The sequence below is a fragment of the Homalodisca vitripennis genome, chromosome 8 (genome assembly GCF_021130785.1).
Source record: "Homalodisca vitripennis isolate AUS2020 chromosome 8, UT_GWSS_2.1, whole genome shotgun sequence".
Classification (NCBI taxonomy): Eukaryota; Metazoa; Arthropoda; class Insecta; order Hemiptera; family Cicadellidae; genus Homalodisca; species Homalodisca vitripennis.
The window spans coordinates 9,322,934-9,455,248 of NC_060214.1; the positions used below are offsets into that span (position 1 = coordinate 9,322,934).

Sequence of the window (132,315 nt, forward strand, 5' to 3'; positions counted from 1 at the left end):
ACAGACTTTTTGGAGGAATTCGTACTTGGTCAAAAATAAACTCTTATGATGCAAACAAATGTTAATTATTTCCTTATCATCTAATTCACTTCTTATTTTAATCAAGTTGAGATTTTCTTCAGACAAATCACTAACATTTTCTAGCCCTTTTTTTGTAACATAAGTTAATTTTGTGGCATTCTGTCAGTTTTTAATAGCCCCTATACTACACTTATTGTCCATTTCTAATTGATTTAAAAGCAGGTTAAATTTCTCTTCTTTACAAATGCATCATAAAACAACGAAAATTTCAAAAATTAAGTTCAAAAAAATTTGATCTATACAAGTATATGGAATATCATTAATCTTTGTATTAATATTAGGTTTTTTAAAGATTGGCACCTTAGTTAAAACTCAATTCAACACTCAGACACACACACTAACACAATATCATAAATCCAAAGAAAGGTAAACACCACTTTTATAACCACCACAGCTTATAACACTGTTACCTCTTGGGACACTAGTAACAGACTGGCTCATAACTGTCAGATACACTGCCTAGAAAAGCAGCCTGTCATGACATGAAAAACCTCGTGTTGCAACTTGCCCAGATTAGGAGGTAGAATATCTGCCTGTTTATTTTCTGTAGTCTTAATCTATTTAAACATGAATGTTGACATTGAACTTAGGTACAGTACTGTGTTAAACTAAGCTTCTATATAAATATTATAATAATTATAATGTTTATATAGAACATTATAATTATTAAAATGTTAAATTAAAATTATTAAAAATTTTATTTAATTTTCATTAACAATCTGTAAGCCATTGAGACTGGTACAACCTCGCTTTGATTGTAATTAATATATTGTAACTTGCAATGGCCTTAGTTAATAGAAGGAAGAAAATACACAAAACTTTTATTTTATTAAATTAAAGCCCACTTTATATATAGATAATTTAGGGTGGGAAAAAATTCTTGATTATCTCATTCCCTTTTTGAGATATTTAATTTTACGCTGAGCCATGTTCCCGTTTTTTTAAATTGTAAAAAGTTCAAAAAATATTTTTTTTTTAATATTTTTATGCTTAGCTTAGGGTTATGTATATATATTTTTTTAACTTCCCTTATACTTATATAAACCTACCTTGAAAATTTCACCAAGATTGGGTGCCAAATAAGTGAATGAGAATTTTTTTTTCTATCCTAATACACGTTTTACTGGGCACTATCCAACGCTCAGAAACTGAGAAAGAAACGACCAAACTTTAAAGTGCCATAACTAAAAAAGTATGTGAGATAAAAATTTAAAATTTGGTGGTGTTATTAATCTCTATATATAGAACAAATGTACCAAGTTTCATAAAAATCTGAGGTGTTTGGTGAAAAAATTATTATTTTTTTTCTGGTTGAATTGATGTGGAATGACCCTGGATATAAAAATATAAATAGTCCTAAATAACAATCATATGTTTTAACTTAAAATAAGAGTATATAGGAATATAGGAAAACTCATAAATAATTAAGAAATGGCATAAATAATAAACGAACCAGAACGAGATTGATCAAACAGGAAAACTCATAAATAATTACGAGCCACGGTTCATATGGTTTATGTTATAATTATTGAATTGTTTATAATTATACACACGTAATTATATGTATTGTGTGTATGTATAATAATAATTATTATTCTTAAATATACATGTAATCATATATAATAATACGACTACGTGTATTATTTGAAAGTGTTTACAGCTGTTGGTATAGATTGTGAATTGTTCAAAGTAATTAATCAGTATCGATTGATTATATCAATGGTTATGATTAAGTAATATCGCTTGCCAATTTCAATTTTAAAAAACCGGGTCCGCTTATCGTAACCTACCCAAGAACAGTGACGTACGTGTGTTATTTGTTTCACAAGCAGTTATGTTTATCCTTAAAAATAAGGTAAGTAAATGTTGTAGATTTTGTTGTAATTATATTAATAATGTATTATATTTTAAATTGTAAATTATATGAATATTTACACATTAATTTCTAAGATTGAAAACTAGCAAAACCATATTGTTCTTTGAAATATCTATTACATTATTTGGTCCGACATTTAACTTTTATTCCTTTGGATGGTGATGAATATCGATGATTCCATATCATTCGATTGTGTTGGTGGCTATTTATTATAACGCAGCCAATAGTAATTACAGTAGGTTTTTTAGTACATACTTTTCAAAAAAATACTAGAATAAAATAATAAATATATAGCCTAATTTATATAATTTGGCCAATATGAAATATAAATGAGCCACAAATGGGTGAAATAACAGCAACCAAAACAAACGTAAAAAATACTACTACTCTAATAGAAGTGTGTTTCATTGATGAACAATTAAGTTATGTGTAGTTTCAAATAAAAAAAACTTATAACAGTTCATGATTTTTGAAAAAAAAGTTAATGGTAGTCAATGTATCTTGATTATAATGTTACCATACCAAATAATGTTTTAATTTGGAAAAAATAATTACATTTTACTTTTTAATCTAATATTCATAATAGGCTAATGATTTATATAGTCAAAAGTGATAACTGTAGTTCAGATCATAGCCTGTCTTCAATTAGTATAAAGGCCTAATTGTATGTTGATTTTCAAAATGGAACATTATAAACTACTAAGTTGAACAAAGAACTGTTGGAAATAGCTGAAGTACTATGCCAAAATTACCAGGACATAAAATGTAAGTAAATTTGAATATACAATGCAATTGGTAATATAACTTATAGATTACTTGTTTTGAAATAAAGGAACTCAATGAAGTAAACTAGATAGTTGGTTTAAAACATGTAAGTTTAAACATTTTTAATCAAATTTTCTAGTCCTAGGCTAGAGAATTCCATATTCCTAGGAAGAGGTTATGTTTGGCAACAATATTTTTATTTTTATTCTTTTCATAACAAATCAAGAACCATCAATCCATTCCTCTTAGTGGGGCATTATTTTAATTATAATTATTTGACAAATGTGTAAATCTTTATCTAAGTAATGGTTTAAAATTATAGATTTATTACATAATTACCTCCTGTCAGGACGACTTTGTAGACCCTTCTTTCTTTATTCTCCATATTTCTTGATTCTATATATCACTTCCTATCAACATTTCTTAAAGGTCCATAACTGTTTGGATAGAGATTCACTACTAACCAAAGGACGACACTTTAGACACACCACAACCATGTTGAAGGAATAAACTGGGAAGCAGAAGGAAGAGCACTACTACTGCTTTGAAATTGCGCGAGCCGCTGTTTTCTTTCTGCGAAGCAACAGATGTTTGGATTGCATTTGGAAAATAGTTCAGCTACTCAAAAACAATAAATATTATACATGTAACTTTATTCGAAACAACCTATTCAAATAGAGAGTTTGAACGTACGAAATTTTGGACAATATAACGAGTTTCTTGGTCTGGTATTTTTAGTCAGGTTTATTTTTTTAGCTATAAATGTCTTTTTTGTTAGGTACTCCTGTAATAGCCAAATCAATTATGCTTTGAGCTAACATTTCTAGAACCAAACCTTGACCTATTGATACGAGAGATAGCCTTGTCTCTATACTGTGGGGTATTTAATCATATATGAATGTGATTTCAATTTTTAGAACTGAGTTTATAATCAAAGGTTCTGATGAAATATTTATCGATTGTAGAAATGTTTAAATAAGTTTTACTGCAATATTGCTTTATGCACTCATTTAATGCAACTAATAGTTCAGACTCCTAAAATCCTAAATTTGCTCTGCTCTGGAGTCGGATTTAGCAAATAATTTATTTGAAACCCCGAAGTACGACTAACAAACATGTTTTTTTACAGTTACGTCCAAGACGTTACTTTGATGATGAAAACCCAATAAAGAAGTATCGTCTGCAAATTTAGGAGTAATTACAAATGGCCTTGAATGAATGTCAGCTGCATTTAAAGAATATTAAGTAAGAACACTTTGGTACTGCATGTGAAAATATCTTTTAGAAGATAATTCAAGAATATAAATTTTTATTGTCAACGAACGACAGAGTTAACATTCTCCACCACAATAACATTCTCAAAGTAGTGGAAAATTCGTCAGGAAATATAAAGCACTTTAGAAAGCCTAATACCAACCATATTTTAGATGTGTTTGAAGGAGCAGTGTACGGTGGTTATGTACTCCACAGTTATGTTGCTAAATCCGACTCCAGAGCAGAGCAAATTTAGGATTTTAGGAGTCTGAACTATTAGTTGCATTAAATGAGTACATAACTGTGGAGTACATAAATGAGCAGATGTGTACGGTGGTCTACGTCGCACTTTCAATGTGTTAAAGAAAGCTGAGGTTCAAATCCTGTCTGTAATCGTTGCATTTATTACCAGTACTCTCGACGTTATACAGACTGAATCTTCTTATTCTGTTTGATGAGATCCTCTTACAGGCCAAAGGCCCATGATGAGGGACAGAATGAGGCTAAAAGGGGGTTGGTCTCCTTGTTTGCACTGAACCAACAGTTTTGTATGGACTGGGAGGGATGAAGGCGGCTTGTGATATGCCTTGGCCACGCTTCGGATATATATGGTTAAAAAAACTGCTTTGCACAGAACTATAGGGAGTGTAATTTTTTATAGAAGATTGAAACTCGGAGTACGAGTCACCCGAAGCAAAATCAATGAAATTCAGGGGTCTGGATCTTAAGTTAAGTTTATATTAATGCATGAAATCTTAAGAGGTAAAACTTATTTCAGTACAAAACCAGAAATATATTTTGTTAAAGCATTAGTTCAAAAATAAACATTTGAGAAATCTACAATTTAGTTGTTTAAATATTAAAATAAATTTGTTCATTTGAATTATTACAGATGGTTTTATTGATAAAATACCAGATTAAAAAAAGAATATTTAGAATTAATTTACTTAAGCCACTCAATATATAGTGAAATACATATTTTTGAAATGTGGCCATATCAATCCAGCTCTTCAGATGGCCTCAAGGTAGAGTCAGAAAGTCACTCCCTGCATGCAGAAGAGCCCTTTTCAGTTCCAAGTTGACTTCAACAATATGCACAAAAAGAAAGCATTTCTATGTAATATACCAAGCTGGTTTTGTTTAGAGATTGCTCTCAAGTGATGAGTTTCCACTGAATCCCCAATTAGTTTTATGTATCGTATTTATTTACTACACAAAATCAACTAATAAATTTACATACTTACACATAATTCTATGCACACTTCTTTGGAATCTTTATAAAGGAACAAAAGAAACTTAAAACTTACAGCCACAATTTCCTAAACTGGGGTTTTATATACTACTCCTTCGAATAATACCATTACGTCATTACCGAGTAGCTCCCGAGCATCCAATACACGCACAATATAGGTGTAAGTAAAACAATCTATTTGAATCCTATCCTCCCCCCTTCTAGTGATGGGGGAATCGAATAGTATTCTAATACAACCCGGGTATTCAAATACTAGAATACCTCAAAATGAATTAGTTTACTTTTGATATGAATACTATTTTTCTTCAAGAATTTAATTCGAACCTGCAGAATTTGTTCATTTGGACTAATAGCATTCAAATAAAATATTCAAGAGCTGTATTCGAGGTTTTTAAATGAAAATATATCTTGACTCTGAAAAGAATAATTAAGGGAAGATACATAATTTAGAAGAAATAATTACAAATTCTACCCTGGACAAAATATTTAATGGTACAACTACTCAATTAATGAATACATTTATTAACAATAAAGACAAAAATGAATATTTATTTCATGTTGAGTAAAAACTATATGTTTGAGGTTTTTGGCATCAATTTCTACGATCATCGGGGACAAGACCCTCAGTAGTAGTCTTTCAAACGGAACTGAAGTAGCATGTAAAGAAAGGTATTTTGTCTGAAGTTCATAAATCATGGGTATCATATGTTTGTAGGGGGCACAAACAGGTAAAGGGTTTTCCCACTTTCTTGACATTCGAAGTCCTAAATAACCAAGAAACAATTGCAGAAAGGATGAAAGACTTTTCTGTAGTCCAGACCAGGGGTGCCCATCCCCCCCAAAGGCTATGGCGCATTCCCCCCCAAAAAATTTACCATTCATGGGGGTGTATAAATTATACAGTATAATTATTGTCAAATTTTTTAAATAAAATGTATAAACAACACATATGCCATACAAAATAATAAATCAATGTACAGTATTATAATTAAAAGTTAAAATGGCTAGAGGTGTTTCAAAAAGGTAACTAACTTGATGAACTTAACCCTTGATTACCCTTGATGGCCTTTGTAAAGCAGCATTTTTTCCTGTTCTCACTTGAAATGCCAAATTTTTCTATGATCTCACTGTTGGAATTGATTGTAAAATATCCTTTTCGGATGCCAAAACCAACATATCAGACAACCAGGTATCACCCATACTGCTTCTCAATCTATTTTTAACGATTTTAAGTTTGCTCATTGCTCTTTCAGCTGAGCAACTTGTTGCTGGCAGGGCGAGAATTATCTGATACAATGATGTCATGGAAAACCCAGATATTTTCAATAAACAGCGATAGGATCTTATAAAGCCCTTCTTGATCCATTGATCAAGATATCGTTGCTTTGCAATTGTACTTGTACAATCCAATGCTTCATCAGAAGAATCTTGTGTTTCAACTTCAACTTCTTCATTGGTTAGTATTTACCATCTTTTTGAAGAAAGGACATCTGACAGGTCAATATTTTTGATAGCTGCCTTTGTATAACTGGCTGAAAACATCAAACTCCTCACAAAGTTTCTCGGTATCCAATCCATAGTAACCACACAGGTAAATGACAATGTCTGGGTTTAGGCTGTCATCCCCAGTGTTTAGCAGCTTTTCGTGAGAAAAAATGAGTCATTTGCCGCACAAAAATTAATGACCTTTCAGGAAAACGATCATGTAGTTGTGTGATCACGAAAATCAAGCACTTTAAAGAAGACTTCTGTCCTCAGTTTTGCCATAGGATCTAATATTATTTCATCAATGGCAAGTTCGTCCATGAATCTTTTTTCTCTTTCGGATTCGTTTGTTTGAAGTTTTCTGGAGATTGTGTTCTTGAGCAAAATGATTAATACTGCCCACCATCATTTTGTCCCCATCTCTCGTCGGTTCTTCATAGATTGGAGTTTAGAAATAGTTTTTCAGACAACCACTGTTGGAATCATTCCACAGTCAATAATTTTAGACTGTAAAAATAAACAGTCACTGGTGACAGAATTTTTAATACGAGTAGTTCGGCAGCAATGATCATAACTGCAGCAGATTCATAATCAAATAGTGCTTTCAGAAGTCCTTTTGCTGATGTTTCTTGAGTTCGTTTCAGATTGAGTGTTATCAGATATGTCTTCCAGGGTTTTTCTTAGGACATCATAGCAAGTTATAACGGTGTTTACGGCATCATTTTTGCTTGACCACCTTGTCGTATTGACTCTTTTCAAACTCTTTTTTCTAGCCTGACATGGACCTTTTTCTAAATTCTCTACGAAAATATGATGGTTTTTATGTCCAGACATGAAATTGTACAGTTCTTGCAGAGTTGAGAACATGTCCCTTATTTGTGGGCACAATTCCATTGATTTTTCGACAACTAAGGCAAATGCGAACAACACCAAATGTAGAATGCTTTAGGGCATTCCATGAGGACAATTGATTTGACCCCCCTAAATGGACCACGCATGTTTTCCCGCACCATCCATGCTCTGCCCAATCATACCAATCTTATCAAATCAAGTCATCTGTAGGATCGATTGTAGAGAATTGAAGTTCGGTCAAAGTAAATAGGTTCAGGTATCTTCTCTGTGGTCCTCTATATTTTCTAAAACTTCGTCTTCTTCTTCTGGTGTTGACCATTGGCAGGCTAATTTCCATGGAGGACGTTGGAAGTTCAATTTCTTTATCGTGAACAAGTATTAGAGGCGTACATTTAGATCCATCTCCTCTTTGGTGACACTGCAGCTCAACTTCTTCGTCGTTGCGGTCTTGGACAGCTGATGTTCCAGAATGTGGATTGTCTTCTAGCCCAGGCACCACCAATCTAAATATAGAGAAATGCCTTCACTGTAAACTTTTATATCAATAATCTGCTAGTCAAAATTTAGTAAAATCTATAAACCCCTTTTTTCAAGTACAGATTAATTAGAACTGTTTTTGAGTTTATTATTAATAATGCCACAATTCTGCTACACTGAACAGGAGATAAACGAACACACATAAAGCCATATATTTTTTAGAGAAACCTCTTTTGTCTCAGGGCACCTCAAAATGGTAATATCATACTAAAGTGGTAAAATATATTATGACAAAATGTTTTTTTTAAGATAGCAACTCCTTTCTACATACAAAGAGTGTTAATAGGGTTGAAGGGACAAAGCAAAAGCTGTAAGCTGTAACAATAACAAGTAAAAAACGATCTTGATATTTTAATTACAAAAACTCTATAGACCAATAGGCTTATACATTATTAAACTAAATTGTATTTGAATTTTTAATTTCATTAGATGCTTTTGTTTATAACGTATTGGACCAATACTACTTTAATATTTGGCTGATAGTATGTTTGTTAATGTAAAAGGCTAATATTTACATATATTTAGCTTGTCACCATATCAGGCAGGCCTCATCTCTCTTCAATACAGTATAATATTTACTTGCATTTGAAGTTTTTTATCATTTGTTAGTCTTCTTTTATAAGCTTTGTCCTTTTCTATGGTCTTTAATGCCTTAATTAATTGTTACTTAGAAAGGTTTTAATGTTTTGAAAGCTTTAGGAGTGAGTTATTAATAGAGAGCATAGCCTATGTTTACTCCCTGCTTATAAAATTGAACAAACTAAGATATGGACATTTTGTTACTGTAATATTGCGGTACCTTTTCAATAGCTCGGTGATTGCGCAGAAGTTGATGGTTGAAGTTCGTCGTCCATAGTTAAAGTAGAACGTTTCTCCACGTCCCATGTAGGGTATCCAAGGTCCATCACCTTCTTTCTCCTCTGTTATTTTATATCAATATTGTTTTTGAACTTATAGAGGTGTTTTTCATTTTACAGTGTTCTAGCCACTTGTCATGGCGGTGCACCGATTGCACATTAGTTCCAAACACTTATATTTAAATGCCTTTTTTAATTTACGAGGCATTATTTAATTCTATAAAACAAAAAGTTATGGTTAGCACAGAAATACAGTAGCTACTTTACTAAACTCGTATAACAAAACGAAACAGAAACGTACACACGACATTTAAGTGGTCACTACGTTCGTAAAAGACACTAATTATTGTGTTGTGTTGAGGTTATTGTTACACACTACACACTACATTTGAAGACAATGCGTGACTGACTGAGCACTGGGCGGCGCGGAAGGGATGAGGTGCGTGGACTTCCCCTTGACAACGACCTTGGCAAGGCGGGGGTGGGGGTCTGTTGGTCTAAAAATAGAACTACTGCATTCGCCTCGTTTGAATTGCAAAGTTTAATTTGCTTTTATTTATTTTTTTTTGCCTCTCACCGGCTTTTATTAGTTAAAAACTACTGCAAACTTGTACATTTTTTTAACTTTGTAAATAACGTATCCGAAACCCGCTTTTTAAAGTTCCCCCCCAAAATTTTCATTCCCCCCCAATATTTGTTTTCAATGGCGCAACTTGCGCCATTGCTCCCCCCCCGTGGGCGGCCCTGGTCCAGACTTTTCTGTTAGAAATACTAAGTGCAGAAAAAGAATTTGAATAGAAGGGTATTTTTCAATACCCTGTATTCGAATCTTTAAGTATTCAATTCTCCCATCACTACTCCTTACCCACAGGTTTACTGTCTACATGTTGACTGTTTCAAACCATACCTGATCTTGAGGAATTGCATGTGGTATTTTAAACCTATAAATAAAATAGTATTAACTATAGATGAACCGATTTGAAAGCGACCTGTTAAGTGAACAGTGCGGAGGGGGAGAAGTGAGGACTTCCCCCTCCACATTCCAACCACTCATGTCGCCACTTCACCACTCGTAGGATATGTGTTACATAACAGCTGTTTTGCAAACACAGTAATAATAACAGCTGTTAACAATGAACTTTCTATAATTCCATAACAAGAATAACAAAACATAGCGTGATGCTCCTAGACACCAACACAAGGAAGTAAAGCACACTTTTCCCATTTGTATCTTGTAAAGGAAATAGATCGAGCACTGAAAGATGGGTGGTGGTAGGCATGGTCGAACTCCTACTCCTCCCTCCCTCTGTGCACAAGAGGTCTTCGCGCAGGTCGCTGTCAAAGTGGCTTATCTATAGTTACAGTTTCACTCCCCAGTCTCGCATGACAATAAGATAACTTCTTCACATCCCCTCTTTGCTGCTACAACCACTACTACTATCTGAAGATATCCAATAGTATTATTGTCTTACTAGTGCCTTATTCAACCACCAGCTCTGAGGAATTGAGCCACTTCTCTATTCCTGTTCATTTCACAATGAAAATATTCAAGAAGAAATCATAAACAAGACATAACATCTTCCAGTTCAGGTTTATGAACCCATCACATTATTATGGACATATCATTACAGTTAAACAACCCTGCACTGATAACCATTTAATGCAACTAATTTTTCAAACTTCTAAAATTCTAAATTTGCACTGCTCTGTAGTCGGTTTTAGCAAATAATTTATTTGCAACCCCGAAGTACGACTAACAAACATGTTTTTTTTACTGTTTATTACGTCCAAGACGGTACTTTGATGATGAAAACCCAATAAAGAATTAATTATCGTCTGCAAATTTAGGAGTAATTACATGTCCTTAAATGAATGCCAGCTGCATTTAAAGAATATTAAGTAAGAACACTTTGGTAATACATGTGAAAATGTCTTTTAGAAGATAAATCAAAATATAGAATTTTTATTGTCAACGAACAATATGTATGTATAGACTTTGTCTATCACAAGTCGTTGGTTGACAGAATTGTGATAGACAAAGTCTAATACAAACCTAAATAAATTAAAATTACATTGAAAGAAAAGTTGTAAACTTTATTTACAATTAATTTTTACGTATCGAGTTTGTATTAAGATGGTTCATATTGCTCTGTACAAAAAAATCAAGATTAAAATGTGATTCCAAATATTCCTCAATTTCATAAAAAGCCTTATTGTCGACTTTTCAACTCTGTTTAAAAATCCCCCGCACTCTATGCGTTTCCGTGCTTACACAATATTTGGATGAGTCAGAGTGTGGTTCCCATAGAACGTAGCACCTTAGATGGAAGTACTACACAAAACCGCTAAGGCCTGTTTGAACACTTTTACAATTCTTTAAGTTTCACTCTGTACTGCCCTTGCATTGTATGTAAATTTAATTATATTTTTTTGTTTTGTAGCTTTCTAGATTGACTATCTACTAGCAGAAATAAAAAGAGCATTATGTACCTATATAAGGTTTTTGGTAATAAGGAAATAAAATAACTAAAAGCAGACAGCTGTGTCAAGGTGATTAGTGATACTAACTTTAAAATTGATAAAGGTAGTCCTTATCTACTTTAAAAGAAAACTAAACCAGGCGAATCAAACTTTAAAAGCTGGTAAATAAAGTTAAAAATGTTTAGCCGCAACCTTGGCAGTCAAATCATGTTAGTATCCATAGTGGTAAACTAATCTGCTTGCAATTGTTTTGCGTTCTTTTCAGTCTTACATAGGAACTGTCTATTTTATTACAGTTTGTTATGGTTACGGTTTATTCAGGTACTTCCTAAATGTTTAATTACTACAAGTAGTTTTTAAGTTGAAGTTAAAATCTAGTATTTTATAAACATTTGTTTGCATAATTCAATGTCAGATAGTACACTATACTGCCGTTTTAAAAATTAAAATTGGTTTACACCCAGAGGATATTCCCCAAAGCAACTTTCCATAGAAAGGCAGGTAAAATCATAGTACGCATTCATCAAGAGACTGCCTGGTACAATGTCTCAGTCTTCTGACCAATCTAACGTTTATACAATCATTCAATGTATGTATGTGTGCAAAGTACAACTGCCTTTCTACACCACCCCTAGCCCTGTACAATAACATTCTCAAAGTAGTGGTCGTCAGGAAATATAAAGCACTTTAGAAAGCCTAATACCAACCATATTTTTAGATGTGTTTGAAGGAGCAGGCGGTGGTATACCTCGCACTTTCAATGTGTTGGAGATAGCTGAGGTTCAAATCCTGTCTGTAATCGTTGCATTTATTACCAGTACTCTCGACGTTATACAGATTGACTCTTCTTATTCTGTTTGATGAGATCCTCTTACAGGCCAAAGGCCTATGAGGAGGGACAGAATGAGGCTAAAAGGGGGTTGGCCTCCTTGTTTGCACTGAACCAACGGTTTTGTATGGACTGGGAGAGATAAGGGTGGCTTGTGATATGCCTTGGCCATGATTCGGATATATATGGTTAAAAAAACTGCTTTGCACAGAACTATATGGAGTGTAACTTTTTATGGAAGATTGAAACCCCTTGGAGTGCGAGTCACCCGAAGCAAAAATGCTGAAATTCAGGGATCTGAACACTTGTCCACACGCTCAGTATCTCAAGTTAAGTTTATATTAATGCATGAAATCTTAAGAGGTAAAACTTATTTCAGTACAAAACCAGAAATATTTTTGTTAAAGCATTAATTAAAAAATGAACATTTAAGAAATCTAAAATTTAGTTATTTAAGTATTAAAATAAATTTGTTCATTTGAATTATTACAGATGGTTTTATTGATGAAATACCAGATTAAAAAAAGAATATTTAGAATTAATTTATTTAAGCCACTCAATATATAGTGAAATACATATTTTTGAAATGTGGTCATATCAATCCAGCTCTTTAGATGGCCTCAAGGTTAGAGTCAGAAAGTCACTCCCTGCATGCAGGAGAGCCCTTTTCAGTTCCAAGTTGACTCCAACAATATGCACAAAAAGAAAGCATTTCTATGTAAGATACCAAGCTGGTTGTGTTTAGAGATTGCTCTCAAGTGATGAGTTTCCACTGAATCCCCAATTAGTTTTATGTATCGTATTTATTTACTATACAAAATCAACTAATAAATTTACGTACTTACACATAATTCTATGCACACTTCTTTGGAATCTTTATAAAGGAACAAAAGAAACTTAAAACTTACAGCCACAATTTCCTAAACTGGGATTTTATATACTACTCCTTCGAATAATACCATTACGTCATTACCGAGTAGCTCCCAAGCATCCAATACACGCACAATATAGGTGTAAGTAAAACAATCTATTTGAATCCTATCCTCCCCCTTCTAGTGATGGGGGAATCGAATAGTATTCTAATACAACCCGGGTATTCAAATACTAGAATACCTCAAAATGAATTAGTTTTACTTTTGATGTGAATACTATTTTTCTTGAAGAATTTAATTCAACCTGCAGAATTTGTTCATTTGGACTAATAGCATTCAAATAAAATATTCAAGAGCTGTATTCATATTTATTCGAGGGTTTTAAATGAAAATATTTCTTGACTCTGAAAAGAATAATTAAGGGAAGATACATAATTTAGAAGAAATAATTACAAATTCTACCCTGGACAAAATATTTAATGGTACAACTACTCAATTAATGAATACATTTATTAACAATAAAGACAAAAATGAATGTTTATTTCATGTTGAGTAAAAACTATATGTTTGAGGTTTTAGGCATCAATCTAGTTCTACGATCATCGGGGACAAAACCCGCAGTAGAAGTCTTTCAAACGGAACTGAAGTAGCATGTAAAGAAAGATATTTTTCCTGAAGTTCATAAATCATGGGTATCATATGTTAGTAGGGGGCACAAACAGGTAAAGGGTTTTCCCACTTTCTTGACATTCGAAATCCTAAATAACCAAGAAACAATTGCAGAAAGGAAGAAAGACTTTTCTTTAGTCCAGACTTTTCTGTTAGAAATACTAAGTGCAGAAAAAGCATTTGAATAGAAGGGTATTTTTCAATACCCTTTATTCGAATCTTTAAGTATTCAATTCTCCCATCACTACTCCTTACCCACAGGTTTACTGTCTACATGTTAACTGTTTCAAATCATACCTGATCTTGAGGAATTGCATGTGGTATTTTAAACCTATAAATAAAATAGTATTAACTATAGATGAACCGATTTGAAAGCGACCTGTTAAGTGAACAGTGCAGAGGGGGAGAAGCGAGGACTTCCCCCTCCACATTCCAACCACTCATGTCGCCACTTCACCACTCGTAGGATATGTGTTACATAACAGCTGTTTTGCAAACCCAGTAATAATAACAGCTGTTAACAATGAACTTTCTATAATTCCATAACAAGAATAACAAAACATAGCGTGATGCTCCTAGACACCAACACAAGGAAGTAAAGCACACTTTTCCCATTTGTATCTTGTAAAGGAAATAGATCGAGCACTGAAAGATGGGGTGGTGGTAGGCATGGTCGAACTCCTACTCCTCCCTCCCTCTGTGCACAAGAGGTCTTCACGCAGGTCGCTGTCAAAGTGGCTCATCTATAGTTACAGTTTCACTCCCCAGTCTCGCATGACAATAAGATAACTTCTTCACATCCCCTCTTTGCTGCTACAACCACTACTACTATCTGAAGATATCCAATAGTATTATTGTCTTACTAGTGCCTTACTCAATCACCAGCTCTGAGGAACTGGGCCACTTCTCTATTCCTGTTCATTTCACAATGAAAATATTCAAGAAGAAATCATAAACAAGACATAACATCTTCCAGTTCAGGTTTATGAACCCATCACATTATTATGGACATATCATTACAGTTAAACAACCCTGCACTGATAACCATTTAATGCAACTAATTTTTCAAACTTCTAAAATTCTAAATTTGCACTGCTCTGGAGTCGGTTTTAGCAAATAATTTATTTGCAACCCCGAAGTACGACTAACAAACATGTTTTTTTACTGTTTATTACGTCCAAGACGGTACTTTGATGATGAAAACCCAATAAAGAATTAATTATCGTCTGCAAATTTAGGAGTAATTACATATGTCCTTAAATGAATGCCAGCTGCATTTAAAGAATATTAAGTAAGAACACTTTGGTAATACATGTGAAAATGTCTTTTAGAAGATAATTCAAAATATAAAATTTTTATTGTCAACGAACTACAGAATTGTGATAGACAAAGTCTATTACATACCTAAATAAATTAAAATTACATTGAAAGAAAAGTTGTAAACTTTATTTACAATTAATTTTTACGTATCGAGTTTGTATTAAGATGGTTCATATTGCTCTGTACAAAAAATCAAGATTAAAATCTGATTCCAAATATTCCTCGATTTCATAAAAAGCCTTATTGTCGACTTTTCAACTCTGTTTAAAAATCCCCCGTACTCTATGCGTTTCCGTGCTTACACAATATTTGGATGAGTCAGAGTGTGGTTCCCATAGAACGTAGCACCTTAGATGGAAGTACTACACAAAACCGCTAAGGCCTATTTGAACACTTTTACAATTCTTTAAGTTTCACTCTGTACTGACCTTGCATTTTATGTAAATTGAATATTTTTTTGGTTTTGTAGCTTTCTAGATTGGCTATCTACTAGCAGAAATAAAAAGAGCATTATGTACCTATATAAGGTTTTTGGTAATAACGAAATAAAATAACTAAAAGCAGTGTCAAGGTGATTAGTGATACAAACTTTAAAATTGATGAAGGTAATCCTTATCTACTTTAAAAGAAAACTAAACCAGGCGAATCAAACTTTAAAAGCTGGTAAATAAAGTTAAAAATGTTTAGCCGCAACCTTGGCAGTCAAATCATGTTAGTATCCATAATGGTAAACTAATCTGCTTGCAATTGTTTTGCGTTCTTTTCAGTCTTACATAGGAACTGTCTATTTTATTACAGTTTGTTATGGTTACGGTGTATTCGGGTACTTCCTAATGTTTAATTACTACAAGTAGTTTTTAAGTTGAAGTTAAAATCTAGTATTTTATAAACATTTGTTTGCATAATTCAATGTCAGATAGTACACTATACTGCCGTTTTAAAAATTAAAATTGGTTTACACCCAGAGGATATTCCCCAAAGCAACTTTCCATAGAAAGGCAGGTAAAATCATAGTACGCATTCATCAAGAGACTGCCTGGTACAATGTCTCAGTCTTCTGACCAATCTAACGTTTATACAATCATTCAATGTATGTGTGCAAAGTACAACTGCCTTTCTACACCACCCCTAGCCCTGTACAATAACATTCTCAAAGTAGTGGTCGTCAGGAAATATAAAGCACTTTAGAAAGCCTAATACCAACCATATTTTTAGATGTGTTTGAAGGAGCAGGCGGTGGTATACCTCGCACTTTCAATGTGTTGGAGATAGCTGAGGTTCAAATCCTGTCTGTAATCGTTGCATTTATTACCAGTACTCTCGACGTTATACAGATTGACTCTTCTTATTCTGTTTGATGAGATCCTCTTACAGGCCAAAGGCCCATGAGGACGGACAGAATGAGGCTAAAAGGGGGTTGGCCTCCTTGTTTGCACTGAACCAACAGTTTTGTATGGACTGGGAGAGATAAGGGTGGCTTGTGATATGCCTTGGCCACGCTTCGGATATATATATGGTTAAAAAAAACTGCTTTGCACAGAACTATATGGAGTGTAATTTTTTATGGAAGATTGAAACTCGGAGTACGAGTCACCCGAAGCAAAATCGCTGAAATTCAGGGGTCTGGATCTCAAGTTAAGTTTATATTAATGCATGAAATCTTAAGAGTTAAAACTTATCTCAGTACAAAACCAGAAATATATTTTGTTAAAGCATTAATTCAAAAATAAACATTTAAGAAATCTACAATTTAGTTGTTTAAATATTAAAATAAATTTGTTCATTTGAATTATTACAGATTGAATTATTGATGAAATACCAGAATTAAAAAAATAATATTTAGAATTAATTTACTTAAGCCACTCAATATATAGTGAAATACATATTTTTGAAATGTGGTCCATATCAATCCAGTTCGTCCAGATGGCCTCAAGGTTAGAGTCAGAATGTCACTCCCTGCATGCAGAAGAGCCCTTTTCAGTTCCAAGTTGACTCCAAACACTATGCACAAAAAGAAAGCATTTTTATGTATGATACCAAGCTGGTTATGTTTACAGATTGCTCTCAAGTGATGAGTTTCCACTGAATCCCCGATTAATTTTATGGATTCTATTTATTTACCATATAAAATCAACTACTAAATTTGTGAACTTATACAAATTCTAAGCAGACTTATTTGGAATCTTTATAAAAGAACACAAGAAACTCAAAACTTTCAGTCACAATTTCTTGAGCTGGGGTTTTAAATACTACTCCTAATAATACCGTTATGTCATTACCGAGTAGCTTCCAAACATACAACACACGCACAATATAGGTGCAATTAAAAAAAAAATCTACTTTGAAGCCTATCCCCCCCAAGCCTGAACTTTCTAGTGTTGGGAGAATTGAATAGTGTTCTAATACAACCCAGGTATTCACATACTCAAATTAATTTGTATACTTTAGAAATTAATACAATTACTCAATAAGAATTCAATTCAAACCTGCAGTACTTGCTCAGTCGGACTAATAGTATTCAAATACAATGTTCAAGAGCTGTATTCATATTCATTGGAGAGTTTTAAATGAAAATATATCTTGACTCTGAAAAGAATAATTAAGGGAAGATACATAATTTAGAAGAAATAATTACAAATTTTACCCTTGACAAAATATTTAATGGTACAACTACTCAATGAATACATTTATTAACAATAAAGACAAAAATGAATGTTTATTTCATGTTGTGTAAAAACTATATGTTTAAGGTTTTTGGCATCAATCTAGTTCTACGATCATCAGGGACAAGACCCGCAGTAGTCTTTCAAACGGAACTGAAGTAGCATGTAAAGAAAGATATGTTTTCTGAAGTTCATAAATCATGGGTATATGTTTGTAGGAGGCATAAAAAGGTAAAGGATTTTTCCACTTTCTTGACATTGGAAATCCTAAATAACCAATAAACAATAGATTGCGGAAAGAAAGTAAGACAAGTCTAGACTTTCCTGTTAGAAATGGTAAGTGCAGGAAAGCATTTGAATAGCAGGGTATTTTTCAATACACTGTATTCGAATCTTTTAAGTATTCGATTCTCCCATCACTACCCCTTACTAGTGATGGGAGAATCGAATAGTATTCAAATACAGCCAGAGTATTCACATATTCGAATACATCAAAATGAATTCGAATACTTTTGAAATGAATACAATTTCTATGGAAGAATTGAATTCAAACCTGGAGTATTCGTTTATTCTGACAAATAGTATTCAAATAAAATATCCAAGAGCTGTATTCGTTTTCATATGAGGTTTAAAATGAATACATATATGGAGACTTTGAAAAAAATAATTTAGGGGAGATTAATAATTTGAAAAAATAATTAAGTTACAAATTTTAATAATTGAAAAAATTTATAATTAATTGTATAGTTATTAAATTAAAAAATACACATTATTTAAGAGTTACAGTTCTAAGCAATAAAGACAAATATGAATATTTATTTCATATTGCTGTGTAAAAACAAAATATTATTGAGGTTTTCTGGCTTCAGTCTATTTCTACGGTAATTAGTGACAAGACCTGCTGTGGAAAATAGTCTTTCAGACGGAACTGAAGTAGCAGATAAACAAAGATATTTCTTCTGAAGTTCGTATATCATGGGTATGACTTGTTTATACGAGGCACCAAAAGCCAAAGTATTCGAATACAGTGGTGAATTCGTGACAAACAAGTGAAATAACCCAGGAACAATAGATTGCGGGAAAGAAGTAAGACAGGTCTAGACCTGTCTGTTAGAAACGCTCAGCTGAGCAAAAGTATTCGAATACAGGGATGAATTCGAATTCACTGTATTCGATACTACCCCTTACCCACAGGTTTACTGTTTACATGTTAACTGTTTCAAACCATACCTGATCTTGAGGAATTGCATATAGTATTTTAAACTTATCAATTAAAAATCCTATGAACTAATAGATGAGCCGCTTTGAAAGTGACCTGTTAAGTGAACAGTATAGAAGGGAGAGGTGGGAGGGAGGGAGAAGAAGCGAGGACTTCCCCATCCACATTCCTTACCAACCACTCCTCAGTCGCCACTTCACCACCCATAAGGTATGTGTTACATAACAGCTGTTTTGCAAACACAGTAATGATAACAGCTGTTAACTATAAACTTTCTATAATTCCATAACAAGAATAACAAAACATAGCGTGATGCTCCTAGACACCAACACAGGGAAGCAAAGCACACTTTTCCCATTTGTATCTTGTAAAGGAAATAGATTGAGCACTGAAAGATGGGGTGGAGGTAGGTGTGGTCGAGCTTCTACTCCTCCCTCCCCCTATACGCAAGAGGTCTTCGCGCAGGTCGCTTTCAAAGTGGCTCATCTATAGTTACAATTCTGCTCCCCAGTCTCGCATGACAATAAGATAACTTTTTCACATCCCGTCTTTGCTGCTACAACTACTATATGAAGATATCCAATGGAATTAATGTCTTACCAGTGCCTTACTCAACCACCCGCTCTGAGGAACTGAGCCACTTCTCTTTTCCTGTTCATTTCACAATGAAAATATTCAAGAAGAAACAATAAACAAGACATAATAACATCTTCCAGTTCAGGTTTATGACCCATCAAATTAGCTTCCCATTCTTTTGGACATATCATTACAGTTAAACAACCCAGCACTGATAACCCCATAGACATCTTTCTCTTTTAAAGTACAGGAAAGCAAAGATCACTCACAACAGTATTGAGAACAAATTGCCACTCCAGTAAATATAAAATGTTCAATTACGTATATTCATAGTTTTTTTTAATACCAATATCTACTCCAATTTTTTCTTCGTTTTCAAAGAAAAAGAATATATGTATTTATTATTGTAAAAAGAAATACGTTTAATATCTATAAATTATTTTAACTTGTTCATTATTACGGAATTAAAGTAGATATATTTATGTAAAACAATATGCATGTAAAGTATCTTTAATATAATTTAAAAAAAAAACATTTTTAAAATGTAACTTTCTCCCTCGATTAGCAATTAGAGGGTTAGATATAGTTATAATTATGTATATCGTGATATAATCAACGCTTTCCTGAAAATAAAACAAATTTTGAATTTGAATTACAAAGGACACAATGTTGAAAGTCATAAACATACGATTATGATTACATTAGATAATAAACTCTCTTATTTAGTAAACTAAATATCATACACTCCAGGGAGTATAAAAAACAACTAACTGTGTTATAAAACTTGTTTATTTAAAACATGACTTATAACATAAGGAGATGGAAATGGAGTTCTCCAGTGTTAAAAATTCCTGCAACAAACAAAAAATGTTTAAAATTAAAAAGTCTTGATATTTTATACGCCAAAACACTACAATATATAGACAACTTACTTGTGCATTGAGTTTATAATAAAATGCATTTGAAAAATGTGTATCACTATCAAAAACTGTACCTTGTTTGTATCTTTAGAAAATTATGAGACATTATTAAGAGAACAAATACTAACACGTGCAACGAGATATTTCACAAAGTACAATTTAAATACAACTAAAATTTTTGTAAACCATACAAATCTAATATCTTTTTTACACTTTGCACAACAACCTAGTATGGTTATTACTAAATATTAGAAGAAGAGATTTAAATGAATCAAATAAAATTTGCAAGAAACAGAGACTTCCTTACATGTATACCTTATCAACTAATAATGACAGATTTATCACTACATAATATTTTTAACAATTCCATGGATATTGTTGGAAGAAAAACTTACTTGGGTATGATTCCGTCGTTCTTTGTTAACCTATTCAGGCAGTCATCTGATTCACCCTATCAAAAAAACAAACAGAAATAATGTTAAAACAAATAAAACATATAATGTACACTTAATCATAACTATGAAGTAATCTCAGACAATTAAAAAAATTTCTTTTGTTGTCATTTAAAAAATAAACATATGAACAACATCAAAACCCACAATGTTTAAATCCAGCTAATTCGAGAAATTGTGAAGCAACATTATTTGGATTTTTGAAATTTAACCTATTATTTATGTTAGTTTAGTGTTGATGAATTAAAGTAAACAAACCATTTTGTAAGTTAAAACAACAAAAATTACTTACTAATTTAAATATAATATCTGTTCTAGATAAAATTGCTAAATAAAATAGATGATAAAAAAGAATTAATATTTCAATAAATAATAATGAATATCCACAACTTTTTAACAGCTAACAAATTTCTCTGAAAATCAAGATCATGCAGAAAAAGAAAGTTGAAGGATTCTTCTTGTATAAGCATTTATACAGTTACTGAAAATCAAGATGTCCAAATATTGATCAAACATCTACAGTTGAATAAAATAAACTGTTATCTACAAATATAATCAAATTAATTAAAATGGTAGTATTAAACTATTATGCGAGTTCTTCCTGACGGGGGAAAAATATACTGTATAATTAAAAATAAATATTTATCACTGTTTAGTTCGATAGGTTTGTATAACGTCCTACAGGGTTGCTACAGGAGTCCAATAATGAAATTCCCTGACTTTTCCCAGATTGTCAGACCAAATTTTTTCATTTTTTCCCTGACTTTTTTCGACGCAATCCCCAGGGTTTTTGGCAATTAATGGGTGGAAAAAAGCGGTGTTGAGGCTAACAGGGTGGCAAATATAAAAAAGCAAAAAATAAAGTGAACCCAGTTTAATACGTACAAAAAGATTGACTTAAATGATCTTTTACAAGTCGCTGGTAGGCGAGTCTGTCGCACCGGCCGGGCCAGCCGAGCCGCCTCGGCTGCCTGCTTCATGCGCTGCGTCGTCTGCAGGCTTGGACTCGGCGCGGCGGCAGTAAGTTTATTTGTGTACAGGGATTTTATATTTTTCCCTGACCAACGTCGAAATTCCCTGACTTTTCCCTGACTTAAGACCGGATTCCCTGACTTTTCCCTGATTTCCAGTCCTGTTTTTTTTCCCCTGACCTGTAGCATCCCTGTCCTAGGTCAACGCTAGTGTAAGCATGTATGCCACCAAGCATATAAGGCTTTGTTTTTAATATGAGGATAGCTAAAATATAACGAGGATCTCAAGCTATGACGGTCAGAAACATTGGCAGGTCTGCTGTGTGCATATTAGTCGATTGGCGTAATGTAACCAATACACATAACACACGATATAAGTAAAATTTCTTGTGAATGAAAAGCCTAAAATAATTTTACAGCTATTCTTTCAACCCTGATTTTGTTTTAATTTCCCCAATGGAATTAATTAAAAATTTGATACAACAAAAAAAAACCTTTAACATAGCTTTGGTAGGAAGGGTTGATTCAATGTGAATGTTGAGTTTTAAACCCCAGTTCACATTCCATTAAGTGCAGCATTTGAAATTTAATGCTGTTAGTCTTGACTCAAGAGTCATATTCGTCAGAAGAAAAGATAAAAAAGTCAGCGATGAAGAAGCTCAAAATGAACTCTTTACATAGTTTTGACATTAGAAACACCTAGACTAAGAGATATAGTGTAATCTACGGGAAAAGGTATTCTTATGTCTCATCAGATGCACAATTGAGTGCACTACAATGTTTTAGACACAACATATAAGCATCGTGGAACAACCAACGATTTTGTACAATATTTTGAGCAGAAGTCTAAGTCTTTTGAGGCTCCCACACACTTGCCTTTTGTAGTACACAGCAAAGGCATGTACCTCATTATTTGTTACTTAGGATTCTTTAGGACGATCAGTTATGGGCTCAGCAATATTAAAATGAGTGTCACTTTGTTTGGAATTTGAGTTATGAACACTGTGCTCACATGGGCAGTCTGAACCAGTTTAACATCAAAGTAGACCGTCCCATAGAAGAAGACATCAAACTCACTTTCCGCTTCTAAAACCGTTACCAATAACCAACCAGTTTAATAGTTACATTCATTTAACCTATGTTACAAGTAAAGATTTAAAATCCAGCCTATACTACAGTAAAAGTGAGTTTAGTGGTGAAGGCCTACCATGCGTCGGATGGGACCGCAGATGGCGTACATCTTGGATGTTTCCAGAGCCTGCCCTGTCGTCGGGTCGACGTCGGCGATCACCAACTGAATGGAGGCATGATCCTTGGCATGGATGATCCTGTTGCTGGCCGAGCTGTAAAACATTATAGTATCTTGTGTAAATTAGGCCATCATTAATAAATAAATAAGGCACTCTTTGTTTGAAGTTGTTTTTGAAAATGGAAGGATTGTGAGGAAAAGAGAATTTTTTTCAAGCAGTCCGCCTGCCTGCCCATTATTGGTCACCTTTTTAGAAGTCACCTTTAAGCCGTTGGTCCCCAAGTGAAGTGGGCTTCTTAGCCCTAACTTCGCTTGGTAAAATAAGCCATCTTTACTTTTTAAACTACAGATGACTAGGTACGCATATCAACATCAGCTGGAATCATCGTTGCTTACGGGACACACTCTTTACATGAGTTATTTTGTTGTTGATAACTGAAGTAGTTATTTCTTTAGTGATTTTTCAGATTTGCAGTTTTTAAAAATTATAATATCTAGGTCAAAAATTTGTAAATTACCCACAAGGCCTCTTTTTACATGCTATAAAACTCGACTGTTGAAGTAAAGCAAATGAGTACCAAACAATATATTTTTTGTTTAATAAAGTTTTTCTGTGGTGAAAAACGTTTAATAAAGGTTTTTGTTTAATAAAGTTTTAACGTGAAAAACGACAATAAAAGATTTGTTTCTCTAAAAAACTGTTAATCCTATGGAAGCCAACAAGCAATTGATCAGGTGTATAGTACAAAATCATTTTCAACTTTCATTACAAGCTTTGGAAGTTTTTTTTGGACAGGTTAGGCTTTGTTTTGAAGTAGGCCTAATTAAGGACTACCTTTAGCAATTTTAAAGTTGATATTTCCAAACTATATAACATTGCAAAGTAAAGATTTTTTTGGTCTAATTTCTAGCGCTTAAAAGAATTACTTGACAATTTAATTTTTTTTACGTTCTGTAATTTTAAAAGTATAATTAAATTTTAATAAAACTGATTCAAGGTTATGTCAATAACTTTTTTGAAGTACTTACGAAATATGTTATGTAAGTATCTAGCTATCTAAGTAAATAAATTAATAAACACCTACATACTTATTATAAATAGAAATAGTTTAAAGTTAACATTTACAAGTGCTCACATAATAAATGAACATGAATTTAGGTACCGTATTAAGGTAATTCTTTATACGGCAGAAGTGCAAGGTGGCACCCATTGAAGCCTTAGTGATGGTCAGGCATTCTGATTCGTACTTTCCCGATCTCAGATCATATTCCAGATCGTCCAACTTTTCTGATATCAGGTCACGTTTAACGATCTGGTAAGTGATTTGAGGTTGAGATCAGAAGTACCAATCAGAAGTGCCCCTGGACATCAGTGGTGCATTCGGCACCAAATCATACTTCTAGTGAAAAAAAATAAAAGTTTACCTGCCACAAGTATAACGGCGATCTACATGTGTTATTTGTGTCACAAGCTGTTGAGACACATTTATCTTTCAAAATAAAAATTAACAACATGTTACTCTTTTGTTTGTTCATTTTATAAAAACATGTAGCCTATTACTTTTTAAATCAATAAAAAAAACTACACTGTAATTGGAAATATCTATAATGTACTTCTTTTCGACATTCTGGTTTCAGTAATTTAGTTCATTTTGAATATCAATGATTCAATTGTGGAGGTGGCTACATATTATACTGCACTCATCATGAATATCGATGATTCAATTGTGTGCTGGTCGCTTATTAGACTGAAGCCAAGGTACTTTGGGTTTATACCGACCACACCAGTATGAAGAACACAAAAATATAAATTTATAGAAACAAACATGATAGAACGAAAAAAACAACCCTTTAATTACAAAATTACAAGCATTTCCAGGTATTGTTGTCGCTGTTATCTTATCTTTCTCAAGAATCCCGATTACGGCAGGCCGCGTGGCATCACATGATTTGCACGGTACATAATTGCCTTTCCATTACAATTATTCAATTTCTGATCAGCCCCCCCTAGAATTTGATATTTTACTGATAGGTACTATCTCGAGGGATGTTTTTCTTTCGTTGACATCAGCGCGAGCTTCAGCTGAAGTCCACGCTGATGGCCGGAGGCACTCGCATTTTGGGTGGCGGAATGTGATCAAGAATAAAAACAAGTTTTGAGTGTTTTTTCAATAAAGAGTTTAGTTTTAGTTTGGTAATGTTTGTTTTTGTTGAATTTTTGTGTTTGGAGAAATGTAGAGGTAAAACACGGAAGTACAACAAAGCGACGCACCAGCTGAACGGGCGGCGAGACTCTGCAATCTCGTTATCTACTAGACCGCTCGACTTTGACCTCTGTCTGAGGATGGGGAGGGGTTTGCGATAAGACAATTCCTGTTTTATATTGACGAAATATTGATCTACGCTAATCTAGTAATCAGTAGAAGCAAAATGTCAAATAACGATTCATGTCTGGGTGTGGTCGGTATAATCCCAAAGTACCGAAGCCAATTTGGTTCCAACACATGCACACACAAGCATCAACATGCAAGGGTAGTTAATTGTTATGAAAGGGTAGGGTACGATAAGCGGACTCGGTTTTTTATATCGAAGAATGTAATCATTGATACCTAATATTCGCATCTCAAATCCTAGATTATAAATCGATATGAAAGTATATATAGTCCTCAATAACAATCATGTTTAAATTAAAATATCAATTTAATATTTACAGTGATCAAACAAAATTATTATAACCAAAATTAGGAAAACTGAAGACGACCATATTTGCTCCTCTCACAGTTTCAGTTTTTTCCCCACAAATTTCATATAATGGGTTTTTCAGGACGAGTCCAACATGTTGTATTCCTCAGCAGTTTATGATTTAATAAGTCATGAAAAACATGTCTTATCATCTTTCAAGGCAATGTCGTGTAGTTTTCTAAAATTGACGACCATTTTTAACAATCAAATGTTACTTGTATAAAAGTGAAAAATTACATTACGAGTATTATTTGAAAGTGTTTACAACTTAATATAGATTATTTAAGTTAATTGTTCAAAATAATTAATCTATCGATGGTTATGATTAAATAATGTCCTTTGCCAATTTCGATATAAAATACCGGGTTCGCTTATCGTACCCTAGCCTATTGGTCTGTAGCTATTGCTGAAAAATAAACATAATTACATAAAAAACATAAACATAATAAACACATTTTTAGTTGTTACATACTGATTAATTATTTTCAACATGATCAAAACTCCTAAAACCATGTGACAGGTGAATATAGTCAGACCATCATTGTGATAGGTAAATATGTTAGGTTAGAAACTAAGCATTGCAGTACTGTTCCACACAAAAACTAAAGTTCATTAGTTCTAAAAAGCCTTTCAAAATTGCTGAAAATATGTATATATTTCAAAACAGAATAATAGCCTACAACATACCATTTCCTCGGGATGTAAAGATCAACACAATCTCCGGCATCATTCTCCATTTCTCTGTAAAAAATAAATAGAACTTATATAGAAAAATGTGATTATAAGATAATGCTTATAGAAATACTGAAATAGTTATGAAGAAATACTTACAAGCTTTATAAATTTCCTTACACACGTGGTTCACAAACAAATATCACGACGGACCACAATTTTGGAAAAGGAAAGGAACAGACAAGCAAGCAACAGACATAGCAAAGCAAAACAGTTATTGCAAAATACATAGAGGAAACAATTAATTGAAGCAAATGGAATATATATATATATATATATATATATTTGTTGTAGTTGTTTCTTTAAGCAGTAGTAATCTTTTATTGTATTAATAACAATAACGACAACAATAAGTTATAACACATCAAATTACATCTATAAAACACTGAGCGTCAATCATTAGTCATTATCCGATTATGTGTATATATATATATATATATATATAGTTGTGATAAAAGAAGCATATGGCAAAACATTCGAATTCCAAATAACAAGGAAAAATTAACAACAGGGCAGGTCAACATCTGAAAAGATTATTCTTTAATTAAAAAAATACCAGTGGTTTGAAGAGTGTTCCCAGTCTCTGTTACCACCCGAAGCTACAGAATATTCGTAATATCTATGGCTTTATTACCGGAAAAATTCTGAAAGAACTTCCAAGAAAAGCGATTATACTCTTAACATTCTTATTTAACGCTATATACTGTCCTGTTCATTTTAAAAGAGTCCAGCTTATTGTCATCCCAAAACTAGGGAAGCTTCTCACCCACCTGACATACAGGCCAATAAGCTTCTTACCTATTATTTAAAAAACCATTTGGAAAGCTTCTTCTGAGAAGACTAAGATCTTTAACACATTCACTGCTAAGCATTTGAGTATTAGCGAAACCCCAATGCTAATTTTTTAAATTTGTTTAATTAGAAGATATAACTTGCAGAAGTGACATAAAAGCATAAAAGATTATGTTTGACCTATATTTACATTTTTTTTACATCATTATACTGCGGGACCGATGGGTCCCGTCAGCATGGACCAATGCCCATTGAACCTGAAAATGACATTTATTACAACAACTATTGTATTATTTAGGGGTGTACACGTAACCTTATGACTGTTGATGGTAGTACAGACAAGAAATTAGGCATTATGTTTCCAAGACTCCTAAAATTATGTAATATATTGCGGGACCGATGGGTCCAGTTGTCCTGGCTGCAGGTCTTCATTGATTTATATATGAGTTCACACTCAAAAACAAGATAATTTTCACTGAAAGCCACTAATAGTATATCATTTTATTATTTACAACCATCCCCTCCCTTCTTTGTAGTTTTTAACACATCTTACTTACAATATGTACATCATACCAAACACGTTTTGTTATTGTGCATTTTATTGTCATGACACTTGTTATATCATCACGAATCATTGGTAATGTATTACAAACTACCTCGGGGTCTCTAGATGTCCCAGCCATTGTTGACGTGACAACGTCTTAAATTAGGTTGCGGCTCGGAGTCACTCATGAAAAAGTGTAACGCCCGGTAACGTTACGATGCCCGTCCAGTGGGTCCGCCGCACGGGATCCGCACGGGATAAAGCAGATAACTGTGGGTCCGCCGCACGGGATAAAGCAGATAACTATGTTTATTCGTGAAAATGTGGAGTGGTTAGATTCGTCATTTACAACAACTACAACAATAAAGGTAAATAATTGTACACTGATATTTCATTATCGTAAACTATGATTGATTGATTAATTGTTAGATTGACACAAAAGTTGAGAAACTGAGTTTATAGGTTATGTCATACTATTGACAAATGTTGATAGTGTTAAGTAAATTATTAGTTTAAATCACTCTGCAATCAATCGTAATTCAGTCGATTGAGAAGAAACAGCGCGTATTGCTAGTCAAACATTTAAAATAACAAATTATAACCTCTAACCTGTCATAACAGTGCGACCAAACAAACGAACTAAACCGACCAATCACCACGCGCGGAGTTAGAATTTAACTGTGTTTAGCAAGAATTTCAAATTCCAATTTTAGTAAATGTTTTATTCAACTTTACCATTTACAATAACAAATTTTAATTAATTTCAAATTATGTACAATGTTTTAGTAAACAAAATATATTTCTATAGTTAAAATTTGTGCAATTCTTATTTTCATTCAATTCCTTGTTCCTATTGTGCAATTTAATAATATTCATATCAATAAATATTCTACCGAGAAAAAGACGTTGTCACGTAAAATCTTCGCCCGTAAAACCGACTTTACAGGCAACCATAATTTTTTTATTTTACTAACAACAATCACGAAATAATAGCAAACACAGCACTAGATGAAAACAACTATAGTTAGTTAAACCGAGAAACTATGCACACTAGAACAAAGAACGAAACCGGCCCAACACGCTCACGCTATCAGAAAGGGCTTCTTTGCAGTGCTGCCTAAACAGTGCCAAGAGCAAAACAACAATGCCCAGCGGGACCGATAGGTCCCGCGCGCACCCGTGAATGGTGCCGAGACGCTCGGGCGGGATGATTAGCACTGAATGTGTTAATCAATGAATATTCTGTAGTACCTGGTCATCCGTTTGGTTTTAGGCGGAAACATAGCACAATAGAACAAGTTCAAAATGATATGGGAGTGCTTAGAAAATAAAGTTTTTGTTCGCCTACCTTTTTATATGTCAGTGAAGCGTTTGATAAGGTGTGACATACTGGTCTATTATACAAAATTAAAAAGTGTTTGCGACATTATATTTTTCCAATACTAAAATCATATCTTTTAAACATTTTCGTGAAATAAAATATCAGGATGTTCTTACTCAGCTATATTCAATAGAATACAGAGTTTCTTAAGGAAGTTTACTTAGTTAATTTGTATACTTACTATATACCGCTGACTTTCCAGAAAATGAACATACTTAAATAGCAACTTTTGCGGATGATACTGCAGTTTTGTCAGTCCATAAAGATTGTGTTCGGCTTACAACAGAGCTTAGATGCAATTACTGATTGGTTTGAGACATGGTTTCGGAATAAAAATTAACGAAAATAAATCAGTTCACATAACTTTTACATTAAATCAAAATTGTTGTCTTCTAGTTGCATTGAATGACGTTAATTTACCTCAAGAAACTGAAGTAACTTATCTATGCATGCGTTTAGACAGAAGGCTTACATGGAAATACCACATTTGGACGAAGAGAAAGCAGCTAAATTAAAAAAAACTAATAAAAGGAATTGGCTACTGTGATTTAAATAAAAACTCAGTTTGAAGAACAAAATACTATTATATACAAATATCATAAAACCTGTATGGACATATGGTGTACAGTTAGGGGGCACACCGAGCAATTCAAATCTAGAGATACTTTAACGATATCAAACAAAATTGTTAAGACAAAACGCCTTGGATATGTATATAATAAAACGTTACATCAATATTTGAACACCCTAACAGTCAGAGAACAAATTTTCAAATTCAGTCACAATCGTCTTTCAAGATTATAAAATTACCCAAACCACCTTGTGATAAATCTACTTCATAACTTCAAAGATGTGTAGAGACCCTACCGATCTGCTATCCAAGTACTATCTATAAGGTTCTTGAATTATATACGTTAGTGTTAACATCTAACTCAATTTTAATTGTTAATGTTATTTCTGAATATAATATTTACTTATTGTCCTTCAAATTGAACAGATTCTAAATAATAATATGATATATAATAATAATAATATGGTTTTGAAAAGATCTTTAATATTATATATATATATATGTGTGTGTGTGTGTGTGTGTGTGTGTGTGTGTGTGTGTGTGTGTGTGTGTGTGTGTGTGTGTGATTTTAAATGTATTATTAAATTGACGCCAAAGATAGTCAATTTACACACTTTTAGGCAGAGAGAAATATTGTTATACATGAATAAGTTAAAGATTTCTCTCTGCCTTCAAGTGTGTAAATTGACTATCTTTGGCGAAATTTATCGGAGACAACGGAAACGGAACTACAAACTCTACAGTAAGTTTGAATTGATTCTGTTATGTTTTGAATTTATCAGTTCGTAAATAACATTATCTTTCACAATTTTGACATTCGCACAATATGTCATACTCAAGCAATTTCAGAAATGTTTTGGGAAGAAATGTATCATCTTCAACAGGTTAGTATATTTAGAATTGTAGTCACTGTGTTCTGTGGAAGAAAATATACAACTTATTAAAAAAATAACATAGCCTAAACGAAGTTTTTGTTAGTTTCTTAGTCATTTAATTCAGGTATGTCGATTTAAAGCTGTTTGTTAAAAACTGATTTAGGTTTTACTATATTCAATATCAAAATAATGATACTGTTATCATAATATTTTTTATAATGAAAAACAGTGCCCCAATAGTTTAACCTAGCCACTATGTGTTAATCTTACATGCTATAGGCCTTACTCGTTTGTAAGATATCAAGATATCAAGTAACAAATAAAGGGGTAGATCATGATAAGTAGACACAGTTATTTTTATTGATATTGACAAACGATACTGATTTTTAACAATAACTTGATTCAACTATAAACACTTTTTCATATAATAAACATAATTTCTTTCATAGATAGTAAACAGTGATTTGAAAGCTCATGGAGGACCGTGGAACAAAGTTTAAAAAGTGGCTTGTCAGTTGATCTGTTTTCAGATCATCTCTGTGAGTATTTGTACAGAAGAGAAGTACGGTTTGTTGTATAAATATTTTTTTATATTGTTATCATTTTATTATTATTTATGAGTGGATTTTAATTCAAGTTCTAATAGTTTGCTTGATCATTAGAGCTCATTTATTATTTATAAGATTATCACTTTGTGCATTATATTAATTATTTTAATTAAAAATATGATTGTTATTATGACTATAGATATGTTAATATGATTTATAAACATATATTCTATAAATGTATATTAAGTATCAATGATTGTACTAATTGATATAAAAACCGGGTCCGCTTATCGTACTCTACCCCAAATTAGGTTATAGGAAACTACTTATAAAGCAAATTTTTATTTTCAGATGAGGAATAAATTTTTTGTTTTTAATTCTTGATTCAATCCCAGCAATGTTTGTAAATAAATAATTTTCAATTAGGTCTAGTTTTCAACCAATTTTCATTATTTTTGTCCAGTATCAGATATACTGAATTATACAATAATAACCGCGAGTAATATTTAATCTTTCAAAATATTATGGTAAAATAACTGGAGTAAAATAATTTTTAAACAATATATACAATAGGAAGTACTTACATAACCATATGTATAGTTAAAATATGGGGTAAAGTACAATAAGTGGAAGTGGTTTTAGTGTAATCATCAATACTTAATATTCATATATTGAACACGAGTCTATCAATCATATTAGCATATCTATAGTCATAATAACAATCACATTTGAAATTAAAATAGTCAATACCTCACACATACCTCATGATTGTATGTAGTGACAATCTCATAATTATAAATAAAGAAGCTATAACGGTTGGTTATATAAATAGTTATAATGAAGTATATCATTTGTCAATATCAATATAAAAAACCGGGTCCGCTTATCGTACTCTACCCAAAATGAGCAATTACATATCAAATTTTTATTAGCTCAGTAGATAAATAAGCTAAAATATAAGATATGTTGCAAATTTATATGTTCTTCAAGAATTGAAAGTTTTTAAGGATTACACGCAACAGTCAAACTACAGTAAAAGTGCTAACATAAAATAGAAAAACATTGATATGTAATTAAAATAAACATTTAAAAAATAATACTAAAAATAACTAGCTAGAATGCCAACAATATATTCTGTATCATTTGTAAAATACTGGACATAAAGTGCTGCAGTTCTAGTGAACTAAAAAAAATCAATCTTATTTAGATGTAATAATATTGATTTTTCGTGATCATTTTAGTTTAAGTTAAAACCTTCTTATATTTTAAAACAATTACTTTGTGAATATCTGTATATGGATTTTGTGATTTTATACAGATATAGAACACGTCTGTATATATGGATGTTGGGATTCTATACAGATATAGGATATGTTTGTATATATGAGTGTTTTATCATAAAATAAACAATTTATTTAGCCCTAGCCAATATTACAGCTATTGATTAATAATCACTAATCTGAAGTTCGAACTTTTGTCCCAAATACAATTATTTAAAAGGTAAACAGATGGCAAAATTATGTTAAAAAAAATATATATATATATATATAAATGATAAGGGAAAAAAATATTTTCTAAACTATTCAAAGTTGTGCTGTCCTTGGCGTTATCCTACCAAATTCTTTGATACATTTTGTTGCCATTTGTTGAGATACTGCGTTTTTTGAGGAGACTACTGTGCTCGTGTTTGGTTTTTGATGGTGCCATACCCATAAGTGCCTTATTGCCTGGGTTTAGTTTTGTGTTAGTCATTGTTGCTAACCTATTACTATAATTATAAATTATTATGCTCGCTTTTGTAATGGTTGATCCGTTGGAAATAAAATAAAATAAAAATAAAATAAAATCTTGTGTTGAATGCGGTAGACGCCTTATGGCACAGAATCAATTTGGAGTACTCCAGATCACTAAGTATAGAACCCCAATGAAGGCTTTAACTATATATATATATTATAGCTAAACATTTATTGTATAGTATTTTAATACATTGGCTGAGGCAAACGCATTCTATGTAGAACATTCTAGATCACTAAGTATAGAACCCCAATGAAGGTGTTAACTATTTGTATTATAGCTAGACATTTATTGTATAGCAGTATAGCACATTGGCTGAGGCAAACGCCTTTTGGCGCAGAAGGTAAGTGAGAGCACTCCAGATCACTCAGTATAGAACCCCAGTGAAGATGTGTAGCTATATGTTGTTATTACAAATATACACAATAAATGAACAAACTTCATTGGAATAAATCTAGTCCTAGTATCAGATATATACACAAAACACACCGAATCGTCTTGTGCAGCACTCTATAACTTTGTATTAGATAGTTCTAGTTACGCTTCAAGAAGAAGCTCTTTGTGTATACTGTTGTTGAGTCTTATACCTAATCAGTGCTTGATTTGAGGCGGAATGAACTGGATCGTTGTTCCAGTACCTCTACCTGAATAATTGAGCACTTTTGGTTTTAACAGACAACTTTCCCCTGCACCTAAAAATGCGTAATAACACAGTTTAGAGACCTAAAATTTTCCAGAGGCCCAGCCAGAACCCTCTCCAGACCCAACTTCTCTTTTATCTTGGAAGTGTTTAAGCTCTCTGGACTCTTCTAGAGATCCAGCAATGAACCTAATAACTTACTCAATAGACAATAGGGTGATGTTAGCTACAATGCACAGCATCTTCTCGTTGAGTTTCTCAATTAGTCAGTTCGATCTGTTTTTCATGAATTTTTTTTAGAAATTTTTTATTTTATGATTCCATCTTGGCCACTCATAAGGAACTAGAATTTGTTAGCCTACATACTAGACTGCATAAATATATGTGTTAAGATTGTTTTAACAGAACTTAATTTAAATTTGTTTCTAATTTGGGATAGATCACAAAATTCTCATTTTTCACATTAGGGACAACTCTACAAAATCAAGTGTAATCTAGATTAAAAGGTGTTCTCATTGTCTCATCAGATGCACTACGATGCTTTAGACACAATCCCAAAGCACGGCGGAGCAACCGAGTTTACTACACAACGTTGGTATGATGGGAAGGATTAATTGAATGTGAATGTTTAGTTCAGCTCCTTTTCACCTTCTGCTTAGTGCAGCATCTTTAATCTGACGCTATCACAAATTTTTTCGTCTAAGTGTGTATAATGTTGAAATGATGCAATAGTTTGTTTTGAGCTTCTACGTTGTCGACTTGTTTTGGATATCTTCTGACAGATGTTTCCTCCATATTCCAGGAGTCAAGCCTGTAATGGCATTAGATCTTAGACGTTGACATTAAGCGTAAGGTGAAAAGGAGCTGAACTCAACATTCACATTGAATCAACCATACCAATGTTATATGAAGAGAGTTGCTGTTATAAACAGTTATAGTGGACAGTGCCAATAAATATTTTTCATGGCAATAACATGATTTTCCTTTGATTATCTCTAGTTGATCTAAAGCCCTGGTATTTCTGTTAGCTGCCATAAGCTTATATTGGCTATTTGATGCCCCAAAATAATTTACTAAGAATAAATTAAGAATGCTTCTTTAATAATGTAACATAAATTGTGTGTAACATAAGTATCTAAGTAGTAAATAATTGGTAGACAATAAGTAAGAGTTTTGTAGTGTTGTCCATTTTTGACATTTTCTTGTATCGTATAATTAATAGGTGTATAGTCATAGTTCAATAAATCCACTTCTGTAATAACTTAAGGGAAATACTCTATAGAACAGTATGTTACTATAAAACATTGTGTCGTTGTTTGAAATCCAAAGAAGAATGTTTAATGTTTAGGAGGCAATCAGAGGTTCCAGTCTAACTTTGTTGGAAATCCACACTTTCAATCAAATTCCTCAACAATGGGCTCCTCTGCACAGTCAAGAACTCCAATGATCTACCCCCAACAATTCATGACAAGGTAGGTTGGAGTAAGAACATACTAGCTTTTTATTTGTAAGAATATTTCATTAGTCGTGGGTCACTATCAAATTCAATATTTTTTATACTGAACTTGCTTATTGTAACAATTTAGCTTTTGCTAGTGGGATAGGGGCGGATAATAATTAGGTATTGGATTATGTTAAAATATAAGAAAAGGACTTTGTTTTGAGGCAGTTCTGTTGTTACGTACAATGTCAAGTCTATGTGGCAGCTGACCAATTAAATATCCTGAAGTGCTTATTTTGAACCTATTCGCTATGGTTTCATAGTTTATTACAAATCTTTAAAACAATTTTGTAACCATGTTTTTTTTCACTTAGGACAAGAAGGTAAGAAAACTCTTCATTACAAATAGTCTTATCCTTTCGCACGCCTCTAATAATTCCATTAACTTTCCTATAACGCCAAGACAAGTAAACAAATTTGGTTTCTATAAGTTCAAAGCTAATTTTTATCATAACAAAATTATAAAATGTAAAAGCAGAAAAAGTATAAAACAGGGTATTTTACTTAAAATTAACATACTTATTGGTAAAAATTAAAAAAATTAACTATTTTAAAAACTGTATACCTTAAATAAATTTTAGTGTAAAAAAGATAAATATTTCAAACTAATCACGACACTACCACATGATGAAGAACAATAACGAGATATGTAAAAGACATGCACACTCGTGACAACCGAGAAAGCAGGAATACAACCCCGCAGATATCATTTACCGCCACTGGAGGCTCACATCGCTGCCAGACCTGCCAACACTGAACTTGTTCTTGTCACCTTACCGCTTCGACATGACTTGGAACCAGATCACCCCATCCATGATGAGACCGTGCTCGTGAATGCTTACATTGAGGAGTTGGCTGTCCGGCACAACATCAGCGTGGTAAACTTCAATAACATCGGCCGGAGGCATTTCACGAGGCACGGTCAGCATCTCTCAATGCGGGGTAAGCGGCTACTGGCGGGGATGGTAGTGAAGACCCTTGCACTGCTGAGACCCAGGGTGTCTGCGCCGCCGCTGCAAATCGTCGCTGCTGCGCCGGCCCCCACCGTCCCGGCTCCTGCTGCTGCCAGCGGGGAGTCAGCTGACACCCTCCATCAGTCTCCAAGACTTCAGCACGCCACCTACGCGGAGGCACTCAGGGGGTCACCAACGCCAGGCAGTGTTGACGAGAGTGGACGCTCTCCTGAACAAAAAAACTTGGAGAACATTGTCAGAGTGAAACCGGTATAGGATGATGATTTCGGATCCAGCCGTAAAACAAAACCAAACACGGAAAAAAATCTTCAAAAATCTCAAAAATTCCAAATTCACAACCGAAAATTTGAAATTTGTTCATCAGAATGCCCAAATTGCAACCAACAAAATTGATGAATTGGCAGTCATGTGCGAAGAATTAAATCCCGATGTGTTTATAGTATCTGAGCACGGTTTCATAGATGACAACATCCATCTTTTCAAAATTCCAAAATTTTGAATTGGCAAAACATTTCTGTCGAAATCGTTTCAAAGGGGGCGGTGTGTGGCAATTTTTGTGAAAGCATTTTCAAAATTTGAACCTTTCAAAATTAACAACATGATTGAAATGAATTTTGAAGCCGAAGGCATAAAAATCACGTCAAACTGTTTGGGAAAAATAGCAGTCATCGGGTTATACAGATCACCCAATGGCTGTAGCAAACTCCTTTTTTGAAAATTTTGAGCGACTTCTTAATGACCTGTTTTTAAAATTCTGTGAAGTTCCTAATAATGGGAGACTTTAACATTAATGTAATGAATCCACCGACCCCCTAACCCAGCGGCTTCGCGATGTTTTAAATTCTTTCAATCTAATTTGGTCCGTGAAATTCACCGACACGAGTGACCGCTACGACGAGTACTGCCATCGACAATGTTGTCACAAACATTCCTGACATCACAGTCTCTGTTTTGAACTCTGCAATCTTCTGACCACTTTGCGCAGGGGGGCCGTGATCCGTGGGGTGCAAACTTGAAAGTCAAAATTCAAAATTTAAAATTGCAAGAGTGATTCGGCTCCAGAACATTCGCCACTTAAACGATGTTTTGGAAGCTGAGCCCTGGCAATTTTTGGATAACTCTGGAAGTGTCGATGACATGTATGCGGCATTCAGTGATAGTTTCAACTATTATCTGGATGTTGCTTGTCCGTTCAGAAGGACCAAAGTCAATCACGCACCTAAAAAAGGCACGTGGTTGACAAAGGGGAATTCTTGTATCTCGAGAAAAGCTTAAATTCTTTCACAAAATTTTCATTGGAACCCAAAACGAACATTTCAAATTTTTTTTCAGAAATTACCGAAGGATTTATAAAAAAGTCATACGAGCTGCTAAAGCCTATGATGTTAATAAGGCCTTGGGTAACTGCGAAAACTTCTCGAAAAACAGCTTGGAAAATCATAAACGACTTTTCTCGTGATTACACACCAGATAAAAAACACAAAAGAAATCGCAATTAAAATTGAAGACAAAATTGTTGAAAACCGAGCTCAAGTGGCAGACGAATTTAATAAATACTTCTCTTCCGTGGCTACAGTGGGTTTCGGCATTAACTGAACCTCGGTTTCACGGAGGAGATGCTGTTGTATCGGTTTGCATCCATGGCCATGGCTCCTGTGTGTGAGGGGGAGGTTGCACGAGTCATACAGGGACTCAACTCAAAAAAAATCTTGTGACGCAAACGGGATGTCAGTGTGGCTACTCAAACACTGCTTCAGGCATATATTGAGACCACTCACAAAAATTGATCAACTTTTCTTTTGAAAAAAGGAACCTTCCCATCACTTTTGAAGACATCCAAAGTCATTCCGATCTTCAAACAGGACGATCCTTGCCTTGCAAGCAAACTATCGTCCAATCTCAATTCTTCCAGTCTTCAGCAAAATTTTTGAAAAAATTTTCTATGAAAAGCTTGCAAGCTTTCTAGAAAATAACAATATCCTAAATCCGGAACAATTTGGATTTAGGAAAAACAGATCCACAATAGACGCGCGTGAACAATCTTTTGGACAAATGTTGTCGATGGATTGGAAGGACGAGAACATGTGCTCAGTATATTCCTCGACCTATCCAAAGCGTTTGACTGTGTGCATCATGAAACACTTTTGCTCCAGTTGGATAAATGCGGCGTTCGGGGTCTCTCGCACTTATGGCTCACTTCTTACCTCAAGGATCGAGACCAGTGCGTTGAGGTATCGAACGTCGTCTCAAACAAAATTAAAATGACCCATGGTGTCCCTCAGGGCTCCATCCTTGGGCCTCTTTTGTTCCTAGTTTACGTCTGCAGACTGAATTCAGTGATCCAGCATGGAAAACTGGTTCAGTATGCTGACGACACAACTCTCTGTATCAAAAAACAAATCAAACTCAAGACCTGGAAATCACATCCTTCATGGAAACTGAATGCATGCATTCAGTATTTTGCTGAATTGAACCTGAAAACAAATAATTCAAAAACAAATGTCATGTGTTTTAGCCTCCGACAAAATGATCACGAAGTTCAGCCTGCCGTGTTTGTGGATGATGTGCTTTTAGAGGAAAACTAACTCCACAAAGTTTCTGGGAATGTTCCTAGACAGAGGACTGACCTGGGCTGATCATGTTGACCAATGTATGTGCTAGAGTGGCCTCAGGCATATATGCCTTGCGGCACCTGGCAAAGTTCTGTTCCCCCAGAGTTCTGAAAATGGCATATTTCGGCCTGATTCATCCACACTTTGCGTATGGAGTGAGACTCTGGGGAGGTTGTGCCAAAAACAAAATGGAAAGAGTTTTCAAGCTCCAAAAAAAGGCAATCAGAATCATTGCAAATTTAAATTACAGAGAGTCGTGTAGGGAATCTTTCGGGGAGTTAGAATTGCTGACTTTGCCCTGCCTTTATGTTCTGGAGGTGATCATGTACTGCAAATCAAAGTGTGATTTGGTTCGTGGCGGTAGCGTTCACCACTATGAGACGAGAGGCAGGGACAACTTCCGAAACTCGGCAATACAGACTGACATTATCACAAACAATCTCCCTCAACAAGGTTGGTGTCAGACTAATAAACAAGCTCCCTGAAAGTGTCAAACTTTCCGCTAATCAACATCAATTCAAAACTCGTCTTAAAACGCCTTTTGGTGTCCAAAGCGTTTTATTCTGTCGATGAATTCATGGTCAGCCGCTGGGATGTCTAAATCTAAATTTAACTTGGATCTGAAGTCAGTTTGAATGTGTTTGAGTGAATGCATGAATTGTAAGTATGAATGTGTTTTGAACGTCTAAGCCTGTGGTTTATCTTACTTACTTCTGACTTTTGCAATACAATGTCCATTGTCAAAATGCAATAAAGAGATTGATTTGATTTGATTGAGATATGTTTGATTATGGCTCTATAGGAGATGCAGAAGAACTGATGAGCAGGTGGTCGGAGTTAGACAAAGGGAGCTTGCCTCTTCCTGCTGCAGAGTGAAGGTTGTTTATAAATACTTTCTTGGCAACCACAATAGGCACGGAACGTGCACAGGGCTTTTCGAAGGCCTTTTGTGAACTAAAAACCCTCCAAGAGACATAATCTATAATATTGTATATAACTCTATTTTGCGTTTTGGTCAAAGTCTACCATTCTAATATATCCATCTACGGCGTGGGAAGGGTTAAACGGACCTTTGGGCTTGCTTCAGAAATGACAGAATATTCAAGATAGGTAAGGTTGGTGGTAGATGCTACCTCCTGGTGAGATCCCATGAGGAGTAGAGGGTTCTACATCTCCAATAATCTCCACCCATTCCAATAGTTACCTTCTGCAGTAGAGTAGATTTACAGATCAATCTTCTAATTCCAATCTCAATTGCCGCTCCTGGACATCTATGGGATTTCCCAGATATGTGAGGCACCACATGGGTTTTCACTGTACCCAGTGATGCATTAAATTTGCATCAAGTTTTATTTTTGAAAATGCACATTAAGTCTTTTAGCACTGCAATTAGTTCCTGCCAATGATAGATGTAACTTATTAGTGTTTTAAGTTGGAACAGGATTTTTTTTTTAAAGGAGAGGCCGATCCCCTTTTAACCCTTATTCTGTCCGTCCTCATGGGGCCACTGGCCTGTGTGAGGATCTTATCAAACAGAATAAAGGAGAGAGTCGATACAGTACGAGGTTGATTGTACTGATAAAAAGTACAACGGTCACAGACAGGATTTGAACCTGTGCTATCCCTAACTCAGACTCAAAGTCCAACGACTTAGACCACTCGGCCATCGGCACTCCCTTGGTCATTTTCCTGATCAAATTTACGTAATTTATGTATTGTTTGTAAAGTATATTGTTAATAGTGGGTACTATATTAAATTTCATCAATGATATTTCGCTGCTTTAAATGCTAAAAGATTTTTACAGCTAGTTTTAATATTGAAGGATCAACTAACTGAAATATTGTAGTCTTCTATTATGAATTGCAGATGCCATCAATAATAATGTTCTATTCATTTTAAATTGTTGTATGTTGAAGGAACCAGCTTCCTGAATCTGAACCCATGTCAGAATGTTCTGAGTTGGCCATGGCGGGAATGACAAGATTCCCATCAACTCCACTCCACCGAACGATGCCTCAAGCAGGACTTCCTCCCCCTCAGCAGCAAAGAGCCAATCAGATGAGGGAGCGGGATGCCCCGTACAAACGACCAGTCTCCGCATATTCACTGCCACCTCTATCCCCCCGCTCTCTGCCACCACCATCCCCCCGCTCTCTGCCACCTTTCACCCCCCATTATCTGTACCCCCCACCCCCACATAAGTTCCTCCCCAACTACAATCCTGACCAGTCCTTCGCAATGCAGACTGTGGCTTCTACCTCGACATGTGTGGTACCAGTGCAAAATTCCACGGCCGGGAAATCCAGCAGCGGTTCCAAGAAAACCCCTTCTAAACCTAAAGTAAGCTGATATTGTAAACACTCTTACCCCTTTAACATATGCATTTTTATCAAGATTGGAGGAGAATCCTAAAAAATCAGTTATTTAAAAAGTTAGATTAAAGTAATTCATCAATACTCTACTGGCAAAAATGTTTTAAACATTATGTTTGAGATGGTTTTATGAATAGGAGTAACATTTTATTTGTAATCATAATAGGATTTCAGATATTTGCCATCATTATATAAGTTTAAAAAAATAGAAACGCATGTTTCAAGGACTGAAATTTATCCTTTTGCTTAGGTGTAAGAAAAAAATGCACAAGTTACTTAAAATTAAAACGCTTGGAATGAACTTTAGTTGAGACCTAAGGAAGCGAGAAGATTTAAATCAAAGTATATTTCTATGGTTTTACCAAAGTCCAGGAGTGACATAGTAATTTTTAAATGCAACCTTATACACTAACATAGAATAAATAATGATAGCCTTATTTTTGTAAGACCAGTAAAACTCTTCATTAGAGAAACTTGCCACAGTCGTTGGAACAAAATTTTAAACGAATATGAAGCTATAAGTCAAGGTGTATGTCACTTTAAAGGCATCCTGGATATTAAAACAGCATGAATAAAAGATTTTAATAACCCTGGTAATATCAGTTATTTTAAATGAATATTAAAATTAAAGAAAAACAATTATTATATAAATGAGGTTTTCAAAAATTGGGAAATAATAAAAAATCATTACACCTTAGTTCTGAGATTAAAACAACATTTTTTTAAGCAAAACCTTATTAGTTAAATGTAAATTTTAGCTACCTTCATCCCACGTCCATTTTTAAGCAATTAAAAAAAACCAATTTTATTTAGTATACAATTAAAATAATCACTACTTTCAGGATATAATATAATATTTTTTACATATTATTGATTTTGTCTATCAAGATCTGTAAAACTCGATTTAAGGTTCATTAAATAGTTTCCAATGACTCTTCATCAAATATCTCTTTTAAGAGGTAAAGGGTTGCCATCCTTGGCACCGGAAAGGTTTTGTCTCATGTTAAAATGCAAAATGTTTTTCATATAATTTATAAAATTTTCCAACACTTCAAAAGCACGTGAAATATAACTATATAATTAGTGATTAGTCAAAAAATGATCAAGTATAAGTGCATAACTTACAACCATTTATAAATAAGAGTAAATATTGACACAGTTATACAGTTTACTGTATGCTGTATTGAATTTAAAAATGTTGCTAACTTAATGATTGCAATTCTTCATTCTTGAAATGCTTTTAACAAGAGGCAGTTTAGCAGTTTATATTTACTTAACTTATTTGATGGTGTTATATTGAATATTTGAGACCCCAGACTTCATAACACGTTGTCACATGTCCAATTGTCAATGTTTATCTATAGCATGGATGAAGTTTCACTAATCATGTAGTCATATGTACAAATAGAAATGGAAAATAATTGACACATAATTTGATTTACAGATAAGTTCAGTGAGCCGCAAGAGATTCTTCATCGGCTCCATCGATCAGGTGGTTCGCTGGCACAAGATGGCCAAGGAGGCACAATTGTATACCATTTATGAAATAACAGGTGAGTTGCATTAGCTTTACTGGGGGCTTTTGAATTGGCAATTTTTATTATGGAATTATAAAAATCTGCTTTATCCCACTGTCCATCAATTATTGCAAAGTTAATTAAAGTCGTTTGTTGTTTGTCAATTTACCATGAGAATAAAAAGCTATCTATTCTATATTATTTTAAAAAAACGTTCCTAATTTTTGTACAGTGATTTTAGGTGTCTACAAATATTATATTATATACATATTTGGTATCAGTTGAGAGTTCTTCCACTTTAGGATGTGACTTTCATGGGTTTGAAATACATACAACTATAGGGCCCTGCCCTATGGGTTTCCATAATTCAATTAATTATGAGAACATTTTTGTTTAGTTTAAACAGGTGGATTACTAAAACTTGTTGTTTAGGCATTTATTCCCAATCCACTACTCAAATTAATGTCAGCTTAATTACTATAAAAATTAATTGCCACATGAAAATGATATGTGAGTATTAGATACACTGTATAGACTAATATATACGGTGCATTAGAAAGTCATGCACATCTTCTAAGACAAATAGATTTATTCATCTGATTGTTACAAATGGTTAATATTCTTCAAAATAGTGTCCTCCTACATAATTACACCTGTGGAGATGATTCTGCCATGCCTGAAAGCACACTGGAACTCCTCGACTGGAATGCCTCTCAGGAGCCTTGTAACATGAGCTTGGATTTTCTCACCGACTCCCAGTGCTTTCCCTTCGGCTCTCTTTTCAGGGGAACAAAAATATTCATACGGACCCAAGTCAGGACTGTTACGAAGCTGAGGCACCACATGGGTCTTGTTCTGGTTCAGCTAGTGGGTACCGATGAAGGGTGTTCAAGCCTGACGTGCGCGACCCCGCGTTTTAGTCTCTTGAGCACCTCCAGGTAAAGGCTAAATTGACAGTTTGTCCTTGAGGTACAAACTCAAAAATTGATGATTCTTTGGATGTGAAAAAAGAAAATCAGTATTGTTTTCATGCGATATTTGCTCATGCGCACCTTTTTTGGGCGTGGGGAGAAGATTTTATGTGCGCCTACTGCATTGAGATCTCAAAATGCATTCCTCCTCAAAGGCCTCTGTAAGCATTTGATAAGTTTCCGTTCCATCCTTCCCAAACAACACATAAAACTAAATTATGTATCGCAGCTTCAACAGGCGCTTTATCGCACCGTGACACAATAAAAAAACAAACTTCATTCAAAAACACATCTTATCAATCACTCAGTGCTTGGAGCGAACTAAAACTGGGTGCATTTGGAGGTGCAGAACCCCAACTACATTATCCAACCAATCCAAGCACGCGGTGATAAATAGTTGTGTTACAATAAAATCATGTGCATTACTTTCATAATGCCCCTGTAAAAACTGTGGTTAAGTTAAATGGTGAGAATTTTTTGTGATCGTTTATTATGTCAAAGATGTTTTTCTGCTTATTTAATCAAACATTATTATAAAATTCAGGTTACTGACAAAATTGTGAATATGTGCATGTTTAGTACTCGATATCATCTTCCTTTGATAATGTGGGAGAGATTTCCTTTGATATATACAACTGCTACAGGAATGAAAATGGAGGGACTAGATGCTAACAAATAAGTCAATAAACCATTCGCTCCATGGCTAACATTTTAGGAAAGAAGCGAAAGCAGTTAGCCTGTGATAGTTGCAAATAGAATCACAAAGCATTGCTCTAGACACTGAGCACAACATTTTTCAATGCAGAAAAAACAACAATATAGCAGATTTGTTTTGCACTGAGGGATACGTTACTGATTATGCATATAAAAATTTATATAAATCCTAGACCGAACTAAGGGAATAGGATGATATAGCAAACAGATATTTATACTTTCAAAGACCGAAGGTACAAAGACAGTGAGTCTTAAGGCCTGCGAGCCTTTTAGGATAACGCAAAAGCTACTTATTATGACGGTTGTGTTGAAAATCTGAACACTGAAATATGTACCTTATATCAAATAGGCTTATTTCTGTTTCTAAACTATCACATGGCTGCATCATATTACATCGTAAGTCCTTTCACTAAAAAAACTGAGGATACTGACATGGTTAGGTCCTCCAAAGTTGCTTGAAATAGTTACTGAAATTGTTGCAACTTCCAATATTACGACATGAAGTACAGAAATTCGAGTGTTTTACTGTTACTTACATAAACTACTTCACTTTCCAACTGCAGGGCTCTGAAACACTGTTCTTTAATTTAAAATATTCTAAAATTGATCAGGAGATTGATTGAAACGATTCATCTTCTATGTGACGTCAGAAGGATATGCATACCTATGATGTCCCTGTTTTTCACCAGAAAATTGCGTGCTAAGCCAAGGGTAAATGCTAATCAATTTTAGTAGTTGGAGGTATATAATTGTGTTCTTACTTTATATTTCGTTGAAACCCAATACAAACAACTGAATTTATTGTTTTCACACAATAGAATAAACAATTTGTACCAAAGGGAGTATCACACTTGTCTGACAAATACAGAAATGTTCTTTGTACACTAAAAGGAAAAATTATGGTTTTGTAAAATTACAGATTACAAAGGAACAGTAATCTGTAATTGCAAGGAACTCGACAGCACTAGTTGTGTCATGATGGAACACGTCTAGGATTATCTAGGAAAGTCTGTGACTAACAGTGTCATATCGTTAGGCTCTTGGCGTTGCCCCAACCATGTGTGGGTTTACTCTTATCTTGTTATCTCTACCTAAAGACAACACACTACATCATTGACATCTCTATTGTGATACCATTAATTCTCTTCTGTCTCTGTCACAGCTGTGTTGGACAGTGTATCTCTCAGTCCCACTGGGCTATACAGGATGATTCTGCGCAGTGAACAAAGAAACGGGACGTTGCCTTTACAAGCTATATTCTACCCGATTGACCGAGAACTTCCCAAAATAAATGTTGGAGAATTGATCACGTAAGTTTTGGGACATTCAATTTTAGTATTTACATTTTTAGTATTACCACGTGACTTAATTCATGGGAATAGCTTTGATTTTTTAAAACAATAATAGTTTAGGAGCTGAGAGCCAATAAGCATTTTGTTTTCAAACAAAAGGTTTGATTGAAGACTAAGAAACTAAAATAATTTGTATCTGCTCGGACGCACATGCTCAAACAACTCTTAACTGCAGTGCATTCAACCTGATAAATACTAAATAGCATTGACAACATGTAGTGAACATTGACACTTAAAGAATCCATTACTACAAACTTCGATCTACAGGGTGTCAATTAAGTCTGGAACATCTTTTTTAATTTTTAAACCACAATATAAAAAAATACCAAAGTTCACACGTGCTTACTGGTGATAGTAACGCATACATCTGCCCAATTACCGACCGGATAATCCCTTTGGGGGACGGTCCACAAGGAGTCAGACAAAATTCTTAAATAGCAGCATAGGTCAAGTTTGGTATCAAATTAAAGGTCTCACTTAGCAGAGTACAACGCTGCAAACCGGACTTCAAAAGGTGGATTCATTAAGTAGGTATAGTTATTTGAATTTTAAAACAATTGAACAATGTAAAATATTAAGTATTACAAGTAAACACCAATTTTTAAGTACCTGTGATCGAAGTAAGTGTTCAAAATGTTCCCCTACCATCGTCTGGGCAATGACCTAGGCGGTTGTAAAAGCCATCCACTGCATTTTGAAGGTAGTCACGAGGAATATCTTGAGCTTCTTGGACTTGGGAACATTTTGAAAACTTACTTTGATCACAGGTACTTAAAAATTGGTGTTTACTTGTAATACTTAATAACTATACCTACTGAATGGATCCACCTTTTGAAGTCTGGTTTGCAGCGTTGTACTCTGCTAAGTGAGACCTTTAATTTGATACCAAACTTGACCTATGCTGCTATTTAAGAATTTTGTCTGACTCCTTGTGGACCGTCCCCCAAAGGGATTATCCGGTCGGTAATTGGGCAGATGTATGCGTTACTATCACCAGTAAGCACGTGTGAACTTTGGTATTTTTTTTATATTGTGGTTTAAAAAATTAAAAAAGAGGTTCCAGACTTAATTGACACCCTGTACTTCAACATCATTGTTCAGTTGTCCTGTAGTGATTTTTTCAAAGGTTCTTAAATACTAGATTGAGCAACATTGTTACACCATATTTTAATTAATTCATTGTTTTTGCATGGCGATGTTAATATTTATTTCACACAAAATACATTGTGCTTTAAAAAAATTTGAATTTTAGATAGCACAGTTAGTTTAGTAAGAGTTCTATTAAATTTGGTACAGTCCTTTGTGGAAAGATGATAACTCGTTTACGCACACACCAGTTTAAGCTCTGCTATAATCATTCTTCAAAGGCAGAACCCACCACCACTCCTCGATATTTTCTACATCATTCACAAACTCACCATTGAACAAAGACTGTCTAAAAAGTAACAGATATTTTGATATAAAACGTTAACAAAGTGAAAATAACAATTTTTACTATTTGCATTTTGAAGGTAAAATCTTAGGCTATTTTTATACATAATTGCCATTTAAATTGAGACATTTATCATGATGTGGTAGAAGCTTTTCAATACCCTCTCTGTAGAAATCTGCCGCCCGCGAGTTCAAACACTCACATCAGGATACATTTCAGTGTCAGTCTTAAATTATTGCATAGCGAGCCACATCTTCATTGGTGGGAACAAGTGGTAGTTGCTCAAGGCCAAATCCAGGCTGTACGGCGGTAGATTGAAAACTTCCTATCCAAGAGTTCTTGGGCATGTACAAGCATTGTGGTAGAAATAAAACTTTCTTGCTTAGCTTTCCCTGACGCTTGATTTGTGTCGCACGTCTTTAGTTTCTGAGTGTTTGGCAATATCTCTTAGAGTTGACAATTTGGACACATTCAAGGAAATCAAGAATCACTTCCTGACCATCCCTAAACACAGTAGTTATGATTTTTTTTTTTTTTTTCCTTCCTGAGGGAAGAGGACAGTTTGTCCCCGCACTTAGTCCTAAAAGGACCTTTGCGCCTCCCTTACTTTATGATTTTTCTTGCTGAAAGCATTTGCAACAATTCCTCGGTTTCTATGCGTGTGTCCCCATTCCATCGACCACTGTTTTGTTTTATAGTTGACGTGCTTTACTCAAGTCTCATTGCCCGTTACAATACGATAAATGACTTGGTTTCCACTTTTATCGTTGTCTTCCGAAAATGTCAGTGTGACAGGAAGTCTCTGTTTTTGTGGTATTACGTTAGGATTTCAGATCCACCTGGCACAAAATGTGTGGTAACCAAGTTTACCAACCACAATTTCATGAACCAAACTCCGTGAAATTTGGGGGAAATGTTTTGGGAGTTCCGTAACCATGAAATGACGATTTTCCTGATTCCTCCATGTTCCTGATTTGCAGCGACATCCAAGTGCAGGGGTTAGTTACATAATAAACCCCCAGTGCAGAGTATTTTTCCCATTTTTAGGAGTTTTTGATATAACACGTTATTTAAAGTTTGATAAATCAAATAAATATTGGACAATGTTTACAAAGATCTCAAATAATGTCAACTGAGTGTTGGTAAGGATATAAACCAGTTACATGAATTCTTAGCTCAGTTATCATATCTCTTTCCACCCGGTTTTCTATTGAGGCCTCACTGGTCCGTCCGTTGTCACCTGAGAATCTTCATTCATAGGTCCCAATCACAATTCACAAACTGGGAAGTTCTAGTGATTGTAATAGACCCTCTTCATCCATTGGTGTGTACCTGCGTTTACAACATCAAAACAACTACAAATAAACGTTGGAAAACACCTCGTAAAATATGAACGCAATCATTCCCAAACTCGTATTCGATACAAAGCACATGGTGTCCAAGTAATACCCACAAGATTGTACAACTGGACAGTTATCTTCTAGACACTTCTCACATAATAGAACACCAAGTAACACAATATAACAGGTAATACAACAAAAACAAAACAGCTGTTAGTATGAAAATGAGTATACTCGGGCATGGTGTTCACTAAGCCACAGTTGCACGATATATCTCAGGTGTGGCGGTTAAAATCAATGCATTTCTGCCTCACTCATTATTTCTTGTCCGTAGACATAAAAAAATCAGGTGACAAATTTTAAATGGTTTGTGATTTTTCACCAGTGAAAAACTGGTGGGATTTTCAATTGCAGCGCTGGTTTCAACACTCCACTGCATACAGAGTATTATAGGCATGAAGCACAATCTACCACGGCTGGTTGCGTACTGAGTGTAGTAACACTCTGACACCAAGATGGCGGCACTATCATTGTCTGTTGCTTTTTGAACAGCTCTCGTACAAAGAAGTTTCTTGTTCATAATAAAATCTGTCCTTCCTGCTTAGTCGGAAGAAGGTACATTTTGTGTCAACTGAAATATTATTAATTTATTCCCACGTAATCTCCAAGTACTAACATCTCAAAAACTGTACGAGATACAAAAAGTTTAGCAAATCTTATAAGCATTCCAGACAATTTTTTTGCTTTTTCGGTACGTTCATAATTAATCTACAGTTGTGAATTTTTTTAAAGTGCCGAGATATTTATAAGATCAACTTTAGTATCAAGTTCCAACATCATTCGACTTTTTTTAAAGATTGTTATCGTTTCCACAAGCCACGTTATATAGTATGTATGTGTATATAGTAGTATATATATAAAACATTTTGAACGTGGTTTGGTTTAGGGTTCTGGGAGTAATGTTTAGTGAAGTTATTCAGACATTTTTCTTAAGTGCTACCATGACGGCATTGCATTAGACTGTTTTTGTACAGAAAATCTACCCAACACCTTATATCGCCTATACTTCTTAACCCTTCCCGGGTCAATGACGGTTATATACGCCTAACTTAACATTTCCCGGGGGTCATATGCGTATATTTACGCATACACTTATTTTGCCAAGCGTCAAATGCGTCTATATACGCATAATCATGTTTATTAATATCCTTATTGTTTGCAATTGTCAGTTATTCCAGCTAATCGGGAACATAATATAAGTAGTTTGGCGGCAGTATGGTTGGGGGGGGGGGGGTGCCGGAGTGGCTTGAGCTGTTTGGGGGGGGGGGGGGGGCTTTAGCGGTAACTGAATGAAGGTAATTTTCGGTTGCCTCTTTGTTTATTGAGTCGCTCTCCACTCGGTGTACTGAACTGAAGTTGTTAGGTTGTTTCATACTCGATCATACCTATTGAATTGATGAAGATGAAATTTATAATGTACGCTGCCTTAGAATAAGTCATGAATATTTTATTCCTACATCCCACCCAGTTGTACTCTAAAAAGTAAATTTGCAATCAGTTGTGTAGTTATTGAGTGAAGTAGTTTGGTGGCAGTAAGGTGGGGGAAGGGTGTGTGCCGGAATGGCTCGGGCTGCTTGGTGGGGGGAAGGGTTTTTGCGGCAAGTCAAGGTCATTGTCGGCTGCCTGCCTCTTTCTTTCTCAGTCGCTCTGCACCCCGCGTACCACGGGCTAGACGGAAAACTTCTCATGGGAAGAGACGCAAAGGGTCATCGATGCCATGTCTGCTACAAAAAAGTATCTGCGAAAAGAAACAATCTATTTTTGTAAAACGTGTGTGAACAAACCGTTCCTTCACCCAGATAGCTGTTTCGAAGCTTATCATAACATGGAGGACTATGTGAATGGACAGTGATTAATCTCCTTTGTTATATGATTAGTGTTTACTTTATTTGTTTTGTATGTTAACCCTAATCATGTAATACATACTTATTTTTATCATAAAATGTTTTTATTACGCTAAACCTAAACATCAATTATATTTATATATGCATGTCAATTCGTGGAAGGGTCAGTGATGCTTATATACGCAAATTATTTATGGATAGATTTCCATTTTTCCATGACAGGTAAGCAATTTAAAATCAAATTGAGCAGTTTTGGTCAAAAAAAAAAGTTTTTTACCCCAACACATGAATAATAGGCAATCTAAGGCTATAGTAAGTTGACCCTGGAAGAGTTAATAATGTTAATATATATCAATTTTTAATCTGGTACTGTTACAGCTGCGTAGGTCAGATGGTGGGCTCCAACAAACTGCAGGTGTACAACATGTGGCAGGTCACCGAGAGTCTGGCAGGGATCAAGAGAATCTCCTTCATCTGCCAGCGGACACTACACGAGACTCACGACACAGTCACAAAGTCTTAGATACTAGTCAACACGAGTAGTAGTAGGTTTACACAGGTAGTTCTATAGCAGTAAGTCATACTCGTTCTGATGGAACCACGTGAAGAGGGGCACCGTGAACTTTGTTCTTTACTCTTCGCTTTAGTGTAAATGTACTGGGATTTTTAATTTTCCTCTCCCCACAAAATTGTTTGTAGGAAAGATTAAGTTTATAGTAAGTCTTAAGTTTGCTTTCATTAGCTGGTACTATTTTTATTACTTGGACTCTCTTTTGAATTTTCAATAATACACAGTAATTTGTATATAAAATACAGTATTTAGCTGCATCATTACCGATTATTAAATTAGTCAATACTGAAAATGAAACTAGCAGTAATAAGTGTAACACAAAATCTGTCACAAGATAGATTATTTAAATGCCATTTGAATAATATTTATGAATATAACTTTCAGTGAGCTCAATAAATAATACTAGCAATAATACCTTCTGTAGTTTGTCAGATAATGGATTGAGAAAAATGTACTTAATTTATTTAAATGATGCCTCAACTTTTGTTTTATGTTTAGTATGTTGTACTTGTGTCACTGATGATTAAATTAATTAATCTATTGTGAACAATGTTTGTGCATTTAAACAAATGATTAAATTTAATTATTACTCTTGTAAATGTAAGGAATTGTGCTTGTCATTAGTATTAAGACGACTGAAGAATGTAATAATATTGCTTACAATTTAATATGTTAAGTTTGTTAAATACAAAAAAATTATTTTAGATTATTAATATAGATTAACTATATTCTGTTATTTTGTAAGAAATAATAGTCAATTGTCACCATTAAAACATTTATTAAGAGATACACTAAGTAAAAAATATGTACATTTCATTGGAATTATGAAAAAATGAATTTATGAATATGAATGCAATGTATGTATTGGTTTATCTCTTTTTAAATCCATATTTTTTCCTCTCGTAGAAGAGATCTGTCTTGGAACTGCCGAGATTCACAATTTTAGGGCAGCCGTCTCTCTGAAAGAATAAACAACGAGATTATTTACTACACTTACAAAGAGTAATCAGTCAAATATCTTAGGTGTCAGAATGGGTCAAATTGTTTATCATTTTAAAATTCTCAATAAAATAAGAACACTGTTGTTACAAAAAACAAATTTGGTTTATCTTAACAAAATAGTTGCTATTTAACAATTTTGAGGGTTCAATTTTAAATAACTATGCTACATTACTTAGTATACGTGATAAAAAAAATAGTGGATTTAGGGTATAAAAGTGATGTTTAAAACACGATTATGAAACACTTTTTTCTTCAGACTTGGTGAATGCCAACCTCTCTGGTCCCTGGATTAAACATATAAAAGAAAATATTCAAAAATATATCCAAAATTATTGTTTGAACTGCTTCATTTCAAGTGTGAAATAAATATTATCACAGTCCATCAACTAATAATATAAGAGAAGAGATCCAGGAAACCCTCTGAATCTTGGATGAGAATTGAAATGAGACATTAAGTCTGAATTGGCAATGAAGATAAATTTATAATTAATGTACAAATACAAAGTGTATACCAACGAAGAAGTCTTGAACTGTCCTGTGGACAGATAGACGATCGTACAGATGACACATTCAAATTTTTGTTCATTAAATTAGATTTCATAGCAGAGTTTAAATAAAAAATCTACATACACATCATAAAAAGATGATGTTGTATTGTATGTGTTGGGGAAGTCGGGGTGCATGTGTTAATATGTCAAATGATAAAATCTCAAATAGTTGGACTTAGTTTGTTCAAAAATTTGTTTTTCCGCTATTTTATTGCTGTCATAATGATTACCCTTAAGAACAACATAAAAACATCCACTAACTCTTGCCAATGGCGTAGTGTATCGAGTACAACGGTTATTGCAAGATAACCGGATCAAGCAACGTCGAGCGTGGCTGCTGCTTGGATGGGTGACCGCTAAACGATTCACCTTTAAGCCGTTGATCCCCAAGTTAAGTGTTAAAAGAGAGGGCTTCTTAGCCCTAACTTCACCTGGTAAAATAAGACATCTTTACTTTACTTTAACTCTCAGTCAACTCCGATGAAGTGACATGCTCAATCATCGAACTCGGTGTTGCCTATGTAGAAATGAAGCTTCAAACAAAATTTCAAGTCTACAGCTCAGTTTGTTTCAAAATATAGAGCGAACAGACAAACAGACGGAAATTTGTCCAGCCACTCGGGTGGTAGGCTTCACTAATGCTCAGCCAATAAGTGACTCCAACAGAGGATACTAATATTGGCCTCTTGTTTAATACTCACATCCTTCTCCTGTATGGTGCACTCCTTGCAGTAGTAAGCGTCGGAGACGCCGGGACCTCCGCAGATGACACAACGGCCCTGGTAGGAACCATAGTTGCACTCATCACAAATACGGACCAGCGTGCACGGCCTCACATACGAGTCGCAGATGACACACTTGCCGTCGCACTTCTCACACAGTCGACCGATGGCTGGAACAGACCCCACAGTAAGAGCATAACAATGAATTACATACACAAACGACAGCCATCACAGAGCTGTTATCACTAATCTCCTAATGGCCTCACGATGTGATCATTAGCGCCTTCCATGGGAAAACCCCTCACACCACCAATACACAAGGAATTTGGAAATGTCTACTGTTTAGAATATTGTTTTTACACATTTGTATTGCAATTCCAAATTTATAATAAGCGTTCATACCACCTGTGCTGTATTATCCTGCTTTCTGCTTCAGCCTACAACCACAACATGTGCCAAGGAACCCCCTTCAAAAGCGACTATTTTGCATAAGAGGACTATTTTGACTAAGATTATTTGTTAAATCCTGTTGATAGAAAAAAAATATTTTTCCAGATTAAGGTCAGATACTTTTTGAATACGCCACATATGTATGTAACTGATAGTTGTGGAAAGATTACTCTTAGATCAAAAAGTTTAGATATCCGAGTTTGAGAGTTAACCACAAACTAACAAGTAGAGCGACAATAGCAACTGGAATTAAAATTTAGCTTATTTATTTCTGCATTTAGACATAAACATGAAATTATTTACAAATAATAACTTTAATTTTGTATTCCGGTTACAACAAAACTACAGATTTTTGGCGCCAAAGTGCAACTTTGAAAATGTATAAATCAGGAACTTGTTATCTGATTAAGTTAAATTTTTAATTCAAGATTCTGATGCAAGTGCACTGTTTTTGAGTATGAAATTTTAGAATTACATGGAAGAAAGTTGTTATTAAATTACTATTTTAACGTCCATTTAAGTTTCAAATTGACGACTGTCATGCATTTTGTAGAATGTCAACGACAATAAAGATTTCTGAAAAAGTTTGGCATTGGTCTCATTACGTAGCTCATTGATCTTGGGTGTAGGTTTTCTTTAATTTACCACAGCCAGTGTCTACTCATTTGAATGTGCAAACCACTAGACTGCCCATAGACAGTGTTATTGGCGGTTACGAACCACTGCATGTACAATGTTCGAAGAGCCTGGACAGAATGTTTTATGAATAAACTTGACAAAGAAGAATTAGTTCATTAGTTCTGCTGAAGAAGGATAATGTGGCTCTCCAAGCTGAGGTTGAAAAATGTAACTTATAGTGTACACTAGGTAGATTTGAAGATTTTCTACATATTTAATAATAGCCTACTGTAACTGCCTAAAACCAGCAAGCCCAGTAGAAAAAAAAACAGTAGCAGTCGTGGGACTGCCGATAGAAGTGAAAACTATTAAGTTGAGAGTAATTAACAATACGTTATAGTAGCAGTACATCTGTAATTGTAAATATGACGCGTTTTTAATTTTCCAATTTTAAAATCCACGAAAAAATATTATCAAATAACTAGAAATCTATTTTACCACGCTAGTAAGATAAATCTTATACCGTAATAATACTCATTTCATGATGAAGAGGTTAAATATTAAAAACGTAATTAAAATGAATAATGCTAAATTTTAAATACAAATATTCGTACAAATATTAAAAATGTTTAAAAATATATTCGTTGTTTTCATTATTCATTTATAAGTGAGTAAATACCGAGTGAACAACAGTGAGTTGAACACCGTTGTAAATAATACAGTTATTGCTACGGATAAAGTAAAGTATATAATTGCAATAACAATTAAACCCACAATATTTTTAAAACTAATAAATTAGTTAAATTAACTTGGTTCTTTCGTAAAGGTATTTTTATTGCACAATAAACTAATTTATTGAGTTAATACGGTATCAGTGAGCCAATGCGCCAACTACAGTTCCGGCAGAAACGTTCACTCATCACTTCATACGCTACTACAGGCTAAACTAAACTTCCAATAAAAAAATGATAAACTACAAAAAAAATATTCATCTATTTTCACACAACTTTCTCGCTGACAAATTTTGTCTGACCAAAAAATAAAAAAAATCCTCGCTTACTACTTTTTTCTTGTCATTGTAAACGCTATGTAAAATGTAAACAATAATCAAAATTATTTCGAAATTTTTTTAATATTTAAAAATGTAACCAATAGATTGCCAATATTAAGAGCTTTAATTTGACGCATCTTACAGAATTGTACGACATTGGCTTCACTTTTAAATCGCGAGAGGAAGCCGTAAAGGTCACTGATTTTCGCAGTCTGTTTTCATACTCCGCCGGGACAGTTTTTAACACAGCGAGACTGACTTTTTCATGCAGGGTAGTAGTCCGCGGCCAAGTCTACGGTTAAAAAACACAGCGAGACTGACTTTTTCATGCAGGTTAGTATCATTAGCATGTCGGTGACGCGAACCGAGGATTTTACCCTCTACCAAAACGCTCAACGCGCCTAAAGAAGTTTTCACTTCAAAAATCAATTGGTATTTGGAGTTTTAAGAGTATAAGTAAAATATTGAACCTTTAGAATTATAAATAAGACCGGTATGTAATACAGTAACACTAACCTACAACACTTTGTTGTTGATTAGTTGAAATAATGTACTTACCCACTCCTGGTTGTTTTCGGCAGAATATAAGATCAGGATGATGCTTTGCCATTGGCAAAAAATATTTCTGATTAGTATTTTTTAATAATAATTATAAAATTAATTTATGTCTTGCTTATAACATCAAACAAATCACTAACACAGTACAACTATAAGATCAACAACCAACGAAGAACGAACGAAACAACGGGAAAGCTAAAAAAAGTCTTCATGTCAAAGACAACAAACGAACAATTTCATTGAATTCAGTAGTTGAGAGGACAAAATTAATATGATGAAGACAACGAAAGCGAAAGTGGGCAATGGGTGTTCTATTGGCTTCTATCTGTCACCATCAGAATCAGAAGATCTTTATTTGAGTAGCATAATTGCGCCACAACTGTATTCGTGACATGACATACACTATGAGATAATATGACTAAAACTGCATTACTGATAAGTGCTAAGTTATGAATTATACAAACAAAAATAAGCTTATAACAAAAAAATTAAAAATATCGTTTGGTCGATCATCTATGACCACTTTTACTCTATAGTCAATGACTTACCAGTTAGAAAAGTAACTGAAGCCCACCATACACTATCCGATTTGATTAGTTTCATTCAGCTTAGTTGGATGGACAATAGACAATAGACAATAGACAATAGACAACTTTATTAACCGTTTAACAAGTAGCATACATGTAATAGGTTTAGTCAGTAGAGGCTAAAAGAACAATCATGGCTAAAACTAAAAACCAAAGGCTATGTTACAAACCATGCAGGATTAATAAATACTAAAAGTGAGCACTCCATGCATTAGAAGTAATGGTTAAAAGTCACTCTGAGATAAGGCAAGAAACTCACTTTGACTGTTAGAAAGGGTTTTGCCAAAAGGAAAGCAGTCAGTTTGTTTTTAAATTTGGTTGCCTTCAAGGTCCGAGCTGAGCCTGGAAGTTTATTAAAAAATACAATACCTTGGTAATGCAGATTAGATTTAGATTTAGTGAGCCTTTTGTATAGAATATCAATAAGACTTTTATTCCTAGTGTCATGCCTATGGACATCACTTCTTAATATTAAGCTCTCATAATTCTCTTTAATATTCATAATAACATTAAAAATATACAGATTAACCACAGTCATGATATTCTGGGTTTTTAAACAATGGTCTACAGCTAGCACATGAGTTTAACTTTGCATATTATTCTAAGAGCTTTCTTTTGCAGTATTAAAACATTATTTACACCAGAACTGCCTCCCCATAGACTGAGCCCATACTGGATTAAGCTTTGAAAAAAAAGCAAAATATGCTGTCTTAACATATTCAATGGGGACGCAGTCCCTTAGTTTTCTTAAGAGATATATTACTCTAGATAGCTTACTACTTAAAATATGTACATGATCATGCCAAACTAACTTACTATCTAAGGTTATGCCTAGTAGGGTTAACACTATCTCTAAAAATATCTACACCACTCAAGCTAAATATAATTTGTTGTGTTTTATTCATGTTAAGCATAAAAAGGTTGGCTCGGAAACCAACTAGAAACTGAGTCAAGTGAGTCCTGCATCGATACGACTAAGTCTATGTATATCAGCATTAACATCAAATCAGACTGGTGTCATCAGCGTAACAAATTACATCAGAGTTGATGTTACAAGATAAGTTGTTTACCATTACAAGAAAGAGTAATGGCCCAAGAACGGATCCCTGTGGTACTACTCCGTGCACAACAGCGCCCACCCGAGATCTATGACCATTTACTGTGACAATCTGCTCTCGTCCTCCCAAATAAGACCTGAACAGTTCCAAATTATTGTGATTTATACCGTAGTGCCTTAATCTTTCAAGCAATATAATATGTGATACACAGTCAAAGGCCTTACTGAGGTCACAGAGTGTTACCCCCCGTATTTAACCTATGCTCAAAGCCATCCAGTACGCCACTAACCAAGTGAGAGACTGCACTCACCGTGGAAAAGGCCCTTCCTAAAGCCATACTGGGCATCCGAGATCAAATCCACCCTCCTCGAGAAACCTTTGAAGTTGACACTTAATAAGAGATTCAAAAAACCTTCCCAAAAATGGGAACATTAGAAACAGGCCTGTAGCTCTCCGGCAGTGACCTATCTCCCTTCTTAAAAATTGGGGTGACCCGAGCAACCTTTAACTTTCCGGGAAAGACACCTTCATTTAAACATGCATTGAAGGCAGGCCATCAAAGGCAGCAAGATATACCCAACCACTGATTTTATAAGGCTGTTTGATAACGAATAAATGTCCTTGCTTTTACTGTCCTTCATCCGCCCAACCGTGTGCAGAATCTGGTCCACCGTTATAGGTGTCCACCTCATGTCTTCCACTGGAGCATTAGCTCTTCTGGCCATGTCTATCGGATTGAAGGGAGCAGCCTGAACATTCTTGAGAGCCTCTTCCGCAACACTAAGGAAATAATCATTAAATTTTATCCGGTGTAACCGAAACCTTCGTTATATTTGTACCCCCAACTTTTCCTGCCTAATTACCTTCCAGGCAGCAGAGCACTTGTTCGCAGCACCCTCAATATAAGCAGCATTTGTCTTCAGTTTAGCTTGTCTTATTTCATACTGATACGTTTTTCTAGCAGCGCTATAGACTTTCTTAGCATCCAAGCTTCCTGTTGACTTAGCAAAGTCCCGGTAAGACATTAGTCTCTCCCCGCATCACTTTGAGTTCAGGGGTGAACCATTTAGGTCTAGTAGGCCTATTTTTCCGAGTCCTAAGAGTCACTTCCGGAAAACAAAATTGAAAAACCATTCATAAAAAACCTGAAAGAAGTCATTAAACCTTGTTTCAGCGTCCTTGACAGAGTCTACCACAAACTCCCAGTTAATCGTTTGGAGATGGTTAATAAAATTACATAATTTATCAGGTGTGATGGGTCTAATAGTACTAACAGTTTGATTATTTTTGTTGCAAGGTATGTTAGGATCTGTTGTCCAAACATTGGTACAAACTGAACCGACATGGTCACTCAAACCGTAGTCAATTACTTTCGAGTCAATCAAATTCAGTCGCGAGGTCGGTTATTATACTATCCAAAACACGAGAGTCCTCTTGTAGGATTGTAGTTCAATAAAATACATATTTAATGATTTTAAAATGATTTTTCCAGCTGAGTGTATTTATATCACGCTTGGCGATATTTACATTAAAGTCTCCACCTATAAGAAAGTTGCATTTATGGTTTTTCCAGTGACAGGATCATTCTTTCGATGTTCGACATAAACAGATCCAGGTTACCACTAGGTGATCGGTAGATAACTATCACAATGATCTGAAATGTACAGAGTTTTACAGCTGCAAATTCATTATGCAATTCTGTACAGTAATAGGAAACATCAATAGCTCATAAACACACTGGAATCTGTCCGACAAGAAAAGAGCCAACCCCACCATGTTGTAAAGTACTGCGAGCAAAAGCGCTTATAAGTTTTATAGCCACTAATGTTAATTAGGTTAACTTCTGTTGTTCCCAGCCAGTGCTCCGAGAGAGCCAATATATTCAAAGGTACCCTCACTTGCTACAATCTCTAACTCCTGGACTTTGTTATTCAAACATTGTATATTACAAAAAAAAGCATCCTGACTAAGTGTTTATTATTGCTAAGACCAGGTTGTGAGATATCCATTTTACCTAAGCTTAAGTACTCACCACTTACTTGTGTCATTCTTTGAACTTCTTGCCTACAGCTTTGGAGTTTAAAATTATGCCTAAAATAGTCAACAAACGCTCCTCTAGGCCAGAAGTCTGGCTGAAAGGCCTTGTCACAGTCTGATTCTGATATACCGACCTTAAAAGAAGAATATTCTGATGGATATTTAGATTCAAGTTTCTTTACTACTACATTATCGCATTTGCGGGTGTCATTTAAAAACAACTTAAAGTCATTTTCAGATGTTTCAGGACTCACTCTAGACACAAACATAAACACTTTCCTGTCCACAAACTTTAGGTTGGTTATGGCAGTCGTCAGAATTGCCAACAAAAAATGTTTTTACTCTGGCGTGACACCACTGCCCTTACGTACTTCTTGATAAGTATTGTTTTCAGATTTGTTCAATGCCCTACGCCCATTAACAGCAGACATTCCCTGTTTGATAGCTTCCACCTGACATTGTCCTCCTCTTTCTCAATGACACCTGATGCCATTTACTCTGTCATCTGTTTCATTATTTTTCCTTCGCTGTCCAAGGATGTCATTACTTGAAGTAGTGTCTAGTAATTCTTTCCCCACCAAAACAGTGGAGTCGTCAATACGGCTGTCACCACTTAGGTTGTTGTCTCTCTTTCGTATCCCCTTCATTTTGTTTTTTTGTTTACATCCGAGTCATCAGTTATGTTCGACTGAGTCGATACTCGCGCCCATTTCGATATTTCTGACAGTCGATCATAACAATCGGATGAGTCATTCGTATTCGTAACAATCTCGCCAGTCTCTGATGTCTTGTTTACCTGACATATAACCTCAATGGTAATCCTCAATATTGCTAAGTCTGTTGTCTAATTTTTTATGTTTTTCACTAGCCATTTCTTTAACCATTTTAACCACATTTCCAACTAGGTTATGAAGGTCAGTGTACTCCTTCTGCACCAATTCTTCCGTGTTCTCATTGCATCCAATTTGGCCAGAGCATACCCCACAGAACCACTTGGCTATGTCCCCTAGGTCTTTAAGTTTTTTTATACTCTCTTGTGTCCACATTTACACAGTTAATATGATGCCATATGTCACAAAATCCATCACATTGTAGTCCTTTATCACTATCTTTCACTAATTTATTACACTTAGGACAAGTACTAACGTCTTCTTCTGCCGCCATTTTTTTTGAACAACTGTATGGTCGAGGTGATGACAAGTATGGTCGAGGTGGGCTGGGACTAGGTAAACATTTAAATGTAGGGTTTTTATACAGACTTGTGACGGGGAAATCAGGCCGCACCGAGTTGGCCAAACCGCTGGTTTACCACCAGGGCCACAAACACGTATGCCGCATACGTATCATGTTAGGGTTTAGTGCGGCCAAGCATCTTCAAGCAACCTTGTACGGTTTGGTACGTAAGCGGGGCTTAAAGTGAGGGTTGCGAACAACTCGACCTCAATTAGCATAACAACGCTTCAAGACTGAAATAATAGTATTACTCTTATAAAAAAACAACGATGCTTGACAGTGCCTAATCATTATGTGGTCGAGGCCATATAATTGGCCTTAATAGAATTCATGGTAAAATGAAACGGAGATAATAATAGAATTTAACAGTATTGAAAAAGTAACAATTTAAAGTAAAATATAAATATAAGATGAACTTAATAGTAATAACTATGATAAATAACAATAAAGTTATAAAAGTTTCCCTTCAAGATGGCAGCTTGTTTGCATCAACTATTTAACCATCCTTGAACTTGTGTTTTTATTTTGAGTCGTTTCGCTTTTTGAACCTACGTGCTTGCTGGGTCTCTTCAATTGAGAGTTGTGAGTGTTTTCTCCACTCTGTGTTTTCCATTTTTACCCTTGAAATACTCAGTCTTCCCAAATAATCAGTAGACTAATCCATCGTGACGTCACTAACTCAATGTTAGGTTGACTTGTCATCTCTGTAAGCCTCTCCACGTCAATTTTTTTTCTATCCACAGCCTTCTAAATCAGCTTGCATAGGGGTTTCTCATTCATTACCTCCGCAGTGATACTGTATGGGCTGCGCACTTCCAGTGGTGGATCGGGTAGCTACTGTCTTGAGCGTGGTTTCATCCGGTAGTCAACTCCTAGTTTTGTTTTATTTTTCTATCAAAATTATCTTGATTGAATCATGTCACTCGCCTGCGCTATCTGTGTAAAAATTGTCCTGGACTGTGAGGAGGGAATCCGATGTGATGCATTGTGTTCACGCTGGTTCCATAGGTCCTGTGTGGGTATGTCTAAAGCTGATTATAAGAAATATGCTGATGATTCCAATCTTAAGTGGACCTGTTGTAGAGTGGATTGCCTTGATTCTAACAACCAGCCTCAAAATCTACTATTGAGTCAACTAACTTTACTCACTGATAAAATATCCGAACTTGCTGTCAAAGTAGACTCACTCACTTCCCTTCCAGCCAAAGTGGACAACTTGATTACAGAGGTTGACAACTTAAATAAAGATCTGCTAGTATTGGAAAAACGCACGAGCAGCAATGAGTCCAAGATTATTGCTCTCGAGGAAAAGTACGATACTTTGTGTGCCTCAGGTCCTACCTGTGGCCCGGAGGAGATTATGGCAGAAATACATGATCGCGTCCGTCGTTCAAGAAACGTAATGCTCCTCAACCTAACTGAATCTCATGATAGGAACGTTGAAACCCGCAAACTGCACGATCGCTCTCTCGTCAATAAATTGCTAAATTCTACTCTTCCGGATATTGACTCAACTGTTGTTAAGATCTTGAGAGTGGGCAAGACTAAGCCTGACAAGAATCGGCCTGTCAAACTGATCTTTGCATGTGATTCTGATGCAAGAGCTTTTCTTGCAGGCTTCTCTTCTGCTGCAGCGACCCAAGTCGATCAGAACTTTTTAACTATTAAGGTTTCTAGAGACAGGACTCCTCGAGAAATAGAACACCTAACCTGGCTGAGATCCGAGCTGAGCAGGAGGATATCGGGTGGCGAGAAGGACCTGACTATAAAATTGATCAATAACGTCCCAAAAATTGTATCAAACCAAAAAAACGTACAACTTCCAACGGTACAAAGAGCATGAATTTTGGATTGTTACTTCCAAAATGTCAATGGCATGAGAATGAAACTGGTTGAGTTGACAAAGGCACTGGCTACTGCTGCCTATCATATTATTGCTTTGGTTGAGACCAATTTAAGCCCTGAGATTAGTGATTCCGAGCTGGGATTTGTAAACCATAATATATTTAGATGTGACCGATCCCCTCTGACTAGTGGTAAGTGCAGTGGAGGGGGAGCGCTTATTGCGGTTCACAACTCTTTGCAATGCCACATGATTTCATCTGGCAATCACATTACTGAAAGTGTATTTGTAAGGTGTACTTCCACGATGCCTCATACAACAATTGGCTGTGCCTATATTCCACCAAATCATGAGGCTTCTACGTACTTGAATTTCTGCAAGTCTGTTGATGAGGCTGTTGGCTGTGGCCGGGGGTCTGATAGTTTGCTCATTGTTGGCGACTTCAATTTACCTCACACTGATTGGCTCGACGATTCCAGTTACTTTGACATTTCTTCTCGTCACATAATGAATATGGCTGCTTTCCATGACCTTAAACAATGCAATGGCATAGCAAATCAACGTGGAGTCACTTTGGATCTGGTATTCTCGTCAGTTGCTGCCACGGAGGTCACGCATGCTGTGGACGTTCTTCTTACAGAAGACAGACATCACCCTGCTCTGGATATTGCGCTCTCCCTGGACTTGCGTACGACACGTCCGTGCACTAGGTACATACCTGATTTTAGGAAGTGTGATTTCAACATGGTCTTCAGTGGGTTACAGACTCTTAGTCTCCCCTATATTGACAACTCGGATGAAGTGGAACCTAAATTTTCGTTGTTTTGTCAATATCTCTCGTCCATCATTGAACGGAGTACTCCCTTGAAGAGGATTGCAGAGACTCATTTTCCTAAATGGTTCTCAAGAAGATTTATATACCTGATAATCGAGAAGAAGGCTGCACACAAGAGATTTAAAACTTCTGGAAACTTTTTGAATCGTGAAATATTTTTAAGGCTTTGCTGGAGATGCAAGTACTTGGCCTCAGACTGCCACAGGAACTACATTTCAAAGATTGAGGAAAGCATTCCACACAACATTAAATCATTTTGGGCGCATGTAAACAACTTGAAATGTAACTCCTCTATGCCACTTGAAATGGGGTTGAATGGTTCTGTGGCTGGTGACTCCTCAAGTATATGTAACCTTTTTGCTCAGCACTTCTCTTCAGTTTTCTCGAACCCAGCAATTGATATCCCTTCCTTTGACTTTGGATGGAACAGTACCCTCTCTCGGATCACTTTATCTGCCACTGATGTCCAGAGGGCGCTTGAAGATCTTGATCACAGCAAGGGTACAGGCCCAGACGAAATCCCTCCTGCGATATTGAAGTACTGCGCGCCTGTACTTGCATTACATTTGTCCTTGCTGTTCAACTCACTTCTAGGTGCTGGGATCTTCCCATCGTGCTTGAAGACTGGATTTGTCGTTCTAATTTTTAAGAAGGGCGACAGAACAGAAATAAGTAACTATAGACCTATAGTGATTCAATCATCCTTAGCTAAGGTGTTTGAGGCCCCCGTTCTTGAAAAACTCCAATTCTATTTAAACCCCTTTATACACGAGAGTCAACATGGATTTCTTCCTGGTCGCTCCGCGATATCGAATCTCCTGCTGTTCCAGGAATTTGTGATGTCCTCCTTCGTCAGTGCATATCAAGTTGACTGCATATACCTGGATTACTCTAAGGCGTTCGATAGGGTTCATCACGACCTACTTATTGCAAAACTTGAGGGTTATGGCGTTGGTGGTAAACTTCTGGATTGGCTTCGGAGCTACCTTAAGGACCGTTCTCTAGTTGTGAAGTGCAGTTGATCCATCTCGGCACCCTTCCCGGTATTATCTGGGGTCCCTCAGGGATCTCACCTTGGACCCTTGTTGTTCATCTTGTTTATCAACGACATCTTCAGAGTGGTCTCAGCCTCCTTTCTCTTGTTCGCGGATGACATGAAGATTTATGCTAGAATCCTCTCTTCAGATGACCAGGAGAATCTACAGAAATCCCTTTCCAGCATTGTTGAGTGGTGTGTGTCAAATTCTATCTATCGGACCTAAATATCTCCAAATCCCAAGTTATCTCGTTCACTCGCGCTAAGTTAACTTTCAACTTTAACTACCATATAGGTGGTGTGCCCCTTAACAGAGTTGATCGTCTGAGGGACCTTGGTGTTATTTTGACCAGTTCACTAAGTCCTTCTGATCATATTGCGTCCATAACTTCTAAGGCATATGCTCTCCTTGGCTTTATTGGAAGATCGACAAGGGGCTTCAGGTCACTCGATTCAATGCTGGTTTTGTATAAATACATAGTGCGACCAGTGCTTGAATATGGAACTGTGATCTGGTCCCCTTACCAACTGGGCCACGTAGAAGACTTGAAGAGGGTGCAGACACGTTTTTTGTGGATGCTGGGAGCTCGTCTGGGCTACGCTTATATGGAAACGCCTGTTCTCCAACTGGAACAGCGTTTTAATCTGCAGTCACTGTACCATCGGCGCATCATCTTCGATCTTCTCTTCCTGTTCAAGCTGATCAACGGACTGGTGGACTACCCTGCTCTCCTGGAAATGGTTGATTTGAGCGTCCCTAGGGGAACGAGATCACGGACTGTCTTCTGCCGCAAATTCCTGCCCACGAACTACGCATGCAACAGTGGGGTTGCAAGAATTCTGAGGCATGGTGTTGTGTGGTCCAGGCAGGTGGATTTCTTCCTGGGGTCTCTTTCGCCTTTCAAAGAAAAAATAAAGCAAATTGTTAACTAATTATAGGTCCTAATACTCAGTGACTTTGTTGTGATGTAACTTGTTATTGTTATTCTCTTGTCTTGTTAAAATTATTTATTTTGTTACTAGTCTTTGTTATGTTTGTTACTGTATTGTTATCTTATTGTTTTGTTGATATTATGCATGTTGATATTCGATTGTTCTGTTAATACCATTTTCATTGTTACAATTTATTACAATGTAGTCTTGTTAAGATTGTCTTGGTGAACTGGAAGTTCTGATTGCATGTTGTATGTAAACATAGTTTTAAGTTGTTCTTATACCTAGATAAATAAGTTTTATTTTAGTCATAGGCTAAATGGTTATGTACCGTTGGAAGAAATAAAAAAAAAGAAAAAAAAGTAGGTTAACAAAATATATAACCATGTAATTCTTTGCAAAAATGAAAACCAGAGGTAATAGAATACGTATTAATAATATAAATTTACATAGCAAGGTTCAGTAGACTACGTAGTTGATGTTAATGAATGTAAGGTAACAAGGTATGTACCCGAAGTGTGGACAACAGGGTCCTTGCTGTGATTATGTACGGCATTTTTAAAAGACGAATTACTACTTTCAAAGAAGTCCAAATCATAATGCGAGGCTGTTTTCAAGATGTTGCACACGAGATATCGTGCTGTACAGAGCACGATTTGGGAACATTTCTTTTGAAGATGTTTTTAGATATAATTACTAATGGATTGTGGAAGTTAATCAGTCTTAAAAGTTTATTAAAATCGATATGTCCGTTGACCAATTTGAACACGAACGTTAAGTTTTGCAGATTGTGTCTGTGGTTCAGTTGCTTACTGCTTGCGACCCAGCTGGAGTATATATATACTCCAGACTCAAGATCGGCATAATTAGTCAGAGACCAACATAGCAGTCAAATCTGGACTAAATAGAATCGTGCTATTGGTTGAAAGTTAATTTATGGGTACCAACCTTCTGAGTTGAAGGATATCCGAACCAAAGGAGCACTCGCAAGTAACTACATTTTACTGGAGTAATAAAACTGTTTATTTATTACTCTATAAACGGTATATTATAATTAGACAACTTTGTTTTTAATATTTTGGTTATGGTATATCCCCCAAGGGGTTGTAGTCTTGGGGGGAGGGTAAAATGTATGTCGTATATGTTATTAAGGAGCATAGAAAATACTTTCAAAATAAAAAGCAAAGAACTGAGGTGAAATATAACATGAATAGTAAATATAGCAGTAGAAATAGTATTTTACTGTTTGGAGCCATTTTTAGCGAAGAGATTAAGATAGAAGAAGAAGAAGAAGAAAGCTGAGGCGGGAAACTTAGTTCTGGTAAAAATAATCAACACTGCTGCCAAGTGCTAATCACTCACTATTTATTTACAGTTTTAGGTTATAATTTTGAGTTTTAAAAACGTAGTAACGTCAGTATTTGTACTAAATTTGCCATCAAACTTCCAATCAATTTAATCTTAGTCAAAATAAATCAGCATTGACAAATTTTACAAATCATTAGTAGTTTTACACATTTTTGTAAAATTATTATGGCAGACACTGAACCAATGGAAGGTGTTGAAGTTACAGAACCTACGTCTACAAAACAGCATCAGCCTAGCACTAGCACTTCAACAACAAAATCTTCAGATAAAAGTCAAAACCTTCCCTGGTAAGTATGAAATGCACAATTTTACTTGATAAATTTAGATATCCGTGAAAATAGCCTAGTCATCAAGAGTCACAACCTATTAATTTAAAATTAAAGTTTTTAGTGTATTCTACTCCTGAGCTAAACTATTAATTGTTTTAGATAGTGAAAATCACAAATAGTCTAACTAAGCCATAACTTGCAGTGTATTATATTATCTGTGATTGATAGCTTGTATGAGAATTCCATAGTTAGTGGCGTAGCAACTAGCCTCTATACAAGAGTGCACTGAAGATGATCTTTGATATGTGGCTCCTAATGCCTGCCACTTAGCCTGAGCCAACCATGTTATGCTACGTTGCCAAACTGTCCTGGCCGACTGACAGTCATCGATCTTGACTCAGAGACATTCTCAATCTTTAACCTTAGTACTCTGAAGAATATTAGAGCTGATCGTAATCAAATGCTGTATAATAGCAAACCTGAAAAGGCCTACATTTTGGTAAAGAAATCATTTCTCTAAGCCAAACGTTAGTTTAATTACTTAATTGTTTTGAATTAACTATGTTGCCTTTTTACATTTTTATGTAAAACACCTACCTTCTTGTAATATTTTTCATCTTGTATTGCCAACTAGAGTTGTATACAGTATTTTAATAAAATGTCCATGTATATTATATACATGACGCTGCAGTACACTAATGATGTCTTAAAGGCTTTAAATATTATTATATTGTCTGTTTTAATAGATAGTATAATGATTATTCATACATTCTATTATTTATTATTATTCCTTACTTTTTTAATAAATAAGATCAAAAGAAGAAATTTTACATAGCAGACATTCCGTAGAATTTATCGTTTTTAGCTATAGGCTATCGTGAATCTATATTTTGTATTGGGTAATGTTAATGTGCTTGCAAAGTGCAAAATATGTGGACATATTTTGAGGGACATTTGTTATTAAGTATCAAACAAATTACGATTATCAGCATTTGTCATGTCGGGCCGAATGAAGGGCCGGAATGATTTCTTAAAGAAGCTAAGTGGGTTTTTCAATCCAAACTTATAAAGAATATTATGAGATGTTATATGAGAATATTATGTTTCACTCTTCTATATGTAATTTGGTTCTGCCGTTGTAAATAAATAGATGAAATGAAATGAATGTTTTTGGCAGGAGTAAGGCCATATGGAGTGACGATGCACTTTGCCACTATTGGCCTGATCTCAAGCGTCTTCTTTGCTGCTTCCAAATGCAGTTTAGTACTGTGCCTTGTAATTAACCATGAGTCAGGTATTCAACTAGTTCCGAGAGTTTCGAAAATTATGTATGTGTCTGAAAGTCTTTTAGGGTATTTATTTTAAACAGTTGTATCTTTAAGGGTAACTATTTGCATTTTGTTTTTAAATTATGACAATGATGTTTGTGTTTAACTGCGTTTTGCAAGTTGTTTCTGTTTGTAATTAGATTGTGTATACAAGATTTTCAAGTAGGAAGTTAAGCTGTTCGAGTTGGAAGTTGTCGTTAGGTTAGTTTTGATCATTTACAGGCAATTATTTACTTCACCCATTCACATTTAAGCCTATGTTGTTAGGTTTTAAAATGGAATTGCTTAGATAGTAAATAGAGAAGAAAGAGGAAACAAAGTGCGGTAAACCCTAAAAATAAAAAAGTTCTTGAAAAAGGAACTAACTTAGTAGTCGAACGAACTGGCACTAAAGCCTCCAGCGATCATTACGAGTTGGTGTCCACTCTGATTGTAGTAAATGAATAACATCACTTACGATAGTAGCCTACCTATCAGTAACAGAACGGAATTATAGAGAACCTTGTCACAAATGTGCGGGAGACTTAAAAGATTTGTACACTCATGTAACCATAGGTAAGGAATTAAGTTTCAAATATGTTATCAATTCTTCTGCAAAAATAATTTGCAGGCACCTCATTATTCGTTATAAAAATGACAGATTACTGTTATAGCCAATTTTAACAGTTGTCCTATATCATTTAAGATAACATGGGAAAGTAAATAACAACCTATTTATTAAATTATTACAGTTATTGTTTTTTTACAGTTTTCATTACTTATTGAGACTGTAGAAAGTTACAAAGTTTTGGTTGGCAGAAAACAAAAAACCGATCGTCGTAATGATATGTAATTTTCACTGATCAAAGTCAAATAAGTCTGATCTTTCTAATAATTTAGTTTTTGCAAGTCTTCAGTCAAAACATCATCTAAAAATAGTGGCCTCCGGATAGTACCGAAGTACTTTAATTGAATTGTCCTTGCACAAAATATTTTGATAGGTCTATATAATAATTTATATCTAATGATGTACTTTTTCCATACAATTTTTATAATCCATCCTTCTTTTAAAAGGTAATAATCTCATGATTGTATCGTAAACTAATAATGTTTTTCATCATTGTTTTTTTGTAATTAATTGTTTACCTGATTTTTTTAAGGATAGAGAAGTATCGGCCATTAACGTTTGATGATATTGTGGGAAATGAAGAAACCGTCGACAGATTGGCCAATATCTCCCGGAGTGGCAACACTCCACACATCATCATTGCAGTAAGCTTGTTTTTATTCCATTTTCTCTGCACTGGCATGTTTTAGCTATTTAAAGCTTTCTTTCATTTAAAAATCAAATAGTGTATAATTAAAGCATTATTATGGCTCATACTCACGCACGCGCACACAAACACACATACACACATATAAAACCTATATTTTTTTAAGTCTTCAGGAATAGTAATATAGACTATTAGCTTAATTCGTCAATTTTAAACATTCAATTCGTTTTCTTAACAATTTCCACTACAATGACTAACATAAATACAATGAAACTGGATAATCAATCATCATTTAAAAAGAAATTTATATCACACAGAAGTCATCAAGATTAGCATGGTACCTATACTGTCTGCAAAAATTAGACGTTCATATCAATAAACAGTTCTATCAATAGAAGTTTGTATTCATTTTTCAAGCAAAACAGCAAGAATGTTGCCAAAAACTTAACAAACCCAATAAGTACAAAGTAATAGTTTGGAATTAACTAAAATCCTAGATTATATCTTAGAATAAAACATTAAAAGATTTTTGTAGATAAACAGTTTTTTTTTCCTTAGTACACTGCTTGATTTATTAGTAAACAATTTGGTAAATAACCAATATTTTCAGTTTTCGACATAGGAAGCAATGTCAGCAGTTGTGTAGGTTTCTTTAGGCCTGAAGGGAATGTTATACTTAATCACTGTTATTTTCTAGGGACCACCCGGAGTGGGCAAGACCACCACAATTCTGTGCCTGGCGAGAGCGCTTCTGGGGCCCGCCATGAAGGAGGCGGTGCTGGAGCTCAATGCTTCCAACGACCGAGGGATCGACACAGTCCGTAACAAGATCAAGATGTTTGCCCAGCAAAAGGTCACATTGCCGCCAGGCAGACACAAGATCGTCATTCTAGATGAAGCCGACAGGTTCGGTTAAAATGATTTTCATATTCTACATTGGTATAAATTTGATACTAGATCACTCTTGATTTGTCATTTCTCAAATGTAATAAACAAATAGCCCTTTTAGGAATAGATAAACTCATTACTCAAGAAATAAAGGGTATTAGATGTAAAAAAAGAGGAATTGAGTACAATTGGAAAAATGACCAATTATGTGCAATTTTGTAATTATTTCAAAATACATGGTGGTTTTGTCACTACTTAATTTAAGAGACCCTTTACTGAAAACCAAAAATTTAGGTTATGTAAAAATGCTAATATCTGCATTTAAGACCTTCTGCATGATTACAGCTGAGCTATCATCAGCATACTGAATAATGTAGCAGTTGGTTTTTGTAGTGTGGGTAGAGAGATAAGCAACAAAAATTAAGAACAAAAAAGAACTTAAGTTCGAACCCTGTGGACAACCACTTTTACTTGATTTCCAATCTGAATTGTAATAAATCCACTTTTCTTCCAATTTTACCCTTTTACCCTATTTGAAACCTTTCAATAAAATTAGACTTGAAAAGGCTTTCCGCAGAAAAGGCTTTCCGCAGTGTCACGATTTCCATTAGAATAGATTCTATGTCACGTTAATTTTAGTAATAGGGCAACAATTTCACACTAGGTTTATTTTATATTTTTTTTCCCCCTGGGGCGGCCTACTGCCATGCACTTAAGCCTCAAGGGCTTTTTGCGCACCCCAGAAACACACCATGAGGCCCACCAGTCTACAACTTCAGCAGTTCAACATACCGCCGAAAACAACCTATCAAGTCCTCCTGGGAAAATTCACCACCCCTGTCCAACCAAAGATGGCATACCACTCTCTTGCTATTGCAGGGCAATCAAAGAGCAGGTGCTCAGCAGTCTTCTCCTGCTCATTACACCTTCCACTAGAGATCCACAGAGCGGATCCTCCTGAAGGATGCCGACTTTGTGAAGATGCTTCCTCAGGTGATCATGCCCCGTAATGAGACCTTAGAAGACATTGATCTGTTTAATGAGAGAAGGTCCGAAGCCACCCTGGAGGAAGGTGACTGTAATACCATTCTATTCACTCTCAAACCCAGATGCAACCTCCACCTTCTCTCATGCTCCGTGCGAATCCATTTCGAGACAACCCTTACTTTGGTCAGACTAATTTGATAATACAAAAATATCAAACTATTTTAAATAGGTTTGCCGGTTTTCAGGAAAATGGGCTCTATTGTAAGAATTAAGTCATATCCTCTATTTTTATTTTTATTTGTTGGATACCTATACACAACTACAAAAAGAAAAACTAAACGTAAAGCTGGAGTTATATAGGCAGCACAATCTGTAATGCACAAACATAGACATAACATACACACACTTCAAATTACATGTTATATAGCCTGAAAATCATGGTATCTTATTACTCTGGTTACCTGCACAGAAATTTTTCTGTGCATTTGATCAAAATATGTTAGGGAACAGATGTAAATAATTTATCAGATAACATGTGATAAATTGGAAGTTTGCGATAATTGCTATTTATGTAAATTTGTAGGTAGTCTGTTTTCAGAGGGTTTGAGTGTTGATAGCTTATTCAAAAACCATTATAGTCCAGTAAATGATGATAAAAAAGTGTAAACTGTGTATTTATCCCATACAGCACCGATTTTCATAAAAATTTGGATTTAGGTTTTACTTGTCGTCTATTTTATAGTTGACCCTATGCTGGAGGTTGCTTTTTCCCTGGGAATGAATGCCACCCCTTCTGGGGGGTGAAAAATTTTTTATTTAAAATAAGTTGGAAATCGATAAATTTAATTTTTTTCTGAAAGTCAATACTTTATTCGCAAGTGAAATTGTTAGTTTTCAGACAAAAAAAGGGATGGAGAAAAGGGAGAGATTTTCAATATTGTTTTCTAACGAAAAAATAGGAATCAACATTACTTTCTTCATAACTCGCTTAGTTTTGATGCTAGGAAATTTTATAAAAATAAAGGTTTTTTAATGGAAATTAAAAAAGGTACGTACCATGAATTTGTAATTTCCCTGACAAATTCATTGGTTTTTGGTTATTGTACATAGAAACTTTCCATTTTGGCGTTTGAAAATACCAATCAACTTTTAATAAGCTATAATTCCTTTTTTATTCAGTCTGCATATGATAAATAGACGATTTTTTTGTTTTTTTTATAAGTTATCATTTTGCTCTCTACAGAGTTTTCGATTAAATGCATATGTTTCCATTTATTCGTGAAAAACCATCTGAAAACGTGTTTTTTTTTTGGCCTGAAAAACCGACAATTTCACTCACGAATAAGTTGAAAAGTATTGACTTTCAGAAAAAAACTTCATAGAACAAAAGTTGCTTAGAATTAGTCAATTTATCAATGTCCGCACTTATTTTTAATGAAAAAGTGCTCACCCCCGAGAAGGGGTGGCATCCACCCCTAGAAAAAAGTAACCCCTGGCACAGGGTAGACTTTGAACTGAGGACAAGTAGAACTTAAATCCAAATTTTTATGAAAATCGGTGCTGTATGGGCAAAAATTGCTGGAATCATCTAAGTAAGTAAGTTTCATTTATAACTTGAGAAATTACAGAAAAGTGTATTTTTGTGTTTATTATAAAAAGTGTTATGGTGGCAGCATGACAGATGGAGCGCAGCAAGCTCTGAGGCGGACTATGGAGATTTACAGCGGCACCACACGGTTCGCTCTGGCCTGCAACAATAGTGAGAAAATCATAGAGCCGATACAGTCTCGTTGCTGCATCCTACGGTACAACAAGCTCACCGACGCCCAGCTGCTGGCTAAAGTCACAGAGATCTGCCAGAAAGAACAAGTCAGTAGTTAATTACTACTAAAAACTATTTTTCAAATATAAAGGTTTTTTGTAGGAGAGGCTAAACACTGTTAAGCCTCATTCTGCCCGTCTTCATGGGCCACTAGTCTGTGCAAGGAACTTATCAAACAGAATAAGGAAGAGAATCGATACAATACAAGGTCAATGGTACTAATATAAAGTGCTATGGTCCCAGACGAGATTTAAACGTACACTATCTCTAACTCAGATCTAATGTCTGATATCAGACCACTCGGGCATCGACTCTCACAACGTTTGTGTTTTAACCCTGAATAAATTTATATACTCTGTACTTTACTCTGTTTATGCCATAAATAAGTGTTAATTCAGAACCAGCTGACTAGAAACGGATAGACTATCAGGCTGACAGTCCACACTAGTTTCGGTAGAGTTTGAAATAGGATGGTATCAAAAAGGTTAAAAATATGAATAGTAATGTTTTTCTTAGATCATATTTCCTTAGCTTAACACATTTAAAACCATCTGACAGACATATAAATAAATGTTCAATGAGCGTCACCGTATACGGTTAATACAGAACCTCGAAGTGGTGACTTTCAAAGTCTTTATCTACGAGGTGTGATCGAAAAATACACTGAATGAATTCTTATAGCAGTAACTACTGACGCTACATCCATATAATGTAATATGCGAGTAGTGTGATATGTTGAGACAGGCAGTGACAAGTTTCAACACGCTGGAGCTTGTCAGTCGACTAATAGAGCCACTAGAGTGAGGTTGTGTTTATCATGTCTTGTCACGTGTTACGGATTTAGAACAACGCATTGAAATTAAGTTTTGTTTTATGTTGAAAAAGATTGCCAAAGAAGCTCATGAAATGTTAAAATCTGTGTATGGCAAAAATGTAGTAACTCTGAATACTGTATACAAGTAGCAAGACCGATTTAAAAACAGAAATAAGTCGGTTGAAGACAAGCAGCGTTCGGGACGTCCGTTAACCTCAAAAACAGTCCATGTGGAAAACGTAGTAGAAGTAATGGTTCGTTCAAGCAGGCGAATGACTATTCGAGAGCTATCGGAAGATATTAACATCTCATACGGTTCTGTTCAAAGAATTTTAACCGATAATGTGCAAATGAGACATGGAGTGCAAAATTTCTAGACCTTTGAGTGATGAACAGAAGGAAAATCGTGTGTCAATCTGTACAGAGTTGAGGGATCGTCTTCAAGCAGATCCGGATTTCATGGCCAAAATTGTAACTGGACATGAAAGTTGAGTCTTTGGATATGACACTGAGACCAAAATGCAGAGTTCACTATTGAAAACCGGTGCATTTCCTCACCCTAAAAGGCAAAATCGAACATCAAGGTCATGCTCATTGTTTTTTTTTTAAGGGCATAGTGCAATCAGAGTTTGTTCCAAGGGGAACAACTGTGAACTCTGAATTTTATAAGAATATACTGCGATGTTTGCAGAATCAGAATCAGTCTTTATTGTTACGTCAACGTTTATACATAGCATTGCTATAGAAACAGGTAACATTGTCATAAATTAATGTAATAATGATACATACACATATACATTCATACATATGCACATCACAATTCACATATACATATAAACTTAATAAACATACATATAAGAGGTCAAGACAGCATAACAAATTTAATGTAATCTATGTTAAAACACAATTTTAAAATTCAGGATCCATCAAATACTCATCAACACTATAATAGTTTTTTTCCAACAAAAAATCTGTTAGTTTGCTTTTAAATGTTTTTGAATTGATTAAATGTTTATATTTTTGAGGTAACTTATTGTATAGTTTTTTTGCCGTGTATATTGGAGTTTTTTCTACCAGACGCAGTCGATGTATGGGATATTGAAAATTAGCTTTAAATCTTGTATTGTAATTATGATCAAAGTTATCACTTGAAAAGCTTTCAAAATTTGATTGTACTGTTAGTAGGGTTTTCAGAATGTATAAATTTGGGAGTGATAAGATTTTTAATTCTTTAAACAGAGGTTTGCAAGAAGTTCTAAATGATGAAAAGGTCATTAATTTCATAATTTTTTTTGGATCTTAAAAACTTTATCAAAGTCAGAAGATGATCCCCAAAATTCAATACCATATTGAATTATTGAAAAAAAGAAAGAGTAGTAAATTATTATTCTAGTTTCCAAATTAATTGAATTTCGTAACACTAGCATTTGATAACATGCCGAGTTTAATCTTCTAATAATATTTTCAATACATTTTTTCCAAGAAAAGTTTATATCCAGATCTATACCTAAAAATTTTGCACTATCACATAATTTTATTTGTTGGCCGTGGAAAATCACATCCTTATTATAGCCCTCCTTTAATTGTGCTGTTCGAAAATTTAATAGTTGAGTTTTCTCTTGATTTAATTTCAATCCGTTAACCTTAAACCAGTATGCCAATTCATAAAAAGCTTGATTTAATTTATTTTCCAATTGAAAGTGAGAGTTTGCTTTAACAACTGCGGTTGTGTCATCTGCATATAATATAATTTTTGGTGAAACATTTTTAGGTAAATCATTAACGTACAGAAGAAAAAGTAGAGGTCCCAAAATAGACCCTTGAGGAACGCCAACTTTAATTTCCTCCCAACGAGATCTAGATTTTACACTATTTTTAAAAATTACAGTTCTTTGAAATCGATGAACTAAATAAGATTCAATCCACCGGATTGATCTATTTGAAAAACTGTACAGTTTAAGCTTTTTTAAAAGGATATTATGGTTCACACAATCAAAAGCCTTGGACAAATCACAAAACACACCCATGGTTCTCTGTGACCCATCCAAAGCCCAAGACACCTCATTTACAAGTTTATTAATGGCCCCTAATGTACTGTGACCCCTCCTAAATCCGAATACGTTGCAAAACAACATATGAAGAAAGAGACCAGAAAAATGGGTGAAAGGCTTTCTTCTTCATCACAACAATGCGCCATGTTACACCTCACTTCTAATTCCTGAGTTTTTGGCCGAAAAAAGTGTACCTGTCTGTCCACATCCACCATACTCACCCGATTTAGCACCAAACAACTTCTGAATCTTTGCAAAAATTACAACTTGCTTAAAGGAAAAAATTTTGGTACCATTCCTGACATTGAGAGGGTCACGACGACCGAGCAGCTAAAAACCCTTCAGAAAGAAACCTTCCAGAAAGTTTTCTGGTCATGGATTACACTTGGAATAAGTACATTGCCAGCTAAGAACAGTATGTTGAAGGAGATTAAATTGAATTCAATTTAAGTTTATTACTTTCTGAAATAAAAAAATTATTCACCATATTTTTTTACTACACCTCGTAGTTGTCTGATGGTGATAAAGTAAAATTTATGTGGCTGATGGTCTTTTTTAAGTTTATGGTGCTAAAAGAATAAAATCTATAAATAAAAAATTAATGTTTTGTATTCTTAACCCTTTTGAACTCTTCCATTTCAAACTCTGCCAAAACTAGACGATTGATTGATTTCTTTCTTAAGGGAAATTTCTCTATCATTTTCAAGAAAAATCTGGTTGCGTACGTAATCGGCTCCTGGGCTATAATTACACCACTGCTGGTACAATCTTATCCGCAGTCTATTGTCTCCCAAGTGTGGTAACCGGGAACATTATTCAATGAGAGTTCCAATCATCTTCGTTAACCACACTCGCCCTACAACTTAATCTGGTAATTCATTGATTAAAACGTTCATTCAATAAAAATAAAATACTGTATTGATCAAATTCCTGTGTTTAAAGAGACAATATTAAAAAAACACAATTTCATTGGAGTTGCTTCTTTTAAGATGTATCAAAGTGCAGTGAAAGTCAGTCATCATCTTCTATACTGACGAAGCAGCAGTACCTGAGCAGAATCTCTCCGATGGAGCGTCCTGTCAGCCATTGTTCCACCTGTTGTAGCCTGGAGTCGATGCTTTGCTGGTGGACAGGCCTCACCGTGACTCTTGTAGGATGGAAAAGTTGTGGCATTGTATCTAAGCAGAAATTATAATTGCAGGTGTATTCACTTCGAATAAATAAAGCACTGTAGGTGTGGGTTGAATCATTCAAAATAGTTGATTCATAATATTTTACTCTATTAATTTACAAGGTTATGTTTTGGGAAAGGGAACCAGATTGATTTGTAATTTACACAGGTGATTACACAGTAAGTAAAATAAAGCACTTTTATAGCTCAGCTGAAAGTTAAAAAGAAATAAATAAATAAAGAATAATTAATACTTAAAAAGAATATAACATGTTTGTCTCAGTTGTATTTGACTTTAATTGAATGTACTAGTCGATGATTTAAAAATTTTTTCTGATGACATTAAATTCTCATATTCTTTGTAAATTAATTTGTATTTTATTTTTTTGTATTTATTTAACAAATTCTTATTGACTATAGATTAATGGTTGGTGTTTGAATGTAATCCAGTTACAGCTTTTGGAAGTCGAAGATTTGGAAGATTTGATCTGACAAAGTTGATTACATAATTTTTAAAGTTGTATGTATGTCTGTGAGCCAATCTCGGTAATTATTGGTACTAGAGAAAGTGCGTTAGACTTCGACCAACTTGACAGCGAAGCATTGGCTTAGTCAATTAATTAATAATATCAAATGAATACTGTCATGGTTTAGAGTTACTTCAAACTGAAGTCCTCTTATTGTAGGTGGTTACAAGGGTGTTAATTTATGACTTACGGATCATTCAACCTTAACAGGACTACTCAGGGTAACCTCACTGATTTTACACAATTTACTTCACATTCATCATTGACTCATGACCAGTGTATTGAAATATTAAATACATGTTACAGAAGAAGAAATGTTTGTTAAAGTTGTGAAATGTCAATTGTACAAAGTAAGTAGGAAAAAATCAGGTTCAAAACCCTTAATTTAAATACTAAATATACAGTGATACTAAAATGACGAGTTTGAATTCATTATTTACTTGAATAGATTATTTTTTATTCTTATTCTTGAAAGCAAGTTTTATCCACTACCGGCTTGCTAGACCTGACGTAGTTTCAAGGGAAAGAATCAAAAGTATTGATGTATAAATCTTATTTCCAACCAATTTTATTATATGGAGCAGAGACGTGGACGTGGACTAAAAATGATTTAAGCAGATTGCAAGCTGCAGAGATGAGATTTTTAAGAGGGATAGAGAAGACTACAAGAAGAGATAGAATAAGGAACGAAATAACCAGAGAAAGATTGAAGGTAGTTTCACTGCAAGAGACAATGGAAAGAAGAAGAAGAATACAGTGGATGGGGCATGTGAAGAGGATGGGAGATAATAGAATGCCTAGAATAGCACTGGAGAAGGAGGAAAGAGGAAGAAGACCAAGAGGAATACCGAGAGGAAGATGGGAGGATCAAGTGTGGAAAGACATAGAGAGAAGGGGACTACAGAAAATGCAGGTGGAGGAAGAGGAGACCTGGAATGACAGACAAAAGTGGAGGAGGCTGTGTACGACGACCCGTGATAACGGAAACGTCAGATGATGATGATGATGATGAGATTATTTTTTAATCTCCACTAATGATTATGCTTAACTTAATTGATGGAAATTTGAAAGTATTGCGTTTTACTTACACTCATTTCCTCATCAGGTATCACACACCAACGATGGTCTGGAAGCCATTATATTCACGGCACAAGGAGATATGAGGCAAGCTCTCAACAATCTCCAGTCAACTTTCAATGGTAAGTTTGATATATTAAGTAATATTACAGTACTATAATATTAAGTATATAAGGATATTTTTTATTGCAGTCCCTTAAAATACCTTTTTAATGGCAAGAAAAATAGAAAGATGTAGATAAAAATTTCACGAGGAATTGTAATTATTTCGAATATTATTTAGGAATTTTCTATGAACAGGCCTGAAGAAAAACAGTTCAAGATAAAAATGTGAGTTTTTTTATTCAATGTGTGGGAAAAAACCGGAGAAAAGTTTTCTTATTGATAACAACTTTTCTTAAGCTATATTTAATTAAAAAAGGCATTCCTTTTCCTAAATGATTTATGAGATAAGTATTGACTTATCTACAAATTGAAAAAATTCACAGTTTTTTTTCAGCTGTTTTTATCTGGACCTGTTTAACAACTGCCCAAAGATTTTAATTTACATGCCTACATTTCGTTACAGAAATGCATTTTTCCAAAATTTATCTTACATACAAAAAGAACTAAACCTAAAACAGGTTGAATAGTTTTAAGGAAATGACTTTCATAGAAAATCCAACTACAAGTTAATTACAGTTGGAATTTTCATAAAACCTTTTATTTTAAATAAAATGTCTTATAAAATATCAAGTATTATCATATACACTAATTATATTACAAATAATTATGTTTATAAAAAATTAACCTTGTAATTATAATATTACACTGGGTGTTTATGAACTTTGCGAAAATATTTTGGGAATTTGATCTTTGGGTCTAGGCAAACATAAAAAGTAATAGAAATATGGTCTATAAATACTTAGTTTACAAGCTTTCTGTCTAAAATGTGTTTTTAAATTTTATTTACATTTTAGAAACCTGTAAAGATAAGGGATACAAAATTAGCGCAGTTATTGGTTTTGCAGTCTCAAATCAATATAAAAATTAATATTAGATTACAGTGGGGCACCCAGAAATCTTCTCTGGGGAGTGTCCAAAACGCTGTTTCTGTCGGGTTATGGAAAACTGAACAGAAGGGAGGGTCGGGGGTATTCGGACTCCTTTAGCATTAACAGTAGCTGGACCATTTACCTGTACCATTTTAGGAATACACTGTAACATATGATTCTAAATCAGTACAAGTACATTTTGTACTTGGTTACTAAAAAATGCTGTGTTCAAGTAGAAGCTACAAGAAATAGTAAGAACTGACCTCACTTTTGTAGTTGCTGCGTGATGGTGAAATTAAAATATTTATTATTTTGAACCACATTGAATTATATGTGCAGTGCAGTGTACAGTAGAGTCCCGGTAATCCGAGGTGAATGGGACCAGAATGTACCTCGAATTGTGAAGAACTCGAATTAATACGGAACACTTTGAGAAAAATTGGGTTATAATTAGAACTGAAGGCAAACAAAAGAAATATGCTTTTATTACAAATACCAGCATTAAGAAATTACTTACAGAGGTCCAAAGATGCAATATTTACTTAAAAAAACTGTCTAGAGTTTTTTGTTTCACCACACTGCAGCGTTTGCGGGCAGCCATGTCTCTGCAATTTTTCAGGAAATCTTTTATGGTTGCCTCTCCTTCAATTGTTTGAAACATTGATTGCAACAAACGGCATCTGTACTTTTTTTTCAAAGTTTCAAGTAGGCCTTGGTCCATAGGCTGAATGAGGCTGGTTACGTTCGGTCGCAAAAACATCGTGCGTATGCCATCGCATTGCAGTTCCCCTTCATCTGGGTGTGATCCTGCGTTATCAAGTGTTAAGATGGCTTTAGAGGGTAGGTTGCTTTTCTTCAAAAACTTTTTGGTTTCAGAAACAAATTCACTAAAAAACCAGTTTTAAAAATTTGTTTGTCCATCCATGCGTTTTTTTTTGGTTTGTATAAGTTGCTGGAAGCGTTGAAATAGACATGTTTTTAAACGCACGAGGCTTAGCAGACTTGCCAATGACAGTTAGTTTTAATTTATGGCTTCCCGACGCGTTTGAAGCGGCTAGCACAGTCAGTCTCTCTTTGCTTTTTTGTGACCTGGAGCAGCTTTTTCCTCCCGTGAAGCTAGAGTTTTTGATGGCAAAGTTTTAAAATTCAAACCAGTTTCATCACAGTTGTAAATCTGATCAGGTGTTAAATTTTCACTTTTAATAAGATTTTTTAACTTTTCACAGAACTGAACAACTGCTTCGGAATCCGCCGAAAGTTTCTCCCCACAAATTTCTAACTGCCTCACGCCATAACGTTTTACGCCATAATGTTTTTTCCAACGGTCAAGCCATCCTACACTTGCCGTAAAATCTTCCTCACCTTCATTGATTTCATTGCGAAAGTACAATGCCTTTTCCTGTAAAATAGGTCCGGAAATAGGACAACCTTTGTTTGACAAAACCATAAAAATAGGGCCTCGCTAGTTTTTTCATACTCTGCTTTCTTCATAGACTTCCGCTCATTAGTACACTTTTCTGTGCACTTTTCTGATGCAAACTTTTCAATTTTATCGCGATTCCTTCGCCAGTCACCAACTGTCACTTAACCAACTCCGTACTCGGCAGCTAATTTTTTTAACGTTTCACCTTTATCAAGTCTTTTAAGAGCTTCTAGTTTTGTTTTTATCGGTACAAACTTTCTTTTACTTTTTGAACTCATAGTTCACTGTATAATGAACACATAAACACTTCAGAAAATACTTTTTTACTAAAACTTAATATTTAGACAAGTACTGTACGTTGTAAATAACAGACGGGTAAGCGCACTGCGATCGTAATCTACAACAACCGTACCGCAGTCGAACGTGATGAGCAACGGACTGATTTATTTTTAGACAATACGGGGCGCGATGTTCCGTGGCCTTGACAATAGGATGGGGGTGGGGCGGTGCAAATGAAGTGGCACTGATGAGTCAGGCTGCCGGCTTCTCCAAGTAGCCTAGCACTCAGTTTACAGACATGCGCTCGAGTGTGTTGTACAAATATGTCAATATCACATTTTATTTTTTTACATGTGTTGGCTCGGATTTAACGGAACCTCGGACTATCGAGTCTCGAACTATCGGAACTCTACTGTATTTCATAAATTAAAATAGTTATAAGTTTGAATTTATATATTTGATTATGATGACTATTTGATTATGATTATGACTTTGCAAAGTTTACTTATGTGTTTATTGTGGCAAATAACTATAAAAGCACCGCTTCTAGATGTTAAAAATAAAATAATGTATTGCCACATTGCTGCCAAATACAGTGAAAATGAACTAAATGATTTCATGGGGGTGGGCCTAATGGTTCCAGTGTTCTATGGGAACTTTGCATACAAACTTAATAATTATTAAAACTTTAAAATTGATTTCTCTTCACGTTAATGTCAACTTACAATCGTGTGTGTCAGCATCTTGGCTCGACATTGCAGCTGTAGTCGGAAAAAGTGAAAATTAGTAGACTCGAATTCTAAAACATGAATGCTGGAAGCATTCGAAGTTGTACTCATAGTTAAAATCAAACTCACGAGATTCGAAGTTAAACTCGCCTAAAAAAAAAAATCACGACAGTATTAGCCATTTATCTTAAGATCCATGACAACGTGGTCTCGTCAGGAGGACATCACCACACTATTATCCATATTAATCTGCCAAATAAAACATCAACCAAGGTATAATATTATATTACATTCAAAATCAGATGTCTCGCATGATAGGGCTAATTTATAATACAAAAATTAAATTTTACGGAAAAGGCACACAAGGTGTTGCTCGGCAGCAGGATGGGCAGCTACAAAGTTCATGGGAGAAAAAATGTAGACGCATGCCAAGTAGGTTATTAATTTGTCAAGAATATAGTTCCAAGATCGGATGTAACTTATATTAACCTGTAATGAGTAACAGGGTTGCGAAAATATGTATTATATAAAATACAACTAAATAACGGTACAACTTATTAATGAATTTAGACCATAGTACTAATGCATTTAAATGCAAGCGATGAGTTTATTACATGCAGTTATTATTTGTTCAGGGTTTGGGCACGTCAGCAGTGAGAACGTGTTCAAGGTGTGTGACGAGCCCCACCCTCTCCTGGTCAAGGACATGTTGATGCACTGCGTGTCTGGGGATATAGCTAAGGCGTACAAGGCAAGTAACCTTTTGTTGTTGGTGTGATAATATTACGATTTTGGTTGGAGTAATGATATATGTCTGATCAATATGAGTGTTAATTCGATACACCAAGTGGAGCATTTTTTTAAAAAGGAGAGACCGATCCCCCTTTTAAGCCTTATTCTGTCCGTCCTCATGGGCCACTGGCCTGTGCGAGGATCTTATCAAACAGAATAAGGGGGAGAGTCGATACAGTACGAGGTAGATAGTACTGATAAAAAGTGCAACGGTCACAGACAGGATTTGAACCTTCGATATCTCTAACTTAGGCCCAAAGTCCAACGACTTAGACCGCTCGGCCATCGACACTCCCAACACAAGGACATTTCATGCCCTTTGGCTTACATGTAGCCTTTCATCCATTGATCCATCAGCTGTGAACCATTTTCATTGTATTTATTGTTTCTGGTCACGGAACTATGGACTCTGCATTACATGTTTGTAAAACTAATAAATTTGACAAAATTCTATATTTCTGTTAAACTTAAGAAATAAAGCTGTGCTCATTGTGCATTTGTGCACCTGATGAGACAAGGAGAACAAATTTTCATCTAGATTACATTGGATGACTGCTGGGTAAACCAGACAGAGACCTTTTGTGGTCTGGATGTCTCTGATGTTAAAATGATACATCAAGTTCATTTTGAACACCTTCGTCACCAAACATTTTTGATCTCTTCAGACGACCGTAGACTCCAAATTGCAAGAGTAAGATACTGTATGAAGCGGGAGGTGAACTGGAGGTAACCTCAACATTCACTCCTAAGATCTGATGTACTTTTTGCCTGTTTGAGTTTTATGTAAATTCTAAGTTACACCTTATGGTTTCTGAACAGTTAACCCCTTGACTGGCATGCATTGGGAACACTCATGGATGAATCCACATTTATATCAACACATTTCCAATAGCTGCCTGATAGCTGTAAACTGATAAACTAGAGAACCAATGGGAGTTTAGTTCAACTGAGAGAACTTTATAATTAGGTAATATTGTTGCAATACCTTGACCATTTTACTGGCCAGCGACTCATTTTGAGTCACTATGTCATCTCCATTTCTATTACTATTTAACCATCAAGGAAGGCTCTATCCCTGGCAAAAATAATAGCTGTGTTCCTAATGAACTAAACTATCCCAAACTCGGCCCTACATCAGCTCACAGACAGGGTGATTACTACCACTGTTATGGGAGGAAGCGTCAGTGCAAGGATTACGAGGGGCTGTCCCCAGGGCGGCGTCCTTTTTCCTCTTCTGTGGAACCTTGTGGGCAACCTGCTCGTGTCTTGGAACAGTAGTGGTGACCGCACAGGGGTATGCAGATAGCATCGTGAATCTTGTGAGTGTCAAGTTCAACACAACAGTCACGGAACTGACCAATATTGCTCTGAACATGGAGGGGAACTGGTGTGATGGGATGAGCCTTAGTGTCAACCCCACCAAGGCTGCCGTGGTTGCCTTTACCAGAATGTGTCAGTTGGAGGGTATTGGTCCATTCTTATTGAAAGGTTCTTTCGTCGAGTTAAAGTCTGAGGTCAAGTACCTGGGCGTTATCCTTGATAGGGTCCTGAACTGGGACCCCATTTGCAGAAATGGTCTTTAATGCAATGAGACGTGTGATAGTTGGGTCCTAGGGGCTTAAGCCGAGGCTTTTGTAATGGCTTTATGTCTCCGTGGTTAGACCTTATAACAACTTGGATTTTAGATATTACTATTCCAAAAAATTATGAATAAAATTATCAATCAGACATCCAAGACGATATAAAATATTTTTTGATTAGTAAGCTTCGAGTGAATATTCAGTAAATTTGTTACTAAATTTGTAACTATTAAATATTATCTGCTTTGTCTAAAATAAAATCACAGTTCAAAATAAAAATAACGGATATATTTAAAAAATGGCAAATTAAAAAGTTTAATGCTTTAGAATTTCATCACTCTCTATATTCACCAAAGAATTGACAAATAGTTTAATAATAGTAAAAAGGTCCTTTGGCAAAAAATATAAATTTCAGTCAAATGTATCAAACTAAGAATCAGAGCTCTCTCCTGAAATAAAATAAAGTTTTCAAATAAAATCAAATACCACTAAGAAATAACTAAAATAATAATGTTCACTTCTAAGTTCACTAAAAATTCAAAAATAAAAAATCAAACTTCTCTTTTCACTAGTTGCACCTTAACTTTCAAGTCTTTGCAATTCAGATACAACTCTCTCAAACAATTATTAGAATTCAATTAAAATCCAATAAAACAGTTCAAATTAAATATTAATAAATTACAAAATTTATTAAAATTCAATCAAAGTTAAATTTTAATTCACTTTTCTTGCAAGTTTGAACCAAATGTAACTTGTTTGATTCTATTGTGCTTTATTGTTCATCGAGAATCAATTATGCAGATTGCTTTGTAGTTTCTATAAATTAAATTTTTCCTGTAAAAAAAAGACAACAAAATTAATTTAATATCAGATTTGGAAGACTATTTCAATATAACGTACTATAAATTTGGTGCTTAGCTCAAAATCCTTCGCGTAAAAACATTTAGAAACGGCATGCACTGTCATCAACTAAATTCACGATAATTACCCAAAAAGAAGGCCGAAAATTATGTGCTGGCAGTTTTTATAGTTCCCTTTCCACCCCCCTCTAATGGAGATCCGCGGTGTTCTCTCATTGGCCCAGCCGTATCCAACTCGAGAAACAATAGCCCTCTCAGATCTGACGTAACTGCGGTACACAAAACAAGTTCTGATCAATTCAAGGCAGTGAACCGCCTTCCTAATAATTTAAAGTTACCAGCACTAACTTGCCAAAGGATTTCATATTCATTTTCATCCTAACTTCCCACAATCTAATTAAAATTAAATCCCATTACTTTGTTCCCAAAATGTTCATTCAATTTAAGTTTTAACTATTAAAACAATGTAGCTTTAAAAACGCTACAGACCTGCACTAATGTTCGGGGTTGTCGTCTGGTGGCCAAACATGGAGACCAGGATGGCAGTAGCTAGTCTGGCTAGCATCCAAAGGATGGCTTGCTGTGCTATCATAGAGGCTTTTCCAATTGCACCGGGCGCGGCTCTAGACTGTTGTCTTACCTTGCTCCTCTGGACATTGTCATTTGGGCTATGTTCAGGAGAAGTGCCTATAGTCTTCAGCATGTGGGTCTTTGGTCAGCCTTGGGCTGCAACAGGGGGCACTGCAGAATTAGCATCCTGATTCAGGAAAATGCTCTGCACATGGTGTCTGATCAGATGCTACAAAGATTTTCCTTCGACAAAACCTTCAGAATTGTTATACATTCAATTGAGGGAAGGAAATCTCTTCCATCAGCAGAGCTTAAATGGTTTACGGATGGTTCTAAAACTAAAAGTGGCACAGGTGCTGGAATTGGGGGAATAAGACCATGTAGATATCTAGTGTCCCCTATGGGTCCTTTCTACAGTCAAGTAGAAGTTACAGCAATAATGGAATTTGCTCTTAAGAATCTTCGTCTGCGGAATAGGAGTAAGACAATTAGCATTTTCACAGATAGCCAGGCAGCATTATTGAACTCTTATGTGTTCAACTGCAAACTTGTCTGGGATTGTTATAAAATCATTTCTCCCTTTAGTAAAATCTACAATGTGGTTGTTTGTTGGGTTCCTGGTCATGAGGGGATCTCTGGTAACGAAAGAGCTGATGCCAACTTCTCTTAGAGGCTGCATCTGGTTCTGAGAATGAGTAGAATGTTTCTACAGTCGCCTTCTCCCAGGGTGGCGTCTGACCTCTCCATAAGTAGATCGGTGTCTCGGGTTATGGGTCTGATTACGGGACATGGTCACCTGATGAAGCATTTTCAGAGGGTCGGCATTTTTCAGGAGGATCCAATCTGTAGAATGTGTAACGAGCACAAGGAAACTGCTGAACACCTGCTCTTTGACTGTCCTGCAAGGGAGCACTACACTATCTTTGGTAGTCTAGACAAGGTGGTGAATTTTCCCAGGAGACTGATTGGTTGTTTTCAGTGGTTTGTAAAACTGCTGAAACCATACTGCTTTTTTCTGGGGTGAGCAAAAGGCTTTTGAGGCTTAAGTACATGGCAATAGACAGCACCTTAGAAGAAGTAGAAATTATTCAAAAAGGTTTAGAAATTACCAATAAAAGTAATCACTTGACTTTTGGAATTTTAAAGTAGTTGCATAGTTAGCACCAGCCGCAAAGTTGTTAGAAGGGTAAAAAAAAACTACCTACGTTTTCAAGTGTCATACAGAATTTTTATTTTTTGTGTATGAAACTCACATCACTCAGCTCTTTCTAAACATGTGGATTTTTTGTTACAAGTGTATATGTTTTCTTTATACACATGACAATTCAGTTGCCTAGCAACTGCATGCGTATTTCTCTATAATGCGACTCAATTATAGTCGTTTTTGTTTTGATAAATAAAAACTGTATAGATATATTTTTAACACCTTCACGGTTTTTGACTTATTATTATGTTCAATGCGATTGGGTAAAAGTGTGCTACCGAAGTAATATCATACATCACTATATTGTTCCTGTTTTATTCTGTTATGCCTGGTGTATTATTTCGCAAGAACCATGTCTTTGACAACCTTGCATCGCGCAAGTAGTTCTGGCATTTTCTACTAGATGTCAGCACTTCCTTTGTTCTCTGTCATGTGTGTTTGACCTTGGTGAATTCACTTTAGTTGCACAGTGCAGACAGCCACGTGTTGGTGCATGCTATCCGTTCTGGACTATTTTATGGTTTTATTTCTAGTGTTTATTGGCTCCAGATGAAGTGTGTTGTTACTGTCATCATCAGCTGTTATTCGGGCTGAAAACTCTGATTGAAAAAATACACAAGTGTGTTGTACAAAGACTGTATTTGTGTAAACAGTGAAGATTGCTTGCTGATTTCTATTCTTTTCTTGCTCTTCATTTTGTATTGTTTGTTATAACTCTATTTATACTAAAATGTGGCAATTGTTATTAGAAAATCATGGTATTGTGTTGTATTATATATAAAGCAGTATTACATTGCATTATCCTTTTACTTCAGTATGAATACACATTTACAAAGTGTATTACATATCAATACAAAGCTTACATTCTACACTATTTGGGAAAAGGTATTGAATCCACAAAAAAAAACCATCATAAATACAATACACTATTACCAAACATTTATATTTTTTGAATTCAACATACCTGATAGAACATCTATTTGGGGTTACTATGATATAACATTTGGTAGGTTTATATGTAAAGAAATATTTTATATGGACTTATCAAAAACCATTTGATCAATTAGCAACTTTTTTGTATATTAGTAAAAGATTTATATGTCATATATTTATACACATAGTTTCATATTTCATTTTTGAATAATAAGTTCTGCATTTCGGAATGCAACGTTTTTGGTTTTACGCTAAAAATGCTCAGCAATCACTAGTTTTTTCAATTTAATTTTTTTTTTCCAGTTCAATATTAAAATTCAAAATACCTGGAAAAAAATAAGTGTACATTTACATAAAGCGTATGTACATTTTATAGCAGTTTAGAAAACCTCTTGCAAATAGGCCAAAATGGGCTTGCCTGTATAGAAGTTGCTATATGGTCTGTTGGAGGGCTAAAGTATGATTTGCAACAATCAACATTGTGCAATGCCCGCGTCGCAGTGTTTATCTTTCATATTTTTAGTGTTTCAGTTGGTATGAGAGAAACACAGTAAACACAAATAGAACTGGTAGGCCAAGGACAAGCTATGAAAGTAAACATATGTGTGATTGAACTGTTTCAAAGCATGACCTTTATCTGCCAGTCTATTTGAGGCCATTCTTGTAACAATGATGAAGACGTGTTATTTTTGAGATATACTAAGTTAGACATTAATGTGTGGAAAATTCCAGTTACGTATCACACTGTTACTAATATTAAATTCACAGATGTAGGCATGTGCGTTTCAGTTACATTTTATCCATCAATTGTGATAAATTTCAATTAAAAATATTAGTATTCTTGTATGATTGTAAAAATAAACCCAGCGAAGTGAAATAATTGTGGGACAGAAAATGTGGAATTAACCTCTTTTGAGACATGAACTATGTCAATACTCAAAAGCCTAAATATAAATAAATATGTGTAATTTCAATAAAGTTTGAATCACAAAAATTACTTGCTCTGCCGGGACTCGAACCCGGAATACTCACTAGCTGGACGAGTGTGCTACCGCTACATAATATTTATAGTTAAAATTATAAAAAGTCTTTGTGGCGAAATTCTTGAAAATTGAATCCAAACTGAACACATTAATGTAATAACTACTTTTATTGATTCTACAGAACGTTTCCATGATTCACAAAACCTTATGAGATAGTATAAAAGTGAAGATTTGTTCATTAGATGCAAGGCCATGAACAAAATGAAAAACAATTCTTATAAATTCATTCAAAAAGAAATTAAAAAATTCAAGCTGTTAACAACGTTTTTGCAAATATAATATAAATGATAGTAGATATGTTATTATTTTTGTTAATTACAGTTAATAGTTCAAAATTAGAACTGTATTACAGTATATATTTAGTGTTGAATTTGTCTTGCTCATTATTGGAAATAAAATTTATCCATGGATTTACAATTTTATATTGAATAATCTGAGTAGATTTGATTTACTATACAGATTAGACCATTCTGCAAATCAGTTTATATGCACTGTTCTAGTGAGAGTGAAGTAAGATTTTGGTATTTGTATCAATTCTATCTGTCAGGTGTTGTGAAAATGATCAAAGGTACTATTACTTTGTCACCTACATGTTGTTATGGAACTTTTGCAATGGTGTTGTAGATAATTGCTCATCTCTGGAAGCTGGGTTACGCTCCTGAGGACATGATTACGAACATATTCAAGGTCAGCAAGGGGCTGGATATTGCAGAGACTATAAAGCTTGAGTTTGTTCAGGTAATACTGTCTTGTCACCACTGAGGAAATACTGGCCACCATACTATCTGTTGTTAATCTATGCCGTGTCCTTAAGAATATTTTATATCCTAAGGGAGCCATATTACTATCAATTCTAATTCATCGATCAACAATTTTTAATAGGTTCTTTACTATTCAGGCTTGTCCCCTTTGGAACGCTCTCCCCGATGATATCAGATATTGAGGACCGTGCTCATTTCAGGGCAGAGGTTAGGGGGTTGCTGCTGGGGGGCCTGTGGGGGTGACGGGTGGTGCTGCTTGTTGCGGTCATGTTAGAGTGATAGAATGTTCCATTGCTTCTTGCTCTTCATTTTGAATTTTCTTGTATTTATCGTAAAATTTATAGTTTTTCTTTTGTATTTTAAGTATTTCATTAATTTAAATATATAGATTTTTACTTTAAGATCATTTACTTTTGTATAGGTTAAGCATTTTTGTTTTTCTATTTAAAGAATAAGTTAATAATTCACCACAATTGGATCAAACTATTGTAAATTTACTGTATACAATATGAGGTTGAGTGGTAGAGAGGTCTTGGTAGTTCTAACTCCGCATCTTTAATAAAGGCATTTTTAATTTATTCATTTAATTAATTCATTCATTATATGGAGAAGACATGCTATAGGATGAACTGTAACTCATTTATTGGTTCCTGAAGTGTGGGTTTGCTTTGGGCCAAATTTTGAAGTTTCGGCCAACCGGTAAGAGCTGTGAACTACTAACAGCTCACCAATAATTCTGATTTGATGTCATCAAAGTTCAGATGCAATTTTGTGTTACACCTGCTAACATTGCATACTTTTTCTGTATATAAAATGTATATTATCTGGGTAAAATACAATGTGAACATTTTATTTCTTGTAATGTAAAAAAGTCGTAATTTGATTCTCTTTTATTAATCGTCATCTAGAAACCAGACCATAGGCTGGATTCCAACATGATCAGGCTGTTATAATTCTTTAAAAGTGTCCCGCACACACATTTAGTTACTAATGTTGTGTGGTGTAGAAACAACATAGTTTTACTGTCTTATTTCTTAATTGTTTGGAGTCCCACCCAAACAGGGCTTCACAACAACTATGCATTTTCTTTTCGATGCCGTCCTGCGACAATGGACAAAAACAGTAAATATGTGAGCTAGATCGTCAACTGAATCGTGGGTCCTGATCATAAACTAATTATTTCACTGAATTTATTTTATGAATCTTATTTACCAACAGTCTGTACATCGTTAGAAAACATTATAACTTTCATTGTGCTCGGTTGCAGAATATGTCCAATCACACGAGCATTGCTAATTTTTCTTTGACTCAAGGAAATTTAAAAGAAAGAAATTTAGATGGTGCAAAATTATGACATGAAATACAAAAATTAGAATTTAAAATCATAAAAATACAAAGAAGACAAAATTATATGAAATATAATCTAGTGCTTTGTGCACCAAATAAAGAAAAACAGGTGACTTGTAGACGATGCATCTCGAGCATCTCAACCACTGTCTTCTACGTGCGCGAGTTTACTGTTAACCTGTGTTTTGCCGACCACTGTACACGAGACCACAGAACAATTTTCATTGGAACTGCGTTTTAATGTAAATTTCTTTACAATTAACAAGCTAAGTTACGCAAAAAAAAAATTTTTAATTAATTTTCTTCATATTTAGAATTCAAAGAAACTTTTTACTACATTTTGTAAAAACGGAATAATTTTGCTATGTTATACAGTATAGAATATGTTTATATCATCCTTAGATTTAAACGTAATGAATAGGTTTTCTTCTCTTTGGCGCATGCGTTTGATCTCTATGACTCTTTAGGCAGTGGATTTCTTGTGGAATATATTACAGGACCATGAGAACTTGTCTAGCTTCTGAACAATAGATACTGATAAGAATGGCACTAAAAATAAAACTAGGTAATAGGAGATGATGTGAAGGGAAATACTGTTTCACAATTCTGTTTCCTTTGTGTTCAAGTAAAAACATGGATATTTACTTAGATTCCTTTTATTTATAATATTACTTTTTTGTATCAAAAAGTGTTTTGGAATACATTTAAAATATGAAAAAATCTCCAAATAGTTAAAAAAAATTTTTTATAACTATCATGTTATAAAATGTTATTATTATTAATTAATAATAACAAATAGTAGTAAGAACTGTTCAAAGAGACATGAAGTGAACATTTGTGACAATAAGTGATAAAATTTATTAGGACATCTTTTGCTGGGATCTGATATAATTATTTTGTCAACAATTTTGGGTTTATCAATAACTTAAATTTCAAACAAGAATTCATTCTTTTTTGCTGATTTTTAGAAATAGCATGGGTTTTAATTTTATTAATATAATTCAGCTTCGCTGATAGTCTACAAAAAATAGAGATCGAAGGAAACAGGATTTTTCCAGACATTTGCCAACGTTCAGTGAAACAAGAAATCAGTAACACTACGTTTTGAGATCTGCAAACTGATCTCTGCTTCTATTATGTATTAGGTTAGTTCTTTACCTGAAGAAATCAGATAGCAGATCTCAAAACGTAGTGTTACTGATTTCTTGTTTCACTGAACAATGGCAAATGTCCGGAAAAATCCTGTTTCCTTCAAAATCCTTCCATCGCCTAAAATAACCTTCAAACAAAGAAATATCAAAGAAAATTGTTCCACTGTTCAGGTACATGTATAAGAATTGCTAGTAAAGTCCTCTGAGAGCAAAAGACAGTATGTTAATATTTCTAAAATGATATAGAACAATAATGATAAATTTGATTTATTTGACTTTAGTCCTTTGTCAAATATATTTTTTGTGTGTAAACATTCTTGTTATTTCAGGAGATCGGGTTGGTACACATGCGGATTGTGGAAGGCTGCAATTCACTATTGCAGTTGGCTGGACTGCTGGGCAAGTTGTGTCAGAAAGCCAATGCTCTCACTGCCCAGTAAGTTTTTCTACTAATAGATTTTTTTGTATATACATTTTCTTGAATTAAACATTTTTATTACATGCTATTATTATGTTAGTTCCCCCTACGGTACTCTCCAAGCTGTCATCCTCTTCCTTTTCCTCATTATTGCTATTTTAGCTGCTATTCAGTGTTGGAGATTAGATTTAGCAACTACATAATGTAGTCAAGAATTATAGTGTAAGCTATTGTTGTACGTTGAAATAGTGCACAGAACTCTTAAGGCTATAGTTAGTTATAGGAATAGATCCGAGTAAAAAACACGTAAAGTATGGAGTACCACAAGGATCAATACTTGGTCCCCTACTTTTTATCAGCTACTTAAGAGGTTTGAATAATGTATTAATCTTTAAGCCCTCGACAGGTTTATGTCTGTATACAGATGACTCAAGTCTAACAGTATCTGGTAAATCACAAGATCTTGAAGTTAAATCGAATGAATTAGCAAACATCCAACAATTCCTCATTGACCGAAGTTTGCATTTGAATCCTAAAAAAACTAAATGTATTCATTTTACAACCAAACAGAATAGAAACAGTTCTAGTCCATTTATAACAATAAATGAAGTAGAGATCGAAAAATAGATCAATTTGAGTTTCTTAGATTAATATTTGACAATTAATTAAGTTGGGACAGGCACGTAATTTCTGTTTTAAACAAAATAAGCTCTGGGTTATATGCACTAAATAAAATGTCAAAACTCTGTAGTATTCCTGTGTTAAAACAAATCTATTTCGCTCATATACACTCCCATATTGCATATGGTATATCAGTTTATGGAGCAATTAAAAAAGAAAACGGATAAGATTTTAAAAGCTCAGAAAAAAAACAATTTAGGTTTATTTTTAATCTGAAGCCTGATGATTTTACTATAAATTATTTTCAAAAATTAAGATTTTTGACAGTCAATGGGCAATATATCTATGATGCCATTTTACTTGTTAAACAGTTTTCATTGGCTGATATGAACTACACATCTTTAACACATAATTATAAGACTAGGGGAAACAAAAAACAATATTTTTCAACACAGATTAGAATTTTTGAGAAGAATTTTTATTATAATGGTCTTAAAATTTTGAAATGTATTCCCAATCATATTAAAAATTGTGCATGTCAGCGTAAATTTTCACAATTAATTATTAAAAGGTTTTTTTAATTAACCTGACAATATATGGAATTGATGAATTACTTATGCAAAATATTGGCAACATCTCTGTGTAACTCTGTAAATACTTTAGCTTTAGATTTACCTATCTAGTATTAGTAGTCACTGACCCTATTCAATGTACACCTGTGAAATAATGAATAAAGAGTTTTTTAATTGAATTGTGAAGTGGTATATTTTTTATTGTCATTAGGTTCATAATCTCTTAACACGTCGACTGCACCAGATGCCCTTGAGCACTCGATGTCTTATGTGAATAGTTATCATCACTCGGTATAGATCGGCATTGCAGGTGTTAACGAGTGAATAGAATAAAATTTTCAAAATAATCTGTATTTGAATAAATAATATGTTTAATATCTACTGCACAAGTGAACACATCAGTAAAAACAGAACATCAGGGTACGGAAAAATTGACTATAGCAGAAATCAGTTACAAAACCAAACATGCAAAAGAACTAGAAAAAAAACAAAAGTACTTTCAATATTCTTTCTTTGTGGCAAGAAATTTGTTGAACAACTGAAATATCATTAATTTGTTATAATGTGATGTACGTGTACACAATATCTTGATAACAGCCCAAGGTGAAAAAAATGTTTATTACAAAAAGTGTAGGAAAAGTAGTATAAACATTCCAGAACACTTTTTTCACAAGGTTTATAAATAATGGAGTTGTGAATTTAAAAAAAAATTGAATGGCTGCCATAATGGAATGATATGGCGTACCTAGCTGACCAATAAACTTGAACAATAAACTAGCTGAGATATTTACAAGATCAAGTTTTTTATGAAGGTTCAACTTAATAAGAGAAACATTAGAAATAAGCAAGAAAGAAAAGAACTTCAACAAATAAGTCATTATCAAATTATCAATAAGTTGGCAGCTTGTGAAGAATCCATCTTAATTGCTTTTTGGTCAAATAAGTCATTGATTGGTTTGTTTCAGCCTGTAAAGCTCCACACCCTTCAACTCATATAAGCAGATAATATTATTGGTAGTTTTATTTTAACATCATTTTATTGACTGATGACTCTCTCAACATGGCTGAAATATTTGAAGAATTCTGTTTAAAATGTTCTGACACTGTTTTTAGATGATAGTTTTTAAACAAGCTGTGTAAATTTGAGAGACAATATAACTTCAGACAATAAAAGTGGACAAGATGGGAATTTAAACTACACTGTGAATACTTAGATCAAAATATAAATTTGGAGATGGGGTGCACCATTTATTCTGAGGGAAGTAGGAAACCCATTACAATTGTAGATGGTGCAAACTCTCAACTCTCACAATCGTCTGCGTAAATGAAAACTGATTTGCTATGTCAAGCAATAAATTCTTATTTAACTGTTTGTACATTACCACAGAATAAAGTCTGAATGTTGGGTAGATTCAGTCTTAGGTAGAATTGTGTATTAGAACCATTTTAATGTCAGAATTTCCAGAAGTTGGTTGCTTTTACTTAACGGTCTTCATAATTCAAAACCACCACAATCCAAGAATTTTTATGTAACGATATATGTATGTACTCATGTAAAATTATGCAACATAACACAAACTTGTGACCCACACTAAATTTGGTACAGAGGCTGTATTTGCACAGCCTTGGATGTGTTTGTTAGCCAGGCTTAACCAATAAAACCTTTCAAGATGGTAGCCATTCAAAGTCTGGAGAACAAAAAATGTGTGTTAGAACTCAGGTAATTTACAAAAATATTTGTTCCTATGTGGATTTTGATAACTCGTAAGGTTTTCAGATAATGATTGTAACAAAATTTTAAGTGACGTACAGTTACAATGTGAAAGTAATGGTGAACACTAAAATTAATTGCTGCAATTTCTAGCTAAACTTGGTAGTAAGACAGTACTTATAAATTGCTTCAATAAGTTTGTTAGTCCGAAATGATAAAAGTTTTGAAGATTGCGGCCACTTACTTGCTTTTGTGGAAACATTATCTTGCCTTTGTGGAAACATCTTGCCTTTGTGGAAACATTATCTTGCCTTAGTGGAAACATTATCTTGCCTTTGTGGAAACATTTATCTTGCCTTTGTGGAAACATTATCTTGCCTTTGTGGAAACATTTATCTTTACCTTTGTGGAAATGTTGTCTTGCCTTTGTGGAAACATTGCCTTGCCTTTGTGGAAACAATATCGTCTATTTCACAAGTTTAAATGAAAATTTACAAGTTTTATGAAATTCCAAACTCATTTGACAAACAAGATTTCAATACAGTGGCCGTTGAAAAGTTTCAGGAGTATAAAATTGAATCTTATTAGTGAAAATGTTTACAAACATACTTTTTGCGTTGACTGTAACTAAATCTAGTCCATGTTTTCACCAACAAATGTATGCGCTTATACCGATATTTGTCTTGTAAGGTTTCCAGATGATGGAGTTTCGTAGTAGTTGAAAGTGTTACGAGTACATTAACATGCCAACCTTGAGAGTCACGGTCTCATCAGTGTTACGCAAATGAAACGTCTCAACTAATAATACATTCTTTGACGAGGAAGATTTGGGAGGATAATAGGATTTTGGAAATTTGCCGTCGTTTAACGTAACAAAATGTATAAGGACAACATTACGGGGATAAAAATTGTCTTTCTTTTTTAGTGGCAGTTCATTGCTGCACATTGTAACTTTTATGTACTAATTATCTTCTCACTAGAAGAGGATGGATTTCAATCCTCGAAACGTTCTGTTGTACATTTTGTATAACGATGGTAAATGCCTAAATTCCTAATAATGCATCTTCAGTTTAAAATTTTGAAATGCCAGAAAGGATATTTTTTCATTACAAAACTTAAGTTGATAGTTTTAGGAAGCATTGAATCATATGCACATATAAAATAATGCAAGGCTAGGTGTTTTGGGATGTACTTATCTTTAAATATTAAAATAAAAAAATTTTTTGTAGTCGTGATATGAGCCAAAAAATTAAGATGTCGTGCTCCCAAAATTGCTAAAAGGATCCACATCTTGAAAATTCCTCCCCCCAAAACAATTAACGATCCCCTCAAAACGTTTCCCTAGGTACGCCACTGGCAACAAACAATGACTGATACCCAGCCATCACAATCAGTCAACTGATAACCCAATGGCAGTTGAGTAAATGTTTGCTGCTTTAGCAGACTACACTGCAATGTTAAAATTAACAGCGTATTTCATTGAACACATTTCTCTGCACAATGTGTCACTATTGTGAACTAAGTAAGGTCATATACTCAAAATATATCAATATTTAACAGTATATATAACAAAATAATGTCTGACTGTAGCCTCAAGTATGACTTATGGTTGTGGAGAAATGACCTTGAGTTTTTTGTTAACTATGACCGTAAGAACAATGTTAAACTTCATACAAGTTTATACCCTTATTTTCTATATTAGCGCTACGGGAAGTGTCTCATTTTGAAATTGTATTTGATACGCATCTAAACGCACTTTAGTTTTTTTGTAAAGTGTTGACCTTTTGAATATTTTAACGATTAAATGGAAAAAGTGTGAATTTTTTCCTGAATAAGCTATAAAAAGTATGGGAAAAACTAAAAAGATTTGGAATGTGTGTATATGATGTCTTTAAGAGTAGAAATTTCCCTTAATCTTTCCATAACCTCATAATGAGGTTTGACATTGTTCTTATTGGACAAGATGGCCCCCAATACAGGTGGCCCTTCATGTTAATCAATGAACATCATGTTAATATTGAATTTTCCATATATTAGTGCTGTAATGTAAAAATTATTTTAATTAGGTATACAATTAGTTTATCATATTTCATAATGTAAATAGATAATTCATTTTTACTTAAAGTAAAACCTGTAAATAATTTATCAATAACAACACAAGTTTCGTCCTGTTAATGATGAAAGAAAAGTATTAATTTATTGTATTGAAAATGAAAAAGATTTAATCACAATAGGGGAATATGGAAAAGTGGGGTAAAATTTATTTGAAACAATAGTAAAATTTATGAAATTTAAGAAGACTGATACATTCTCGGGGCGGTTCGTGGAGCTGTTAAAAACAAAGAATGGGATGGGAGCTTTATCACAAGCACATACACGAAGCACAATGAAGTCCAAGTGTTTGAAATGCAATTTAAAAATTTCCTATTAAAATTATATGTTCTACATTTAAATAGTTTTAAAATGAAGAAAGTTCTTGTTAAAAAAGCAAGTTATAAATTTAAAAAAATTTCTTGTAGTATATAAAAGTTAATACAATTTTCAAATTCCTCTTTCTTCAACTCAAATTTTACAAGTGCAAAATGACAAAGTTTGACTGAGCAAAAGGCTTTCTCACCAGTCTTCTTTGCCGGAAGGAAGTCTTATTTTTAAAAGATGGTAAAATACACTTCTGTGGAAACTATAGTTTAGTTCAATTATGGTTCTAAGTTTAAGTTCTCTGTCCAAAAATACTGATATTAGAGAAGTTTGTTAGGATGGTACCCAGATAATAGGCTAACATAATATTCTTCTATTGCTCCTGGTGAAGGTGAAAGGAGAATTATGATCTTCAGGAATCAATTAATAATTTAAATGTTTCAACATTGTACAGGCAAGTTGGCACTGGCTAATCACATCACTCAAGGACGTATCAATCAAGGGGGTCCAAGGGATCCTGACCCCCTTCCAATTTTCAGTATTGTCAATTTGTCAATTACTTTTCTTAATAAATGGTTATTATTATTTAAATAATTCAGTATTACTGACATGTACTGCTGAAATATTGTTCTCAACAGAGAAAACTTGTCAAGAACATTTTAAGGAATAAAATGGGGCCTTACTCTCTGTCCACTACACAAAAATATCAGTTGTCTGGACCCCCCCCCCCCAAAATGTTTCCCCTGCTACATTCTTGACATTACTGTGTTTTCTTGGTCACTTCGTATCGTACTATATCTTGTGTCGGGAAAGGAAAATAATTTGGAATTTAGTAACATCAATTAAACCACAATTTAAATAACGCTATTGATGATGTATTAAAATACAAATTAGAATTTTCCGACTAGATTATTTAACTAAACTATTGATTAGGATAATTAATTGAGTGTAGCATACAGTATATAACAATATTTTTAATTTGGGAATAAAACATTTTTGAAATGGCAAGTAAGATAATTAAATCAAAATAGATTCATAATACTTTTTAGGATGAAAATTATTGTAGTAAATTTTGATGAGGTATTGATGAGACGTTGCAGGAGCTATGTCATTATTGAAACTGTCTATCAAAAACATCGGAGGTATTTTTTTCTCATTCAACGTTAATCAGACTAGCAACTAAATATTAAAAGACTTTCATTCCACACATTACCTACCTTTAGTTCTTCCAAGAATTTGTCGGAATGATCGCTCAGAATTTTGAGTTGAGTCTGTTCTACCAGAATAAACAGTGATGCCAAAGAAGGGGTTTCAGCAAATCCAACTTTTCATCTACTGGAAATGATAAGAAGAATTAATATTTTATTTCCTTAATTTTGTAGAGTCATTTGAAGATTTGTAAAAACTTAACCAATTTTTAAAGTAAAGATTTGTTTAAAAAATTTGGAACATTTAATTCACTTCATATTTTAATTTAATAGAGTGAGTTGCAAGAGTCAGTATGTCCATGATTTCATTCAACCCAACATAAATAACTATATAGATTTATATAGTATTAACATCATTGTCATCATTGATAGTGAGAAACTGGGATGTAATAAAAGTAAGTTTATATTTTAACGAAGTTTAATGTAAAAAACATGGTAACAAACGTTTTTAGGAATCCTGAAAAACTAAGTGAAGTTTCACATAAAATATAATGATGCAGATTTTTTATCCTTAAATTTATTTTAAGTATTATTTTGTATTCCTAGTCATTTAGAGTGTTTTTGTGCGGATACATCAAGCCACAACATGTATTACAAAATTGAGAATAAAATAATTATGGTTTGTTGTAATTTACATTTCAAATAAGATATGGGAAAAAACTCAAGGTCGTTTCAGTGGCTTCACAATAAAATCTTACTCAAACTTTAATGTAAAGTAAGGAGCAAAACAAACAGAGTCTTCGTCTAAAATTAACTTTGCGGAATTGAACTACTTAAGGGAACTGGCAATAGCAATCAAGGGACAATGGAACTACAAGTAGATCAAGTGCGCCGTGGTATGTGGTGAGGGGAGGGGAGATCTTGAAGGCAGCGCTCAGAGCAGGCATGAACAGCTGATCGCCTAGCAGTGAATTTGTGTTTCTCCCGCCAGACAGTGACCGTTCGTTAGTGCCACAGTGGAAGTGTAACTGGGCTGGTGAAAATGTGTGTGTCAGTGGTTCGGATCCTTGTGACAGTCACGGTGATCGCCTCCTGTGCTGTGATCGTGAGGTCGCAGAGAACCTGGATTTGGAACATGCCCGGACTACCCGTCAGTGAAGAATTTCGATATAAGAAAAGTGAGTGGTGCTGTTTTTAGGTTATGTTTTACATTTATGTCTTATTGCGGTACACGCTGTTTATGTTCCGCAGTGCACTCTGTGAATTTCAGATTTCGTTTCTATCAAACCAATATTGATCTAGCTAAGATTAATAAGGAAGTCCAATATTAATGTTAAAACGGTAAGATTAGAAGAGACAGAGGGGTTTCTCGGAACAGAAGGTGGGTTGTATTGAAACCCTACGTTATCTCCCGCCTTATCTTTTCCTGATCGATCATACAGCCAAACTCACCACTATATTGTTCATCTAAATCTGCTTTTAATCATCCTTTCTGGGACTTACAAACATTTAGAAATATTTTGTCTGAGTTGTTCTTAACTTTATATTGTGTTCTAGTCAAAGGTGCAAAACTTTCTCTGACTTTCCGGTTGTCATTTTCGTTCGAATGTTGATGTCTTATGGCGGTGTTTACCCGATTTACGGACTCATAAATTCAGTGTTGCCAGTTAGGAAACAAACTTAGAATTGAATCTTAATTTAGACTAATTTGTATACGATTATCGGTGACGATACTTTATCATGGCATCGACTTTACCTTTGGCCTCTTTTCCAGACATCGAATTTACCTTTGGCCTCTTTTTCCGGACATAGAATTTACCTTTGGCCTCTTTTCCAGACATCGAATTTACCTCTGGACTCTTTTCTAAACGAAAGTACGGAAGTTCGAAGTCTAGAAACACAGTTGCATTGAAACAGGAAGATGACGACGAGAACACACAGTTGTGCTTTAACGGAAAATCGACACGAGGGCACATAAGCTGCATCGAGACAGCTAGAAACCATTCTAGCTGCACGAACGGTTCTAGACCCGTGTAACGTGCCTTTGTATGGGACGCAATTTAGGGAAAGGCGCCAAATCAAAAGAAAAAATGGCTACCGTGACAGGCGAACCTGCTAAAATATCAATACTGAAATATTTACAGCGTGACGGAATCCTAGGAGGTCCACATTGGGGTCAAGTGATAGGACTCGATACCGTTCTAAATAGGAATGGAAGCGGAAATAGAAATTCCTACCTTCAAACCCTTACAGTTACGCGAAAGATCTCCATGAGTGACCTGGTTGTCTGCATCAGAAGACTTAATACCCCGAATCAATTGATTTGTGGATTCCACAAAAGTCGCAAGTAAGGCTTCCTGGCTTGTTGGAACATGTTCAGAGCGTAGTCATTGGGACAGTGATTGGTGCTGAAGGTGAACAAGTCGGGGACGCAGTCTAAACAGAAATGGAAGCGATCAAAATCCCCCCCCCCCCCCACCCCCCCCCCCCCCCACCCCCCCCCCCCCCCACCCCCCCCCCCCCCCACCCCCCCCCCCCCCCACCCCCCCCCCCCCCCACCCCATTTTTAAGAAAGTTCCTTCGGATACTGTATTTAACATCAAAACTACAGTTTATCATTACAGGTACTTAAAAAAAATGTTCTCGGTGAGCGATAATATTCTTTCACGTTTACCATGAACTAACTTTTGAAAGTTTGTTTTACTAGTAAAAATTTTCCTTTAATTACTTAAAAGACAAAAGGATCTTGATCAAATTATTAAATTATTGTCATTTGGTACAAACTAAATTGAAGGTTTTTCACCCTTTACTGAAATCCACTTTAATTACTTAAAAATTACGGTTCACGCCGTGAGTATAAAATAATAATTTTGGACAAACAAAACAAATATATATAAACCCATTTAATCACTACACACATAAAAATTATACACACTGAAACCAGGATATGACTTACGCTTATTTTTCTAGTCACCCAAACTGTCGACAACATACCACCTGTCTCCATGATTTTTCCGAAGAAAGAAAAATACGTCCATTTTTCAACAAATTAATGTATATTGTTTTCCCCGTTGGGCTATCTAGACTGCATACAACAGCTTGCGCTTATCTTGAGGTCTGACTTTCAATTTATGTGATCACAGGGTGAGGCTCAACTCCCCCCTCCCATTTGAAAACCCTCAAGGTTACTCACGAGTATTTACATTCCGTTTCTTCCTCGGCCGCATTTTTTTCAAATAATAAATACGTTACTCTTATCCGGTTTTCTTCAGGAATTTTACAGACAATAGATCTGGTTTTAGCGGGGGCACGTGCAGAAAAATTTGTTATTCTTAACAATTGTCATTTCATTTCAGACCCAAAATCGGAATATCCATATTTTACCTTTGAAACAAAATATTATATTTGCTTTCAATTGGGTTTATTTTGTCCTCGGTCTTTGTTGTTTACGGTTACACATCATATTTCCACAGTATTGTCCCTTAAATGGGACTGTTCCTACTCAACTACTTTTTTGTCAGCTGACTCATTGTTCTTTTTTAAGGGGGTACAGGATTTGTCCTGACGTATCTTTAATTTCAATTTACTTTGTTTAAAATGGTTTGCTTTAATTTCATGTCTATTGACTTAATTCTTTCTGAGTTTTCCTGCACCACACTCAGTGTAAATGTTTAAGTTGTCCCCAGTAAAATTTTTTTTTTATTTCTTTCAGCAAATTTTAAAAATCTGAACGCTTTCATTTATGTTAGGGGATTATTAGCAAAGGTTTACTCCTGCCTGTATCTGTTTGTGTTTGCGACATTTCTTTATCATGAATTTCCTGGTTTTTGTTTCACAGTTTTCACCACAACCTTGTTATTATGAAACTTGCCCATTTTGTTTTTATTTATTGAAACACTTTAAAAAATGATACGAAAAAGTTAACTTTTCTCACACCTCGCTATGGATTGAGTTATGTGAGAAAAAACCCTTTCTACATTTTACGGCAAATATTCTTTTTCGTTTCGTTCCACCTTCCGAATTTGTGGTTCCGAATCTGAATGACCAGTGGAATTAGATAGGTTTATTTTTTTTCCATTAATTGGAGGTTTTTATGGTGTTTCATCATTACGGAACAGATTTAGATTAAAAAATAACATTTAGAAACATTTTCCATAAATTTTTAGATGTTATTAATTAAAAACTTGTTGGTCCTTCATCAGTAACTTCATTTAAAACAAGAAACATTGGAAGACAGCTATACTCAAATTTGAAAAAACACAATTTAAGTATTTTTTCTCATCACCTATACCTTTTAAAAAAAATACTGTTTTCACTGAATGATGAATAAAAAATGTTCACTGCCACTAATTCTTTCATTTTCTCATTCCTGTAAACTTTGCCCAAAATAAGTTTTTATGGGTACCTCTGATACCCAAACAACCGGTATAGCGGGACATGCATAAAACCTCAAAATTCGGAGCGCGGGGCCCAACCCAACAGGATGGCGTTCCACGCTCGGCTGCCAAGCATACTGGGAGAGAGAGAAGTGAGAGAGAGAGAGAGTGATAAGAGAGAGAGAGAGAGAGAGGGGTGAGGAGAGAGGGAGAGAATCAAGAGAGTTGGAGAGTGAGGAGAGGAGAGAGAGAGCGGGAGAGAGTGGTGAGAGAGAGAGAGAGTGGGTGGACGGAGAGAGAGAGAGGAGAGGGAGGAGGGAGGAGAGAGAGAGAGAGAGGAGAGAGAGAGAAGAGAGAGAGAGAGAGGGCGAGAGGGGGAGGAGATGGAGAAGAGAGAGATGAGAGAGAGATGAGAGAGGAGAGAGAAGAAGAGACGAGAGAGAGAGAAGACGAGAGAGTTGGTGGGGAGGGAGAGAGGGAGAGAAGAGTGGAGAGGGAGAGAGACGAGAGATGGACAGGAGAGGAGAGAGAGGAGAGAGAGAGAGAGAGAGAGAGAGGGGGGAGGAGAGGCGGTGAGGGAGAGAGAGAGACATGAGAAGGAGAGACGATGAGAGGAGACAATGACCAATTCGTTTATAATTACCTGCCCTGGCTTAGACCTTAGGTCCACTCTGCCGCCAGGGACAGGCTCCAAAACTAATACATTACCAAAATAAAAACGAGTTGTGACGTATACATCATTTACCTATATATTTTAACTGTATTATAATTGGTTATACCATAATTTACATAATAAACAAATTTAATAGTTAAATAATAAATTCTGTTTCTGTACATGAAAAAAAGAAAAACAAAAAACAAAACCAAAATAAATAAATTTACCACAATTATCAAAGTATTGGGACATTACTATAAGTTGTATCAAGGAATCAACTAATAATAATATAAACAATAAATTTTACAAAAATTGAGGAAAAATAACATATTTTTTCTGCATAGATTAATGTAAATCTATTAAATCAAAAAAATTTATAATAAATATTAAAACTGTTTATCACAAAAAAAAAAAAACACCACTTTTTGTTCAAAATTAATTGAAAATTGTTTATAATAATTAGGTATATTCTCTGGTAAAAGGGATTCCTCTCAATTTTTTTTAAAACAATCTTTTAAACTTGTAGCTTTTTTACCCATCTTTCATCCTGTGTATTCACCGGTTTCTTTATAAGGGACTGAAACATGGAAAGAACTTGGAGTACGTAGTAGATCTATGAATTGGAAACTGTAAGTGCACATTTTTCCAAAATCTCGTTTTGCCTTGCATGTTAACTTGAAGTACAATTCTGGGTATAAGTTTCAAACAACAATAATAGGTTTTGGTTCCCTTAAAGATACTGTTCACATAATGTTAATAAAAAAAATTATTATTAATCCTTTTCTTTTATCTTTTAACCAACCCTAAATCTCTATATAAATGGTTGTGTGGGACGTGGATCATCTATATCTCAAACCATAAAATATACGTACGACCCACCATTTTGTTGCGCCTCTGTAACATTTGTAATTAAAACGTAGTTATTTACACTTCATAATAAGCGGCCCAAAGGAAATAATCAAAAACAGGAAAATTAAGGGGACATAACTAAAAACTTTTTTAAAATAATAAACTGGGTTGGGTTAAAGGCACAGTTCTTAAATTGGTACAAACTTACTGTAATACTCTTTTTATGGGGTATAAATTTACTTGATTCTGTCCTATGATAAGGAATTATTTATTCCTTTAATTCCTAAAAAATAAAATTACACGATTTCTGGTATTCCTGATCTTCTTCCTTCTTATTTTAATTCGTGTACTATATCTTTCTAAATTTAATTGTGACAACTAGTCTTGAGTACTCCAAAGATGATTGGCTTAAATTTTTGAAATCTTTCAGATTAAAAGACCATGATCACTGCACCATTTAAATAACACTTCCAGTTCAACATTCCATCATATTAACAGGCATCATCAATTTTATCAATGTCACAATTAATATACAACACCAAAAAAAAAAAAAAATCGCATATCATCTGCATAAAGCAACGATTTAACAAAAAACAATTGGTTCATTTTTCTGTTTTTATACAATGAGAACAATAGAGCAGACAAAGTGGAACCTTGGGGAGAGAGAGTGTGAGAGAGAGAGGAGACGGCAGAGTGAGAGAGAGAGAGAGAGAGAGAGAGGGGAGAGAGAGGGGGAGGAAAAGGAGAGAGAGTAGAAGAGGAGTATAGTGGAGAGAGAGAGGAGCTAGGAGAAGAGGCGAGAGAGGTGGAGAAGAGGACGAGAGAGGAAGGAGAGGAAGAGAGAGAAGACGGACGAGAGGAGAGAGAAGAGAGAGGAGAGAAAGAGAGGAGAGGAGAGGAGACGAGTGGAGAGAGAGAGGAGGAGAGAGTGAGAGAGAGACGAGAGACCGGAGAGTGGGAGAGAGGTGAGAGGAGGAGGAGAGAGAGAGGAGAGGAGTGAGAGAGTTGAAGGTGAGAGAGAGAGGAAGAGAGGAGAGGAGAGTGAGGAGACAATTTGGACAATTTCGTTTAATTTTACTGCCCCTGGCTTTAAGAACATAGGATCCCACTTCTTCCGCCAGGCCAGGGCTTCCAAAAATAATTTCTTTAACTAAATAAAACAGAGTTGTGCGAATACATTCATTTACATTAATATTTTAAAACTGTACTAAAAAATTTGAATACAAAAATTTTGTACATTAATAACAATTAATAGTATAAAAATCTGTTTTTCTGTTACATGGAAAAAAAAAAAAGAATCAAAACAAATCAAATAAATTAAATTACACTCACAATTAATCAAAGTAGTGACATTTATATAAGTTGTATCAAGTAATCAACCTTAATAATAATAACAATAAATATTTTACCAATCAAATGTAGAAATAAAAATTTTTTTCTGCATATGAAATAATGTTAAATTCTATTAAATTACAAAAAAATTATTTAATAATATTAAAAAAACAGTTATAATTCACAAAAAAAAAACTACACTTTTGTCTCAAATTAATTAAATTGTTTAAATATAATAGGTTATATCTCTGTAAAAGGATTCCTATAATTTTTCTTTAAAAACAATCTTTTACTTTGTAGCATTTTTTAACATCGTACATCAGGTGGATTCATGTTTTCTTATAGACTGAAACATGGAAAGAAATTTGGAGTACGCGTGTTAGTTATGAATTGGAAAAACTGTAAAACGTGGAACCAATTTACCAAATCTCGTTTGCTTGCCAATGTACTGATCCATATCCTTTTTGGTATAATTTTTCAAACAAAAATTAATAGGGTTTATGTTCCTTTAAAGAATTACTGTACATAATATTAAAAAACATTTATTATTCAATCTTTTCTTTTATTCTTTAACCACCTACAATCTCTAAAAATGGCTGTTGTGTGGACGTGTTATCCTATTTCTCTCAAAACCTTTAAATATTTAACCGTACGCACGCATTTTGTTGCTCTCTGTAACTTAGTTAATTAAAGTTATATTTACATCCCAATAAGCGGCCAAAGAATAATCAAAAAACAGGAAAAAAAATTTAAGGACATATACTAACATCTTTTTAACATAAAAACAGGTGTGGTTTAAGCACAATTTCTTAAATTGGTACAAACTACTGTAAACTCTTTTATGGGACATTAATTTACGTGATCTGTCCATGGATAATAGAATTATTTATCCTTATTTCCTTAAATTAATTAAGGATTTCTGGTATTCCAGATCTTCTCCATCTATTTTTAATCCTCGTGTAATATTTTCTAAATTTAAAATTGTGACAAAAGTCTTTGGGAGTACAAAGATGATTGGCTTACATTTTGAAATATTCAGATTAAGACTTGATCCCTTAGCAACATTTAATTACACTTCCAGATCACCATTCATTCATTTTATTAACGACATCATCAATTTTATTCAATGTCAACAATTAAATATACAATGCATTTCATCTGCATTAAAAAGCAAACGGATCTACAAAAAAATTAAACAATTGGTGTCCCATTTATTCTGTTTATATTTTACAATGAGAACAATAGAGCAGACAAAAAGTGGAACCTTTGGGGAGAGGAGGAGAGGAGAGAGAGAGTGAGAGGAAGCGAGAGGAGAGAGGACGAGAGGAGAAGAGAGAGAGAGAGAGGAGAGGAGAGGAGAGGAAAGAGAGAAAGGAGGAGGAGGAGAGAGAGAGAGGAGAGAGACGCGAAGAGGGAGAGAGAGGAGAGTTGTGAGGAGTGGGGGGAGGCAAGAAGAGAGGAGAGAGGAGAGTGAGAGAGAGGAGAGAGGAGAGAGAGAGGGGAGGAGAGGAGAGAGAGAGAGAGAAGAGAGAGAGGAGAGAGAGTGGGAGGAAGACGTAGTAGCAGAGGAGAGGAGGAGACGAGTGAGGAGAGGAGAGGAGGTAGTAGACGTGAGAGAGGAGAGAGAGACGAGGAGAGAAGGTGAGAGGAGAGAGGAGAGAGGAGAGAGAAGAGAGAGAGAGTTGAAAATATTAAATTTATAAAAATCATAAATATAAATTTGTTCAAAACATACTGATCGCTGGGGACGTATAAAATTATTTTGCTTAAAAGTACAACGCAGCACCAACTAACCTTACATTTTTTCGGCTGAAGGGGGTTCAACTTCAGTTTCTGGTATTGTAATTGTCTGGTGGTGAAAAACTTGGATTTTAAGGTTGTTGAAAAGCGAAAAAGTTTACATTTTTTTTAACCTCTTTTTTTTTTGATTACTACCAGGTGAGTTCCATTCATAAAAATAGTTGCAGGTGCCGACTTAAGATTGATTTCTTTACTTGGGTATAATTATAATCTATGGATTAAAAAGAGGATGTACGCTTTTCGAAATGCAAATTCGGTTATATGGAGGCGTTGAATCGTAATTTAAAGAGTGCATTCAATCTCTCACCCATATGTTCCTGTTTTACGAATAGCTTTTTGTGTTCATTTTTATCTTAAAATTTAAGCGTATAAATACACTTCGGTTTTCCCATAACCGGAAGGATTTACTCTAGGATCAAAAAGGGTTGGAATATCGTTAAAAACGTTTTCTCCCTGGGAAAAATTTCCGGGGGAGATATTTTTGACCGAAAAGCCTAAGTATTTCACAAGATTATTTTAAGACTTGTGAAGTCTAAGTCCTGAATATAAGTCTAAAGTAATATAAGTCTATGATTACATTGTATGTTCATTCGGCATATTCGTATTGACTGTGAATTTTATGGACATTACCAATGAGGTTTTAAGAAATGGTAATATTTGATGTAAAAAATCATTAAAAGAAGTGGGGGATATAATGTGCGGATAGAACATGAGACATTTGTATGCGGGGCAGAGTGGGCTTTAAATGTCTCTTAAAGAGGGAAATTAAACGTTACAATTTTCCTCCTTCTGTTGATTGTAATGGTTGTAACACTGAATTAGTTATATTCCTGGTGGTTTTCGGTCTCTTCTTCTCTCTCTCTCTCTTTCCTCTCTCCCCCCTATCCCCCTTCTTCTCAAGAAATAAGAACAAACAACAAAAAGAAAAAAATTATTTAATTGGTGGGTTCACTATTTTTGAAATGTATTACTACTAACTTATTATATAAACTAATCAAAATAATGGATAAAACAACCGTTATGTGCATAATTTATTTTATTAAATTTAAATTGTTTGAAATACCAAAATAGTAAAAACATCACTATCAGGTTTCTATTGGAGTTTCCAACATTCTTCCTCTTTCGATCTTAATTTAAAATATTAAACAATTCGAACATATCAAAGAGGGGAGGACGCAATACAATTTAGGAATTAGTGGATCTTTATCGGGACCATTAAACCCTGATTGGGCAAATTTCATCGATGAGAACAACCTTGTTATTACACTCTTAAGAATTTAATAGGTGTGGTTTTGTATGTTAACCATTGTTTTTTACTACATAGAATATTTGATTACACACAATTGGGCTTTTCCTTTTTTATATCGGGATTGTTAATGCACAAAGGGACCAAATATTATTTACATAAATTGCTATATTTATTAGCGTACTTTTCTCTTTAACTTATGTGAAAAAAGGTAATAGGGGCTGAAATGTTAAAAATGTTTCCAAATAATTTACAGTCCTTTTGTTGGCAGTTTGTTTATTTATCTATCCACCATTGCAATTGCGAGACAAAAAAGGCGCAGCAGAGGCAACTTCGCTAAAAGGGAAAAACTTTTCTGTTGTTAAATATCTCTGTAAGTGGCACGGGCAAAAAAACATTACGGTTTTTGGGTCTTTGTGCTCTTTTTTTGAATTAGTTTGACTGCAAAGTGTTTTTTTTCCAGTTGCATTGTTTGCTCCGCTAAGAACCCAAAAATAGTTATAAAATGATAAATATGTTGTATTGGGGCCAAAAAATAAAATATTGGAATAGTTTGTAGTATCTGGTCAGGTATAACTACTACGTTCCACAGAAGTCTTAATCAATATAAACAAAAACCCTAAAAATTACTTAAATAAAACGATCTTAAAATATGAAACAAAAATGCTTAAACTAAAATATTGGGCCAAATAAATTATATAAAAAAATTACAGGTTTTTACCCATTTACATTTTTGCCTGTTGGAAACCGTTGCTTCATTAGTTACCAACTTAATTTGCCAAATTATGTCAAAAAAAATAACTTTTGTTAACAATGTGAATGATAATTTGAAACTTCCAGTTTTAGATCTTCCCCTTTTAGTTGCAGCATCTGGAATAGTCTGGGACGCTTCACGTGCTTTGGACTTTCCTCGAATCTGGAAGTCATAGTTTGTCTGAATAGATCCCGAAACTTTCGCGATGATTATAAAGTTTTCAAAATTATGTTTTCGAAATCCGAAGACAATAGGACCTCAACATATTTTTTTAATTGCAGGTGAAAGAGGATATTGTCATTGTCTCTCCTCCAGGTATTCAACTGGAGTGCACCACGATGTTTTCGACACGATTCTCTATGTTTACGTTGGAGCACTCATAATGTATTAAAGGTGGGGGGAAGGGGTTTGTTCAAAAATGAGGTGGTGAACTAAAGAGAAGGTGAAACTCGGAGCTTAAAATCCGGACATTTTTACACATTGAATCAATCGTTCTCTCATAGCTACGTTATGTTTGTTACAAAACAGTTTGTAAGTTATGCATTTTTTAACCCAAAACGAAAAAACCAAAACCAGGGGGGACGTTACATTACTTGTAAAATAAATCCTCAGGGACCTCCTTCATGAAACCCTTTTTCTTGTACTTTTTTCACTATTTAAAGTTTAAATTTTAATATACAGTCAAATTAATAAAAACCTGGGGAATATACAAGGAATCTTTTTAATCAATCATTGGGATTTTAGAGTAAAATCAATCCCAGGATTAGAAAAAAAAAGGAAAATGTAAAATTAGAGATATATATAAAAAATAAAACAGGGTTGAATAATAATGCTTTCTTACTATTCGATAGGGCTTTTATGGTTGTGCCGATGGAATTGTTTGCAGGGGTCTTCACACACCACAGGAAAGAAAAAAAGCGCAGTTACCTGAGTGGATTGTTGTACGGAAGCATCAAACACAAATTTTAGTAGGGACATATACATGTACTTAAGCAAATGTTCGCAAGTCTAAAGTTTTACATGTTCATGTACTTAATTGTCTTATTCATCTTGATCGAAGAGGATAGATTTCAATCACTCGAAAAAAACGTCTTGTGGTTATACATTTTGTGTAAACATTTTTTATAGCGGTGGTAAATTGTCCAAAAAAGTTTGGACTTCGAGTTTGTATGTGTAAAACAAAAAAAAAGACGTCTAGATTGTTTTGTAAGAACTCTGCAAGTTTGCTAAATGCCTTTGTTTTTTTTCCAAAAATTCTCTGTAATGGTGGGTCTAGATAGTCTACCAGATGTGTTTCTCTGAAATGACTTTTGGGGCTTGTTTCTCTAAATATGGGGCCGGGAGCGGCATTTTATTACGCTTTAAAAAATTAATTATAAAATGAACATGAAAAGCTTCATATTACCACCAGTAAATTTCTAAAAAATCTGGGTGAGTAGTTGAATGTATGTTTCTTTTATATTCACGGCCTCCAATACAAACAATTTCAGTGTAAATAGGCAGGTTCCTAGAGCCGAGCACCGATATTGCATTGTGAATTTGTGGAAAAAACAAGAATTTCCTATTTGTATCTAAAAAAAAAAAACTTGAACATGCCATCATTACTTATGATGGATTGATGAACTGTAATGGTATCAAAGGGGGTTAAAAATATTAAAAACTTTTGCTTTTCCACTCTAAAAGCTAAAGTACTGCAAAACCATCCAGACGACTGGTTTAGAAGAACTTTAAAGTTGCCAACCTTCAAGGTCGATATTATAAGGTTACTACTGCGGTGCGCTGTTTAAAAAAAACAATATTTTATACGTTTACCTCCGATTCTGTTTTAAAGTAGGCTAAGCTAATTTATTTTTGAATATAACTACTTTAATACCCTCCCCTCCCAATTTTAAAACTGAAACCAAAAACTAGATGGGCTGACGGATCGTGTTCTTTCTAAGGAAAGAAATTCCTGTATCAATTTTTAGGAAAACCCCCCTGGTTTATTTAACTTTTACTATAAAATTGGTGCCTGTGATTCCAGATACCAATAATGGTCACTTTTATTTATTACGAAGGTATAATATTTATATATTTAAAATAAAACTGTACATGCCCCATCTTATTGTAAGAAAAAAAGCGTTTGTTGATTTTTGTTTGATAACGATGAGTTGTCCATATTAAACTCGCCAACAGTGAAAGGTTAGCAAGCAGATGTTTTCTGAGCTCTCAAAAGAAACAAAAAATATGCGTTATTGATTAAATAAGGTTTGTAGCACAGCAGCAGTACGTTCTTACTCTCTCAAACCCATTGTGTTCTTTCCAAAACAATTTGTATCTGGCACAGACGGACAATTAGATTTTTCTGGAATACTGGCTTAAAATTCGGCTTCCTTAACTACCTCTGATACAAACGATGTGTGCTTGCCAAAACTTTGAACACCAAAATAAACAAACGGTCAATTCTCTACGTGACAAAGTGTTGTCCTATCCTAAATATCGATAACTAAGTACAAATTCAAAGAATAAAGAATTGATAAACATATTTTTTATACTGATTTTTGTTTCTACGGAAAAAAGAGTGGATTTGCGAATGCGTCTACATTTCCAGGGATATGGACCTATTATATTTAAATACTCATAGATGGAACACATTAATAAACTGATTTAGGTGTATCCGGAAACTAAGTTGTGACCATTGAAACTTATTATTATACATTGCAATGTACCTTTGCATATTTAGATTTGAGTTGAGAGTAAAGGAATGGACAGTAGTTTCCTTACTCAGTTATTTAGTAATTAATAAGGGCAACACATTCAAAACCATTGTTTTCATTCAGAGAGGAAAAATGTTATTTTAAACTTGAAACCATCTAAAACTGGTTAAATTTTTCTAAATTTTCTACTTTTAAATTACCTGTCAAAAAAACTTTCATTGCTTTCGGCTTTTAGAGGTCAAACATATAAATATTTTATATTTCAAACCCAAGCATTGGATTGCACCCAACTTTAGCAAAATGGCTTAATACTGATTATTAAATTACGGATTTTAACTTACTATAATACCACATTATTACGCGGTTTGTTTTCGGTGTTGCCACTAGATTAGCGTATTACATTATTGATTCAAGTAGTATTCTTTTTTTTTTGTATTCTTGGGAAATCATTTTATAGATTACCTTGAATAACATTATATGTTTTTCTAAGGGAACTTATTTCAATAAACCTGAAGGTTTTTACTAAACGGAACGTTCCCACTTCTCAAAAGCAAGGATTTAAAGGAAGTTATTAATTGTATGTGCAGACAGAGAGGAGCTCCGCCTCGTCGTCAGGAGGAGTGTTGTGTAGAGGAAATCGTCTAACATTCAAGCTTCACGGACCGCTAGGCCCAAACCTTATTAAAAGTTTCACCAAGGCAGGGCCCGAGACAGAGGAAGTGTTTCACTGATTGGGGTCCAGGACCCAAACTAACATTTCGTTGTCATGTTAAAATTACTAACCTTACATGTGGATATTGTGACACGTTTGTTGAGACCACCCATCTACAATAAACTTGATTGAGAAATCAAGTCCCAACCAGGGCCAGGACATAGAAGTTGGTCACTGATTTGGGTCTTTCACAACCCAACTAAAATCGTTTTTGTCAGGTTAATACATTTACAATAACCTACATGTAGACTTATTGAGACAACCCATCTACCAACTAATGATTGAGATAAAGTTACCACCAACATGGGGGGACCGCACAGATGGAAAGTGGTTCACTGTATTGGAGTCAACACCCAAAAACTTAACATCGGTTGTTCATGTTACAATTTCCTTAAAACTTCACAAGTTTTAGAATATTGGAGGGGGCGACACCCATCTACAAAACTGATTGAGATCAAGTCAACCAAAGGCCGGACTTAGGAGTGTCAATGAATTGGTTGAGACCCAAACTATCACCGTTGTCATTGTTACTAATAATTGGATGAAAATTTTTTTTTAACCACAAAAATTCCACCCAGGATCTTTTTAAAAATTTAACAATATTCTTTTCGAGTAGTATACAGTTTATTGGAGAAAACTCTGCTTTAACTAACAACAAATTTTTTCATGTATCATTTAAAAAAAAAGATTTATATAAAAATCACCAGTTTTGAAATGATTATTTTGGTACACCTAACAAAAACCTACGCAAAAAAGGACCCAGAAAAAGAAAAAAATGACAGTTGAAAATTCAACATCTTTGCAATAAAAATAACCCAATTATGCTAATCAAGCTGATTCCTAACTTCAAAAAAAATTTAAAAGGGTCGTTATACAAAAAAAATCTGTACGATATGGACGGAACCAATTTGAGGTTGGTTGGAATTTTACTGCTGAGGTAGCGTATGTAATGAAATACTCGAATTTGCGTAAAGTGTTTAACTTATTATGTGGCAAAATAAACTATAAAAGAAAAACACTTCTAGATGGTTCTAAAGATGTTAAAAAATATAAAAATAAATTATTTTGCAGCAAGTTGGCTGCCAAATAGGAGTGATTTTGAATTTGAATACGGAACGTAATTAACTTATTTCTTAAAAACTTTAAAATTGGCTTTCTTTCACGTTTTGTATTTCGACTCACAAGCGCGAGGGTAGTCAGGCATTCCTATGGCTCGAAATTCTCAACTGTTAGTTGGAAAAAAAAAAAAAAAAAAAAAGTGAATGATTAGTAAACTAGAAGTCTAAAAAACATTGAATGCTGGAAAGCAGTCGAATGTCTAAATCTGGGGATTTCGAAGTTCCAAAATCCAGAGATTCAGGAGGTGAGTAATATCAGAGATGTTCCTTCGGCAGCAGGAAGGAACGGCTAGCTACCAAAGTTTCTAAAAAATCGAGAGAAAAAAATGTGAAAAAAAAGAAAAAAAAAAAAAATTTTGCGTGCAATTAGGTTATTTAATCCGCCCAAAGAATTTAATTTTTCCAGAATGAAACCATCTGGATTGTGACTTATATTAACCAGTGTAACGGAGTAACAGGGTTCCAAAAAAAAATATGTATTATTTTAAAAAATAACAAACTTAAATAAAACGGTACAAATCGTATAGTTATATTTGTAAGGGACCTTATCCATGGAGAATAAAAAATTTATTCGTTTATATCAAAATATCAGTGTATGTTATTGCCCTAAAGGGTTAGCAGAGCAATATAATTTCTCTTTTCCTAGAACCAAGGCGGACAGGGAATAAAGGTTATACATTTGAAATAAAATTTGAAAACAACTTATCAATGAAAAAAAAGGGTTTTTTTTTTTTTTTACAAAATTAAAAAAATTCGTGACGCATTCTTTTGTTCTTTTAATAGTTTTTCTTTCCAAGTAACTTTTTTAACTGTTTAATTTATTCATTTTGTAAATTTATTTTTTATTTAATTTTTTCTTGTCATCTAGAAACTTTTTAAAAAATTCTTATTGGCAAAATGTAACTTTCGGAATTTCTCCAGTTACTGCACATGGACTCTGCTTAAAACAACAATTTTTTCTATAGTTTTTCTAAAAATTTTCAACAAATTTTATATTTCTTTATTTTCTTATAAATCAATTAATTTTCTTATAGTCTTTTAAATGTTAAATCACCAACTTTCATTCCAACCTTTTTTGTAAGTCCCATTTAATACGAAAAAAAAATTTATATTGAAAAATTTTATATTATTTTTGTGTTGGCAATTACTCTATAAACATTTCTACTAAAAAAAATCCACAAAAAAATTGTATTAATTAATTAACTTAAAATCAATAAAAAAATCTTTGGCTTTACTGCAAAAATATTCTCTATAATTTAGAAAAAAAAATAAATACTCGTGATTACCAAATTGTTTTTTTCAAAATATTTCTTTCCGGACCACAATGAACTTTTATTTTAGGAAAAACGTTGGCAAAATTCTAGTATGTAAAAAGAGGCTTCTTGAGGAGGAGAGCTATTTGTCAAATTCAATTTGAAATCTATACAAATATTTTGATAAATCAATACTTCAGAAAACAAATCTATATTATTTTTTTCAAAATTTCTTAAACCTTAGGAATAAAAATCTCTATTGATTTTTTTTTAGGGAAAAAATCTGTTTTGGGGAATCATAAAAGTATTCTCCCCCCCCCAAATAATTCCACCAAATCTATTTTTAGAATCAAAAGTAGAATATTTCTTATACTCACTAGAGATTAAAAAATATTTTTATATTCAATGGATTAGAATAAGTCAAAAAAAAAAAATTTATTATTTATATAAAAAATAGAAAAATATTAAAATAATAAAATTTATTTGTTCAATAATTTTTCATAATTTTATATGAAACTATATTTTAAAGAGTTTTTCATCAAATTTTTCAAATAGGGGCCTTTGTACTTGTAGGGGGGACGCAAACAATAAAATCAATTAAAACAGCTTTATATACAAATTCCATTTAATTTACAATTTACGGAATAATTTATTGATTAAATAAAATTACAGAGATTCGGTTTATAGGGCCTTTAGAACACAGGTATTTTTTTACATTGGAACCTTTTCAGCCTGTCTCTTAAAAAAAAAAAAAAACAGTGGGGTTTTAATTTATTTTTTTATAAACGCTTTCTTTTTACCGCTTTAATAAACACGTGGGGGCACATTTAAAACATTATCTTCAGGGGGGGAACGTTTACATTCTTTAGAGTTGAGTTAGTAGTGGAATATTAACTGGGTTAGGGAAATTTCTAAAACTAACGTTAAAAATAATCTATAAATTTAACATAAAAATACAATTAACCTATCGAATTTACATTAACTTATAATTGTATTTCTGTGAATTGGTTTGAAAGGCTTTAGTGTGGAAGTTGGCCTGTATTACGAAATAAACGTCTTCAAACAAAAAAAAGTTTCTCTAGGTTAGATTTACCTGAAAAAGGTAATATTTTTATACGAAATTCGAAACTATTCTGTAAACTGACGTAAGTTAACGATTGACCAAAATTGTTGTTTTTCAACGGCCAGATAATGAATATTGCAATGAGTTGAATCGTGACAGAGACAGAAATCTGGTCGTTGAAGTAGCGTTAATCTAGCAAAAAAAAGAGAGTTGTTGTTTTCACCGTCAGTGTTTTGTGAATGTACAACAGAGACAGAATCTGTCGCGGAAAGTAGCGTTAATCTAGCAAAAAAGTGAGAAGTTATTGTTTTCACCGTCAGTGTTTTGTGAATGTAACAGAGACAGAAATCTTGTCGCTGAAAGTGCGTTAATCTAGCAAAAAAGTGAGAGTTATTGTTTTCACCGTCAGCGTCTTGTGAAATACAAGCAGAGACAGAATCTTGTCGCTGAAGTTAGCGTTAATCTAGCAAAAAAGTGAGAGTTATTGTTTTCAACCGTCAGTGTCTTGTGAATGTAGCAGAGACAGAATCTTGTCGTTGAAGTATGCGATTTATTCTAGCAAAAAAGTTGAGAGTTATTGTTTTCACTGTGTCAGCGTCTTGTGAATACAACAGTGAAGACAGAATCCTTGTCGTTGACAATAGCGTTAATCTAGCAAAAAAGTGAGAGTTATTGTGTTTCACCGCCAGTGTTTGTGTGAATGTAATTGCAGAGACAGGAATTTCTGTCGTTGAAGTAGCGTTAAATCTCTAGCAAAAAAGTGAGAGATATTGTTTTCACCGTCAGTGTCTTGTGAATACCAACTGAGACAGAAATCTGTCGCTGAAGTAGCGTTAAAATCTAGCAAAAAAGTGAGAGTTGTTGTTTTTTCACCGTCAGCGTCTTTGTGAAATACAAAACAGAGACAGTAATCTTGGTCGTTGAAGTAAGCGTTAATCTAGCAAAAAAGTGAGAGTTATTGTTTTCAAAAAAACCGTCAGTGTCTTGTGAATGTTTCAGAGGACAGAATCTTGTCGTTGAAAATAGCGATTATCTAGCTAAAAAAGTGAGAGTTTTTGTTTCACCGTAGTGTCATGTGAATGTAGCAGAGACAGTATATCTTGTCGTTGAAGTAGCGTTTTCTCGCAAAAAAGTGAGGGGAGTTATTGTTTTCACTGGGTCAGCGTCTTGTGATTCAACAGAGACAGAATCTTGTCGACTTGAATTAGCGTTAATCCTAGCAAAAAAGTGAGAGTTATTGTTTTTCAACCGCCAGTGTTTTGTGACTGTAATCAGAGACAGAATCTGTCGCTGAAGTAGCGTTCATCTAGCAAAAAAAGTGAGAGTTAGTGTTTTCACCGTCAGTGTTTTGTGAATATAACAGAGACAGAATCTTGTCGCTGAATTAGCGTTAATCTAGCAAAAAAGTGAGAGTTATTGTTTTCACCGTCAGTGTTTTGTGAATGTAGCAGAGACAGAATCTTGTCGTTGAAGTAGCGTTTTCTAGCAAAAAAAGTGAGAGTTATTGTTTTCACCGTCAGCGTCTTGTGAATAACAACAGAGACAGAATCTTGTCGTTGAAATAGCGTTTAATCTAGCAAAAAAGTGAGAGTTGTTGTTTTCACCGTCAGCGTCTTGTGAATACAACAGAGACAGAATCTTGTCGTTGAAATAGCGTTAATCTAGCAAAAAAGTGAGAGTTGTTGTTTTCACCGCCAGTGTTTTGTGAATGTAACAGAGACAGAATCTGTCGCTGAAGTAGCGTTAATCTAGCAAAAAAGTGAGAGTTATTGTTTTCACCGTCAGTGTTTTGTGAATGTAACAGAGACAGAATCTGTCGCTGAATTAGCGTTAATCTAGCAAAAAAGTGAGAGTTATTGTTTTCAACCCGTCAGCGTCTTGTGAATACAACAGAGACAGAATCTTGTCGTTGAAATAGCGTTAATCTAGCAAAAAAGTGAGAGTTGTTGTTTTCACTGTCAGTGTTTTGTGAATGTAAACAGAGACAGAATCTGTCGCTGAAGTAGCGTTAATCTAGCAAAAAAATGAGAGTTCTTGTTTTCACCGTCAGTGTTTTGTGAATATAACAGAGACAGAATCTGTCGCTGAATTAGCGTTAATCTAGCAAAAAAGTGAGAGTTATTGTTTTCACCGTCAGTGTCTTGTGAATGTAACAGAGACAGAATCTTGTCGTTGAAGTAGCGTTATTCTAGCAAAAAAGTGAGAGTTATTGTTTTCACCGTCAGTGTCTTGTGAATGTAGCAGAGACAGAATCTTGTCGTTAAAGTAGTGTCTTGTGAATGTAGCAGAGACAGAATCTTGTCGTTAAAGTAGTGTCTTGTGAATGTAACAGGGATAGAATCTTGTCGTTGAAGTAGCGTTAATCTACAAAAAAGTGAGAGTTAGTGTTTTCACCGCCAATGGCTTGTGAATGTAACAGAGACAGAATCTTGTCATTGAAATAGCGTTAATCTAGCAAAAATGTGAGAGTTATTGTTTTCACCGTCAGCGTCTTGTGAATGTGACAGTGACAGAATCTGTCGCTGAAGTAGCGTTAATCTAGCAAAAAAGTGAGAGCTGTTGTTGTCACCGACAGTTTCTTGAGAAGGGAGTATTTTACAGTGAATGTGGTAGAGACAGAATCTGGCACTGAAGTGGCGTTAATCCCGCCAAAAAGTGACAGCGTTTGGAGTTGATTTCTTGAAAGGAAATATTTCCCGGAAACGTTGTTAATGCTTCGCTGTTTCGAAAGAAGGAGTATATTTTAAATTGATATAAACTGTGTTTGACTCTTTATGAGTAGACATTTTCTTAATTTTGTTTTAAAGAATTTTATTGACCATTGTTAGTTTTTAGAATAAATTACTGGAAAGCCTCAGATATTGACGAGTAAAAGTTGTGACGGAAACTGGTGTTTCTTCCGGATGTTTTCTATCGTAAGTGACAAAAAATTAATAACACTACGTTTTAAGATCTTCAATCTGATCTCTTCCTGAGGTGGTAACTAACCTAACACGTAACTACAATTGGGGCGTAAATAAGCCAATCACACCAGCACGTGGCGACACAACTCAGAAAACGCTGTTAGAATATTTTTCTTTCTACCCACTCTTATTAATTTTCTCCGATAATACCGGCATAATTATTAAGGAATTGACATAATATAAAAATTTACCTCTATTCTGATTTACAAACTCAGGAACGAGTATTCTGTTCCATTTTCTCTTATTTATTACTGACTGAGGGTATTCATTCTGTCTAAAATTCGATTCAAATTTCCGAAATTCATCTTTTAATCTATCTTTATCTGAGTAAAAATTAATCTCACTTATTTATTACTGACTGACTGTCTATAAATACTCGATTCAAACTTCCGAAATTCATCTTTTGATCTATCTTTATCTGACTTCACATTTTGCGCGATACTTCATTTCTAAATAGACAAGTATTTGTTATATGAAGGTACACATCCAACGCACATACTATGGAAGCCATATGAGAGAAAAATAATCAACGCTGACTTACGAAATATCTAAGTTAACTAGAGACTCTAGGTAAAATATTTATCTTAAATTGTTCCCACCATCCATAAGTCCAAATAAAAAATCTTACACAGTTAATAGATAATGTTGTCTTAGAGAGCTGATTATTTATCACAAAAACAACACAATATAATAATGATTGCTACACAATAAACATTCTGAACGCTTCTAAAAAAAGAAATACTCAATGCCAGGTTTTCGCGTCACCAAAGTCAAATTTGTGATAATCAAGTCCCATCAGTTTCAAACTGAGTGACAGTGAATAATTTATCCACACACTTTGCACTAATATAGAGAATGTCAAAAGCAGTACTCTGCAGTGATTAGAGAAATTCTTTCTACAAAGCACATGATGTGAGATAGTAGTTAAAAGTTAACTAAAAAATACATAGTTTAGTTATTATATGAATATTTTAATGTGAAAAGTTAAGCAATGTGTTATTTACTACTGCCGTTCTTCCAAGAAATAAATCTTAAAATTTAAATAAACGTTTTACGTTGAAAGTATTTAAGAAAAGTGTTTAAATGCAAATTAGAATTGTTTATATTTTACTACATTGTGTTTGTTAGAAAACGATTTTATGTTTGGATAACTACTGAGAAAATTCATGTAGGAAGTAAGCATTGAGTACACCCAAGATCACTTCTGGCTGGTTTATACCTACCAGTTGGAACCTACCACTGGGCACAGCAAAAAACCGATGTGCCACTTCAATCTGGGCAACCTTATGGATGTCCATAAGCGGCACATCACTTGCCGCAAATGTTGAGATTCTGGGGTTCATGGGCAATTCGATAGGTCTAGTCTACTGTGGAAGATGACTGTTGGAGTCGGTGGGGGTTTGTTTCCTTACCTCAGAGGTTCTTGTTAACCTCAACAAGGGTGTGCCACTCCCTGCCTACTTTGACTGGAGAGGCTGGTTCAGAGCTGGCCTCCCCTTCTTCCGGGATGACTTTGAGATGTAGTGCCCTAATTCTTCCTCATGGATCTTGATAGGAGGCGGCCCCTACTCCCTAACCTTACCCATCCTGAATATCCTATCACTCCGGAAGGAGCGCAGAGGTTCTTACAGGACTAAGTGCAATTTGTAAAGCTTCTTGTCCTAAGAGAACAAAGAAAAACAAAAAAGCATTGAGTAGTGGCAATACGCATAAAGCGACATAAAAAAAGTTGAGAGCAACGTATTTCAGAGTAGTGAGGTGTTTCCCGCGGTGACACGACTATCCCGCGCCGGCAGATGAGGGTTTACTTCTGAATGGAATGATAAAACACACATCTCCATTGCTTATCTAACTTTCTTCCCGTAAGTACGCTTTGAAAATAAAACCTCTAATATGATATCCAGATACAAAAAAAACGGGATACCTCTAAGAACTTTACAAAATGTTTGTATCCAAATTCAATGGTGTGACATGCATCATAGAACTACCTGTTTCCTGTACAGTAAAGAAGCTTCATGCATAATTTCAAATCATACGTCACGAAATATCGTGTGGACAAAGAGATATATATACAGATAAACAGACAGAAACTAAAGTTTGCTAGCCCTAGGGTACGGCTTGGGGTATTGGCTAAGCCAACAACTTTCATGTTTAGCAGGTAAGGACAATATTGCCACGACAACGGTTTAATACCGTCTGCTTAGATACGATGTGGCCGGTAATTTTCTTTTGTATTTTGTCATTGGCCACCCTGAAGCCATTGGCGATATTTTAAGCGATAAGGGAGAGTTGTATGAAGAAGACAACTTTGGTGCCACATACAGTAGTAGGATAGGAAAGGTCATTGGTGGCGTTTTTCTAGCCGTGGTGTCGTACCGTAACAATGGTGGTAACCGAAATCAGTGAGATGGCTATGACCCTAATTCTGACCTTGATTTCTTTTCTCCTTAATTGGCGACCACTGAAAACCTTCTTGAGAGTGTCACAGACTCGTTGTTTGAAGTTTGGTTTTGACGATGGAAGGATTGTGAAGGAAACATAATTGTTTCCGGACAGTTGCTATCGTTCAGTGATAAAAAAATCAGTAACACCACGTTTCGAGATCTATAATCTGATCTCTTCTTCAGGTAAATAACTAACCTAACACATAAATTAACAGATAAAATTTAGTTTCGTGACAAAGACATCAAAATGTCTGTCAAGTTGGCCCACCCACTTAAAAATAGATGGATTCGTTAGTTTACGACTTTTTAGACACTTAATGTTTGTTTTTAAATCCATTTATTATTTTTTGACATTAAAATATGGGTGAGCCAACTTCACAGTAGCCCACCTACTATGTAATTTCAAGAACGGAGGACCAAACAAGTTAGACAGCCGGTCCCCAATCAAATAAGATCTCTCCATTTTCGTAGCATCCACATCGCCGGGGATAGCCACAGCCACAGGTGATGTTGTCGACCTCGTCCGCTGTATGGTGACTGCTGACACGACAGTGAAGGGTGTCTGCAGACCAGGGGCTGGGCTGCTGAGTGTCACTTCTGACAGTCCTCTTCCGCCAGGACAGCTGCTATGTGATTATTGCAGGCACCAACGATGTCGCATTCGGTCAGCGGCGCAACATCTACACACATCTGGAGCGCTGCATCACTTCCAAACTGAGGACAGCTAAGGTCAGAAGTCAGAAGTCAGAAATCCTTTATTCGGTAATGCACAATATAATTACATGCAAAGATAACCCAGACACCAGAAATGGCGTGTGTGGGCATTATAACTACTCAGTAATTAAACTAATTTTCATTCTATGTGCCTACTTACATATTAATATTCCAAATTGCATACCTAATACTATAACCAATATATACCTATTTATACATTCTCAGTACTCTATATTACATCTATCACTAAAATATATAGAGAAATAGTTTATAAATAAATACTTTATAAACAGCAATAACAATAAATAGAATATTATACCCAAATAACAATAAATAGAATCTTACATCTAAATAACAATAAAGAAAACAGAACAGTGACAATGCCTGATGAATTCATTATGCAAAAAGAATGTTATAATTAACAAATAAATATAAAACAAGAATATTACCACTAGAGCACACAACAGCTCTCATGCCTATCACACAGTCAAGACCATGTACCGATTTTCCCCCAGCGTTACTTTCTGTTTGGAAGCAGAAATACTTTCGGCTAAACTTTACTAAACTTAGAATTCCATAATTAATTAAGCAACAAATATACACAATAAATTATATATAACGACTATAAATAAACTATAAAACCGTAAAACAAATATAAACTCTGAATAACATAACAACAATATATAAACTCTGACAGAACATAACAACAATATAAACTCTGACAGAACATAACAACAATATAAACTCTGACAGAACATAACAACAATATAAACTCTGATAGAACATAACAACAATATAAACTCTGAAAGAACATAACAATATAAACTATGCCATTAATGAACAATAAAATGCAATAGCAACTCAATTCATTACTCTAATAAATATTTCAGCAATAAAAACAAATAGCACTATTTGGTTTTAACAAGATACTAGATTGTAATATTTACAAATAAATTACGTAGCAACAATAGTACACAATAAAGAATTATATTACATAAATAAATAAATAAATAGCACCAAAGATACATAAATAAAACCACAGAATGAAATGTTTGTTAACTTATTAAAAAAGCTATAATTTTCATTTTAAATTTAGGTTTCTTTTCATATACGATGCTATTACCAAAATTTCTAATTATTTCATTATAAAATTTTGGACCCAAATAACAGAGTTGCATTCTGCTGCGTTCCTTGTTCAAGTTTGGCAATTCAAGTGTAATATATTGTGCAAATCTCGTTACTCTATTAAACTGTCTCATTGGAAACTGCTCAATTCTTGCATGTACATACATCAGACAACATAACTTGTGTATTTGCTCAAAAGTAAGCAGCCCATTCTCCGAAAAAATGTAGGTTAGTCTGTCCCTCTTATTAACTCGAAAAATTATACGTAAAGCTTGCCTTTGACACATAATTACAAGCTTTTTTACCGCTGGATATGTACCCCCAAAATGTAATATCCCATACCTCAGCACGCTTTCAAACCACGATCTGTAAAGCTGTATCAAGTGTTGGCCCTTAAGAAAACTTCTCATGTGGTATAGACCATAGTTGATTCTTCTCAGCTTCTTTCCTAAATAATCAATATGATGGTCCCATTTAAGTTTGTGATCAATGAAAAGTCCCAAATATTTCACTTTTTCTACGACCTCTATGCTGGAGCATGTACATTGATATTTACAACTATGTCTGTGACAAACAATTCAAAATCATTTTGCAGCTGTTCCTAGGTTGGTTAGTGTCAAAAAATATTAAACATTTTGATTTTGTTGTATTTATTAACATTCTGTTTTCAATTAACCATGTCGAAATTTTACTCAAATCACTATCAATCTTTCTTTTTAGCGATTCCTTACTGTACGCTGAACATACAAGGGCAGTGTCATCGGCATATGCGAATATTCTTGTATTCAATTGAATACGTAACATGTCATTTATAAATATCAAGAACATAACTGGTCCTAGGACACCTCCCTGTGCTGTCCCGTATTTTAGTTCAACCATGTCACTAAACACTTCATTTATCTTTACAGTCTGTTTTCTATCCCTACAAAATAAGGTAGTGGTATCCACTCTGCCTCACCGACACGACTTACCCGCCCAACATCCGATCAACAGGGAGACATCCTTAATTAACGCCTACATAGAGGAGCTCTGCGTGAGACAGAGTGGAGTGGAGGTTGTGGATTTCAACCGTATCGGAAGGGGTGCATTCACGAACCATGGCATGGATCTAAAGCCTCAGTGTAAGCGCCTGCTGGCCGAGCTGCTGGTGGAGTGTATGGGAGGGTTCTGTCGTGCTGTTGCATCGCGTCCGCCTCCTCTCAGGTCCTGTAGACCGTCACTGCCCCGGACTGACCATCTGTCTAAGAAGTCAGTCGCCTGTAAAACATCGGCTGCAGTGGAGCCCCCGACGCTGACCTTTGAGACGTTTTGCGGACGTAGTGAAGCTTAACAACAACAAAAGTGGCTACAACCAAAAAAACTCTTTAATTCTAGTGACATCAAATGTGACTTAAAATCAAGGATATCAGCATCGGATGTACAAAAGAATAACCTAAATTCTAAACAAAAACAAAATAACAAAATTCCGTTTTTCTCAATCAAAATTTTCTGTTGTGCACCAAAACGCACAAACAGCTTCTAATAAAGTTGATGAGCTATCGCTCATGGCTGGGGAGCTCAATCCGGACGTTTTCATAGTCACTGAGCATAGCTTCTCACCTGAAGCGGATATTGTGTTTAAAATTGACAATTTTCAATTGGCAGCAATATTTCACCGAAAACATTGCAAAGAAGGAGGTGTGGCAATTTTCGTTAAGAAAAGACTGATATTCCAACCCTTCAAGGTTGATTACAGTTGTGATCTAGACTTTGAAGTGGGAGGTATAAAAGTCAATCTAAATTCCGTAGGAAAAATTACAATCATTGGCTTATACAGATCCCCAAATGGTTGCTAAATAAACTTTTTTGAAAAATTTGAATCCCTTCTAAATTTTATCTGTTCTAATTCGTTGAAGTTTATCATTTCAGGTGACTTTAACATCGATGTTTTGGACCACACCAACCCCCTGACCCAGCGGCTACGCGATATTCTCACCTCTTTCGGCTTAGTTTTGGTCCGTGAACACGCCAACACGAGTGAGTGCTACATCGAGTACGGCCATCGACAACGTCATTACAAACGTATTGGACGTTTCGGTTTCCGTTCTGGACGCGGCTATCTCCGACCACTTCGCGCAGGAGGCCGTGATCGGGAATCTCAGTCCGAAGATCGAACCTCTTTCGGTAAATATAAGAAGAGATCTTAAAATCCAAAATATCCAAATTCTTAACAGATTTCTCCAAGGAGAATCCTGGTTTTTTATTGATAGTTTTGATCATGCGGAGGAAGCGTTTTCTGCGTTTACAGACCGTTTTAACTTTTATTTGAACACCACTTGCCTTTATAAGTCATTCAAAGAGCGATCAGACAAAAAGCACAACACTTGGATTAATCAAGAAATTCTCAATTTAAGAAAAACATTAAAATTTTAATCATTCAATTTACATAGAATCGACAAATGAAGAATTCAAAAATTTCTTTCGAGCATACAAGCTAAATTACCGCAAAGAAGTAAAAGCCGCTAAGGCTCGGGATATCGAAAATAGACTAATTAATTCTGAAAATTTTTCAAAAAGTGCGTGGAATATAATTAAAAACACAACTCAAACACAAGTCCTAAAACATTTCAAACCTAACCTTAAAATACACGGTAAAATAACAAAAAATCCGCTTGAAGTGGCAAGTGAGTTTAATAACTTTTTCTCCACGGTTGCTGGGCCGGACCCATGTTTCAATGGGACAGCACCCGAGAGGATTCATTGATGGGACCGGTCTCGTCCATGGTCCTGTCTCCTGTGAGCGAGGCGGAGTTTGGTCCGTATAGTGCGGGAGCTGAAGCCGAAAAAGTCTGGTGACATCAACGGGATGTCTGTGTGGTTACTTAAGCGCTGCTTTAAAGCACATTTCAGTATCACTCACAAAATTGATTAACCTGTCGTTCGCCCAATGCGTCTTCCCGTCCACTTTGAAGACAGCAAAAGTCATTCCAATTTTTAAAAAGGACGATCCTTATGTCGCAAGTAACTATCGTCCAATTTCCATTCTTCCGGTCCTCAGCAAAATTTTCGAAAAAAGCCTTTCTTCGACGATTAGAAGATTTCTTCAATCGCTTTGAAGTTATTTGTCATGAACAATTTGGATTTAGAAAAACAAATCTACTATTGATGCTGTCACGAGTCTCATTGATTCTGTTGTCGATGATTTGGAGAGGCGGGAGGGAAGCATGTGCTTAGCATATTTCTCGACCTCTCAAAGGCCTTTGACTGTGTGCATCATGAAATATTGTTGCAACAGTTTATGGTCAAGCGGTGTTCGTGATTTGCCTCACAAATGGCTCTCGTCATACCTAAATGATAGAGAGCAGTGTGTGCAGATCGCGAATACCCTCTCAGGAAAAGTTAAAATGCCCTATGGAGTCCCACAGGGATCGATTCTAGGGCCTGTACTATTTCTCGTCTACGTCAACAGATTGAGTTCATCAATCCATAATGGAAAGATGATTCAGTATGCTGACGATACGACTCTCTGCATTAGATCAAAAACCAAACCAGATCTTGAAATCAAAGCCTTTGAAGAACTCAACTCATGCATTGATCATTTTTTCAATATCAATTTGAAAACAAATTGTTCAAAAACAAGCGTGATTAATTTCTGTTTTCGGCAACATGAAAAACGAAAATCCGACCAATTGTGATGGTGGATGAAACCATAATAGAAGAAGAAGAATCCACCAAGTTTCTTGGGGTGCACCTTGATCGAGGGCTGACATGGGACGATCACATTGAGAGTGTCTGTTCAAAGGTTGCTTCTGGCATTTATGTCTTACGCAATTTGGCAAAATTCTGTTCATTCGACATTCTGAAGACAGCTTACTTTGTCCTAATACACCCACATTTAGCTTATGGTCTAAGATTGTGGGGTGGCTGTTCTAGATACAAATTTAATAGAGTGTTTAGAATGCAAAAGAAAGCTGTCAGAATCATTTACAAATTAAATCAGAGAGAGTCGTGTAAATTAGCCTTCGGGGAGCTTGGATTACTGACTTTGCCTGGCCTCTACATTCTCGACGTCGTGCTATACTGCCGATTCAAGTTCGTCTCACTTCGGGGTAGCGACGTACACCAATACGGAACCAGAGGCCGGGACAACTTTCGTATGGCACAGCACAGAACTAATGTTTTTGAACGCTTGCCATCTCAGGTTGGTGTAAGGCTAATCAATAGGCTCCCTGAAGAGATCAAATGCGTCAATAATCACAAAAAATTTAAATCTCGATTAAAAAACTTCTTAGTGTCCAAAGCATTTTACTCAGTTGACGAGTTTGCGATGGGTCGCTGGGATAGTCTTCACTAACAAAAAAAATTCCAACTCCCCTTCTGATATCCAAGAAAATTAGGCCACTATCGAGGACACGGCGACAGGTGGCACGTACCCAAAAAGTAATTTATATTTTAAATTTACTTATCTATTATTTTTACTCAGAATTAAAATTAATTGTGTTAGTTATTAGAATAGGACTTTTATTTCTATATGACGCTTGCAATACAATTATTGTTAATTGTTTCTTGCAATAAAGAATATTATTATTATTATTATTATTATAAGACTAAATTTCAGCCAGTCGATTGGTTTTCGTTAGTTTTGCCATTCCCGACGTTTGCTTAGACTGATTTCTATTTTTTTTTTTAAAATTATTTAAATGTCCCGTTTTTGCAGGTGGTCCAACTCCACAAACATGACATAAAAAAGCCTTTGGTACTTTAGGACGCAGGCGAGAAAGTGCTAATTATACAGTCACCGAGGTTTACCGGTTTCACCTACATCCCACATTGGACGATAGTCTGCACTGGTCGTTAAATCCGAATACACGGTAGCATAAGGGAGTCTCTCTTCAAGAAGGATTAATAATGAACTCCAGAAAAATTTCTGGCAAGAAAAACGTTTTTTTTCTATTAGGACCCATATTGAATTCCAGTGGCAGACCACAAACTATTCGATTAAACTGAAAGGTATGGTTTGGAGTGTCGCATATCAGTTTATTTTATCAAGCAAAGTGTACACAAAGTGCTAGCATTCTGTACTATTACTTTAATTAATATGAATCAATAATCATCAATAGTTAACCAATACTTTCCAAAAATAGCGTTTTATTCACATCGTTATTAATTTTATATTGGACCGTAACAGTGTAATTTCTTTATTAAATAATATTAAACATATTATTTTTACAAAAATTACAATCTTAAGTATAAAACAATATTTTATAGTTATTGTTAAAATGTCACTATGTTTATTTATATTCAAAATGTATGTTATATCAAAGAAAGTTTCAAATATAAATGGTCTATAATTATTAATCATATAGTGACGGCGGATTAAGAAACGAGGCTATCGATGAAAAGTTGGATTTAATGCTAATGTTGAGTATTTGGCCCATTTCACATTCCGTTTAGTACAGAGTTAGAAATCTGGCAGTGTAACAGACATATGGACCACATGAGGCAATGAGACACCTCTTCATCCAAATGAATGCAATCCAAATTGCACTGTATGGCTACAGGGTAAACCAGAACCAGATGCAGCCCTCTTTTTTAGTTCATTTTGAACGTCTTCGTCACCCATTTTTTTATCCTCTCAGACAGACATGAACACCAGATACCAGACGACAAGTCCGTGACAACGTCAGATTTTAGACGCTGAACTAAGCGGTAGTTTAAATGGAGCAAGAATAAACATACATAATGAACATTTTATAGATTCAAAATTCTAATAAAAAATACCGTTATTTATATTAAGAGTATTAATCTTGATTTTAAGAGTAGTCTCCTATGAGTGGTGTGTTAGAACTCTGTAAGAGACGATGTGTACTCGCAACGCGTTTAACAACCTTTTAAGAGCCTGGTAGCCATATTGATTTAAGAGTAGTCCTTTATGAGTAGAGTGGAAACACTCTGTAAGAGACGAATGAAGTGACCTCTCAACGCGTTTTAACAGCCTATTAAGAGCCGGTTATATTGGTAGTAATATTGATTTAAGAGTAGTCTCCTATGAGTGGTGTGTTAGAACTCTGTAAGAGACGATGTGTACTCGCAACGCGTTTAACAACCTTTTAAGAGCCTGGTAGCCATATTGATTTAAGAGTAGTCTTTTATGAGTAGAGTGGAAAAACTCTGTAAGAGACGAATGAAGTGACCTCTCAACGCGTTTTAACAGCCTTTTAAGAGCCGGTTATATTGGTAGTAATATTGATTTAAGAGTAGTCTTCTATGAGTGGCGAGGAAGTACTCTGTAAGAGACGAACGAAGTGACCTCTCAACGCGTTTTAACAGCCTATTAAGAGCCGGTTATATTGGTAGTAATATTGATTTAAGAGTAGTCTCCTATGAGTGGCGAGGAAGAACTCTGTAAGAGACGAATGAAGTGACCTCTCAACGCGTTTTAACAGCCTTTTAAAAGCCGGTTATACTGGTATCCATCTTGATTTTAACCCCTTAAACCAGTGATTAACCCCTAACCATTTGCTCCCTTTTAGTTACTGATTAAACGTGAATTGTGAGTCCGAGATCAGCGTTATAAATTGTTATACTTCATGATGCAATATTGAATAAATAAGAGAGCAAATTCGTGTCACCATTTGATATTTGTACTTATTACTTGCTCTAGTTAGCAGTAAAATTATTATAGGGCAGTTCATGAATAAATTTATAATTTTATTAATATCTAATCTATTTAACAAAACTTCCATTCCCTTAGAGAGTGGTTGAATCCCTCGGATCTGGATCCGCTATTATTTAAGTATTTATTAATCATTAAATGCATTGTTTATGCCCCTTTTAAATTCAGTTAACAAATTAATTAAGTATTCTTTTCTCTATAAAATAAAAAATAAACCGAAGATGTTTTGTCACTTCTTGGAAGTAATACACCACTTTCAGACAACTGTATAAAACTTTATTCTCCGAATGGTTTATTATTTTAGTTAAAATTAGACAACACAACATACATTAGACAAGAAAATCAAAATTACTCAGTTCACACGATGCATTAAGAGTTGAACTGTTGTATTCCGGTAAAATAAGGATGCAACCTCGGAATGAAAGATAATAAGCTAAAATGTGCATACGTCTTTATTTTGATGGTATAAAACTTACCTCAAAAGTCTCATATAATCACGTGTACGCGACTTAAGATATTTAAGGTCAAACTTCACGAAAATCGCAAATATCTCGTTTCTCTTACGCTAAATGACTTTGAAGGTGGTTAGAGAAATTGTAGAACGGAAAATTTTCTTCAACTTTTGTCTCTAGTAATTTTATGTACGTTCAACCCTGTTTGAGATACAGCGCAAAGAGTAGGGGACCGCTTACCTGTATATACGATAATGCGAGGTCAGCCATTAGAATACAATAAATAAATGAGTTATATTGTTAATTATTCACTTAATATTATTATTATTACTTAATACTATTATCATTGTTATTATTATTATTCAATTTTTAATATTATTTAATATACC

The 132,315-nt window shown here is 34.6% G+C and overlaps 6 protein-coding genes and 1 long non-coding RNA gene across 8 annotated transcripts in view; 4 read left to right on the plus strand and 3 right to left on the minus strand.

The window, feature by feature from the left end:
* LOC124367268 overlaps window positions 1-3,271 on the minus strand; it is an 11,401-nt gene extending 8,130 nt beyond the window's left edge. Inside the window, exon 1 of the long non-coding RNA XR_006922882.1 lies at window positions 3,062-3,271. This is a non-coding gene — a long non-coding RNA (uncharacterized LOC124367268). The remainder of the gene's footprint in view (window positions 1-3,061) is intronic.
* A 17,088-nt stretch (window positions 3,272-20,359) lies between these two features.
* Window positions 20,360-26,890, minus strand: LOC124367269 (40S ribosomal protein S21-like). Its single transcript, XM_046823972.1, has 5 exons — window positions 26,754-26,890; window positions 26,610-26,663; window positions 23,139-23,274; window positions 20,904-20,959; window positions 20,360-20,439 (listed from the first exon to the last, which is right to left on the minus strand). The coding sequence occupies exons 2-5, from the start codon at window positions 26,657-26,659 to the stop codon at window positions 20,430-20,432; spliced, it is 252 nt and encodes an 83-aa protein (XP_046679928.1). The 5' UTR covers window positions 26,660-26,663; window positions 26,754-26,890; the 3' UTR covers window positions 20,360-20,429.
* Window positions 26,891-30,573: 3,683 nt separating this feature from the next.
* LOC124367270 lies at window positions 30,574-51,329 on the plus strand. The gene is made up of 6 exons (XM_046823973.1): window positions 30,574-30,826; window positions 35,148-35,271; window positions 40,804-41,227; window positions 42,704-42,812; window positions 45,624-45,771; window positions 50,868-51,329. Exons 1-6 carry the CDS (start codon window positions 30,769-30,771, stop codon window positions 51,010-51,012), a joined length of 1,008 nt encoding a protein of 335 aa, XP_046679929.1. The 5' UTR covers window positions 30,574-30,768; the 3' UTR covers window positions 51,013-51,329.
* Window positions 51,330-51,821: 492 nt separating this feature from the next.
* On the minus strand, window positions 51,822-56,679 carry LOC124367271 (PHD finger-like domain-containing protein 5A). Of its 2 annotated transcripts, none has more exons than XM_046823974.1 (3): window positions 56,558-56,679; window positions 53,312-53,502; window positions 51,822-52,019 (listed from the first exon to the last, which is right to left on the minus strand). In XM_046823974.1, exons 1-3 carry the CDS (start codon window positions 56,610-56,612, stop codon window positions 51,930-51,932), a joined length of 336 nt encoding a protein of 111 aa, XP_046679930.1. In that variant the 5' UTR covers window positions 56,613-56,679; the 3' UTR covers window positions 51,822-51,929. The 2 variants fall into 2 exon arrangements, with proteins under 2 accessions (XP_046679930.1, XP_046679931.1); XM_046823975.1 differs by lacking the exon at window positions 56,558-56,679 and adding an exon at window positions 56,010-56,205.
* A 6,394-nt stretch (window positions 56,680-63,073) lies between these two features.
* On the plus strand, window positions 63,074-64,624 carry LOC124367205. Its single transcript, XM_046823857.1, has one exon. It carries the CDS (start codon window positions 63,074-63,076, stop codon window positions 64,622-64,624), a length of 1,551 nt encoding a protein of 516 aa, XP_046679813.1.
* A 470-nt stretch (window positions 64,625-65,094) lies between these two features.
* LOC124367206 lies at window positions 65,095-65,571 on the plus strand. The gene has a single exon (XM_046823858.1). It carries the CDS (start codon window positions 65,095-65,097, stop codon window positions 65,569-65,571), a length of 477 nt encoding a protein of 158 aa, XP_046679814.1.
* A 1,295-nt stretch (window positions 65,572-66,866) lies between these two features.
* On the plus strand, window positions 66,867-93,332 carry LOC124367272 (replication factor C subunit 2-like). The gene is made up of 8 exons (XM_046823976.1): window positions 66,867-67,226; window positions 69,676-69,787; window positions 70,487-70,695; window positions 73,338-73,533; window positions 79,155-79,248; window positions 83,226-83,341; window positions 90,197-90,310; window positions 93,161-93,332. Exons 1-8 carry the CDS (start codon window positions 67,105-67,107, stop codon window positions 93,269-93,271), a joined length of 1,074 nt encoding a protein of 357 aa, XP_046679932.1. The 5' UTR covers window positions 66,867-67,104; the 3' UTR covers window positions 93,272-93,332.
* The last annotated feature ends 38,983 nt before the right edge of the window (window positions 93,333-132,315 follow it).

Excerpts from the sequence above, each read along its gene's own strand:
- LOC124367272 (XM_046823976.1), top strand. The coding sequence starts at position 67,105 with ATGGCAGACACTGAACCAATGGAAGGTGTTGAAGTTACAGAACCTACG. Across the intron at positions 69,788-70,486 it reads CTCCACACATCATCATTGCA|GGACCACCCGGAGTGGGCAA; the intron begins GTAAGCTTGTTT and ends GTTATTTTCTAG. Across the intron at positions 73,534-79,154 it reads AGATCTGCCAGAAAGAACAA|GTATCACACACCAACGATGG; the intron begins GTCAGTAGTTAA and ends TTTCCTCATCAG.
- LOC124367206 (XM_046823858.1), top strand. The coding sequence starts at position 65,095 with ATGCTGGTTTTGTATAAATACATAGTGCGACCAGTGCTTGAATATGGA.
- LOC124367270 (XM_046823973.1), top strand. The coding sequence starts at position 30,769 with ATGTCATACTCAAGCAATTTCAGAAATGTTTTGGGAAGAAATGTATCA. Across the intron at positions 30,827-35,147 it reads AAATGTATCATCTTCAACAG|GAGGCAATCAGAGGTTCCAG; the intron begins GTTAGTATATTT and ends TTTAATGTTTAG. Across the intron at positions 45,772-50,867 it reads AATGTTGGAGAATTGATCAC|CTGCGTAGGTCAGATGGTGG; the intron begins GTAAGTTTTGGG and ends GTACTGTTACAG.
- LOC124367271 (XM_046823974.1), bottom strand. The coding sequence starts at position 56,612 with ATGAAACTAATCAAATCGGATAGTGTATGGTGGGCTTCAGTTACTTTT. Across the intron at positions 53,503-56,557 it reads TTCAGTTACTTTTCTAACTG|CCATCGGTCGACTGTGTGAG; the intron begins GTAAGTCATTGA and ends GGTCTGTTCCAG. Across the intron at positions 52,020-53,311 it reads GCACCATACAGGAGAAGGAT|AGAGACGGCTGCCCTAAAAT; the intron begins GTGAGTATTAAA and ends TTATTCTTTCAG.
- LOC124367269 (XM_046823972.1), bottom strand. The coding sequence starts at position 26,659 with ATGGAGAATGATGCCGGAGATTGTGTTGATCTTTACATCCCGAGGAAA. Across the intron at positions 23,275-26,609 it reads CTTTACATCCCGAGGAAATG|CTCGGCCAGCAACAGGATCA; the intron begins GTATGTTGTAGG and ends AATGTTTTACAG. Across the intron at positions 20,960-23,138 it reads GCGGTCCCATCCGACGCATG|GGTGAATCAGATGACTGCCT; the intron begins GTAGGCCTTCAC and ends TTTTTTTGATAG.
- LOC124367205 (XM_046823857.1), top strand. The coding sequence starts at position 63,074 with ATGCCTCATACAACAATTGGCTGTGCCTATATTCCACCAAATCATGAG.